The sequence below is a fragment of the Cyprinodon variegatus genome, unplaced genomic scaffold (assembly GCF_000732505.1).
Source record: "Cyprinodon variegatus isolate N-32 unplaced genomic scaffold, C_variegatus-1.0 Scaffold66, whole genome shotgun sequence".
NCBI lineage: Eukaryota > Metazoa > Chordata > Actinopteri > Cyprinodontiformes > Cyprinodontidae > Cyprinodon > Cyprinodon variegatus.
In genome coordinates, this window is record NW_015150519.1 from 1,464,937 (window position 1) to 1,581,346 (window position 116,410).

The 116,410-nt window shown below is 37.4% G+C and overlaps 4 protein-coding genes and 1 long non-coding RNA gene across 9 annotated transcripts; 3 read left to right on the top strand and 2 right to left on the bottom strand.

Moving 5' to 3' along the window:
• Positions 1 to 3,013: 3,013 nt before the first annotated feature.
• LOC107082955 lies at positions 3,014 to 9,213 on the top strand. Of its 3 annotated transcripts, none has more exons than XM_015371854.1 (6): positions 3,015 to 3,263; positions 3,751 to 3,816; positions 4,297 to 4,662; positions 6,549 to 6,788; positions 8,579 to 8,678; positions 8,944 to 9,213. In XM_015371854.1, the coding sequence occupies exons 2-6, from the start codon at positions 3,765 to 3,767 to the stop codon at positions 9,002 to 9,004; spliced, it is 819 nt and encodes a 272-aa protein (XP_015227340.1). In that variant the 5' UTR covers positions 3,015 to 3,263; positions 3,751 to 3,764; the 3' UTR covers positions 9,005 to 9,213. The 3 variants fall into 3 exon arrangements, with proteins under 3 accessions (XP_015227341.1, XP_015227340.1, XP_015227339.1); XM_015371853.1 differs by having other exon boundaries at positions 3,016 to 3,258; XM_015371855.1 differs by lacking the exon at positions 3,751 to 3,816 and having other exon boundaries at positions 3,014 to 3,258.
• An 18,335-nt stretch (positions 9,214 to 27,548) lies between these two features.
• LOC107082989 (protein argonaute-3) lies at positions 27,549 to 62,583 on the bottom strand. Of its 2 annotated transcripts, none has more exons than XM_015371916.1 (19): positions 61,804 to 62,583; positions 49,726 to 49,897; positions 46,232 to 46,352; positions 45,909 to 46,117; positions 44,928 to 45,064; positions 40,413 to 40,547; positions 40,160 to 40,247; positions 39,618 to 39,765; positions 39,370 to 39,489; positions 37,276 to 37,398; positions 34,195 to 34,328; positions 33,808 to 33,992; positions 32,954 to 33,113; positions 32,771 to 32,861; positions 32,485 to 32,679; positions 31,730 to 31,864; positions 30,992 to 31,093; positions 30,330 to 30,529; positions 27,549 to 30,120 (listed from the first exon to the last, which is right to left on the bottom strand). In XM_015371916.1, the coding sequence occupies exons 1-19, from the start codon at positions 61,820 to 61,822 to the stop codon at positions 30,012 to 30,014; spliced, it is 2,583 nt and encodes an 860-aa protein (XP_015227402.1). In that variant the 5' UTR covers positions 61,823 to 62,583; the 3' UTR covers positions 27,549 to 30,011. The 2 variants fall into 2 exon arrangements, with proteins under 2 accessions (XP_015227402.1, XP_015227401.1); XM_015371915.1 differs by having other exon boundaries at positions 37,255 to 37,398.
• A 1,726-nt stretch (positions 62,584 to 64,309) lies between these two features.
• LOC107082980 (protein argonaute-1) lies at positions 64,310 to 89,118 on the bottom strand. 2 transcript variants are annotated; one of them, XM_015371882.1, is made up of 19 exons: positions 88,954 to 89,116; positions 84,137 to 84,323; positions 78,033 to 78,153; positions 77,533 to 77,714; positions 75,564 to 75,700; positions 75,146 to 75,280; positions 74,465 to 74,552; positions 73,897 to 74,044; positions 73,647 to 73,766; positions 73,414 to 73,536; positions 73,169 to 73,302; positions 71,743 to 71,927; positions 71,182 to 71,341; positions 70,832 to 70,922; positions 68,571 to 68,765; positions 68,283 to 68,417; positions 68,091 to 68,192; positions 67,748 to 67,947; positions 64,310 to 66,437 (listed from the first exon to the last, which is right to left on the bottom strand). In XM_015371882.1, exons 1-19 carry the CDS (start codon positions 88,976 to 88,978, stop codon positions 66,329 to 66,331), a joined length of 2,577 nt encoding a protein of 858 aa, XP_015227368.1. In that variant the 5' UTR covers positions 88,979 to 89,116; the 3' UTR covers positions 64,310 to 66,328. The 2 variants fall into 2 exon arrangements, with proteins under 2 accessions (XP_015227368.1, XP_015227367.1); XM_015371881.1 differs by having other exon boundaries at positions 73,169 to 73,536; positions 88,954 to 89,118.
• Positions 89,119 to 95,377: 6,259 nt separating this feature from the next.
• Positions 95,378 to 108,127, top strand: dhdds (dehydrodolichyl diphosphate synthase subunit). The gene is made up of 9 exons (XM_015371850.1): positions 95,378 to 95,533; positions 95,782 to 95,862; positions 97,773 to 97,889; positions 97,988 to 98,130; positions 101,272 to 101,388; positions 101,482 to 101,583; positions 101,705 to 101,819; positions 103,647 to 103,754; positions 107,420 to 108,127. The coding sequence occupies exons 2-9, from the start codon at positions 95,800 to 95,802 to the stop codon at positions 107,660 to 107,662; spliced, it is 1,008 nt and encodes a 335-aa protein (XP_015227336.1). The 5' UTR covers positions 95,378 to 95,533; positions 95,782 to 95,799; the 3' UTR covers positions 107,663 to 108,127.
• Positions 108,128 to 109,760: 1,633 nt separating this feature from the next.
• Positions 109,761 to 112,575, top strand: LOC107082995. The gene is made up of 6 exons (XR_001481169.1): positions 109,761 to 109,984; positions 111,283 to 111,300; positions 111,452 to 111,481; positions 111,700 to 111,747; positions 111,885 to 111,941; positions 112,020 to 112,575. It is a non-coding gene; the product is annotated as an uncharacterized LOC107082995 (long non-coding RNA).
• The last annotated feature ends 3,835 nt before the right edge of the window (positions 112,576 to 116,410 follow it).

Here is a 116,410-nt window from a genome sequence, read left to right on the forward strand (position 1 = left end):
AGCAGTGCTCATTACCAATTTTTACAGCTGTTATATTTCAAGTGCCAATCATGGATGCCTTATTTGGCAAGTCGAAATAATGCTAAATACATCTAATGCACACACACACAAACCTATATTAATTAATGGAGACATTAAAAAAGGTTGGTAAATAGTTTTTGCTATTAAAGAACTAAAAACTGAGAAAATAAGTAAGCAACATTTTCAAGAATAAAATAATTAAATTGATGTAATCAAGTAAGGCCTTACTCTTATCTAGGGTTTGCAAGCTAATAAAAAATGATTTGAGAAATTGATTAAGAACAGGCAGTGTTGGAGAATTGCACTTATTTATCTCTTATCAAACCCCTTCAGTTGTATCGATCAGGAGTTTTAGGTCAGATAGTGATAAGGATCCCCTCCACAGAGAAGGTCTCCGCTCAGGGCTGAGTGTCTCTGATTCTCTGGGCGGTAGTAACCATGAGTCAGCCCTGAAATTGCTCTAAATTGTTGAGAGTTAAGAATCCTCCATCCCTCACACCAAGGGTGACTCATTCTTAGTAGCAGCATGTCATTTCAAAGACCCTTAGCACAGTGAGTTCTATAAACAATATTTCACAACCAATTTGAACATACACTGGATCAGCCTGGAACCAGATTGGTAGAGGGATCTTTTCCATTATTTTTAGAGAAATTCAAAAATTAAAATCTACTTTATTAATTTCCAAAGATCCATGTCAATTAGACAGGTCTGTAGAGATTATATACAAATGGAGAATTGGCCTGAGTACATTTTGATGGTGCGTGCCATTTGGTGCAGAATGACCCGCACTATAATGGTGATTATATTGCCAGCTTTAAAAATAACCCAACATGTAAACAACAGCCTATGCCTTATACATAAGCCAAATAAATAGATCCCAACAACAGAGACATTTGTTTACTCACCCACTTGTCAGTCACATTCAACAGCAGCCATTTAAACCTTTAGTATATCTTGACTAGAAATTGTGCTCCAATACAAATAAGCTTAAAGTTGCTCAACTGACCTCTCTCTTTGTCTGTGTAGAAAAATGTTAGTAGATGAAAAAAAATATTAAAACATTTTGCTACAAGCTGCAGTTCTAAGTAAAATGTGGAGTTGCATCTAATAAAACATGTTGGTTTTACTATGGTTTTTGAATGTTTATGATAAAATAATGCAGACTTTGAATCAGATGTTCCAAACACTTCCATGGCCACCGGTGTTTAAAATCAAGCACCTAGGCATGCAGACTGTTGTTACAAACACTGGAGGAACAATGGGTCGCTCAGTGAATTCCAGTGTGGAGCTGTGATAGGATGCCAACTGTGCAACAAATCCTGTTCTGGATTTTCCTTGCTTCTAAATATTCCACAGTCAACTGTCAGCTGCATCAGAAGAAAATGGAAGTGTTTGGGAATGAAAGCAATTCAAAAACGAAAGGGTATGCCATGTAAACTGACAGTGCATGGTAAGTGGATGCTGGAACGCATAGTGAAAACTTTCTGCAGGAAAAGGGTTCCCAAGCAGCTGCATCTAAGCCATAAATCTAAAGCCTCATATTCATTTCCTTTTACTTTGTAACCATGCTTTCTATTGTGTTGGTTCAGCTTCCAGTAGAAATGTCACCTCCAGCGAAACAGCCAAAGATGCAATTAAATGGCTCAGGGCAAAGCATATTAATGTGTTAGAATGGCTCAATGTGGGAATCTCTGTGGAATAACCTGAAAACTGAAGCTCATGAACTCTCTCTATCCATCCAGCCTGTCTTAGCTAGTGCTGCACTACTAAGAAGAACAAGCAAAAGTAAAAGCGAGAAAAGAAGGTTTTAAAGTAATGACTTTGGGCTGAAAACAAAAGCAGGCCACAGTTTGTTAGATTTTCATTTTAAAAAAAGCCACTGAAAACCTTTAATTTGTTTCTTCCTAATTGCAATGATATTAAACACACAATAAATTCTAATAATGTATGTCAACACTTAAAATGAAAACATTTTAAAAGGTTCTGGTCAGACATTCTTTTCTATGGCATTGTATGCAGAAAACCAATTCATGATCATCGTTTTTCATTTTGTTCCAATTAGTGCATGAACCAAAACTTTAACACACTTAAATAAGAATTTGGAAACTATTTTAATATTTGGGACCCAGCTGTATGAAGGCCAAATGAGAGGATGTCCTTCAGCTGTTAGATTAGTGCCACCCACTGGATAATTCCTGCTAAATACACTTCTTTGTGGACAAAGAGCGCTTTGGGGATCCACAGCTGTGATCCCTGTGATTGCTTATCAATCTCTTGCTAAATACTGAGGGATTTATGATCACTTTCAAATCCCTTTTATCTAAACCCCAGGTTGTGTCTCCTAAGGAGAAAAATAAGCGCATTACTCTCTGAATACTTTATATCATTATAGATTAGGGAATGTTTAAACTGTTTGCGAAGCTGGATAAACAACATTACAGCATTTCAATGCTGGTTTAGTTGCAGCTGTATGGAATAAAATGTCTTTTTTCGTGTGATTTTCTCAAATCTGTCCCTGGGAATAAAATAATCGGCCTTTCCCTTTACGTGCTTGAAGATGTTTTTCAGTAACTATAATTAAAAGAAATAAAAATAGAGTAAATCATCTGTATCCGCTTCCTTTTAACAATATAAAGCCAACACAATGCACTGCCTTCAGCCCTAAGTGTTTGGTGCAGGATAAGAGCTCTGGAAAACAAAGTCCATTTTATGGGACTTTGTTCCCCATCCAAAGAACACTGTTACATTTGATCGATGTTTACAAAAAGCGAAACAAAAGTTTCATGAACATTGAAAGTTAAACATTGTTAAAAGAGCGCATGGGGAGAAGAGATTTGGTCATGGGTCAGAGAGAGTAGGAGGAGGAAGAGGAGGGAAGAGAGGGTGAGAAAGGGGAGGTAGATTTTTTTTTTCTTCATTTTTTTACAGTAGCAAGTTCACCAATCAGAAAAACTGAACACAACAATAGACTGGATGTCCAGGAAGTCTGGGGTGGGGTTTGGATAAGAGGGAGAAAGGTTTAAAACCAGTGATTGCTGTCAAGCTGGACCTAAACAGAGGGCCAAGAGAAGAAGAAGTCTGTTTTTGACAGAAACCATTTCATATTATGTAACTAAAAGCTCTTTGGAGGTGTTGCTTCATTTGGGGCCATAAATCTATTTTTAGTCTGTTCCTCTTTAGCACTCTAAGAACACACCGTGAAAAGCTTCTCTGTACTGTTTCTCATCTCTCCATCGGTAAGGTGAATTTCACTAATACTGTTTTTTTTTTTTGTTTTTTTTGGGAGGGGGGATTAGATTCACTGTAAACAACAGGGTAAAATTCTTGGATGTATTATGTATGTTGGGTTCCTGAGCTGTTATCAGTGTTTCCTCTCACTGTGTTATGGCGCTTACTGTGCTTTGGGCGTTCACTTTCTTTTTTTCTTTGGGCTTATTTTAAATTAAAGTAGTTGGCAGCAGACTGGGCTCTGTTTTGTTCCAACTCCGGAGATTTTTGCTGCTTTTCCTTCACAAATAAATTCAGAGAGAAAGGAGAGGGAAGTAGTGAGCATTTTGGATTCCACTTGTTATGGTTGTGAACACTGCTTTAATTGTTGTTTTTCTGGAGGTGATGTTATTATTCTTGCCATTGTGGCACCCCTGCTGCCTGAGTACAAAAGAAAAAGCAGGCTGTTGCTGTTGCTGTTGAGCTCTTGGACAAATTCCTCTTTCTCTGCATTCTTTCAGCACCAGCGGGTGTTATGGATCTGCAGTGTCTCCTGTGCTGGAAAGTTGTGCCACTTCTTCTTCTGTGTAAGACTGTTTTTGTTTTAATAATCATCATTTTCAGTTTCAAATCAAATTTGACAGAAAGTTGCCAGAATATTGTTTGAAAGGGATGACACAGCAAAATGCTTTAACCTGAGACGGAAGTCGAGAACTTTTCATTCTGCACTGTTACATAAACACAAGACTTCTTGCATTAGTAACCCAAGTTCTGTTATTTACACTTCCTCCATAGCCTGTCGATCAGGTTAAGACAAATGATTAATAGCTCCTGTGTTGCATGCATGGAGCCTTAACAGGATTTGACACAGAAATCAGGATGCTGATGTGGTTTGATGGCTATCAGACTGCACAGGGACGACATGGACCATAAATCATCACCTGACATTATGTGGCAGACAGTATATGCCTTGCATCTATGCATAAATGCATCATAGCGTGTTTTCTGTAATAAATGGCAAGAAAAAAATAGCAGCAAGTAACAAATTTTCCACTCTTTATCCACAGTGCCAGGCAGATATTGGTCAATGTCAGTGCATATCCTCAATGAGCATCCTGTACACGTAATCCCAGGCTCCAAACTAGTTCTCACTGCTCGGATCCAAAAGGATCCCAGGGAAGAGATCTCCACTATAACATGGGCACGGGAGCCTGAAACTGGACGTGATCGGGTGAAGGTGACGCTGGCTGCGTGTCCTGCTAAAAACACTAAGTGTTCTGGTGGCACTCCAAATATACAAATGAGTTTCATGGAGCAGGAGACAACGCTAGAGATCAACAGATACAGCATAGAAGACAGTGGGGAGTATTCAGTGACGGTGATGGATGGCTCAGGAACCAATGCTACTGGACGCTGTATCGTCAGGGAATATGGTACAGTATGATGAACAACATTTGGAACAAAATAATGAGCTTTTAAAGTCAGTTTATTTGGACGCAAGTTATCTTCCTTTTATTTTAAATAAACGCCTCCATTGCATGTATATAAGTAGGGCAAACGTTTACAAAAAGGAATATAAAAACAAATAAAATGATTATAGATTTGTATTCCTTCCATAATAAAACACATTAGGTCATATTTTCTATATATGAGAAAACAAAATTTAGATCAAAACCTTCTACTGTACATTTGGAAAATGTTCTTAAACTGATAAAAGGTTCCACATGTTCCTACATGATAAAACTTCCTAATGGTTCGTGTTATTACAAAAAATAATACTAAATGTGCAAAAATTGTCTATGTAGGGAACACTTATGTTACTGTATGATCTCATTTCCACATATGATTCAATTGTGGAAATACTGTCCATAATGAGAAACTTATTTTACACATAGAAGGGAATAGAAATATCCTTCATTGTCTATTGGTGGAGAAATGTATGCTTAACAGCAGAAAAGTGAAAAGCAAATGGAATCATGTAGCTAAACACACAATTAAAAAAGGTCCTTAAATAGAAGCTTCACATTAATCTGAATTAAAATCTTTAAGTTTAATGATTGTATAAGAAACAGTTTTTTGTTAGGTTTGGTGGAACTTACTTGAGGACCCAAAGGCATAGATGAGGAGGCAGAGCTGTGTTTTCCTGATTTAAAAAGGCAACAGAAACAAAATACAAGAACCAAAATACAAGGATACGTCAGGGGAAAACACACATGGGGAGCCAAGTAACAACAAGAAAGCAGCAAACAGTGACTGAAGTGGAGGAGTATATATGGGGGACAGAATGAAGAATGGGCCAATCAGCTGATAGGGAGCAGGTGTGGATAGAAGTAACTAGGAGGGAGCTAGGGGAAAGGAGACTGGCACAAGGGGGCAACAGAGAGTGAATCAGAAAAGGCAACACTGTTTAAATATAACATAAAATGGAAAAGAAACCAATGACCAACAAAACAGAATGACATAACAGAAAACTAAAAAAGAAAGTCAAAAATATGTCCAAAAGGATACATGTTTTTCACATCAATGCAATCAGATTGTTAAATAGTTTAAAAGTCTATCCAACAAAACTGAAAGATATCATGGACTTTTTTTTAGTTGCAAATTTAACCCCATGTTTTGTTCCATTTTAAACAGTCATTAGCCCTGTATGAGAGTTTATCAATTTTACGCTGTCGTCCCAAAGGTCGGCAGATGCTGAAGCAATTGTGATGGAGACATATTTTTGGGAATTCTGTTGCACTGCAACATTTGGAAGCTGTTTATATAAAACACATTTTAAAAAGCGCGTCCTTGCTCACTAATTGCATTAAAGCAGACGTAGTTCCCTTACTGTAGCTGATATGCTCTAGCCTTTCTAGTTTGATATTCAGTAGAAACAAAAGTGTTATGAATTCTTTTAATTTCTCGCTTAAACCGTTTTTTTTTTCTTCTGAAGGTGAGCATTTCATTTAATAATGCAACACTTGAAATTAAATTTGCCTCAAGGCTATGTTCTCCTGTTTCTTCTTTTTTGTTTGTACCTTTCCAAATGGCTCATCTCTTATTGCAGCTCTTTCATTTTCCCCCTTCATCCTATGTTTTAGACTTTATACTTCCCTCTCTGAGCTCATCATTGGCTCTGATTCAGCTTCTCCTGACAGCATTAAATGTCTCTCCAGGTTCTTTGTCTTGAAGCCTCTTTGACAGGCATGTACCATTATCCAATAACAGATAGAAACCCACAGCACACTTCATCCCTCTTGTTTCTATCCAACTCCCAGTTTTTACCTACTTGCTTATCATGATTTTTGACCTCATCACAGTTTCTTTGTCACCCCAGAGGCAGTTCATCATGTCTCCGTCAGCATCAACATTTCTCACTCCTTGCTGATTTGCCACGAGGCGTGGGGAACAGACCCCAGCTTCACCTGGCTGCATGAGCGAGCCGCCATCACTCAGCAGGTGGGAAGTGTCTCCAAGGGTGGAAGCACGCTGCTTGTGACAATGACTCCCATTTGTGGCCACTTCACCTGCATGGTTGGCAACAAGCTGGGACACAGTTCTGCCACATACACAGCAGGCATGAGTATAATTTCACTCTTAACCATACATATGATTCTCTGGTGTTTAAAAAACATTCAAACTCATTTAGTTGGAGTATCTGTAACTTTTTATAGCTGCAAAGAAAAGTAGTTGTATTTCTGAACATCTGAATTGTAGAGTTAAAGGCCAATTTGCAGTGAATACCCAACTTATGAAAGTTATTGCTTCTTCAGTTTCTTGCTGCTTTGACTGCTGTGAGTTTAGTGGAAAACTCTGCAGCCTTAACTTTTTATCATGTCCAATACGGAAACCTCAGAACCTGGGTAATCACTAATCAAAGTTGCACAAAATCTGTGAGATAAGTGGCTTTTTTAATTAACTATATTAATTAATTCTTATACATTTCCATATACGTAATAATAAAAAGCACAGTAAGATCTTACTTTTAGAGGTAATTTTCAACAAAATACTGCTGCAATAGTATTTGTCAATGTAAAAAAAAGTCATATAAAATAGATGTAAGTAAAGCATTAATCCACCCATTCATCCAGACATCCATCCATCAATCTATCCACACATCTCCTTCCACTTATCCGGGTTCGGGTCGCGAGGGTAGCAGCTTCAGTAGGGAGACCTACTGTAGACGTCCCTCTCCCCAGCCACTTGGGCCACCCCCTCCGTTGGAATCCCAAGGCGCTCCCGGGCCACCCCAGAAACATAGTCCCTCCAGCGTTTCCATGGGTCTCCCTCTGGGTGACCTCCCGGTGGACTGTGCCTGAAACACCTCACCAGGGAGGCCTCCAGGAGGCATACTAACCAGACTCCCGAGCCACATAACTGGCTCCTCTTGATGTGGAGGAGCAGTGCATCTACTCTGAGTCCTCCCCGGATGACTGAGCTCCTCCCCCTATCTCTAAGGGAGAGCCCAGACACACTACGGAGAAAACTAATTTCGGCTGCTAGTATCCGGAATCTCATTCTTTTGGTCAATGACCCAAAGCTCATGACCATAGATGAGAGTTGGAACATATATCTACTTGTAAATCTCCTTAATTAGTTTATTTTTAATACCCTACTCTTATGTAGGATGAGGATCAGCAGATAGGAATATAGCACCGAGGCAGGTAAAACATGTCTGGAGGTCCTAGTTGGAAAGCTGTAATAAAGACAAAAATATATTTCTTTATATGTAAATAGGAAAATATTCCCCAAAAGAACTTGCAGATGTTATCACTGCAATACAATGTTCTACATGAATAAAAAAGGGATTATCTATTTATTTGAATACATTCTGAAACACCTAAATATGTTTTTGTTGAGTTTCCTGTCATTAGCTATATTTGTTATTCTGGCTCATGAAACACCAGTTTATGGTTGTAAAGTGACAAAAAATTAACGTGCAGAGCTGCTTGTACTATTCATGTGCTTGTTATATTTTTTTTAAGTCAGCTTCTGCTTTTACTTCATGGATTTTCACACATCAGACCTTGGGTCTGTCTGGGCTCCATCCTGATTGTGCTTTGTTCTTGTATATTGTATCTGCTATGCTGTTTTTCTGATAAAGGATTTTCCACAGTGTGATCAATAAATCACTGTCGCTGCTTCGGCCATTGCAGCTTGCAAAGCTGCTAAACAGGCGAGACAAATGCAATTGTCTGCCAAAGAACATGATCGTCCAAGTGCTGTCTAGGTATCTTAGGATGTGTTCTACTATCTTCTTTCTTTTTGCCAGGTTATAGACTTGATCTTTTAGGTGTTACAGAGCAGTCATGTCAGATGTCTGGTTTTTCTTCTCTTTTCATTCTTTTTTTTTTCTATGGCTCACAGCACCTTGTGAAAGTGGGGGCAGAGGGACGATGGCGGCTGTGGTGTGTCTTGTCCTCCTGGTGCTGGTGTGTGGAGGAGTCCTGGCGTTTCTACTGTGGAGGTACAGAACCAAACAAAAACACTGTGTCAGACACAAATCTTATTTCAGGCTATGCTCTGAAGATAAGGCTAATGCTGTGACAGAGAGAGAAACAATAATAACATGGGGAGAGTGAAACAGAAAAATACGACATGGCTTCCTCCCACCAGCTATGCAACATGACAGGCTAGGCTGCATCTGCTGACAAAACAATTGTCATTTTTTTACTCCAGTGTGTTCACAGTTTGTTACTGCTGTTTGATCTAAATTGAACACCTCTTTTCAGGAGGCACAAGGAGAATAACAGAGGAGAGAGATTGTACGAACCGACGGATGAGACAATCTAAAAAGACTTGAGCTGTTGCTGAAAACCCTCAGAGGACCACAGTGGACAAACCGCCCAGTGAGGGTGGAAACTTCCTGTCCTGTGAGCAGTATGACCTCACGCTGAATGGGAACAATGTGGAGAGTGAACTGCTTTTGGAGTCTTTGGCTCAGGACCTCCTGCTCTGCCTGAAAATGTTCTTTACTACTGTGGTGGATTTTATTTTCTTCTTCTTTTTTTTTTGCTATCAATAAATTGTATAAAAATGACACATTGGATGCCCCTTACCATAATGTAGTAGAAACCTTATATTGTATCATTTGATTGAAAAAAGCTTTAAGAAAAGACAAGCTTTTAAGGAGATGTTGGGGTTTTTCGACAGTGCTTAGGTCAGACAGTCTCTCATTTTCTTTCCTTTCTATTGCGTAGTTATAAGCTGCATGCACACAGATTGAGAGCTAAAGCTGCTGGAAGAAGCCTGGCTTGGAGCAGATCCAGTCTAAAGCTGTATGACGCCCTAAATACAGAGCTTCTACACAGCATCCAAAAAGTTTGGAGAGGTGTGAAATTTGATTTAAGTATCTATTTTCGTTTTTTCTGGATAAAACCAGAAAGTGGACTGTTTGGTAAGACAAATACAAATGTAATTCAGCACTTTATTTTGTATTGTTTTACCTATTGAATATTATTTTTTTTAATAAATGGCTTTTGTTATTAATCTATGCTATTTTTTTCTCTTATATCATCATATGAAGTTATTTTATCAATGATTTTGGTTTGGAGCTACTGGCACAACCCATGGATAAACATAAGCCCATCCATCATCAAGGTTCCCCTTTCTCTGAGGCAGCAAAAAAGAAATAGTATCTCCCAGAAACCTAACGTTATCTTTATACAAATGTTGTTTGTATTTCTGCTCATAAAAAATATTCTTATATTTTTTGGGATATGAAGGATGTTATCAAAATGTTTAGGTTTTGCAGCTCCAGAAAATACTTTTTGTATCAACCCGTCCTGGAGGCCCTTGCAGTTGATAATCTTTTTGATATTCTAAAAAAAAAAAAAAAAGTTCACTTAATAGATTTAAATGAAATAATAACAGTTCTCTCCTCAAAGCAAAACATGGCGGAGTTTTTATCTCAACATATTCCTGCCAAAGCATACAGTACATTCAGAAACTCAAAAGGCTCAAAGATCCCAAAAAACTTTTGTATTGTTTTGTTTCAAGGTGTGCAGAGTCATATCATTACTACATATTTGAATATCTTAACCAGTTAAGTCTCACCTCAGAGCTTATGTTATCCTTCCACCAACGTTTTAAAACATTTCTTTTAAATCATTTAGATTAGGTCAGCCTGACCTAGAACAGCTACAAGTTGTCAAAAATTGTATACAGCTATCATTCCTAGAACCACTATTTACTCGTGCCTGCACACCAAAGCCCTGGAAAACAAATGTAAACAAAAATAATTTAAAGATCTATTGCAACGTGGAGAACATCTTCCACACAAGGAAATAGCAGTTCAACAATTAACCTTCAACTAAAGAAGGTAGTAGATGGAGATTATTCTGTCCAATAAGTGTTCTTGGTTTCTACACAAAGCAAGAGATAGAAAAACACATTTGGTTTAGCATTACAAGAATGGGGTTTGACTGTTTTGTATTTGTCAGTAATTCTTTTTTTCTTTTCACTAACCATAGATTCCTTTATAAACACACAATATATAAACGCATAAAGTAGTGTTATCAATTGTAATGTAAAATTTAAGTGTTAGCTTCAAAACGTGGTAAGATATAACATACAAATTTGCAAAATTTGGTAAGTATAAACTTTCTTGTGACTGTATCAACATGATGCAATAAAACGTATTTAAAAAACTTCTTCAAGCTTTTATATTGACACCCCACTTCAAGCTTCCTGTTTCTGACTTTCGGGGATCCTTCCACAGATATCTAGGATTTTGGCTCCTCCTTTAGACAAAATGTATGTAACTGAAACACAAATTTGCTCGCAAATCTTCTTTCTATGCAAATTGTGTTTTGGTTTATTAATTGGCTTCAAAATGTCTTCTTTTTTTGCCCTTAAGATAGAAAATACCACATGGCTTGTACTCACATAGCCAACGTAAGAACTCTAAAAGCTGTTTACACACTCATGACTCATTATCCTGATCATTACTATGTGTTGGTCCACATTTGTACAATAGATCAAAGGTCATTGATTAAAAATACAATCAGGTTTGAGGGCCATAAAGATTTTTGCAGGGTAGTGTATGCTATGGTGTTACAACTCTTGTGCAGCGAAGCTTTATTCCATCTCTGACAGATATCAACTGTGGTGAAAGCTATTTTCAAACCCTGGCATAATTTTTTGGCTTCTTTTTTTTTCATCCCACATTGGCTGCAGCTCCATGTGTTGCAGTGTTACTGTGAATTAATCTTGGAACATTTACTTTGTGGGAGTTTTCGTTGACAGTTTTTGTTTTTGCTTAACAAACTGAACGAAACGTCCTTGGTGTCAATCCAAGAAACTGCAGAGTTGTGTCCAAAAATACGACCAAACACCCCCCTTGCATTGCATACTTTGAGATTGCACCCAGTCCACTCAAGCCTTTTAACCTTCAGCATTGTTACTGATGTGCTCAAACAAGCTATCTGAAGTAAGTGAGACCATATGGGTCAAGTGAGGGACACACTTTTCATGGTGTGAGAGGAAAGTGCATGAGAAAACTACTGTCATCAAAGGTTTTGAAGGAGCTTCTGAGGGTTTTTGAGTCATCCTTTTTTTAAGACATTTTGTAAGATAACAGAAATGTTGCTGTATATTCTGTAAAAAACTCCATTACGTTGCTGAACCTTCAACTGATGTGATTATAGATAAGATCTTTAGGTCCCTGAGGGCGTAGCCTGGTGCTGAGCCGACAGTGATGAAATATTCTGAAAACGAGAAGAAAACACGTTTAATACAAATCTCAGCTTTAGAGTGTAAGTCTCCATTCTGTCTGCATTTCTTTGACAGGCAGTGAGCCTGTCAAAAAAATATAACATGCAGAAGCATAATTGCAAATTTGGGTAATACTGAATAAGCAAACAATTTTTGTCAGATTGTCACTTGAGATTTCTTTTGCAAAATTCCCCCTCTGAAGCAAGTATGTTTTAGCATTTCTTGTTGTATTCTTATCCTTTCTTGTGTTTTTATATCTTCTGTTGCTTCCCAGCAGACTTTAGAGGGTTGGAGCTGCAGGGGAAACTCATATATCAGGTGGAGGAGAATGTAAAAGTTGCATAAACTTAAATTTGTAAATATATCCCAAGATATTTAAACTATAAAACAATACTTTGGGATGTCATTCTTTAAGAGACTTTAGAGACTGAAAAATTGTTCCCATCTGATCTCCATGTATTGAGCTGTGTAGCAGAAAAATTAATAGTGTTTCATTATAACAGCAGCAGCTATTTGGCCACACTATTATCATGGAAATAACAGATGACTATTTTATGCTTCTCTTTGCTCCAGAACTTAAGATAAAAATACAATACTAATAGATTATTTAGATTATTCATTTATATTCCTGAAGATAAACTTGGGAGTTTTTGGAGCAGAGGGAGAGATGATGGTAAGACTAAGGAAATCATTTCAAAGATCAACATGTTTGAGGTTATCATTGACAAAAAATAACAGAATTTTTATTTTTCATGAAGTCTTTAACTATAACCAACATGAAACCTGCAGGAACTTAATGCTACTAACATGCAGAGCTTGTTTAAGTTATATTAACCTTTCATCATATCTCCTTGTGAAGAAGGGCTACATTGTCTAATCAGCACTTCAGCTGACTGGAAAGTAATTATGTTTGCCAGATTTGAGTCATAACGCTGCCGCTGTGAATGGAAAAAAAAAATGGCTTGAAATAATTCTCTTTGTGAAATGAATTTATCTACAAATGTGCAGTAAAATTTATCTTAGATAAATATCATTCAAACAAACTTTATTTGGAAAGCATGACTCATAATAACGAGTATAAAACAAAGTGCTATAAATCGACATGCCTATAAAATGTTAGACAAATTAAAATGAACAAAAATAAGTCAATTCAAGAAAGAAATTGAAAAATTACACCTGGTTTGTAAAGATGCAGAACACAGGGTCAAATGGAGACAGATCAGTCGCCTTGGCAACCGCTGAAAGTAAAATGCTGAAAGATGTAGAAGAGGTTGAATAGAGAAGAGAAAATAAAAACATTGATAAATATATTCAAATGCTCAAACTTTTACCACAAAGTAAACATAGAAATAAAGAAACATGTGAAAGATCAAAGTATTATTGATAAGATCAAAAAACAATTCTCCATAAAAAAAAAAAAAAAAAAACAGATAAGGGTATAATTCTTGTTCAAATGTTTAGGTAAAAATTAAGCAGAAGATTAATATTTGTAGTTTATTGCAGCTTTTAAAACAATACAAAAAACATATTAACATATAAATCAAACTACAATGATTGAAAATTGAGAAATGCGAACAAAGGTGAAGTTAGGGAAAAAGAGAAAATAAAAAAATGGTAAATACAAATAATGCAGTCATTTGATATGAACTTACTCAGGTTGTTTATGATAATGAAATCCTAACTAAAAGCTGAATAACAATAAACTAAAGCAAATTAAATGAAAATAAGAAGTTCAAGTAACAGCCAGACAAGAAATATGTTTTTAATTTGCACTTAACTCATCACGTCTCTGCCCAGCGGTTTTCAGAAAGGCTTTACCACAGATGAAGGCCGCAGGAAAAGCATCTTTACTGTGTATATTAACAAACACGACCTAAATAAGTCCTCCTTTTATGAATCTAATGAAAAGATTTTCCATCAAATCATTTAGTCAGTTAACGGATTAATCAAGGTGGCATTTCTAGGATTACAGCGCTGGCTGACTCTGAGCGATTTCTGAGCACCAACCAGGTTCAGATGTTCAGTAAAATTAGAACTCAGCATCAATAAAAAAATGCATAGAGTACCTGCAGCTTTCTGTTATCTTTCAGATACACATGGACTCTAACACTCAGATTTCTGTGCATATTATGGGGACTAGTTCTCTTGTCCTTAAATATCTTAAATTGTGGCCTCAGTTTCTAACAGCTTGATTTCTTCCCCAGAGCTTTGCCCACACAAAGGGAATGGTAAAAGGCTAACAAAAGGTAAATGACTGGTTTGCTGTGATTAGATGAGAACGTGACAGTGTATTTAAAATCAGCTGCTCAAACCCACTCTTTTTCTAATGTTGTGTTAAGAATGTCATAACCTTTAGAGACCCAGCGAGGCATTTTGAGGGTTAAAAGGTTTATTAATTGTCTGCTAAGTGTTTAATGAAAAGGTTTCATGTCTGCACAGTTAATATAAATCCATTTCTTTTATTTACCAATAGAAAAGTAAAATAAGAAAAATTTGTTTTAAAAGAAAGATAAAAATGTCTCTCCCTTTCATACAGAAAAAAAGGCATGCCTTCTAAATCATATGAATTCAAATATTATGTTTAATATAAGAGGTGAAGAATCAGCATCATAGAGAAACAATAAAGACGCGACTGTTAGAAATAGCTGCCTGTGTGTCTGCAGTGCATAACCTGCATGTTTGCATTGAATCTGTAGGCATATACAAGCAAATGCACCAGCAAATATTCTCTGCCTGCATTATGTTGATAGATTATTTAAGTCTGAGGTTAACATCTCAGAAGCTCCAGGATATTTGACTTTTTAGCTTCTCCTCGAAACTAAAACACTTTTGATTCAGTCTTCTACCTTCATATGTACCATTTGTAGAGTTAACATGACCCCTCTTGTTCATTTTGTTTAACTCCATCATCTTTATTATTCGATCAAATCTGCTTTGATTTACAGCTGAGTTGGAAATTATACAAGAAGTCTGTCTGTTCTGCAGAGAGCCTAAAATCTGGTTTGCTTTTCAAGATAATCCAAATGAGGTTTTCATTCCTTCTGCCGCTCAAATGGCACATTTTCTTCTGATTTTGAAGAGTAGCTAAGCTTGATCCCTGGACAGCATTATGCAAATAGATGGGGGTTGTTATTATACAGGGAATTATAGATTAACAATAGCAATGCTAACATTACCTGGACGCTCTAAAATAAGGAGGTAGGATGCACTATTAAAAAATAACTGAAGCAAAAAAAAAAAGGTGAAGACAGGAAATGGTTTTTTGAAGATTTAAAGAGAAATTAGATTTTAAAGGACATTAAAGAAATATTCAATTACCAATATTTTATAAATTGATAGAGGTGTAATTACAATAACATTGGTCAATATGTTCAAAAATTGAATGTTTAAAATGAGGTATTTCTCCTACTGAAGTCATAATAAGGATTTTTTTCTCTCATTAAAATGTCCAACTATAACTATTACAATAGAGAATTAATTTCAAGTCTTTATCACATCTTTATTAAAAGCTGTATATGTAGGGATCAGTATTTTTCTAATTTAAAAGAAATGAAGTAAAGTTTTACAATGAGCTACTAAAAGATTACAATCTGATCCAAACATTGGCATGTTGAGCAATCTGATCAGTATTAAGAAGACAGTAAAACGTTTTGTATTGCTTGTTAAGCAGCTCAGTTGAAAATTGGTGCATTAAGCTTGCAGGTATTAAAATGTTCAAATATGAGTTAGTTTTGCGTTAAAAGATAATGGACCAATTGGACAACCATAGAAACGTTGTAGCTTAGTCATTCTATACTTAGCAGCATAAAACAAACACACCATCAGTTTCCATTTGTTGATATTTTTGGTCCATAATCACAGACAACAGAACCTTAAAACCAAGGAAGTTAATCTAAAAATCAAAATCAGCTGAAAACTTGGTCAAACTTCTAGCAGGCCCACTAAAGAGTGAGGCTAATCTTAATTGCCACTTCTAATTTTTTCTCCATCATTTGGATCATGCAAACATTCATCTGGTTTTCTGTTGCTTCTTCTTTGCAGTTGTTGCTTTGCAGGATGTCACGTATCCGAAACAATGAACCCTTCTTCAAGTCATTCAACTTCTGTTCTCCCAAACGCCATTGACCTCATTGGTATTCTGACTGTTGATCATTTAAATCTATCTGTGGCTCAATCCTCAGCTTATTTTTACCATCATCTCATTGAAACAATAGTAGATACAAGCATCTTAGAACCATCAGAGCTAAATCTATAAACTGCTAAGAAAAAAAAAAAACCTTTATATAAATAATAATTGATTTAAATAATGTTGCAATTTGAAAACATAGTTTACCTCATTTTTTTATTTTCTGTGTTAACCTAAGCTGCTCTATGTATGCTGCAAAGGGACCTTTTGATACCTTTACATTTGTTTAAACCTTATGTTTCAAACAGAACTTTTAGTGTTAATAACAGGGGTGTCCCCCGGGGTATGGTTTTAGGACTAAACCTTCTTTTCCCAGTTACTGCTTTCCATACTCTGTCTGGGAGAGATAAGAAATGGATGTAATACATATAGTATATTGGTATTTTATTGTAGCTATATCGTTGTTAGATTTAAAACTTCTTAAAGGTTTATCAACTGGTACTTTTACTTCTTTTCCAAGCAAATAGTACAATATTCGAAGGGATGGCTGGACACCAGAATTGTATAGAAATGGGAAAAGGTAAGTATAAAGAAAGCCTATATGAAGAATTAAGAGCAGTAAAAAAAATTCTGATAATAACTTGGCCTGAAACATTTACATATTTTGGGGGAAATTATGTGTTTTTTTTAGAGGGGTAGATGAGTAAGCATCAACAAATGTTGCCAAAATGTTGAAATAACATAAAATCAATGTTTCTAGCTGAGAGCAGCCAGCAAATACCAAGTTGTACCCGAATATTTCTTGTGCAGCTGTAAGATTTTCTACTGCAGCCTGACATCTGATAATTACCTCTGCAATGACATGGTTTGTCATGTTTCAGGACAGGAGACAGAAGGTGTGAAGCAGGTGATTCCAGAAATGTTATCTCTGTATCATCCTCAGTCCTGACAGAGACGATGAAGAAGGTCAGGAGTCAAAGGAATCCTTCAGGCTGCTTATTTAAACCATCCAGTGAGTGCCTAACAATTACACCTTACTTTAGTGTTTCCATTTAACCTCCAGCATAACGCTCTATTTAACTGCAGGCAACAAGCTTTTGCTTTTTAATGTGAATTAGTTCACATGAAGTTAACAATTTGTCTCTTTATTTATTATGCAGCTGAACAAGCTTCTATGTTGGCAAACTGCTCACTCTTCTGGTGAGATGTGGAACTGCTGACCTGGAATAAGATGGAGCTGAAAGTGGTTCTTAAGCTTTTTATAAAAAGTGCTGCCTACGTAAATACCAAGTTTCCTCAGCATCATCATACTGACATTAAAAACATGAATTATGGCTTTGATTTGTTTGATATGGATTGAGATGCACTATTATCCATGGGCAATGCAAGGTTAGTATAAGGATGTGCTTTAATTGCATGTTCGATTTTCACAAAGGTGATGTTTTAAATAGGCAAAATCACTAAAAATCAAACTTGGTGGTTTACAAACTTTTTATCTCATATAACCTTCAAACAAACAAGTTCTATGATCCAAAAGCGATCTTAATAATCAGTGTAATTCACATTACATGTCAGTGGTCATATTGTTATGCCTAATCTGTTCCACTGCTGATGCTGATACTTTGCCTAATTGTCAGAGTATGTCAGTAATCTACTATAACAGGTTTCCCAGCTAAGTCTAAAACAGCCTAACTTTGGTTATTATCAGTAGTCTAGTTGTAAAAAATAAAAAATTAAAATAAGGGGGATGGTGGAATTCTTTTTTTATTTTTTATTTTGGAAGCATACACAGCCTATTTAATATAGTCTATTATAGACTATATATGCATGGTATGGTAGTTACATGTCAGGTACCCCGGTATCATTGACCTTGACCAAGGGATGGCTATTACTGCCCTTACATAGTTAGGGACATAGTCATGGTAGGACACTTCTTTGATTTTATTTATTTTGCTCAGGCTACTCCTACGCCCACAGACCGCTAAAAACATTCAGTAATAAAATGTCACAGGGGATGGTCATTCAAGAAGGGGGATGCATTTCCCCCTCAAATTGAGGACTGGTTATTATCATTCTGAGATTCATTTCAGATGCAAACAGACTCTTCGTCATTTGTTTTGGTTGGCTGCCATCCACTTCAGTTTATTTTGAGTTTTCTAAATGCTCTCCACCATGCTTCTCATTTTAGAAATATCTGATGAAGAAGAGATCAGTCTACTCCAATGCATATTTTTCCTGGATTTCTTAGCCATACATTAAAAAAAAAATTTGTTCATATATTAAAAAATAAAATAAAAATAATAATAATAATTCTTCTTCAACATCATGTGGAGGTCAGGGACAGCGCCCCTGGACTGGCAGGCTGGGCTGCAGGCTCCCCTGCATAATACAAGGGTGTGCTCCAACTATAGGGGGTTCAAACTTCTCAGCCTCCCTGGGAAGCTCAATGCCAGGGTACTAGAGAGGAGAGTCTGGATGATTTTTGTGGTTTTTGTCCTGATTGTGGAACATGGGACCAGCTCTACACCCTCTGCAGGGGGCAGAAGAGTTCATTGCAGTTTGCCCAAACAGTCCGCATGGGTTTTGTGGACCTGAAGAGTGGGATAATTCTTAAGCAGGGTGTGAGGCTCCCACTGCACCATTCATGGAAAAATACCAATACTACTAATAGACTCAATGTAAGATGTTGTGCTTTTTAATATTAATACAGATACTTTCTTCTTTTCTGACAAGATAAGCCATATCAGGGGGCTACTTGCTTGAACATTCATGCATCAGTGAAAAGGAAATATAAACTGAACCAACTTACAGAGCTTTTTATTTTCTATCGTTGCTTTCTGGAGATGAAGCTGTAGAAATGCACAATCGTGTTTTTTTTTTCTGCAGGGAGAAGCTTTGACGTGTATCCAGGCTTACCGTGGGAAATCTGTTTCGTCTGCCCATAGTTTTCCCTCATTTAAACAAAGCACAGAAATATTACTATCTTTTTTTTTTTTTATCGATGAAAGTTCTTGGCATTCAGGGACCGACAGACAGGATGAGTGCATAATCAGAGTTGGCTCCCTCCCACCCTGTGGAGCTTCTGGTATTGGAAAACCTACTATGCCACATTTTTACTGACACTGAAGCTCAGCGCTGCTCTCTTGCTGTTGGTTATTGTTCTCTCATTATGCTGCTGGAAGCTTGATGAGTCCCCAGATTTTTGAAGTGTTCTTTTTTTTTTATGAATTTGTTGAAACTGTTTCAATACGTTTCACAAGACCTAATGAGAAACATGATACAGATCCATGAGGAAATTTGAAAACAAAACATTACCTCTTTGTTCTGTGTTGCTAAAATGTTTATACATAAATGGATTATGGACAACCTACGCCCTAATTCTATTCTGCTGTCACCCTGGTGGCTTCAAATAACTTCAGTGAGATGCTTTCTGTAGCTATCCCTGATATTAGTTTGAGGCCACATCCTTCATTCTACACAGTTAGATGTGTGATGGGACTGTTGTATGTACTGCTAAATTGGCCCCACAATATATCAGATTGTAACCTGCTCTTTGACTAGGTCCAAAAGCTTCTGTTACCTAAATCTATGAAGATTTATCAGTGAATTTACATGTATGTTTTAGGTCAGAGTCATGTTTCAGGGTTTTTCTCATTTTCCCTCTGATAGGAGAAATCATATGATGGTGAGGAGATTGATATCTGTTTGGTCTCCTCAAAATGATGAAACTTCCAGCTCTATGCCTCACAGAATACATTTTCCTCAAATGCCATATCTGATGTTTGCAAAAAATGTCTTTGTTCTGTTGTCTAAAAAAGTCAAATTTGGATGCACCTCTACAAAGAAAACCTTTCATCTGGAAGCATCAGGGAATGCACACAAAAAAAAAAAACCCCGAAGCATCCCTCTTCCACAGGAATATAGAACTGATGGTGGGAATATATAATGCCCTTGCCCAAGCTAAGACTAACTTCCCTCATCAGGCCATTCCCTGCAGAGATGCGTATCTAAGAGTTGCAGCATAGCAGCTCTAAAGGCATGAACTTGTACACAACTGTTTTACCTCTATAGTGCATTTGTCTATATTTACTGATGGTTGTAGCGACACCTAGTGGCCTAGAAGTCTGATACATGATAGAACTTTAGTAGTTTATTTACATTTTTAACAATTATATGAACTATATATGTTTTTATATATGCAAATAAAAAATGCTTTTTCTTGTTTTAAGGTTTTGCAGCACTAGTGGCTTGTTTTTCTGACAACAGGCTGACAGGAAAGGGGGTATTACAGAGGGTGAGAGACATGCGGCAAAGGACCACAGGTCAGATTTGAACCTGGGTCGGCCGCATCAAGGACTATAGCCTCTGTACATGGGTTGTGCGCACTAACCACTGCGCCACCTGTATGCTCGAGAAATATGTTTATCTAATTATCACACACCAAAAAGAATCTGGTATTGAGGTATATTTTTAAAGGTCAGTATATTTTAAGGTATATTGATTAAACAACAACTTCTTCATGTCATATATTGGGCCTGGCCAGTTTTGCTCAGCTTTAATGCATTGGCTTTATGCCCAGGTACTCCTGTTTGCTGCCACTATTAGTCTATTAGTTGATTGATTGATTGATTGATTGATTGATTGATTGATTGATAGATAAACATAGTGGAAAAATTATTTGAGTTCAATTTGTTATTTCTCTTAGGTATGAATGTGAATTAGGGCTGCAACAAATCGATTGATCTATTGATAATCGGATATCAAAAGGTTCCTTAAAGAAGACTTTTTTGCAAAATTAAACCCAGAGAAAATAAAGCTTTTCCACTTTCTGGATAAAGCATATTGACAAATGAAAAATATTTTTTTTATCTTAAATGCAAAATGATTACACATTTTTTAAAATCTTGTTATAATTAACGCTCAAAGTGGGTCGATCTGTCAGCTAAAGGCAAATTTTAGAGTCTCTATACTCCAGTTAACGATTAATCAATTACTAAATGTGTTGACGATTATTTTAATAATCGATTAATCACAATTAAGCTGATAAATTGTTTCAGCCCTAGTGTGAATGCGGGCCAGATTGAATGTTTCTGTGACGTGCTGAGACGAATGGATGGATTTACTAAAGGAGGCTGCTCTTGAATTGATCTAAACATAAATCAAACTTTTGCAGTCAAAAAATACACATCTAAACTGATTTTTAAATCAGCACACAGGTGTTTTAAGCTACTTGACTTTTTCATATTTTGTTCACAGGTTTGCCACATGGGGAATTATGCCTGATCTAAACTAATGTGCTGACAACAATAATGTAATCAGTGTGAGGGAAAGGAAGGATGTGGATCAATGACGGGAGCTTTTACACGGGGGCACACCAATCAGAGGGGGAAAAGTAAAGGCACTTGCAGCCCTGCTGATGGTGAATGTGAGCAGCATTTCTACTTATTCTTGCCTTTTTTCATGTAACCAAAGCATACTGAAAGTCACTAGTAAATTCTGAAGCTTGAAAGTGGAGCTAGGGGTATGTGTGGTTCTGAATAGTTAGTTGTGGGTTTCTTTTCTTTTAAACACCTTTTTATTTTGAGGTGTTTTATGGCTTGTAGCTCACGATAGTTGTGTCCATGCTTGCAGTTAATAGTTATGCAAAATAAATATACACATGCATAAGATAAGCTTGAATCTAAACTTGAATGGAGCAGTTTTATGTATGGATTTGTGTATTGCAGAGAATGAAGTCATGTAAGGTTTCGTCTGAGAGAGAAAGAATAGCTCGGAGCCTAAACAGCCTGCTTCGACACCCAAAAGGATACGAGATCACTCTGTGGCTGAAAAACGCCACAATGAAAAGAAGCGCTTGTGTCAAAAATGATATCAAGCAATGGCTAGATGTTGTTTCTGATTCCCCTTTCCCTAAAGAACGACACATTTTAATAGTGAGTTGTAAAAAAAAAATAAATAAAAAATCCTCATAATCAGTCTGTGTTTAGCATAATCAATGCAGACAGCAAATACACTTTTATTCTCAAGTTTGAGGATTTTTTTTCCTGAAAAGATAGGATCAAGTTCTCAGCTTTTGTGGGTTCAGATGAATATTAAAAAGAACATCTCAAACCTATACAAAAACAATGCTGTGCCAGTTTGTCTGGGTGAGATATGTGGAATTTGCTAATGGAAAATGTTCTAAAAAATTCCATCTGCTTTAAACCTCACAACTTGGACCTAAAGTTAAGAGAAATAAATCAATAAGGAGATGCTAAATTTAGATTTATAATTTCACTCTATATTTTTGTTTTATTGTATATCAGACTGTATAAAGGAAGCACCTTTATGCAATGCTCTGAACTTCCACAGCAATTTCTTTTTTTTCACCATTTTTTTTTTTCTCCCATGCAGTTTGCATTTGATCACAGCTGCACTTTAAGAAATAAAAAGTCATGAAAGGTGCACAAAAATAAATTTTGTTTTGTATTCACTCTGTGTATACAAAATGACAATAAAAGTTATCCAAGTCCAACCTGTAGTATATTTTTTTTTCGTTTGCTTCATTTTCAATAATCAGCCAAAATTATAACTTGAATATGTTATATAAAAAGGTTCAGACCAGTGTTTCCAGTCAACTTCAAAGTGAGATTTTTTTTTCACAATTGAGTGGAATCAAAATTTCATTCAAATCGAAAAATTATTCAATCTAATCGTTTTCGATTGCCATCACTGCAAGACCAGTAAATCTGTGATCAATTTCAAAATAAGGCATTTAATTTTAAATGGAATAATACTAAATGCTTAATTTATTATTTTATAACAAAAATACTAAGGCACTTGATAGTGAGTACGATCAAACTGGATTGGATCAAACAGGAGTTTAAGCTGAAGTCTTCCACCATACATTTTTAAAAACGTGTATTTTATGTAACGTCATGACTTGATTTGTTGTTTTTGATGCATATATGCTTCTGGGTTATACTGCTAATACAGCAACACAAATTATATCAGCTTAAGGATATTAATAACTACTTTAATTCTTAACTATCGAAATCCAACTTTCCTCCAAAAAAAAATGTATCATAAAGACGGTGAATTTAAAGCAAAGCATTTTATTGCAAGTATTAGTCAAAGATACACTTCAAACTGAAGCAAAGCAACACTAAAAAGGCCAACAAACTATATGAGGGTTACAAAAAAAAAGAAAAAAAAAAAAAGACATTTAAAACATAAAGGAATAGAGCTGTTGGTACAACAGAGCCTTTGCAAAATACTGAGACATGGATCATCTGGGTTGTTGTTTTTTTTGTCACTGCTCAACATGTGTATCTGTTTGCTGGTGCCTTACTCAGAAGTATCAGAGCCCAGGATCTTTATGTTTGCTACAGTGATGACAAAAGGAAAATTACACTGAAATCACAATATGTAATCCTTGGCCACTGTTATTCATCTTTCATACATCCATTAAGTTGGTACAAGGTAAACGGCATCAGGACCTTAATCTCTTTTGCAATATTTGGTTTAAAATCAGCTGGAATGCCAAAAAAAAAGAAAAAAAAGAAAAAAACATTGGTGAAACATGGGCTAAGGGAGTAAACATTCTGGTAAACATTTATTAGACCAAAAATGTTTTTGGTTTAAAGGACAAATGGGTATATTTGCTTTGGAACAAAACTTGAATAGGTCCATATCTCTTATTCTCCTTCAGGTTCAGAAACCAAAAAAAAGGCAGTTCATTAAAACATAATTCATCCTTGGTTTATAGTAGAGGCACAGATCTCTGTAGTCCAGTACGCTGGGGGAACCTCATGGTTCTTATAAGGCCAAGGTCGTATCTGAAAATACTTTTCTTTGGAATTGCCATCAGTAAGGAGGCAATTATTGGACATGTGAGAGAAAGAAGAATATAAATCAAAGGATTATAATATTCTGAAGCAGACAGAACTGCTAATCAGGTGAAACTGAATACTAAAAATGGTTTCCAAATGCCGTTTGACCCTGACTACATTAATGTTCTGACATTATCATTATCTAAAATGTTTACAGTTTTGAATTTTTAAAACAAAATACAAATAAAGGGTGTTACGGAGTTGTGTGTGAAGTTAGGTGAGGATGCAGATCAAGTATGCAGGCTAGTTTACTTGGTAGGCCGCCCATTAAAAGGCTTTCTGACAATTCTGCAACAACGCATTAAGGCTGAGGCATTTCTGCTCCTATGTATGGAATGAGACCTGTTCCTGCAGTAAAAGGTTCTGGCACCAGAAATGAGACAATTTTAACAAAGCTAAGCCTACTTGGAAAAAAAAAACAAAATTGACATGACCCCAAATGCATTGCCTTTAAGATATCCTTCCTTCCTTCCCCCCTACTCCTCTCTTACTGGCTTGGGGAATTTTCCATGGCTAACGTACCAATTAGCAGCTTGGGATGAAAAAAAAACAAAAATGCATAAAAAAACAACCTAAAAAGAGTCAGCTTTTTGACACGCTGGTCAGTGTGGTTCAGAAATGGTTCCCTTCGTCAGAGATGAGCTATATGTGGGGGAGGGGAAGATCACCCTATCAGTTGGTAAAAAAACAAAAAAAAAAAAACAGAGTTGAAGAGGAGCTTAAGAAAAACTGGGTGAGCCCCCGATGCTCAGCTGGAACAAGACAAAATGTTCCTGAAACTCGTACCCTCTGACATATTGTGCTTACGTGTCTAAGAAAATAAGGCATCAACATTAAGAGGGAGGGGCTTAAAGAAGAAAAAAAAGGGCATCTTCCTCTTAGCTCCATCCCCCTGAACCACCATACTGCAAAAATGACGCGGAGACTCCAGCCGCTTCAACACGCTCTAAATAAATACACCATAAAATGTTGCTCATATATATCTCATAATTTCATTTATATATATATCTATCTATATAGATATATAGGTAGATATATAGATTTATAAATGTAGAAAGTATAACACATTTAAATAGGACAACAAAAGTCGGCTCAAGAACAATCTTTTCAAATCAGGTAAGTGTTAAGACAAAACAGAATATATTGTTTTTCTTTTGTTTTACAATTATAACTATTCAGACTCTAAAATAGTTGCTGTATAAGAATAATCGCAATCCGACATTACTCAAGCATTACATGTTGTAATAAAAGCCATTTGCAGTTTTCTTTCATGTAGTATAACATATGCAGCATACCAAGGTAAATGAGGTGCAGTGTTTTGAGATTTCTTATTAGAAAGAGCTGACCCCCCCTCCCCTCCCTCCTGTTCCATTCCCCCAGAAATAAAACTAGAGAAGATCCTCGGTTTTCTGTTGACGCCGCGGCGATTTGAGACCGTGATAGCGGGCACACATTCCTCTCTAGAGACCAAACACACAGGCAGGGTGTTGCACTGAGATGAAGAAGAAAAAATGCCTCGAGCTGCTGCTGCTGCTACTAGGGCTGGGCATCAAGTGAAAAACCTCAATACTGACACAGAACCTGCTATCTTACTCCATATACACTCACAAGGACACTTTAAAAAAAGGTTTTCCTGCTTCTATAAGAACATTAAGATTTCATTCATGTTGCTTTTTTAAATTTGAGAGAAGCCGTTTGAGAAGAAGCAATATATCAGTGCAAAATTAGAAGAAAAACACCCTTGCTTTCACATTTTATGCCCCACAAACCAAGCTTTGATGCAGCTGTGGCATTAGCGACGCATCGAGTGGCGGTTTCTGAGAGGAAATGGACAGAAGAGAGAAGGCAGACTCGGCTGAGCCGAACACAGCCACATGAGTGAGAGGCACGTTTTAAATAACCATCTGCACCGTTTAGATCTTCTCCTCGCTTTATTAGCTGGAGGAGAACTGGAGGAACGGGGAGCGAGACCTCTAGGCCATATGTCTGAGTGAGAGTGGCAGTCTCTAAAGTGCTGTGCTAAGTTCATCCCTCATGATGAGGGAGCGCGACTCCTCCCCCAAAAAAACCCTGACCCTTGTCACGACCCATGATGGATCCCGCAAACCCATCCAGGTCCTCGTTTTGACCAGAGAACCGCCATCAAGACACTGAACCCTCCAAGAAGCCCGTCTCCATTACAGAGATATACATTGCTTTCTATTCTCCTTTTCTACACAGACTCACCGTCTTACATCAAATGCTTGTTCTGATTTCCAGAGTGTTCATAATGTGGCCACAAGAGATTTTATTAGTTTAATTTGACATTTTCACATGAGAGCACCATCGAGAGGAAAGGCACTTTCTGTGGACTTCTTCTCACTACCTTCCAGACACATCAGAGCAAACAAAACCTGTTAAACTTACGGTATTGAAAACTAAAAGTGGTTACATTTAGCTAGCTCTAAGATAATCTGATGTGTTATATTTTTTTCTGAACAGAAAAAAATAAATAAATCAAGCCGTAAATTGTTTACATCAAACCTCATTTTTAAAAACAAAGTCTGAAATGCTCTTTATAACTAGCTTAGATCTGCAAAGAGCAGCTAATGGCATTAAATATGTAAGACAGGCAAACACATCCGCTGTGTAAACATGTGTTCTACTGCCCTCCACATCCATTTCAGGCTGCAGAGGAACAATCCTCCGCCTCCTCCTTCAGACATACACTCACTGGTTCAACCTGCCACGTAAAGTTCTCACTGATCATTTCCAACATCCTTCCAAAAACACTCCTGCTTACAATCTTCAGAAAGCCCACTAAGATGTCAGTTTCAACCTTTCGTGGCCACGTGGGGGGACTGAATGAAATCGTACGGCCATTGATGAATGTCGTCAGGCAGGGGGAGGGAGAACATTTTTTTAGGAGTAAAAATGAGATTACAGGCTTTGTCACACTGATTTACCAGGCAGGCCATCGCTCTGGATTTGTGTGCTCATGAAAAAGGGCTTGAGGCCAGTTTGTGGAACAAGGGGTTGCAGCGCGATGCAAATCCCTCCAGGATTTAACTCTAAGGAACCGAGAACTGCTAGCAAATGTTAAAAGTTATTCTTTGATCGTGTGGATTTGAAATAAAACCATCAAAACCACCTTCCCGTTTTGGCCGGCTCTATCCTGACAAGGAGTAGCTGTCACCGCATTCGACTACTGACTCTTCTGTCCTAAAACAAAAGTGTTCAGAGCATGCCGCCATTTTTATTTTTTTTACTTTTCAGGCTCTGAGAATTAAAATTAAAAGAGCATTAAGCATCTAGCAAGCTTTTTTTTTATCCAAACATCAAAGAAAGCGGTGGCAGAAGTCCACATCCCTACCGATAGGGATGTGGACCGATCAAAACACGTCACTAGGTCCAACAACCCCACCACTGTTCATACATGTACTATACGTCTATACACCGACACAGGAACGAGTCAACAGTCAGTTGCAGTAATTAAACTTTGTTATATCTTTTTAACCTTTCCTAATAATACATTAATTACTAAGATTAATAATTAGACTACATCTTATCTGTTAGCAAAAATAAGTGGTGTGCATTACATAACTTAAAATTTACAAATATATTTCATATTCTGGCTTTTAAAAAAAAAAAAAAAGAAAACAAAAAGGTATTAGTGAAATAATGAAGGCTCAAACACACTAGTCTCCAGACTGCAAGGCTGAGACTGTGGAGGCAGGACCCTACATTATACCTCTGATCAAAGGGGCGTCTGTCGTTGTACCGTTCAAAAACTCTCCGAACCCAAAAATCGATCCTGAACTAACTCAAAAATAATTAGTAAATCTATTCTTCGCATCAACCGTATCAAAAAGCACCTTTTCCTCTTCTTCTGTTCTGAGGTTTCTATTTCTTTAAACCCTAACCTGCTTAACTAGAGTCTCGTGCACAGAGGCTCAGATTCAAAACTCTTAGAGTAGCACCATGCCTGTGTTCTGTTAAGAAACACACGCTTCTTTTAGTGCAGATTACATTTGAAAAAACGTCCTGAACAAGCTTCAGGTCTTCAGCAGAGAGGAGGAGAAACGTGGGGATCGTAGTTTTAGTTCAAATGTGCCTTTACCGCACACTGGGATTATTAACAGGAAAGGTGTGAGGATGGGATCTACGTTTCCAACAACGTTGTGGCTTTGAATGTGTGAGAACACGCTGCTCCTGTTGTGAGCAAACTTTTGTTGGGTCTGCGATAGATTTGATTTGCACCAATAAGGCACATTTGATGCATGAAACGTCTCTGGTCACCGAACAGTTGTGCTTCGCCCCACATGACTCCTCTGCTCTGTTTCGAGGACACTTCCTATTCAGGGCCAGTTAAATGGGCAGGAATTACACCTAGCTGAAACTGTCTGGATTCAACCGCAGGAATATTTTCCTGAAAGTCTATAACTTTATAAATCCAGTCTGTTTTAAAAACACACTGCAGCAGCTGGATTCATGTCTTTTCAGTATCAAGTAAAAAGACAAACTCTAAAGCAAAGCCAACAGCTTCAATGGCCACACAGGCAGAAAGGGAATACATATTCTTTTTAAATGAGATGCATTGAAAAGAATGAGAGGCATCAGGTGAAAGTTTCAGCTTGTTGGAATATGCTTCATGATTACTAGAACTTATTGAAATGGGATTCTTACAGCTTCTACAAAACATTTCTGCCAGGCACTTAAATACTTCTTTATGGCCTATATGCTTCACCATCTGTCAAGAATATCTGAAACAAACTCTTGCAAAGTCATGATCAGGAGTTTTTACAATTTACTAATTAAACTGAAGGTAAAAAGGGATGCATAAATTCCTTCGGTTCAAGTAGAAAGACAAAAATAAAAACTGCGGATGAATCGGTTTTTACCCGACAGCAACAAGCAAAACCAGAAAAAAATAACAACAACAAACAAAGAAAGCGAGCGATAAAAGAAGTGCCTCAGAAGTGGGAGAACTTTTCATCGAAATATTAAAAACTACTTATGAGTCGTTTAAATCCCCTAAAATCCTCTTCCCTTCGTTCAACTGATTATTGCACTAAAGGAAATCATTGTCACAATCTTAAAATTATCCACCATCTCGAATAGGGAGGAAAATGCAAGTTAAAGCACGGAGGAAACTAAATGATTGCTAAGAATAAGAACAAAATATGATTAAGAAAGCATAAATCAATAGTTGTCTGCATAACACAGATGAAATGACTGGATTAAATACAGTGTTATACTTATAAAATACTCCATATATGGCTGCATTTCAGCATTTTTTCTTTAACATCAGCCAATAAGAACTTCCCCTGTTCATACCCGACATCTGACCATTATATTAAACCTTATTGTGACTTTTAGAGGGCATTTATACCTCGTCGCCAGCAGATGGCAGTGTGCTCAAACAAACATTTGTCTTCATAAGAGTAAAACTAGGGAGACATAAAATTAGGAAGAGTGGCAATGTAAAGGACCTGTGGTCCGAAAAAAAAACAAAACAAAAAATAAAAAATAAAAACTTCAAATGACCCAGAAGCCTGTAACTTGTTTTAAACCGTGGGGAGTATCATCAAACTACAGTAAAACTGAAAGTATGTAAAAGTGCTGCTGCTCAAACTGAGTTGAGGTACTAAAATGGCGCAGAATGAGACCAACAGAGGGGGTCTGTGCCAAACGAGGGGAAAAGTAAAGAGATAAAAAAAAAAAAATAATAATCATAAAACAACCACAAGGTCACAAACAAGGGAGAGAAACAGCAAAAGGAAAAAATGGGAGGGGCAGTGAAGGGAGGTGGGGGGGGGGAATAAACTAGTTGGCTGGTTTAATATTGCATAATGGTGCTGAGTTTCTGTCTTATTTGTCTTTAAAGCAGCGTTTGCATCCTCGGTCCAGTGTAGGGGCGCCTCCTCCCCTCCCTCCTCTCCTCTGCACAGTGTCAGGTCCGTATTGACTCGGCATGTGGGTGTGTGGGGGGGGTGGGTGGACATGCACCTATGAGGACTCCTCGACTGGCAAACCAGGCGTGCCGGGTTGTTTTTGTGTCTGTGTGATAAAGGTTATCATGTTTGAGGAGGGATGGATGTTTGTTTGCTCAGGCGAAGTACATGGTCCTCAGGGTGTCGTGATGAATCTGAACAGCTTTGGCCAGCGCCTGGGGGTCGCGACCATTACTCTGACCGGACACGTGGCTGCCTTCGGCGCTGAGGAGAGAAGAAGAAACCAGTTGGGGCTTAAAAGCAAACATGGCTCAAATGTACTACAGCCAAATCACATCAAATAGGAAGTTAATATCAGTCATTCATCTACTGTATAATAATACTGCATCTATATGAACTGAAATGTATCACTTCATGTACGACTAACTAATAACCCCCCCAAAAAAAATGGTGCAGTAGTTTTCTCTGATCACCTGTCATGCTCTTTGTCCACCAAATGGTAGCGGGCGCGGAAGGCCACCAGGTGGGCATAGTAGGCGGGCGCAGGGATGGAGACTGAGCGGGTACAGCGCACGTAGGTGTGGCACAACTGGTAGGTGAGCAGCTGGAACTCATCAGCAGTAAAACAGTTGTCATCCCACAGTACATGGTAGTGGGAGGGCCGGCTGGTGCCCTGAGAGGAGACACAAACAGTAGAGCTGTTTAATTACTGGCTATTAAATTGTTTGTAATGAAGCAGTTATGATAAAAAACTTAAATAAAAAGAAAAAATGTTTTAATTCCTTCTGTAAAACAACAAAAAACTCGGATTAAGAGAATAATGAGGGGTGCAATGTTAGTAGAACAAAACACAAATTTGTAGCACTGACAAGGCACAGTTAGTTCTGTTTTTTAAAAGAAGTATTCCAAGTTTTATAAGTTGAAAATAGCTTAATATTGTATTTGTTTTTAAATTATGAACATTTTAAGCAAAACTAAAGCATCTAGAATCTCAATAACTTGTTTATCTACATTGTATAATCTCTAAGACAGCAAAAAACATTTAAAACAACTGCGTATGGATACATTTTAAATAGGAGAAGAGGTCTGAACTTGTTTACCTAAAACACATGTGGAAAAAACGCCGGTCACTAACCTGTATTCCAGCGTGACTGCAGAGGTAAAAATCGAACTCGTAGGGATGCGTGATGTCTGTATCCACAGTAGTACCAGCAGGAATGTTTCCACTGCGTCCAACCTAACAAAGTAATTTTATTTTAAGGGTTCTTTCATTTTTCTTTTTAAGTAAAACACAATAGAATAAAAGAAAACAACAATGTTTTGAAATATTTCAAATAATAAAAAGTTAAAAATAGAGACAATTCATGGAGCAGGAAATGCAGACATCAAAACAACCAATTATAATCCCAGAGCCTTTGAGAGCCTAATGTTCCATATGAGAGAAAATAAAGGTCATTACTGGTTTGGTCTCAGTTAGGAGGCTTTGAGTACCACTCTAGAGCTATTGGTGAGGGCCCTAATGCTTTAATCGATCCCAATTAGGTCAGGAAGGTTAACAATCCAACCATCGAAAAAAAAAGAAGCCAATTTTCAGTACCTTAATAAACCAGGAGTGACCTTCAAATGGTTGAAAAGCATAAATAAGCAGGAAGGTCGAGGCTTGTTGCCACATTAACCCAAACCAAACATATGGAGCTACTTTTCTATTTCTACCCTGCGGTAAAATAAACCTTTATGAAGAACAGGGAGGTCAGATAGCCTATGCTAGTAATTGCTGCTACATTGGCAAATAAATAAAAGGACTTCAAAATGATAGAGTACTACTTTTCATGGGCAGAGCTGTCCTTTTTTTTTCTTTTTAGTTGGAACTTACCCTCTCATTACGGTCGGCACAGAAGAGGCGAGTATGGTGGCGTTTTTGCACGACAATGTAGGTGATGCCTGGTTGGTACTCCTTCTCCAGGCTGATGCAGGCCTCTCGGATGGCCAGCAGCTCATAGTACAGCACCTGAAGGAGTAGAGAAACACATTTGTTCTTGTTCTTGTCCGTTTGACCGTTCTGAAGAAAAACTTTAAAATCAGCACGATAACTTTATGTTAGCAACTGAACTACAAGGCTTTTTATAAATGGTTGGAATACACCTTAAAACTTAAATCAGTTTAGGTTTTAACACAACCAACAGTAACAAAAACACTTTTCTAAATGCACAAGGTTTGGTAAACCGGGTAAATCTAATGACCATCAGAGTATTAAGAAGTTTTTACTTTTCTTTTCACCACATCCATTTTTAAAAGGAGCTTAGCAGCCATGGATAAAACAGTAGAAAGACGTTGAATTTGATGCTTTTGATGTATTTAAATTCTAGCACAAACAAAACAGCAAATATTAAAAGCCTTTTCCTCCGCAAAAATATTTCCAAATCAACAATCTGTGATTAGAAAATAAGATGAAAATGACTAACAAATATTTCAAATTCCAGATTAAAATGGTTCTACTTAATCAGGAGCCTTAAGAGACCAAAACAAAACAGAGAAATCCTTTTCCGGCTTTACCAGATTATTCCAGGAAAATCCGATCATTGTTACTCTGAGTGAGAAAACGGGAGCAATTTTTCAGAGGGAGCCCACCTGTCTGAACTGGCCTTCTGAAACTCCGTCCCTGTAGAAAATGATCCTGGTTGGCTTGTAACGCGTCGACTTGTAGAACTGGATGAGGAGCTCCCGCACCATGGAGGCCAGATCCTGGATGACCTCCTGCCTGGGTCTCTGGACACGCACAGTGGCACAGTACCTGCTGGGGTGGGCGTCCATACTACCAACCACCTGAAGGAGTAATGATGATGAATCACATCGGGGGGAAAGAGAGCGCAGGAGGAACAAACAAGCAAATGTGGAATTAGGACATGAAACTAACCGCTGCAATTGAAGGCTTCTTCCCATCTCCGGCAGGCGGATGTGTAACGTCTGCCCCCAGGAAGATAACTGGCTGCTGAAACACTGATGGTCTGGAAATAAATAAGAGTTACAGAGTAATTAACCAAAGCTAAGAGACGACCAGAAAAAAGGGACTTTAAAAGAAAAAAAAGTGATGACCAACCGTTGGTGAGGCACCAGGATGTTGTTTATACCTCCCAGCTTCACATTGATCTTCAGGCAGAGGTTTGAGAGGGTCTGAGGAGACGTCTTCACGACATTCTTCACCTGGACGCACTGGGTCGCCATGCCGAGAAGAGTGTCTCCCACTCGCTTCACCTCAGCTTTGGAAGATTTAACAAAAATAGACCTGTTATAATTTCTCCCAAGAAGAAAGCATCACATATGATGTGCTCAACATCATCACGCTTTAATTCTTATAACAAACAAACTTAGATAATAAATGGGATCTTATCTAATAGAAGAAGGCAAAGCAGTGCATCTTCAACGTGTAAGAAAAAGCACATAGGGCAATACTTCTTTCCTTTTTGCAAAAGATATTGTTGTAGTCGATTCTGCTTTTGCAGCTTTGCGTATCCATCGACTAAAACAACCCAAAGATCAGTTAGATTAGATGGAGTGGGTCTTAACACAATGATTCAAGTCTTGCTGTAGACAACGACTAATTCTGTTCATTAGACCAATCCAACCATTAAATTTATGCTTTGATCCAACCCACTAGTGTAGACCTGGTTCTCTACTTAGGGTTGTTATTCTACTGGAAATAATGTCTATGTCCAACAACCAAAGAGTTTATGGTCACATTATCTATTACCAGCTGAAATTAAAATGCATGTTGAACTTTAATAATAAGATCATAAAGAGCTGAATAAACAAACTTTTCTGTGAGTAATATATGATTAAAAAGTAGAATGGTTTGGAGAGGTTACAGTTATCAGTTCTGGAGTATCACCTATTTATCTGCAACTGAGATTCATTTAAACAGAAAACAAATATGCATTTTAGGACATTTCTCACCATAGACGGGGGTCTTTCCAGGCAGAATGACAATGATGAGCTGTAGCCCAGCGTATGTGTTCTTTAGGTGCCTGAACATAGGCTCTACGCTGTCGGCACCCTGGGCATACTTGCAGAAGCACGGCTGGCCTTGGATCGGCATCCCAGCGTCCTTTGAGATTTTCCGTAGCTGATCTGTGAAACCCCTGCAAGAAATTTTGAAGGATTGTAAAAATCACTGAGCAATGCGGCTCTCTTTAAGCAGAAATGAACTGCATGAAAATCTCCATCATCAACAAGGATTAAAAAAAAAACAATGTGTTTATTTGGAAACAGGTGAAGTGATACAATACACTCTTCGTCATAGATTATAAACTAGAAAAAAAAACAAAAAAAAAACAGCCTTACTTGAGAATTTCTTCACGGCACTGTCTCTGTGTGGCGAAGCAAGCTATGGCCCACATCGTTATCTCCACCCCTGTGTGGAACTGCTTGCCCCTCATGTCCCACACGCCGTGGCTGGGCGTGGCTACAGTGCGATTCTGAAACGACATCACACACTCATAGCTTGGACTTAACATTATATGAGCAAACAATTGTGTCCATGAAACTCAGAAAAACGAAGTAAGACAACATCACAAATAGCACAGAGCATGCATCCTGCAGCAGCACTTCTGATTCACAGACGTACGGCAGCTGGAATGGTTTCTCACTTAGAGTGATTTCACTCTTAATTCCATTAAGCTAAAACTCAGTTGATTAGAATTTTGTTACAGAAAGCATGGTTTTAAAACTACTTTTGACCAGTAAAGGCAAACTTTTTCAAAACCATTAAAAGTTTTATGTCTAAATAAAATCCAGGTGAATTAGTTGAAGTTTAGAGAAAACCCATTCTAATACCTGTGTACCTCTGTAAGAGAACATTAGTGAGCAACAGCATCATGGGAGGACAGAGAACAGAAGTGAGTAAAGCTGCAGTGAAATTTAGAGCCTAGTTGAAGTTACAGAAATCAAACAAGTTTTAAGAATAATAACAAGAAAATTGCTCAGACAGAAGTAGACGTTACGATCGACTTATGAGCAAATTATGCTTTTGAACCTATGTGCTGAATGGGGCCCGACCAACACCGGTTCAACCAGAGGTGTCAAACATAATTAATATGTGGTTATATAGAATTTAAAATGGATTCACAAATTAAAGGAATCAATGTCTACATGTTTAATGTGGTGAAAAATTGAGGAGGCATCATGCTACAGTCTGTTAAAGATTAAAAAATTATCCACTAAAAATTAGCAAAGATCAACATATATAAAACTCTGGTGTAGCTAAAATGCTGCCATTTTTGGTAAGAGCCATTTCTCAGGAAATCTAGAGTGGTGAATGGTTAAGAATAATAATTAAGGGCTAAAACAATTAATTGGATTAATTGTCAACTATTTTAGTTATTGATTAATGGTTAACTGAAGTATAGAGACTCTAAAATATGTCTTTAGCTTATAGAACGACCCACTTATAGCAGTAATATAAAAATTGTAAATGGGTAAACATTTTGCATTTGAGAAAAAAATTATTTTCCATCTGTCAATATGCTCTAACCAGAACTCCTCAAGTGGAAAAGCTTTATTTTTACTGGGTTTAATTTTGCAAAAAGTCTTCTTTAAGGAACCTTTTGCTATTCGATTATCAATCCAAAAAATAATGGAAAGATTTATCAATTTGCAAAAAAAAAAAATCGCCGTATAGTAATTATAAATTAACATTTTTTTTTTAAATCAGTAGTGCTTTATAGCATTTTTTTAATTTAACCTTCAAATGCTGTTTTAATCATGAAATAACACTAATCAGCTGCCCAATTTAAATATGATTGATTTAATTGGCACTCATGCTTTACTTTGCATGGATCATTTATGCTTGACTGTTGGTGTGTAGAAACCAAACATGATGTAGAGCCTTTGCACATTTTAAAATAGAGCTGGGATTCATTAAGGTTCTGAGTGCAAACGTGGTCATCTAGAGGTGAAGCATTTTGGTGAAGACAAGGAAACTGATAAGGGGAATATGGAGCTAAATACATGGATACTGCAAAGTTTTTTTTTTTTTTTTATGAAGGTGAGGATATCCTATGCAGGGAATTGAATTTCAAATCAGTCAATGTCGGGACCCTACTAAGAAAATTTTTTCTCTCTGTAACATTGGAATCATATCAACAGCAATCTGCATCAACGTACAAATATTAATCCTGTTAATATAAAATAATTTCTTTTTCAAGGCACATGTAGGATTAAATACAGGGAAAGATAACTTTTTTTCTTTTTTTTTTTACCAAGTATGTTATTTATTCCAAACAGTCACTGAGATAAGGACACAAATTTAAATTAAAGTAAAATTACTAGTTCAAAGGAATATACTTGAAATCCAGAACTGCTGGCCTTATATTCATTTTCTCTGTGCTGTTAAATTCAGTTCATGGTCAGCATTGACTTTTGGATAAGAGTTTAGGATTAAAAAAGTCATTCCTTTTTATCTTTTTTTTCCACAGATGATTTGAAAATTTTATTTCTTCGTATTTGGGGTCTCAGCTTTTACAAAATACAAATAAAATAAATAAAGTGCTAGAGTCCATCATTCAAAGTCTAGACCTAAATTCCATATAGAATCTGAGACAAAAATAAAAACTGTATATGTGCAAAGCTGGTAGAGGGATTATTTGGACTTTTTAAATGAAAATGAAAATGTACAATAACTGAATCTGGATCGTTGAGTACAAATATATGCAAGATCTTTCAGATTTTTGTAAATACAAATTTTAAAACCATGCTAACTTTCCTTTCACTTCAGTCCCTTTGTGTTTGTATGGAACATAAAATTAAATTATAATACATGGAAGCTCAGTGTGGCGACATAACAAAATGTGCAATGCACTATAAAATAATGATAACAGCGACAAACAAAAGCGTTAGTAAGTTTGTCAGTGGAGACATTTCACTATCAAATATCACAACTTGCAGCAATGAGCACCAAATGTTGCTATATAGCTAATGTGATGCAATATGAAAAGCAATTTATGGTCTGCACAACTATTATTAACTATTAAACAAAAGTGTGTTTATTTCAGTGAGATAAACCAATATTATAAAAAAAAAAATGTAGTTCAGTCTCAACAGGTTGCCTTTCTTGTTTATTAAAACTTGATGAACAGACTTTTGGCCGGCACCATGAAAACCAAATCAAAGATGAATTGGACGTTCAAAACATTTTTTTCTGATGCCTAGTTTCCAGATTAAAATTTAAAAGAACTTTTTTTCTTTTTATGTTGGATTAAAGGCTAGACTATTTGAGACTCAACCATAAGGACACTGAGAAAAAACAGAAGCCAGTGATTAGACCCCCACAGAGACAAAGGGAGGGGGGACGGTGGGGCGTGTCAGACAAACAGAGAGAATGGGCGTGATTTAAAAGAAGGGTACCATAAAGTGCTCAGTGCTCACCCTGCCGCCGTACTGCAGCATGGGGGCGGGTAGCACTCGCCCCGTCACATGAGCCATCTCGTCACGAACTCTGAACTGGAACTCCTGGACGAAAGGGTCTGCCTCATAGTTGGCACTTCGCACCTGAAGGGAAAAGGGAGCCGAGACATTAACGGCCGATCAGAGGTTGAACAACGTTTAAAATGCTTGGAAACTCAGGGAAGAAAGAAAGTAAGATTTCCTGGAGAGGATTAAATAAGACAGCTCTCCCTGATCTGTTAATGAGCACAGAGATAGATGATATAGATATGCTCACTCCTTTTGTTTTTGTTGTTTTAGAAATACATTTTGTTTACCATGAAACCTGTTTGTTACGGCTCGCATTGTTTCAGCGGTTTGACTGTAATGTGAAATGAAACATATTCTTCGGTTTGAAATTTCCAGAAAATGTCAGGTGTCAGTATTCTAGTAAACCTCTGTATCATATCCCCAGCTCTGATAGAATTCATGATGCATTTCTGACAGACACACATTATCTCCAATCCCACCGATTCATACCCTAAATTCCAGTCAGCAGAGCATAAAAGCGAATAATCCCGTAGTCTAAACCCATCATTTTGCTTCTCAGAGAGCAGCTCAGGAGATGCGATGTAATAAGGTAACGGCTCGGTTAAAATGTGTATCACTAATCTAATAGAAGCCTTGGGCAGTTCATGCACAGTTTTTCAGCCTCGCTTACGAACAACATGCTGTTGAGAACACTGCAGATTCACATTAAAGCCATTTACACTGAGGCATTTTTCTGACCTTGGGCAGATCTGCGCTATAATTGCTAAATGGGATGGAGAAACACAGAGACGTGCCTCCAGTTGGAACACAAAATGAGAAGCAGGGAGAGGTGGGGTGATTATGAAACCAGTAATATAACATGACGATGCACAGAACAGTGTCAGGGAGCCGACGATGCAGATGTTCCTTTGATAAGCTTCGGTTCTCTTATATTAGAACAGAATCCTGCAGAGGACCACATGGAAAGATCTTCCTTAAATAATTTGTGCATCGTAGGACACGCTTTTGTCTTCCATATGATTTAATTCAGCACCGATCAATCGCTTAACTAATCACCCAATTATTACCAGCAAATTGGATTTTGTTTTCCCTCACTAATAAAAATGCAACACCAAAATATATATATTTTGTAAAAAAAAAAAAAAGAGAATAAACTCTAATTTTTGTGTTTTTTTTATGACGAGGATTGGAGATTATGGACATATGAAATTCCTTAATTTTCCCATGTAATCCAAAATAATACCTTTGCTTGCCGTTCAGTTTTCATTTGTAAAATAAAAACAATCCTGAAAATCTGATCAACTGATCTAGTTTTGTAAAAATAATCACAATGTATATAAAGCCTTCCTTGCCAAGATCAATTAAATTATTATTATTATTAACTTATTATTAATCTCTCATTGGAGAAATTTACCTCTGCATTTAACCCATCCCCTTGGGGAGCAGTGGGTTGCCACTGTGTGGCGCCCTGGGAGCAGTTTGGGATTAAGGGCCTTGCTCAGAGAGCCAGAGTGCAGGCTGTGGGGATCGTACCGGGTACCTGCAACCTTCTCAATTCATACAGGCACTGCTCTAACCACTAGGTCAACACTCCCCTTAAAAAGTTCTACTTTTTCTCTATTTCTAAGCTGGAGGCTCTGAAGATGATGAGCACTTCTTTTTTTCATAAGAACATAAACAAGAAAAAGAGTAAACAAATATGCTGCCGGTTGCTTGTTTGAAGTTGTGATTGAATCCAACACCTCTATGCACCATCCCAGTCCCTACATTCGTAACTCAAAAAGTGTATCAGAGACCATTCAGGGTTTATTATTACTTTTATGGGTTAAAAATTTGAGTTTTTGTTTTGATTCATTCAATATAAAAAGGAGAATAAAAAGGAAATCAGCTTTTTATGAACTCTGGCCAAATGATGGGATCATCATTACCTTTCTACTCATGTTAAGATAGCATATTTTGCTGCAGAATGCTTAATTACATTTAAATCTAGTAAAACGATCATGCTGTGTTTCTAGAACTGTTAGGAATCTGTTCCCCAGGACTCACCAGCCTGCTGATCTCCTCCTGTCTGTCAGGTGCAGAGCGAGCCGTGGCTTTTATCATAGTCGAGGTCTGATTATCCGTCAGCTTCTTGATGCACCGCTGACCCGCCACTATGTTACACACCTGACAGAAAACAAATTTATCATTTTTATACATTTAAAAAGCAAAAGTATTTTTTGTTTTTCTTTAATCAATCTTAAGCTTTTTGTATTACACAGTTAAGCAGAAGAGAAGCTTGTTTTGTCTCTCACCTCTAGGGGCAGGTAGGTGTGCTTCTGCTCCTGGCCCACCTGTAGACAGGGTAAATGAGGGTACTTGAGCTGCAGGTTGTACTTCTCCCTGAAGTACTGGGCTACTGTGCGTTCTACAGTCTGACCGTTCTCCAACTGCAGAGGAAACCTAAGAAATGAAACGTTTGGAAGCATTAAAATCTGCATCATTTACCCACAGTGTTATCCCTACAGGAAACTTTTTATCTTTTTATTGGTTTTAACTAAGCTGTAGAAAAACAGACAATTTCTTATGACTTTTCTAAGCTAGATATTTAATTAAATTGACAGCAAATTTAATAGATCATAACAACGAATCTAGTTTTATGTTTTTAACCAATAGATAGACTATACCCTCCTAAACATTATTGATCATCACCACAAAGCACTTTAGATGGCCAGAGTGGACCAGATAATGGTCTAAGGAGTTGTTCTGTATCTGTAGTATTTGGGGGAACAGATGATGGCGGTCCAGATTGAGCCCAGATTTTCATGCACTCCGGCATTTCTCCAAGCTGACTCACGTTTGATGGCTGGCAGGCCGACGGGTCACGTTGCAAACGCGGTACTTCCTCCTCATCGTTCCACAGTGCGTCACCTCCACCTTCAAACCTGAGGAAAATCACAAAAGGGTTGATTCGACACAAATATCCTTGTGTGAATGGCTGCATCATGTGCCAATGCTAATCTTGCTCAACCTCCCGTTTTTTTTCTCTCCCATCCGTTAAAAAACACTTCAGAGTTAAAACCCAATTCCTCACAATTCCTGTGCATCACCTTTGATTTCTTTGGTGAATTTGACCCTGTGAGAGTCTGTGAGAGGGCGAGGCTGCTCATCTATGTTGTGGATGTCCAACACTTCACACATGAACTGGATAACTGGCTGGGCTTTGTAGAAGGCTGTGGCAGAGACTGCAAGACAAAGCATGACCAAGAATTATTATTATTACTACATTAAACATTTCTCAATATTTCTTTCAAGGTAACTGTTTTAAGTTTTAACTTGTCCTCAGAGCTTCACAGAGAAATTATCAAAAGATAGAAACCTGTCAACTTTTAATATAATCAGCTTTGATGTGCCATATTAAATATTATGGCAACACTAAGCCCTCTTCACTGACGACGCCATTAGTAAGATTCAAGGTTTGCCTTTTAACACCATCAGGGAGACATTTTTAAATCAAGGACAACAAAGCACCATAATATAAGAAGCAGTGATTTTTACAACATCCTAGATTTGGTTGAAATGTTGGCAGCGGTTTTTGGTTCAGTCCATCATTCTGCACATATACATGCTTCAGGGGACCTTTCTAAAAATCCTAATAGGTTTTACAGGTAATTTTACCAGGTGTTTTTCAGATCCTAACCCCTAACACAGTCCATGTCAGAATTATAGCTCTATGTTCACATTATCTGTCATCTTTTATTGCAGTAGATGTTTAGGGTTCAGATATTTTTAAATGTTTTCATTAACAACTGGTCAGAGTTGTAGCATCACTAGTCATTCAGCTGTGTTAGGATGCATTTCCCAGCTACAACACCAACTTTTTTTTTTTTTTTTACAGTTTTGGATTAAAATTTAAGCCCTAAGGACAAATTTTTCATCCATCCATTTTCTCTTGCTTATTCCATCAGGGTTGCGACTGACGGAATAAGCAGGAGTCTGTGGTGAGAGGTGTATAATATCACCAAATTCCTGCCGATTCACACCTCTATAATGTCTTCTCATTTCAAATGGCCCCATGCCTTCCTTCACCTTGGCAGCCAAGTTTCTTAAATCCAACACTGGTCATAATAAGCAAGTGATGCTTAGAACACTTATTGCTTAAAAAGCATTGTTTAAAGCTTAATAGTTTTTCAAGTGAGACAATATTCTTCCCATTAACAAATCATAAACTGAAAACATGTCGGTCAAAACTCCCATAAATCGCTGAGGTCCAGACGACAAATATTGAAAATTAGGGAGAAAAACAAGGAAGAACTAACAGCAGAATCAAGCCATCTCCATATGATAATTTGATGTGAAAAAAAAAAGAAAAAAAAAAAGCAATAGTTGTACATAAAAATATTACCAAAAAGCAATAAAATATTGTGATTGATTCCCAAGAATGCAAACAACACACCATAATTATGCTCTGCAAAGATGGCGTAATTCATTAATCAATAACCTGCATCAGTAGTTGACTTATTGATCAACTAATGATTCACTGATTAGTGGTAATTTTTTTTTTTAAACCTGAGTTTTCCCTGGTATCTAAAAGATTGTTCCATAACACAAAGGGTTAAATTAAAAAGAAATGGTACATCATTATATCTGAACTAAATTTTTTTGCCATCTGTAGTAAATAATGACTGAATAAGCAAAAAAAAATTGTTCTTACATATTAAAATTATTAAAACATTACTTTACAGTACATTTCCAATGTACAGAGATATAAAACTACCAGACAGGGTATGTTGCTCGAACACGCTGTCAGACTAATACTTTGTTTTAATGAGGCAAATGTTTTAATGAGGTAAATGGTAACTGTAATTTAGCTCTTTCTGGTGTAATCCAGCATTCAGTGCTGGGAGACACTTTTTGCTTTTAGCAGCCCTTTTAAAAATGGGGGTTCTGGTTGGAGGAATGTTCACCATGAAGTGCATTCAATCAATCACAAAAGCCTTACCCATCTAAGGCACTAGTGGCTAGCATGTCATCTTCTACTATGTTACAACTTTATGGCATAATGCCTTCTACTTTTCAATCACATCCTCACCTTTTGAGCACAGCAGGGAAGTTAAAGCTACTCTGTCAGGCAGCACGGCTAAATGGGCGTTATTAAGGCGATACTTAGGGGGTTTATCTACTTTTTTATATTTTCAATAAAATGTATTAAGAGCGTTCTGTATGCGTGCTGATGTTTTGTTTACACCCCCAAAGTTGTATGTATTTAAGTTATCACTGAACACGATTTGACAAGACCCAGAGCAAGTAGCCGCTTTGAAATTTTGGAAAAGCTCAAAGAAAATTAAAGAGACGGGATCCGGTAGTAAAGAGGCAACAACCTAAATGTGAAAAGGAGTTTTAAGAATTTACAGCAAAACCAAGGTTTTTGTTAATGCCCCACTTAGCTAGACTCCAAAAACCCATGACCACCCACAAGTCTTAGCAAGTGATGCAAACGGCGACACATTCACCCACACGCTTCCCTTGGTTTCCATCAACTGTTACAGTAATCAAGCAGAAAAACCACCATTCATTTCCTCCAGCTTCCTAACCACCCCAGCTGGGTCAGCGGAGGTGTAAAACCAGAGTTTGGTTAAATTAAATGTCAAACGTTCAGGGTTGAAGTTGGACTCTATTGTCCCATTTCCACTACCCCTCTGAAACTGATCCATGTCGAGTTAGGACCGAACTTGGATCCGTTAACCATGCCAAGCTTGGATCTTACAACCATTTACACATCATGCTAGCATCCTATCGGTGGTCCACGATACTACAGCTCTCAAGACTGGAATTACGCAAACAAAAATGGCAGAGGCATAACATTCAGGAACTTATGTTTTTTTTATATTGGTGATATTCTGTTGTTTGCAGAATGTCAGGCAAAGAAGGCATCCTTCTTGAGCCCCATTTACACTACCCTTGAAAAACCGATCCAGGCCGAGACCGGTCCGAGCTTGGATCGGTAACCAGGCCAAGCTCAGTTTTGACGACCGTTCACACGTCACACTTATCTCGGTTATCTCGACTCCTTGCCTCCTAGTGACGATGTGCGGTATTACTGCTAGGATTGAAGGAGGGACTCAAGCAGCTGGTGGCGGTAATGCACCAAACGCTGTTTGTCAACCGCCGTAAAACCCAAGAAGAAGAAGACGAAGGAGGAGGGAATCAAGCAAATCAAAATGGCGGCGCCCGTCACATTCAGAAAGTTATGCTTGATTATTATTGCTGTACTTCCGTGTTTGCGGTGGGTCAGGCGAAGACGGCAACCTTGCGCGGATGTACTTGAGAAAGTCGGCTTTTGGGAAGCCGACTTTCTGGAATGGAGTGTGAATCGGCATGTTCAGCCAGTCGGCGATGACGCGTTCTGCTCATGCGCTCTTGTTATCAGAGAACCGAGCCAGGAAAAAACCGAGCCGAACCCACCTCGGGAACTGGTCTGCAGTTAGCGCGGTCCGGTTATGTCTATCTCGGTTCAGTTCAGGTTGTTTCCGTTTACACACGACAAGTTATCTCAGTTACTGAGCTCGGACCGGTCTCGGCTCAGTTTTTTAAGGGTAGTGTAAACGGGGTATTGGTCTCAGCGTCATCCCAGGTCCTACCACGCTCTTTTGCCATGCCATGCCATTTATTGTTATTAGGCAGAAGAAGTTAGTTTACTGAGCAGGTGAAGAGATCTGTGAACTGAAAAGACTGCAACTAGGAGGTGACGTGATTTGCTCATGCACTCTTTATCGGAGAACCGAGCCACACTGTTGAACTAGTAATAGTTTTAACGCGGTTCGGTTGTGTCTGACATGGTCCAGTTCAGTTGCGTTCCATTTACACTCAACAGTTATCTCTGTTACTGTGCTCAGACTGTTCTCGGCACGTTACCAAAGACTAGTGTAAATGGGGTATTTAAAACAAAACTTCAAGTTACTGGTTATTTGGTCTGCCTCAGCACTGATCTTAACTCAACAGAAAGATTATTGGTATTGGGGTCCTTTGAGCTAATGTGCTGCATCCTCAGGATATTGTATCCAACAGATGTCTAATCCTCGATAATAGAAAATTTTGTTTAGATGTCAGCAAGAAATTCAATAAACAGACCTGAAGTATTCCCACAAAGCCAGCAGGCAGCAATCCTTTAAGTATCTGATCTAAAGAAAAGTATTTTCAATAACCTCTAACTTTTCCTGCTGGAATCAACAACTCTGAAGTATTCTTCAGCCTTCATTTGAATATGACATTTGGATTCATTACACCAACATGCGTAACATTTGTTCAAGCAAGAAAAAAGAAAATCCAAAAATTAGTTCAAGGTAGGAAAAGAACATTCAATAATAGTCAGTGGCTCAGAGGATGCGAGTAATTCTAATATACCAGTGTTAATAATTTAAATCTCATTTCCCATGCTAGCAAAATGGAAACAGAAAATTCAATTTCTGAGATTCTGTGGCAAAAAAGAAAAACTTTTCATGTTCCTGTATTAGAATACGTCAAAGTATGAAAAGGCAATCCCAATAGATGATACATAGATTCATGGATTTTTTAAATCACTCTGCATTTTAGGAAAAAAAAAAATGGCAGAAACAGCCTCTCACCATCAATGTTTAGCATCATCTTCCACATGGCAGGGCGCACAGACTGGTGAAAGCCGAACCAAACTTCCCTCCCTCCTCCAAGAGGGTGGTCATAACCCTCTGGTGCTGAAAAGAAAGATCGGCCAACTGGAGTGTACCTGAATGATGGCAAGGAAGAATGATTAAAGAAGATGGCTAGGAAGATGCTTGGGGAAAATCTACACAGGAGGGGATGAGAAAAAAAATCATAAAAATGCAAATATAACCAGGAAGAAGGAGCAAAATGACATCCTGTCTGGATAATGTCCACCTGAATGTTTTGTGATAGTGTCACAGCCACCTTATCTTGAAAACAGTCTGAGACTACATCATTGAAATGAGAAGCTGAAGACACTACCTTGGTGCATCCATCTCTCATTACATCACAAAAGACACATTTAATACTAGATGTAGGCCACATTTTATTCTGCTGGTCCTGAAAGTCTGTCACGATGCCAGAGTAATACCTTCAGCACCTTTGAGCAGAGCTAAATGAAATGCGCTGATAAAAACAACCTTTTAATAACCCCTGAAAGAGAGTTTCATTACTGCTTTGGCAATATTGTGCGCGACTCTGAGCCTCAGGAAAGAGATATTGACTAGAAGATAGTATGTTGTTTTGTGAGCCTTCATAAAAGATGTGTTTGATTTCCGTTTGGATCAGATGTCTGACACAAAAGCCACAACAGTAACTCAAATACATGATATTTACTAAAAATATCCACAGGGACAGCCTTACAATTTATTACATTTTACAAGCACAGAGTAGTTGAAAAAAAATATAAAAATCTAAATAGATGCTCTATTTCCTACAGCGAAGGCTACAGTATGTCCTCAATAAATCCATTTAAAATAACTTCTAAGTTAATAATAATCCTCGGTTAGAGAGGCCAGAAGTGGACTTTATAGACTTTAAAGAAAAAAAAAACTAAAGATTTAAAATTTGCAAATAAAGAAACTCACTTCATGGAGGGCAGGTGTCGCAGGACTACATCCACTGCATGCACAGGGTTGGTGCTGATGGGCTTGTCCAGCTCAAGCGGTTCTGGCATGCTGCGGCCAGTCAGCACCTCGTGGAGCATGTGCCAACTGACAAGAGACACGAACTTGATAGAAACTTTAAAGGGACGATCTTTGCCACCCTCGCCTGGAAGAGTGACATCAAGGTCCACCTGTGGGACGAACCAAGAGGAGTCAAGAAAGACTAAAAGGATTTGCTGTACAATTGGTCCTTCTAATGTAGGATGCAAGAGAGAAAAAGATGTGAATGAGGATTTTCAGCTCACCCCTGTGGGAGCCACAGGCAGTGGGTTGGCTGTGTACAAACTCTTCTTTCCATCGTAGACAGGCCTCCGGTCTCCAAAAATGGTCACCTTGAAGTGCTGCACCATGGAGTCGACCACCTCCCTACATAATAAAAATAAAATTAACACCAAAGAGAGGAACAGCCTTAAAATATGCAGAAATAGCACAACAAAAGCTGGCTTTTTAATTTTTAAGCACAATTGGTAAAGCATGCTGCAAATCAGGAAAACTTTTTAAAAAGCAACATAGGAAAATAAATATACTGAAAAAAATACATTTTAAATGTATTTTAATATATTTTACTGCACTGCATCTAATTTAGTCCATGGCACACATTTGATATGTTTGCCATGTAAATAGGAAGTTAAAACCTTATTTTTGCATTGTGTAGAAAACTGGAAGATCAGATCACTGCAGGTGGGACGGTATTAAAATAAAGACCTTCATAAAAATTAAAAATAAACTGTCTACTTTCTTTTGTTCCTCTTTATTCCTATGCTCTACAATGGAAAGCTGGAGTAACAGTGGATTCAGTCAAATGAATAGCCGTGTTTGAACTGGTAATTATTTTGAAACATGTCTGGCATTGGCAGTGATCCATTTATGTGAAAAAATCACTGTAAACTTATTCAATCAAAAATGTAAAGCTTTAAATAGAAAAGAGGAAATGGGCTTTAAGAAACATCTTCTGAAAACAGTTGGAAGGAAGTTTACAGGACGTTGGGGCAGGACAATAATTCAGTATCGATATACATCACCTTTTAATTTTACTTAATAACCGACATGACATCTGACCACATTAGCTAGATTTGTTGCAGTCTTGTGGTTAAAGTGTTTGACGTTCCAGGAGAAAGTTTGTCACCAAAAGGGAGCCGTGCTGTTGTATTATGGGATGCACGAATAGATTTATTTTGTTTTGACGGAACTGATCAAGGTTTGGTTCAAACTTTACTTTTGTTTTTAACGTTCATTGTGCACAGGTAGAAAAATATTTTTCAAAAATAGGTCTGGGATCTTTTTTGTCGAGACTAGAGCAGGTGGGTACAACAGAGAGAGGGGAGGAGATCTTAACAGGAGAGTTTTAAATAAAAACAACCCATTGTAAAACGATGCCTACAATGCAGAGGTGTACAAAGAATTAATGTTTATTACTCAAGTGCAAGCATAAATACGGTACTACTGTTTAAAACATTTTTGTAGAAGAAGAATCAAGTTAGGCTTTTTACTTAAGTAAAAACTACAAAAGTACACATTTTAAAACTACTGAAAGTATAAATAATGCAGAACAGATGCTTTTAACTTTATACTAGTTACTGCATTACCGTATTACAGAAAAAATGTTCTACAATTCTTGATCATAACTTCCATACACTTATTTTTCTTAGCAACTAATGGCTACAGCATCAAATTTAACTGTGCATCATCATGAAAAGACTGTGTTGGTATGTGAGGGACAACAAATTGGTGCAGTACTGAGTCCAACCACAAAGAAATGAATTGTGTGGATCAAATAAATTATTTTGATGATTTTTATTTTTTACATAAATACCAACAGGCCATAACTAGAATGAGCTTAAATAAAACAAAATTAGTCTATTCTTAAAATGTAAGGAGCAGAAAGTAAAAAATGCTGAGTAGAAGTAAAAAGTAGTTTTTAAAGATAATTACTCCAGTAAAGTATAGATAGCCAATATTTCTACTTAGATAAGTAGATCGTAGCTCCAAACAGATAGTTAGATGCGTCTTTTCTTTTTACCATTTCTAAAATGCTTTATCAAAGGGGTTTCATGGACTTGGCATAATAACGTTTAGAAGTTTGAAGAGTATTCAGTTTGCTTCCTTGGCTGTTTTCTATGTCTTTTATATTGTTTATATCGGCAGCAGAATTGTATCATATTGACCAAAGTCATCTATCCCCAATGGAGGTAACTGCCTAATATATTTGCTTATTCCTTTTCTTGTTTTTTCCCCCCCCTCCTTAAAAACGACTGGTCAATTTTCGGCCTTTAGTTTTACAAACGTGGTTCAAACTTTCACTCATTTCAGCAATCTCCTCAGAAGTTTTTTGCTCCACCAATAACCGGATGCCCCAGAATCAAGAGGAACGTTGCTCTCAGATACAAAACAGCTGCCTGAACAGAAGAGTACTTAAAATAAGAAAATACTCACAGCAGCAGTTAAGGTCAAAACACTTAAGGACCAACTAAAACATATGAATCATGGCACCACTCTGCCAACAACAAACTAGCTCTTTTCTGCTCGGTTGAGTCCAGGTGGGGACGCTTCCTTTCTTTTTTGGCTGTTTAGTCATTACAACAAAAACATTTCATAGATTTAAAAAAAAAATGTATAAGCCACTCCTAAAATATGTCATATTATGAATTTCATGTAATATGCAGGATGTGGAGTGTGTCACCATGTTAAGTGACTCACTACTGATGGCTTTTGGGAAAAGGCTACTCATGCGTTCTGTGGTTACATGTTCTAAATGACAGGTGGACCCTTCTGCTGAAGGACAAACATTAAAGAAAAAATAATAATTTTGCTCTGGAAAAGTGTTGGATGTTTCTGATGTTCATCACTGGGGGAATAACCAAGCAAGGATGTGAGTCACGTTCATAAGCAGCTCCTTGGCTGCAAGTGATCTCTGTCAATGGGACCGCAGCATAAACTCTAAAAGTCTCACATAAGCATATACCGTATTTTCCAGACTATAAGCCCCTATCGGGCCCACTTTCAGCTTGATCATGCATCTTCTAGTGTACAGGGGGTAACGAGGGGCGATCAGCCTCTCACGACCACCTCCCAATCAGGAATCATGAGGTCGGGAGAAAATCTAACATGTTTGACATTCAGTCGGCCGTCATAGGCAAATCATAGGTGCGAGTGAAATTTAGTTCTTTCTGTAATCTTGACAGACTGTTGCTCAGCCATGTCTTTGTACAAATACTTTGTCACCTTTTTGTTTTTAGGGCTTTCAGTACACAAAATTGCACAAATTGCCAAGGCAACACGTTTCTCTCTAGTGAGCTTCATATTTCTCTTTTACTCGTTTGGCTTCCAGATAGACGAGTCTGAGTAGCTCCATCTCACTGCGGAGCTGAATCTGACATGTACACATTTTGACATCTATTTGCCCCATTAAAGCTGCCAAACGAATGAAGAGACTGGGCTCAACTGCAGTGCTGAAATAAAAAAATGACAAAGCCCCACCTTTCAGTAGAGGCCAAGCAACAAGCTAACAGGAGCTAACATTCTTCATGGTCTCTACTCAAGGGGGATATGTAGAGCTTTCCCTACAGGTTTGGTGGGAGACAGTTCACTAGATAACAGCGGCTTATAGCCCGGTGCAGCTTTCATATGAACGTTTCCAGTTGTTTAAAAAAAAATGGTGATGGCCGTGGCTTATAGTGAGGTGCACTTTATAGTCCGGAAAATATGGTAAGTAGTTTCTATCAGTCGTGGTAAATCTTACCTGTTCACTCGACGTGGACACTTGTCAGGCTTGATGTCTACCTCATAGAGGTAGACATCCATCTTTGGGATCTCCACCTGGAAGCAGTTTGCCAGCAGCTTGATTGGCTTCCCCATGGTGCCATAGCCAGGCCGCCGAGGCATGGAGAACAGGGCCTGGGGCCCAACGGCTCCTAGGGAGAAAAAAAAAACATTAAAGAGAAATATTAACAGAAAAACAGATTTTCTATGGATCAGATTTTAGTTGTCTGGGTCAGAATTAACAAATAAACTGACTTAGTCATAACTTTGGGAAAAGTACATCTACTCATGGATGTTATGACGATTCTAGATAAAATATTATGTAATCACTCAGTGTAAAGTTTATGATAATTGGTTTTCAATATTGTTTTCATATAAATATATGAAATGTTTGGGCATGCATTTATATTAAGCACCTTTAGAAGCACAATTAAACCTCAGAGTCTTTTAGGTAATGTCTGCATCTGCAGCGGCAGAGTAGTTTTTTTTTTTTGTTTTTTTTTTTTTTGGTGCTTTAACAAGTTTCCAACTGTTGTTCTGTATTTAGTTAAGATGCTCCTTTTTTTTTTTTTTTACCCAACCTGATAACAATAAACTGGCTGAGTGAATCAGTCGATGTCCCAAACTGATCCAATACTTCTGCTGAATGACTCAAGCATATAATTCGCCATGTGAGTAAAGGCACCATGCTTAACATTAACATTGTTAAATAAAAGGTAAGAAATTGCCACAGATATAATTCATCACTAGCTGCTGTGTTCTAAGCTCCATGTACCAGACGTGCCTTCTATGTTTGGAGTTCATAATCAAGGCCGTTTGCTTGATTACGTTTTCTAGCACACCTCTGAGGCTTCAACAGAACATTTTTATCAAATATTCAATAACACACAGTGGACTATTTTCCAATTTAGGGAGTTCTGAACGCTGTAGGTTAATGGATTACTCAGGTGTATCAAAGGAAAGCTGGTTGGAAAAAATATAATAATTTTTTCAAGGATTTGTTTGCAAACAGATGAACATGTCCTTTTCTTTCCACTTTTCAATTGGGTCCTGTGTGTTGGTCTAAATCATAAACTCCACACAGAAATCATTGAGGCCTCTGGTTTAATTAACAGTCTAAAGGTTTTAAGGGGCTTTTTTTAGGACAGAGCAGAAGCTCAGTTATTTCTCTGATATTAAAGTCTACCGCTTTTAAGCAGATTTCAAATATTAATTCTAAAGCTTACTTAGAAGTTTAAGATCATTTGGAAAATATTTTGAACCAAGATGAACATCATTTAGAACATCTAATTACTTTTACCTTTAAAAAGGCACCAACATCTGATCATTAAACAGAACTCCCCTGTCAGAACTGGTTAGAAGAAATTACACACCGATAAAGTAATGACTGTCTCCCTGTAATGGCAAAATAAAGTAAAGAAACCGAAAATGTCACGATAAGGTTATGTGTTTGGGGAAATGCCACAAATCCGACACATCACACACTGACATTTCTAACGAAAACGGCACCCATGAACACACTGCACCCTCCACAAAACCACATCTTTGCAGTTTTCTCACCCAATACGACTGATTTAGATGATCAATAACAAAACGGAGTAAACCGTCTCGTATTTCTAAGCAAACCAACTCCGCAGGAAAACCCTGTCAAATTTCAGCTTTGGTTCGTTTTATGCGTGTTGTAGATCAAACAGGAATCGCATGACTCAGCATTCAGAGCCACATATCTGATGCAATAAAAACACTTGAAGAGGGGAAGACTTTTTCATAAACGTATAAGAATGAAATAAGGACCTAATGCAATTTTAAACTACCACTTCTATTCCAGTTCACTATGATGGAAAAAACTTCTATTCCTTATAAATTTAAGTATCTCATTACATTTCCTCAATGGTCCTTTTTTACTTTAAGAACAAATAACAAGGGCATAATGACTAAATATTAAACATGGCTGCTTCTGAAGATATTTTGGGAGCAATAGAAAAAAAACGAATGTCTTGGGTATGAGTCACTTTGATCCTTAAGCTGTTATTTTCCACTATAATGTGCCTCAATCGTGTTCAGACTATATAGACTCTGCTGAGGCATGCAATCCACATCAAAGCTGACAAAAACCAACCTTTATTGCTGACATCACAGCGCACCGTTTGCGCACGTTTAACATCATTTTCATATGAAAACTTAAGGAAGGCTCCCTCATTTGCCTGCCTGGTGCTGCTTTGTTTATACCCTGTCCCCTTAAACCTCTGCTGCTTTCGTTTTAACTTTCTCTTAAGTTTCAGGGAGCCTTACTAAAAAAAGATGTCTGTAATGTGTCATTGAAAAATAAGAGTCATCCTGGGGCCTAATGTGTGATTCATCTCTGACCTGACTCACAGGCCCACATGTGTAGGCTGGAGTTCAAAGCTGTGCTCAACGGAGGGAAGTTCATAAAAAAAAAATAAAAAATCTCCCCACAACAAAAAAAGAAACCTGATGTGAGCTTGTTTGTTTACAGTCGGGTTGTACTCGTTTTTTCCTCCAGTGGGCTGTGCAATAAAGATCAACTGGGTTGATGAAATAGGGAAAGGTTTCTTATTGAATAAATTACAGGGGGGGAACCAAAAAAGAAGGCTGGAAATTCTATCAGACCAATTCAGTTTTGGTTATTTGTGAAACTCGTGTCGAGAGCAACACAAAACAAGAGAAAAAAGGAAGAATGATCTCAACAGGTAACAGAAATAAGATGCTGCTGTTGATTCTCTGGCTCAGTTAAGGGGCGTTTTCATGGCTTTTATCGGCGTCTTGCCGCTGGCCTCTGCTCAGAGTGAGTCACACAGCGCCCACAGAAAGAAAAAGTACCCAGCTTCCACTCATCAATAGATTTACCCAAAAAGCAATGTTTGCATCTTAAAGCTTTAGAAAAAAAAAACAATAATAATATTCCACCATGTAGAGCGCATGCTAGTTTGGTTTCAGTCTGAATCCCACACATAAAGCAACTCATAGTGGTTTGTTAGAAGGCTAGACAGGAGGAAATTCAGTTTTTATTTTTACTGATGAAACTACCGTCAGAGAGGTAGTTTCTTTTTTATTTTGGCATTTAACACAAACACCACCGCATTGTTTATCTCAACATATTCAGCTTTGAACAAACAACAGATTTACTCATTTAATCTCCAAAAAATCTCCTTGGAAATGGAAACTTACCACCAGCTGATGTGTGGATGCTGATCTTAATAAACTTTTTACCAGTTTTGCAACAAATTTGTAGCAAAGCACACGCTTGGTAGGCAGTTTTTTTTAATGAATTATTCATTAATAAAGGTTTGTGAAGCACGAACAATGAAATTAAACTTTTTCATATTTACAGACATTAAATATAACTGTATAAACTGCTTGAACTACCGTAGTTACTCAGATCCTACTTCTTTAATCATTCTCTACTGCTGCACATTTTGTACGACAGGAAGCCCATTTCCATTGATCCATTTTGGATCTGATCATTACTAAATGGCTTTCAGGGTTTCTGCTCAGGTAGCAGACCTCTTCACTTCCCAAGATCAGGACTAAACAAGGAAAGACAGCATTTAGCTTAGAAACTGCATTTCTGGGACCATCCGAGTGAAAACCCGAGGTTTGCAGGAACTGTTAGCTGAATGAATTAGGAATGAAAACACTACTGCAACTGAGAAGACCAGATACTTTATTCAATCAATTGCTTTGATCATAATTAATTAACATTTTTACCACGTTTCTTATTTTTTATTGCCGAAATTTTGCCATTTTATCAAATCTTTAATTTTCTTTAAGTGGTCAGATTTCATGTTTGTACGCTTTTAGGTTTGCAACTAATGATTATTTTACTAACCAATTAATTTGTAAAATCTGTCAACTTATTTTTAGATTAATCGATTAATAATCAGATAGCACAGGGTTCCTTAAAAAAGATTCCTAATGAGTGTAAACTGATGGAGGGGGAAAAAAAAGCTTTTAATCTTAAAATGCAAAATATATGTGTTTTAGTCTCTATACTCCAGCTGCGGTTAAGGGATTATTAAATTAGTTGACGATTATTTCAATAAGTGATTAATCACGATTGATCCACTTAATTATTTCAGCCCATTAGGTGTTAGTTGTCCACACAATCCTAATAGGTGTTTGATATTTACTTCTTTATCTCCTGTTAAGCATTTTTGATTTAGCTCTGTGCCACACAAATAAAACTCAATTGCCTTAAACAACCTCCTTCATATAAATAATTTAATATGTTGTTTAAATGATCAAATATTAAAAATATAAATTTTTAAAGGAGTTTTAAAAAAAATGATATTGCCTATGGAAGTATGAATTCACAAAAGATTGGTTTGAAACGTACTGAGGAAGTGGGGCTGAAACAATTAATCGGATTAATCGATTACTGAAATAATCGACAAATAATTCAGTAATCTATTAATCCACAAAGGTGCTAAACAGAAAAAGTTTTTACATTTTAGGTGTGAAAATGTGTTTTCAAGTTGAGGGGTTATTTCCTTTTTTTACCCTTCTCTCCCGTTTCTATTTTTTTGGGTTTGACGGTCGGTCTCTTCTAAAGAATGTAGTGTGGCTTTTTTTGTTTCGTTTTTTTGTCCTACCATTTCCCCTTTTTTTTTAATATATATAGTCTTAAATAGGAAACTATCAACTAGTTCCTCAGATACATTTTTCTTTTATAAGATTCTATAAACACCACATTACTAGATCTAACTATAACTGAATGTACAATATTGGTATTTTGGGTGAACCGAATTAAGTTATTTTTTTAAATTGAACATTTTGAAAAAGATCCGAATTTGTTCCTGTAAATTGCTGCTGTATTTATAGTCAAAAATCCCACAGAGGTTTTAATTCAAACCCTAAATCTCAACAGAGAAAAAGTAGCCTGTAGTTCAAACTGTTCAGAAATACCACGAGTTTGATAAAACTCCTTTTAGTCAAAACATCCATTACCCTGTAAACACCGAGGACAGTTTAACAATACACATGTGGTATGCAGCAGGTTGAGAGGTTGGAAATATAGAAAGCATGGACGTTTATAAAAAGCCTTTCTGGATTCAGCAAAACAAGGCTGATATCAGAGTATTACCCCCAGTCCTTCTGCAGAGAGACAAAACAAATGGGATCCTTCAAAATAAAAATAAAAAAACAGTAAAACTTGTTCCTCTGAGAAAAGGAAATCTTGTTTAAACCAGCAAAAATCCCTTCTGATCTAAGCTTTTGATAAACGATGCAAATATAAATGTCTAAGATCTAAACTTTAATAAAAAAAAACGATTAGAGGAAGAAATATCTGGTCTGAAAGTACTTTGATGTAAACAATTAAGCCAAATTATAGAACAATGCTAAAGCGAGTGACAGTTTTGAGTGCCTACACAGAACATTAAACCATACTGAGGTGTGACGATAAACCTACCAAAGGTTTACAGAAACATCAAGGCTGGCTGTGATGTTGGAGAATAAATCAAGTACATTTTGTTTAGAAAAAAACAAAACAACACCCATGCCACTAGATCGTAACATTTTGCAGTTTGCTAAAACAAATACGAAGGGTAAACCACAAATGCACACCTTTACTCTTCCTGTCTGGCTGAACTCTTTGTTAAAGGCTTTACAAAAATCGGGAGCTTAACTAAAAATGCTGCACCGTTTGTGCTTGCCACTTGGAGAGAGAGAAAAGTTGTGTGTGTGCTTTGGGGTAATTACAGGAAGGGCATGCCTTAATAAACAAAAGTTTGGTTAGAGCTGATCCTCCTACAATCCTTCGGAGTGGTTTGATTTCTGTGCATTTAAACATGAAATCAGAAGGAAAACCTTTGCTCGACCACAATCTGCATGCACAGTTTCAGTTTTCAGCTTTTATCTGCAGAGACAGCTGGCAATCAGATCTTTGCATGGCTTCATAACTTCTAACATTGACATCCAGGATATTCTTTCAATTGCAGCACTTTCTTTCACACAGTATAATGTTATACACACTTTTCTTACGCTTCTGTTCTCTAAGGCTACCAGAGTGTGTTGAACTCGACCCTGGTCTGCCTATTACACAAATGTCCATTTAAGACCAACTATGCTATAAAAAAGAAGTTCCTTTCAGATCGTGTTAACAGTATAATGACAGGTTTAAGTGTATAAATGATAAACATGTTGCGAATACATAAAGGAAACTAAAAATCTCAAACGTTCCACAAATAACTCAGTTATAAACTTCATAGTACAGCAATAATCTTTTCTCCTTGAAAAGAAAAAAAAAACAAAAACGTAGAAACATCTCGGCAATGTGAACTCATTCCACTCGGCTGCCTTGTGACACAACACAGTCCCACTGTAAACAGTGGGCCCGGATCCAGGGAAACAGCATGCTGACATTCACTCACTGCAAACCCCCTCAGCCACGTCCCAGTCATACACAAACGGCCACTCTCACACATACATGAATCCAACACAGCAGCACGCACACAATACGGTGCTGTATTTCTTAGGGAGGCCTGAGCTTTAGGAAGAGGACCAATGCTAGGTAGGCAGCAACAATAACGTCGGTCACAGGAGGCCAGACCTACATATGCGTTGGCTCTGAGAAAGACTGAAAGCTGGCAGGGAGGACTGATGCATGTCCCACAGATTGAGACTCCTCCCTTCAGCCCCCTTCATAAACCTCAGGAGAGAGAAAGAGTTGCATCTGGCACCCAAGGGAGAAACTGTCACTCTGGACTACAGATAAACACCAGCCGGCTGCCTCATACCATCAGGCGGACATCCTCTTTATGTGGACGGCCTTAAGCAGAGCTGGCCAGTCTGGACAGTGGAATAATTTTGTGTGGTCCACAACTGCAGGTCCCATATTTGACCCTAAAGCAACCAGAATCCTCTCAGACTGGCACTTTGTCATATATATATATATATATATATATATATGTAAAATAATAATGATTTATAATTGAACTTTATTGATCTCACACTGGAGAAATTCCCCTCTGCATTTAAGCCATCCCCTTGCAGAGCAGTGGGCTGCCATTATGCGGCACCCGGGGAGCAGTGTAGGCTAAAGGGCGGATTATACTTCTGCAACCGCACACATCAAATGTCACTTGGGTCTGATGGTGAACCAGTTTGCTGGTATGCTTCTGCAACGTCGGTCTGGAATTTCTAGGGATGCACAGCAGTTTCCCGCTAAAGCGCTAGGGGGAGCCTATTCGAGAACTCGCAAGAACTTCGGCGGATGGTCACGAGAACCTCTTCGGTGGCGCTGGCAGGAGTCTTTATTTTCAGAAAACATGTCTGAGGCATCGTACAAGTGGTTGTACTTCCGAACCTCCTCGATCAACCTTTCGTCGTGGTTATCCATTGTTGTTATTACCAAGGACCAATCACAGCTGCTTTTTGTCTGCGCAATTCCGCTTGAGGTCTGTGCGGGTTTGCGAATGTCCAACGCTTAGTCGGGATTTTTTTGAGGTGCATGATGACGGTGGCAGAGCCTCTGCGTTGTTATGTTTTTTTTGTTTTTTTTTTAAATAAAATTAAATTATAAATTAAATGTATTGCTGAGCAGGTAAAACAGAACAGAATTTGGTTTTGAACAGTAACAGCTTAAAGGAAGCCTTGCTATCCCTGCCAAACAGATGGATATAACAGATAGAACGTGCTGACTAATGTTGAATTGTGCATTTAATTAATGTAATCTGTAATTTAATGCTATCTACAAACAATCAGGGAAACATTATGGTTGACAAAATATATATTATCCAAATTAAGGCAATATTCTGAACTGTAGTTATCATGCCAGTATTAATATTTGCAATATCTCAACTGCAAGGGCATCCTTGGACGCTATAACTTATGTGATATCATATTTCAAAGCCTTGCATTTACACTAAGCCTGCCAGTACAAACTGACCAGAAGGTCTGTAATGGCACAGGATCCTCAACATATCAGTGTTAAAAGCTTTTAATACCTCAGAGAAAATTGAGTTGTTTCTGATTTTACTACAAAAAACTTTTAATAAAACAACAAAGGAAACTGTTGTTTAGTGATAGTTTATGATGTTACAGCATTATGTAGAAACAGTACTGTGAATTAATATTTTTCCTAAAAAATTAAAACAAAATTAAAACAAGACAACCATTAATATCATATTAATGCATGATTCTGTTTTTTTTTTTTTTTTTTTTTGAACATCAATAGAGAGCTATTACCTTGGGAAATTAACTTTGCATAGGCTTTAATAACAAAAATGATGAAAAAAGTTTTTCTTCCTTCAAAAAAATCTTACCCTTATTTTTCCCCATTTGATTTTTTTTAAATCCTCTCAAATCGCAGCAGCATTAAGTTCCTGAGCTTTATCATTTAGGAGATGTGGTTTCTGTTTAATAGTTTTATCATGCATGAGCTTTACAAAAAAAAAAAAACTAAATAAAGAGGCCTCCTGTTCCAGGTACCAATCTTTCTATCAATTCTATTATTTTAGAAACAGCAGAAATAATTTTCTGATTTAAAAAAAAAGATTGTGAAACAAAGCTTTAAAGACAGACAAAGCCATGTTCACTAAAGGTTAACATACCCTGACAATCTCATACCAGCCCATGTTGGGGTGGGAAAAACAAAACTAAACAATGCTGACAATTTAACATAAACATGTTTATTTTTGGTGTCCCTTAGGTTATGTTTTAGGACCGGGACAAAAAAAAACAAGAAAATGATGAAAGATGTCTAGAACCCTTGGAAGTTGAACAGCAGTGAACAGGAAGGCTGTTAAAGTGCATTCTCCATAGAAACCAGCAACAATATGCCAATAGTTAGCCGTATGGGTGGCGGGGCCTGCAGAAGGAGGGAGCAGGGGGGGTTCTAACCCATTGAGAAGCGGCTGGTTGAATGAACTCAGCATTATGAGGAGGGACTGCAAATCAAGTGCTAAGCCCTGCCTCAAAGCCGGCCCTACTGTCTGTGCAAAATCCACAGAGAATCGACCTACAAGGAGAAGTGACAGAGAAGGCAGGGTTTCCCACTGGGGCACAGGGAGGGAAACAGAAGCAGTAACCAAGGAGGAGCAAAGAAAGGGTTCGGGGGGGTCGTAACTGTCTGTGAATAAATAAATCAAAAAAGAGCGGGAATAAGAGGAATGAACAAAGGCAGCTTTAAAAAAAGAAAACATTTCAGAAAAATAAAGAGTGTGGTTTAATAACATCTACCCATATGTTATTTCAGACTTTTACTGAATACCTTAATGATAGAAAAACACTCTAGTTACTATTCTAAGTTTAATACAAATCCCAGCTCAACCAGGGGTCTAGTTACGACCAAACCGATTAATCTGAAGCCAACTCAGATCCCACCTGAGTGCAATGTGACAGGTGGGACCCCCCCCCATAAACCACCACCAGCTGTTCTCTGAAAGTCTCATCATTCTTCCAGTAAACTGCTGCCCAATACACCGACGACACCATAAAATGAGATGGTTTCCATATTAACTTTGAAAGTTTTGATTTAATGCTGCTACGCACAAAACAAACTGACTAAAACAAAAAAGCACACTAGACAAAAAACAAGAAATGTATTATAGCATATCATTTTTTTGTAGATTACATTGTTTTGTAATCAGTTGGAGATTAAAAAAAAGCAAAACGATTTGATGAATAAAACCAGCTTCCGATATATATCCAAAACATCCATCTAGCGCATTAAATGTGAGTGAGGACTTTAACAATGGACCTACATTTTCCTCTTCTTCATGCCATGATCACAAAATGATGCTCACCAGCTGACATGCCATGTATAGGCATACTGTTAAATGCAATTCACTTTCTAAAGCACCTTTCATTTCTATTGACCTTGGTACTAAGCTCTTGAGTGCGACGATTCCCATGGTCTGGTCAGACCCATGCCAAGGCAAAAGAGGAAACAGGCTAAGTGATCAATTAGCATTTTCTCACACCGCTCTCTCTTTCGGCCACAGACTGACCAATGGAGGGGCCCCTTTTAATCATTCACCCAAGCACAGGTCTCCGAAGTCAGCAAGTACAACGCAGCGATGCAGGGTTGCCAATCAACAACAGGAACACAATTTATCAAGACAGACTAGAAAAGATAGAGCAGCAGCTCTAATCTCTACTAATGCACTAATGTATTTCAAAGTGAAAGCATCAAGACTTTTAACACACTATATAAAGCCAGATAGCAGCGTGTTCTATGGAACTCCATGTGCTGTGTTCTCAGAGAGCCCTGAGCAAACACATCCACTCCTGGCAGCCGTGCTGATTTAGGAGCTGGGCTACTAAACTACGATAGCAGGAGTTACTAAGGATATTGGATTTTATTTTCCCAAACAATCATTTTCAAGTAGACTTGCAAGATTTATATGCTTGTCAGTAGTTGGATTAAAAGAAAAAAATATTTATACACAAACAAATAAACTGCAATATAAGATGCCATATTAACCCTAAAGCTATTTTTTCTGTCTCTACATGATGGTGGGAAAACACCCTGCAGTCCCATTTGCCATTAAGGCTGGGAAAATGAAGGAGGAGGAGAATAGGCGGCGTGGAGGATCTCCACTTGAATGAGGTGGGAGCGGGCAACGGACCAACTTCAGTATCATGTATCAGTGACTAATCAAGAGAACCAGGCATTGAGTTTATGGTCACCTAAGAGGAAAGCTTCCGTTACAATGGAGACAAAGACAGGTGGTTCAAGGCTGTTTAACTGCCACTGGGATCAATGTGGAGGAGGAGGGGGGACGCAAAAAAAGAAATGATCTAAACACATTTAGAAATAAGATTTAGAAATTAATAGAAGCAATGAAAGGCTGAGAATATTTCAATTTATCTTTAACAAAGGTTAAAGGAATAGTCAGCAAATGTCAAAGAAATGTAATGGTAATTTGTAACCAGTTAATAAATGAGCTAAAGCAGTTACATTTTATTTGATCCAAGCTTTGTATAAGCTCTGATATGATGGATTCACCCCCATAAGATAACAATACCAAAAATAATTAAACTTAGACAGATTTATTTCCTCATTTTGTATACAGGGGTGTAAACAAAAAGAAATTTCATTTAAAACACCTCTAGACAATTTAATTTTATGTTATTTTTAAAAATAAGATACATTTTTTAACTGGCATTAGTCCATTTTGATCTTACATTTCTGGTTGTTAGAAATTATCTAAACTCAAAATCAGTAAATGATATAAATTTAAAATAAATAAAGGATATAATTTGCTCCAAATTTGCATCTATTCCTGCTAAAGTCACAGCCTGGGGCTATTATTTATGTTTTAGTTGGACTAAAGTGTCTTGTTTTACCTAAAAGGAGTGTTTTAAAAACAATTACATTTATGACAATATCCCATGGTGCTTATTATAGAATATATGGATTGCTATACATAAAATAACTTTAATTAATTTCCATTAAAAAAAGGTAACATTTTAAATCAAAGGTAATCAGTTGAAGATTTTTTTGCCAAAAAAAAAAGGGGGGGTTATTTAAGGTCACATTTTTTCCTTTGATTTCCATGTAAAAGTATAGGACAGAAATAAACCAATAATTTGAGCAACAAAACAACTTCAGCTGCCTGAAATTAATGTTGTGGGCATCATTCAAGTTGTTTTACTGTCTGTTTTTCACTTTGTTTTTTTGTCTTATTTACCTCAGATATTGACCTTTTACCAGAGTCTGAACCTCACTTTAGATCTGTTCACTAAATTCTGGGCACCAAGTATGTGTACCATATTACAGATGTTGGGCTTAAAGGGACAGGCTAAATATGTAGAGGTCAGAGTTCAGCCGGGGTCACATGTTCAGAGATGACCAGCATTGAAGCCCACACCTGACTGATGATGGAAATGGAACAGAACCATCTCCTCAGTACAACCAACGAAATTCGCTGTAAAATTTACCCCTGAAACCTAAACATGACTAATATTTCCTCTTACTCCCAGTCATGTCTTGGCGATGATATATTCAGAAACCTGCCATGGTTTCGCGGATCTATCACCTGTAACCCATCTGTGAACCGATTGAGAACATATAAAATGCAGGCTTTATTACCTGTAGTTCCGATTTCCATTCATGAGGTCTCTGCCCGGTTCGCTTCCCGGATCACAGATGTCAAACGTTGGGGACTCCTCCGTTCAGTCCGGTGTCTCCTTCGGGAGTGCAGCTCCTCTGCCTCCGCTGTGAAACAGCGTGTCCTAAGCACACCCACCCACCAGACACCCCCTCCTCTCCTACTTTGAAAAGGCAACCCTCCCTTCCTTCCTCTATGGACGTTTCACCAGCCGATACTTTTCGTTTTTTCTCCACAAACCACCTTTTTTCGCACGTCGACAGATAAACTGATACTCCGCTGCCAAGGCTAAAGCTACTGGCTGCTGTGAGCTAGTTAGCCCAGTCAGCTCGCTAGCCTGGCTTTCGTATAAAGTGGTTGGAAGGGAAGAGAGGAGCTGTCAGGAGATCATCACAGCGGGGTCATGAAGTCCACATAAATCCCTGCCGATGTATGGCGGTCCGTAGAGATGACATAAATATTTTGACAACGGGGAAAGGGAGCCGTTTGACCAGCTAAAATAAGCAGCTAGCAGGCTAGCACGGCTGATAGTTGGAATTCTGACAGGCGACGTACACTTTTTTTTATCCCATTAAAACAGCTGTTTCAGGCAGGTCGCTTTTCGCCGTGCTCCGTCTTCCGCTGACGTCAGTAAGTTGTGTCCAAGCTGTAAAAGTCGGCTGTCAGTCCCGCGGTGTGTTCGCCGATGAGCGTCAGGATTCCCAGGCTGGTTGACAGGAGAACTCCGAGAGGCTTCGGCGAGCAGCTAAATATGGTGAAGTTGGCTCTCTGACACCGACAGGAAGAGGAGGGCTCACGTCACAATCCGGCCCCGCCTTCAGCGCGAGGAAACCCCACGTTTCTGAATACATCAGATTACTTTTTAAATATAACTGTTATTTTATTTTATTTTTTGTAAGAAAGAAGAGTGGAGATTCCTACTTTAAAATGTAAATCAATGTCTTTTGTTCAAGAAAAAAAGATTAGTTTTTAAATGTGCATTTTTTTTCAAATGTAATTATAAGGATTTATTTAAAGTTATAGTTAAAGCTTTGAAAGATTGTAAAGCAAATCCCCTTCAATATAATAAACAAGCAGTGAATAATGGATTGAGCAGATACTTTAAAGCCCTAATGTAAAGATCTGATTTTTTTAATACATTATAGCTTATAGTTATAGTGGCTCATGTTGTCCTGAGCTATCTCTATAGTTATGCTGCTATAGGCTTAGACTTCTGGAGAACATAGGGACCCCTTTTTCATCATTCTATCTCTATTCTCCCACTCTTCAGAATCTATTAGTTCAATCTCTAACGTTATGTTCTCTGCTTTTTTTCATTGTAAATTTGCCTCATCTGTTCATGTTTTTCTGGTGTAGTCCTGTTTCTTTGACTGTGACTGGCTGGATGTGCTTTCTTCGTCCTCTGGCATGTGGGTTGGCTCGTCTGCCTGGCTGTGTGTTTCCTGGACAGGGCCGCCTTTTACAGTTGCTTTTTGTATCACTGCTTCTGTCTCCTTGAACCGCAGTTGGCCTCGGCAGATGGCCGCTCACACTGAGCCTGGTTCTGCTTGAGGTTTCTTCCTGTTAAAAGGGAGTTTTTCCTCTCCACGGTCACTACAGGCATGCTTAGTGTAAGGGATTGCATTCGAGTCAATGAGTCGATGCAATCAACTGGTTTTCCTTAGAAAACTTTGAATCAACCTGACTGTATGATCTGGTGAACTGTAAAGTGCCTTGAGATGATGTCTTGTGAATTGGCGCTATATAAATAAACTAAATTAAATTGAAAACTTCTCTTAATTCTGTAGTTCATGAAGAAAACAATATTTAAAGAGTCTATAGAAGAGCGTTGCCCGGTGTTGGACTACAGCATCAAGTCCAAAGTGAGTACAGCTATCTACTTCGTTTTAAGGCACCTGTTGCCTTTCTAATAAATTGCTGAGCGAATCCATTCTGAGAAAACAATTTGACAATAAATCAGTCTAAAATTAAGACAGAAAACCACAAAAAAATTAAAAAAACAAATTTTATTTCCATTAAAAAATAACCCTCCCCAACAGAGTTGCGATACTATCACACACAGAGCCAAATAATATGCTTCCATGTCATTTCATTCATATCTATTGGGAAGTGCTATGAGAAGGACTGTTCTTGATCAGTGGCTTCTATATTGCTTTGTCAGACCGTGAGGCTGTTTGGAGAGGAATGGACTCTCCTGTGTCCACGATACATTTCTAGGGTGACTGAATTTTTTGTGTCTCCCCTTTGCAAGGTGCTTTTGTGGCTTCAGTAAGTAAAGAACTGCATCTGATTTTAATAGTGACCAGGAAATATCCCCAGACTGGTATTTTTTCCAATACAGAACAAGCAGTAAAACACTGGCCTCAAGTGTTAAAAGGCCTCGTGTGTGTTGGGCCAAAATATAACATGTAAATATTATCTATTTATATATACAAATCACCTTGGACACAATGAAGGATCAGAAAAACGGTGTACAAAGGCATTCTGATTAGGCAAGTCCATAAATATGATTTTGAAATCAAACTTGTCTGATCTCTTTTCCCGGATTCCCTTTCGACATTAGGGGCCTCTGACCATCAGACAAGATTTGAGGCGTTTTAAGGACAACAGAAGAGGAATTGCGAGACCTTCTCCACAGTGCCCTCTTGAGGAACCTTTGACAATAGTCACAATATTCATGACAAAAAAATAGTCTATAACCATTACACAATTGAGGCAAAATAATTGACAGGCAGTGGTGAGCCCAAGGCTCCTACCTCTAAGAAAACCATAGTAAGGTGGCTCAGAATATCCAGTCAAAAATAAAAAGATACATGCATTTTTCCCATATATCCAGAGAGTTACATGATGTAAAGGCAGGGCATATAAAGTAGTAGTAATAGGGGCCCACCCTGTCCAATGAGCAATTCCCTATCTGTGCCGCCCATGCACACAGAGCACCAATAGAAATTTGGCAAACACAGACTAGGGGATTAGGGCAGAGGACGCTGAAGGTCTATAATGTGGAAAAACAGTAGTGACAAAAAATGCTGATGAGTGATAGTTTGGCCTGAATGGGACACGAGACAAGTGCATTCGGCTTCGTTTTTCTCTACAGGCCAAGACAGAGACCAGGAGCCTGATGGGTGTGCTTTTTGTTTTCCAGGCTGATATGTTAATGCCTGCAGATGGAAGAGCAGGACGTATGGAAGATAGGAGTGTAAGGTATGATAAGAATGCTGAGAGTCAGAGAGTTAGAATGCACTGTGGCGTCACTGCAAACAATACTAGTAGGAATGATTATGTGCAGAACGATCAGAGCTGAAAGCATGTTCAGCTCTGAAACACGGCTGATCCATTTGCTCTCTTGCTTTCAAATGTCCAAGATAGTGTGTTAACTTTGCATGTTGCCTTTGTTCTGAAAACAATGGAAGTGTGGGAGTTTAAAGTGGGCCATTCGAGTATTCAAGCTCATCCTTTTGTAAAGTTAGTTAGAACATAAACAAAAAAAGTGCCTCATAAATCCTAAAAGAGCAATGGATACAGAAATAATAGATTATCTTCCTGTTTAAGTGCCCCTTTTTCATTGGTTGGCATCACTTTTGGCTGGTTAATAATGCTGGTTTAGGTGCATGGGGTGCAAGTATATCTGATACACTCTATGCAAATGGTCCCTCTAGTGTTATACTAGGCTGGCGTCTATAGGCTAAATCTCTAAGGGACTGGCCAATCAGGACTAAGAGTGCAACAGCACATCTCTCCTGCATCTATACTGCTCCTTCTGTCGCTGCTAATCCCAATAGCGGAGGACTAGCAAATGACTAAAACTCTTTATGTGCAGGCATGGTGGCACCTACAGGCTAACACTAAGTGCTAATGTACCATATCTCAGACTCGTCAAGGCTGCTTAACATAAAAAACAACAAAATATACCATCATAAAAAGAAAACAAGAATGTAAGTCATGTAGTAATTAGAAATGATACATGTAAGTGTGCGTGTTCAGTACCGCCCAAATGGAGGATCCCCAATATAAGGGGATTGGAACACTGGCATCTGGTTTTAGGATGGGTAGAGGCAGCGTTCTGGCGGCAGTTAAAAACAAAAGACAAAAAAATGTTTACGATATTTCCCTTCTCCTATCTAGCGCCTATTTTTTCTCCTGTCCCTATTGCATACTTACATGAACAGGAGTGGGAAGGTAGCATAAAATACAATTACATAATATTCACTTTTTAAAAATCCAACATAAAAGAGTCCTAAAACCATCCTGATAAAGTAAAAACAACAAAATAACAATAATATTCAAAACCGTTTGAGTGCATGAGGCTGCAGTGTCAGCCTGTGTTTACAGGAGGGGGTTGTGTTTTTTTTTTTTTGGATAGAAGCAGACTGGCTGGCAGCTCTGTGGAGTGTGTGTAGTGGGTAATTGTTGGGAGTAAGGGATGGGGATGAGGTGGGAGTGGGTTTTCTGCCCGCTCTGGTAGAAATGAGGAAAAGGAACGACGGTGAAGATGGCTGGTGCAGCTCAGGCGAAGTACATGGTCCTCAGTGTGTCGTGGTGAATCTGAACAGCTTTAGCCAGTGCCTGGGGGTCCCGGCCATTACTCTGACCAGATACATGGCTGCCCTCTCCACTGTAAAGTGACAGAAAGGAAAGAAGATGCACTGAATAAATAAATCACATGAGCACTACAATGAAAAAGGGGAAATTCTTAACAATTAATAAAAAATAAAATAAAAACTTTAAGATTCTCAGAGTTTTAAAAGAACCCATTAGACCAACCTAAAAGATTTTCTCATTCATAAATGTTATAATTATATAAACTGACTTCGGTGTTTAGAGTTCTCCAGCAGTAAGCCACTGACGTCTTTAAAAAAAAGTCACTTCTAAAGAGCTCACTCTTTACAGGGCTGTAAAGAATTGGTAGAAAAAGCTGCAAACTCAATCACACTAACCGTAGTATTTAGAGGATTGTGATATTGGATTGAATATACTTTGATACCAATCTTGGAAATTACAGTGCAGTAGCAAGGCAAGGAACAAACACACAAAAAAAATAGCAATAAAAGTATATAAAGTCCATTTACAACTATATAGGAGATTCACAAAGCCTTGACTAAAGCTGGAGTCAGTTTAAACTGATAGGAGGAAAGGGGGTAGGTTGCTCTTCAAATTTGCATTTAATTTGAAAATCAAGCTCCCACAGTCTGGAGGCAAAGTAAAGAGGCACAACATCCAAGTTGCTTTAAGTCCAATGTGAAGTTTTCAATGTCAGAAATGATGGAGGGAACCATTTCACATACTGTACTGGCTCACTGATTTATCAAATCCAGAGTTAGAGAAGCCTTTTGGCAAATTGTAAAGCACTTGTTGCTTCTATATAGTGATGGGATCTCTAGTAAGAAGTGGCACCTGACCACATCACATCACATTAACTGGCAAAGAGATTCTATGAAGAGAAATTAGCAATGGCAGTCAAAAATACAGACGAGGTGAAGGTTACTATGAACACTAACCTAGATCTCAGCAGGGTCACAGACTGACTGCTTAAATGGTGCAGAAAGCAAAATGATGGCCTAGCACTGTGTGCAAATGCTGTTCAGTTCATTGACATATTCTTTTAGTTGGCATAGCTGGATTTCTTTTTATCTGGTTAATTTTGGGTAAAATTGCAATGTTTTTATTAGCTGCAAGTCAAGATGATCAGAACATCAAAAATAAAACACTTCATGTAAATCTCTGTGTAACTAAACTACAGTATTAAAGTTTGGATCATTACTTTATTGATATTATTATATTGCATTTTTATCTAATACCATTCCATTAAGATAAAATGACCAGATTAGTGAATGATGGAGTATATAGTACATATAGGATGAAGTAAATCTCTTTAAATTTGGTTGTCGTCTAAAAGAAATCTGGTCAAATGCACCACACACAAACCTGTCATGTTCTTTGTCCACCAGATGGTAGCGGGCACGGAAGGCCACAAGCCGAGCATAGTAGGCCGGCGCAGGGATGGAGACTGAGCGGGTACATCGGACGTACGTGTGGCACAACTGGTAGGTCAGAATCTGCAACTCATCTGCCGTGAAACGATTGTCGTCCCATAAGACATAGTAATGAGACGGCCGGCTGGTGCCCTTGAGACAGAGAAGTGGAAAAATCAATTGAAATAATGCGTGCTTTAAAAACAGGACAGTAAACCCGCTGGAACATTCCAAGTGTGGTTTACGGAAATAAAAAAAAAACCAAACCAGCCCTAAACTACTTCTGTTAGTCTGACCTGTATGCCTGCATGGCTGCACAGGTAAAAGTCAAACTCAAAGGGGTGAGTGATGCTGGTGTCCACTGTAGTCCCTGCAGGTATATTTCCACTCTTCCCAATCTGTGAATGAAGTCAGATTAGTTAATAATTATATATAACCGCTAAACAGCTAATTAAATAGTAGCATATTTTCAATAAAGATTTGCTCACCCTTTCAGATTTGTCAGCACAGAAGAGGCGTGTGTGGTGGCGTTTCTGCACCACAATGTAAGTGATGCCAGGCTGGTAATCCTTCTCCAGCTTTATGCACGCGTCTCTGATGGCCAGAAGCTCATAGTGAAGAATCTGAGGAGAACATTAACTTAATTAGCACTTTACATGAAATTTGGAAAAAACAAAAAGAAAAAAAAACAAAAAAACAATCTAGATAACAATCCCTTCAAAAAAAAAAAATAATAAAAAGAAGTCTTTTTTTCCAACCTTTCTTTAACAATATACCTGTGGCAACTGTCCCTCAGGAACCCCGTCCCTGTAGAAAATAATCCTGGTGGGCTTGAAGCGGGTCGACTTGTAGAACTGGATGAGCAGCTCTCGCACCATGTAAGACAGATCTTCAATGATTTCCTGCCTGGGTCTCTGGACACGCACAGTGGCACAGTATCTGCTGGGATGGGCGTCCATACTGCCTACCACCTGGAGAAGGGAGCAGGAGAGGAACAGAAACAGCTGGTTGAGGTATTATGAAGCACATTGCATTAACTCATCACCTAAAGACATCATGAAGAGTTAAGTCATGTTTTTCGTCAATGAAATCTCCTCCTACCATCTCAGAAGGATAGAATATTTAACCGTTTGGAAATGAAAGCAATGTTTATCTGCATTTCTAGATGAGTTTGCACTAATTAAAAGGATTTGCACAGATATAGTCCTGATGTCCTTCTGCCCCTTTTATCTTTCATCCAGCATTACCTAAAAGGCCACACCAGGAACATGCAAGAGGCTCAGCATTGAACAGATATTTCTTTTGTCCAATGTTTACATGACAATCCGTTTCTACTAGGTGTCTTCTACACTGGATCACTCCAAAGTACGCACTCACCTCTCCCATATTCCGTCTGTGTGACTCATTCATTTGTCATGATTGCTAAGCAACAAACCAGCCAACCACAGCTGAGCTGAGGTCAAGTGCGGACGAGGGTTGACGCCATTTCCTCTGAACGTGAGTCAGTGATGAGACATTTGTTTCCCAGCTCCGCCCTTACTATAAACCCCCCTTTTGTTTAAAAAAAAAAAAAAAAGACTCACCTTAGATGTTCAATATGACATCGGCCATAAAGGTAAAGAGTGAGTTTGTGTGTTAACCAGGGACTCGGAACAAATATATTTTTTATTTAGCCTGAGGTACATTTATTGGGTTCTGTTTTTTATAGTTAAAAACAAACAAACAAAAAAAAAACAATCAGGAATTTAGGTGTAGAATATAGGACGTATAGAAAACTGGTATAAAAGATTTAAGGCGTTGCAACCATTTTCCCTAACTCATACCTTTTATAGCTGTGGTTTTCTCTTACAACCTTCGATACAGAGCGCTGTAGCCATCCAGAGTCCCAGTTACCAAGCAACCACTTCCATCAGAGTTTTCATGCAGATCTTTAAGTTTGCATTATTTCCGTGTCCTTCCTATTTCTATGTGAGCAGAAAATAATGGCTCCAATAAACTTGGCATGACTGAAGCCATCACAGAACAATGAAAGAACTTTGTTAGGTGCTGAAAAGCAATTCTAAGCAATAAAATGTAATATCGAATGACCAAATCTGGAGCTGAAGATTAATACCATTTAAAACCTTACTATACATGTGTGTGAACTTTTGTTTCCATGTTAACCTTTTTAATTAATTTATTTATTTAAATCATTTTAATCCCAAGTAAAAATGATCAAAGTAAGGTACAATTTCTGGTATCACCGTATTCCAAGGTGAGAAGAAAAAGGTTAATAAGAATCCAGAGTTTCTACAGCTGTGTTGAAATGAACAGCAACAGAAAGTAATAGTGCTGCCCTCCTCTACCTGTTGCTGCATACTGCCGGTCAGCTAGCTGAAAGGAACACCAACTCTGTCATTTGGATAGATCTGCAGTCATAGTGTGGAAAATGACATCCCATTGTATTTGACAAAATATGTGTGGTTTGTTTGTTAAACAGCAGACTGTAGACACTAGCTGCTCTTTACTGCTGCTTGAATCAATTTGGTGTTTTGTTTAACATCTGCCTTTAGTTTCCTCTGGAACATCAATACCACTACTGTTGAAAAAATGCATCACATATTTTGAAAGACTCTAATCTTACAAAGTTAATCTAATCTGAAGGCTAATGTTCAGCCTTTTAATATTCTCCCAAAAAGGAACCTAAAAACTAATAACATTTGCCAATTCTGTGAGTCTAACACTGCAAATAAAGAGATTTGCAGATAACAAAAAAACAAAATAACCAATAAATCATTTTAACCAGAGTTGAAATTAGGACTACCTCTGTTAAAGTAAAGGAAATTAGAACATGTTATGCATTCCTTTTTTAGCTTTTCTGTAAACACCAAGGTACTATAAAAAGAAAAATCCCATACTGGTTTGTTACTATGAGAGACAACAGTGAAATACACCCGTTTGTATGAGTTTAGTCCAAACATTTGGTTCCCCTTTTTCTTCTAGAAGCAATGTAAAAGAAATAATAAAACTATTGATGAAGGTATGAGTGATTGCTTACAGCAGTAATGGAGGGCTTCTTGCCATCTCCAGCTGGAGGGTGCGTGACATCTGCTCCCAGGAAGATAACCGGCTGCTGAAACACAGCTGACCTGATGGGGCACATTAAAGAGGAGACTCACATTACAGTTGATCATCAAGGAGAGCAAGTTAGTTTTAAGATCATATACTGAGGAACTAAAATAAACTTTAAATCCCTTTAGGATCAGATTTAACCCAGAAGATGATGCATATCTTACAGATAGAAGCAGACCATGATGTAAACTATGGCAGTTGTAGTCTATTAATTATTCACACCAGATCTACAAATGTCAATATTCTAATACATCGAATGTAGCAACAGAAGCTCACCGTTGGTGAGGGACCAGGATGTTGTTTATTCCTCCAAGTTTCACGTTGATCTTTAGGCAGAGGTTAGATAGCGTCTGCGGTGATGTTTTTACAACATTTTTAACCTGGACACACTGGGTGGCCATACCAAGGAGGGTGTCTCCAACACGTTTCACCTCCGCTGAGGACAGAGTTTAAATGCGTTAGGAAGAATATCTCTGGATGACAAGTTATGATAAGTTTACAGCCATGGACATCTTAAGCAGACCTGCTGCCACGTTCACTACTGCTAATCCGCATTATTTTCACAAGAATCAAAACAATGTTAATAAATATGCTTCCGTTATCAAGTAGAAATTAAAAACTAAAACAGTAAAACTCCTTCCTTACATAATAGTCAAACTGACTGATGGTCCTGAGCCTGCTTTGTTCTATTTTGTGTTTCATGATGCCCTGAGTGGGTGATGAGGCTCAACAGGTAGGCAGCTGCCTTTTGTTTCAGCTTTTAAATCCTTTTTTCTCCCAAAAATGTGGACATGCTTTCCAAACTGAAGAGTGTACAACCAGTCAGAAATAGCATACCATAGACAGGAGTTTTTCCAGGCAGGATGACAATGATGAGCTGAAGACCAGAGTAGGTGTTTTTCAGGTGTCTGAACATTGGCTCCACGCTGTCGGCTCCCTGGGCGTATTTACAGAAGCACGGCTGGCCTTGAATCGGCATTCCAGCATCCTTGGAGATTTTACGCAGCTGGTCTGTGAAGTTCCTGAGTTAAATCCACATTTAGGTCACGACAAAGTCCGGATGGAAACATGAAGGCAGAATTTAACAGTGCACTGGAGGTATTCACAGCATTCAGGATTTTTTAGGGTACCAAACGGTTCATTTTATGTTTACTGATATTCTCCATCCAATAAGACTGAGATCCAAGTCGTTCCACTGTGGATTCCACCATGTTTTGGTTAATCTTCCTTCAGGACTTTATACTGTGTAAAGTCTTTTGTAGTTTTTATTGTTTTCTTTATCAGGTTGTTCCTCTAAAGCTGCTCCTCACAGCCCTTATGTTAGAGTCACCATGAGCTTTTTTTTGCTACTTCTTTGATTAACGCCCACCTTATGTGTACTGTCAGTTTAGGATGCATCCTTTTGTGCATCGTCTTTCTGTTTTTGCTTGATTGACTGAACTATGCTCAGTGAGACGTCCCTTATTTTTCCTTAGCTTTGACCCTGAGCTGCCTTCATGATATATTTTCTTTACAACTTTTTTTTGTTATATTAAATCTCTAAGAGCTTCACAGAACATTTATTTATAATGATATTAATTAACAGCTAGACTTTAACTACTAATTTGTTGATTTCTAAATAATCTGAAAAATGAATCCGTGTTGCTGTTGTGTTTCCTTTAACATGGCGATAGGACTTTCAATGAAATTAACTGTTTGAATATTCTAAGCCAAAATAAACTTTTTTTATATTCTTACCATCCCAAGACAAGGAACAGGCTTCTCAGTTCTTGCAGTGCATGAAACAAGTTTAAAGACTGCTGAGGACATATGCAGCTCATTTTTAGACTTTTCTTAAAAAAAAAAATAAATAATACACCCCTGAATGTATTGCACTTCTTAATGAAATAGAGTTAAAGAGGAAGACGGAGCAAAAAATGAATGTAAAGAACAACAAAGTAAATTTTTACTTAACTAAAAGCACTAGATCTCATATACAGTCTATGGCACTACTGCAACAGACTGACTGATGGTAAAACCAAATACAAAGCAGAGAAGACGTTTGATGATATAAGAAGGGGCTCCAACCTATATGAGAATGCGTTCTCAAAAAGAACCAGTAGGGCGAGCCCAAGAGCAAAAGTTACTTGGTTCTGATTTAATATCTGTAAAAGATTGACTGGATCTAATGACATTTTTCATTTTCCGGAACATGAGTGAAAACTCTCTAAATCTTCCTTCTTAGAAAAAAAAAAAAAAAAATCAGGATTCTATATGCACTTACTTGAGCACCTCCTCCCTGCACTGTTTCTGTGGGGCAAAGCAGGCGATTGCCCAGACTTTGATCTCAATGCCATTATAAAACTGCTTCCCCCTCATGTCCCACACACCCTGGTTGGGTGTAGCGATGGCACGGTTCTGCATAGAAGAAAAAAATCGTGCAACCCAACCAAGGTTTAGTTTATTGTGATTGGGGAAAAACATGTCATTTAACTGTTGCAGTGGTACTGATAGATGAGCTGCATTTACCCGTCCTCCATACTGCAGAATAGGAGCTGGCAGCACCCTGCCAGTCACTTCAGCCATATCGTCCTTCACCTTGATCCCAAACTCTTGAATGTACGGGTCCAGGTTGAAGTTTGCATTCTTCATCTGTAAAGAGTCAAGGACAGGCGTCATATTTCACGGCCTGCACCACCAATCACTGTTATATGGTCTAATGTCACATGTATGGCCTCCATTAAACGTTCTCTGGATCTTACCAGCCTGCTGATCTCCTCCTGTCTGTCGGGTGCAGAGCGAGCCGTGGCTTTAATCATAGTGGAAGTCTGATTATCTGTCAGCTTCTTGATGCACCGTTGACCAGCTACAATGTTACACACCTAGAATGGAAAAAATAGCACAATTGTTTGGGGATGATGATAATAATCACACAATAATTTACAATACAATAATAATTTGTCCTACAGCTTATTAGATTGCCAAAATAATAGTCTTTCTCTTCCTCCTTACCTCCAAGGGAAGGTAGGTGTGCTTTTGCTCCTGCCCAACTTGTAAACAAGGTAGGTGGGGGTATTTAAGCTGCAGGTTGTACTTCTGCTTGAAGTACTGGGCCACTGTACATTCTACCGTTTGGCCGCTCTCAAGCTGAAGCGGAAACCTAAACGTGAAAAGGTGTCCATCAGTGCTGTGCCATAATGAGTACAATACATCATCCCTCTTCAGAGTTTTCTTACAAGCTACAAAAGACTTGTTCACATTATATACTAAACCTTTGACAATCAAAAAATATTTTAATCTATTCAGATATCAATTACTGCAACCAATTTTCTCAAATATTTGGATTAGTTTTACTTGTTTTAAGCAATATCTTAATACATCATGAGTATTTCCAAAAAAAACTTTAACTCTGTATAAATCAGTTATAACAGTTTTCACTTGAGAGTTAATATCTTTGATGAATTTACAGTTTCATTTAAGTTTTATCACTCATTTGTTTTTATATTGAATTCAAATAAAAACTAAAAGCTATTACACTTGAATGTGTCTCTGTGCTAATTTGATTCTAAAGTGATTTTACGTTTGGTGGCTGGCAGGACGTCTGGTGACATTGCATACACGATACTTTCTCTTCATCTGTCCACAGTGTGTCACCTCGACCTTCAGGCCTACAAACAAAAGAATCGATACCATTAGAAAACTGAAGAAAATAAAAATATATTAAATGAGGAAGAGTTAGTAAGCAACAGCCAGGTTAAGCATTTAAAATTTTTCAAGCATTTTATACATAAAAGCAATAAGAAACATCAAAACCAAACGTATTTTTTTCATAATTTTTCTATATTAAAATTTTATAAATCTAAAAAACAAAGAAATATTTAAGTCAAACCATATAATAAATAGTCAATTCAGTTCAAATGATTTATGCCACTGGTAGTGGCATAAATCATAAATACAATTTGACATTTTCAGATAGACAAATCAAACAGTTTGAATCAGACTCAAAACAATCTGACTGAGAAAGAAAAAAGAAAAACGGAAACAAAAGGATGTTTCTATAGTCCGTTTTGCTTTTACCATTATTATCAAATTGGAAAACATTAAAATCATGTTCTATACTTCTCCAAACTTTAGGCTGGTATAGGAAACAAACAAAATAAAAGCATTTTACCAACAACAATTGATGGCCTGTAACTTTTTCTACAATCAGATCTGCTCATGAAAGATAACTATATTTTGTTCAGGAGATTCTTTCCCTCACCTTTAATTTCCTTTGTGAAGCGAACCCTCTGAGAGTCTGTGAGAGTCTTTGGCTGCTCATCAATGTTGCGAATGTCCAAAACCTCACACATGAACTCGATCACAGGCTGGGCTTTGTAGAAGGCCGTGGCAGACACTAGAGGGAGACAGAGAGCAACAAAAAGTCCTGAAAATGTTCCACCTTCTGTAGCAGAATTAAAGGCTTTTATCCACATTGGGAGCATTCATCTAGAACTTATACAAAAAAAAAAAAAAAACTCAATATTGGTAGAAAGAAAGCAACATTTCAGAGAAAAGCTGCATGTTTGTCACAGAATGCATGTTTTCATTTCTGGTAGCTACTAGTCATAGTGTCAGGAAAGCCACTTAGATCACCGAATTACTACACACAGCAGTCAGTGCTGTCATTTATGACTTACCGTCAATGTTAAGCATCATCTTCCACATGGCGGGACGCACTGACTGATGGAAGCCAAACCAGACCTCCCTCCCCCCGCCAAGTGGGTGGTAGTATCCTTCAGGTGGGGAGAAGAAAGAACGACCCACTGGAGTGTACCTAATAGGAGGAGAACAGAAAAATTTGCTTGTGCTTATTAAGGCTATGCGCTCATGGAGAGGGCATGATTTTCTCTAGAATGAATAAACAAGAAAAGATGTACAGCTTGATCTGAATCGAAAAAATAAAATAAAAAATCTATCACCAATAAAGAAAGTTTAACTTAGACCCCCAAACTAGTCTGGTTTAAAAAAAATTGTGTCTTATAAAAAAATATATATTTTTTTTATCGAGATGTTAAGTGAGAGTGATAGACCAACACAGTAGCACAAATATGTGAACTGAAAGCAAAACAATATTTTATCTCCTTTTAGTTTTATGTTTTGTTTTTACATGTTAAAATAAATGAGACATTTGTTTTTATTCATCTCTTCGGTTAATCCATTATAGAAAAGCAAAACATCTTTTGTGTGTTACCTTCACACAGGTACCAAAAAGTTGCATCAAGATGTGTTAACTGTGGTCTAAAACCTTCTGAGCTTAACAGATGAATTCTTTGTTACCTGATGTTAAACTATTGTCAGCACACCTAAAGCAGCTGCTGGACAAAGAGAGCTACAGGCTCCTTGCTTATTTTCTTCTTCCATCTGGAGTTTTGAACTAAAAAAAAACATTGAAAACTCCTGCTCAATAGAATTAATTTTAGCTGCAATGAAAGTTGCAAATCCTTCATCAGATTTATTTTAGCTTTGCACGCCTAGACAAATGTTTCCTCAGTTTGCAAGACTTGTGGCTTTGACTGCATCACTCAGTCATTGTTTTGTAACTCAGTTCACATGAATCTTACAGCTCTGTTTAAACTCTGTTTTTTTTTTCTAACATCCAGATTAGTAGAGAGCACAACTTAAGGTGATCCTGTCAACAGATTTCATACTTGGTCCATGGATCTCCGCTGCTCCTCCAGGGTTATGGTGGCCCATTGGGCTGCTTCTCTGATAAAAGCTCTCCTTACCAAACCTGTCAGTGTAGGAATGCTGTTGAACTAAATGTTTGGATTTTGTTGATGAAGCAGTGTTCTGGGAGATGTTGAAAATGTACAATCAGGCCTTGCTCACACTGGCTCCGGTGCGGTTACCGAGCCGACGGAGACCGCAACTCCCGCACACCCCCTCTCACACCGCCCTTTTGACTACGGTGCGGTGCGGCTCTGCGGCTCCGGCAACAGGTCCGGAGATTTAACAGAAGTTCACTTGAGTTCACGTAACTTCACGCGATAACACGGCCCAAATAAAGGATTTTTGCGAGAGCTTGTTGCGGAGGGCTCCGGCACGCCGCAAGGATAGCTTTCTTGCGGAATTTTCTGCAGCGCCGGAGTGTCTCGGTAACCGCAGCCGGACAGCTCAGCAGCCGGTGAGAGAGGTTTACGTCTTTTTAATGACTTGGAATCACTGCGGCGCCGCACCCACCGCACCGCAACGGTAAGACCGGAGTCGGTGTGAGCCTGGGGTCATGCTTTAACAGGTTTCTACAATTGTATGGGAAAGAATAGAAATATATTCTAATGTTCCTGTTGAACCAAAGGTACATTTAAATCCCTGGACGGTTTGTTTTTCTTTGGTCTTTCTGCAGCTGTATGTTCACCCAACTTCTCAAACCAACCTCTTTAGCCTTCACAGAACATCTGGATTTATGCTGATGAAATTGCATTTAGATGACCACCAAATTTTCACATATTTTTAGTGTAACACTGTGTTGATCCATTGCAAAAAACCCCAATAAAATTATAAATGTATGATGGAAATAGTTACTTTTGCAAGGCACTCTATAACAGGTTTAAATCTTTAAGGAGCTTATTTGATTTCTCAACAAAGGGACAGCTTTCTATGACGCACCTCATAGAGGCCAAATGACGCATGGCCACATCCAAGGCTTGAACTGAGTCAAGGGGGACTTGTAGCCGGCCGCTTACAAGAGTTTCCTGCAGCAGCCGCCATGATACTTTGGCCAGCCAGCGGATGGAAACCTTAAAGATTCGATCTTTACCCTCACCGGGGATGGTTACCTCAAAATCCACCTGGGAGGACAAGGAAAGCATTAAGGTCTGCAATTAATTAAAAATGGGAGAAAGAAAAACATTTCCTGTGGCATGTGCCTTTCCCCACTTCAGCAGAGTTCCTGGAGTTATCTAAAGCTGCAGGGATTTTTTTTCCATAGTACTGTTGGCCTATATGGCTTACAGTAAATGGTGACAAAGGAAAAAGAAGCAGTTAAATAATTCTTCCCCCAAAGAGAAACACCTAAATCCCATCGAAACAAAACTAAAGGCAAACTTTATGGATTCCTTGGAAGATAAGCATCTTTCGATGGCTTGGTATAACAAAAAACATCTTACCTTCTCACTCCCAATAGGAAGTGCTAGGACGGTGTAAATATTCTTCTTGCCATCATATACTGGTTTCCTGTCACCAAAGAGCTGCGGCTTGAAATGTTGCACCATGTACTCCACCACCTCTCTGTAGGAATTGAGACATACAATCATAGAATTAGTTTAACGAGTATCAGAATACAAACGACAGCCCATTGTGCCGAATGAACCAGCAGCCTCATCAGGGAGACGGAGACGTGTCTTCATGTGATCAAGTATTGATCGATTGGGATACAGCTGCTGGGTCCAACATGGACGTCACTGGAGGGGGGAGCAGCAAGACAAAGGGCGAGTGAGTGCAGGTGGCAGAGGGGAGGCCATGATTTAACGCTTGGTTCTCATTTTAACGTTGGGGGGGGTGAGGAGATATTCAAAAAAGACAAAGGTCAAAGGTCTCAACCTCTGCCTGCCTTATTGGTCCCTTTGTGTTTCCAATTCCAGGGAGAGGAAACTAGATTTTTTAGAATTTTGAAAGAGATTACGAGATATCCAATTTACAGGGTATGATACCAAAGCTAACGATTTTCCAGTTTCTAATTTATATCACTAAATCAACTAGTATTTTAGAAACTACAAAATGAAGATGGCAGAGGTGTTTATTTAAACATATGGATGCTGGTTATTTTTCTCTAAAACATGAAATAATTTAAGCTCTGAAGTTTTGCAAACATTTGTCCGATTTCAGACAGGTAATACAAATACCGTTACCATTCTTCTTAGGTTATCAAAGCTGCTTTCAGTAATTATCCAGAACCCTGAGACAATGAGCAGTGACTGAGTCATCATAGGCATCACAACTCTGGGGTTAAAGCCAAGTGACAGACAATAAACAAAGTTACTGTGCTTCTGTTAATAAGCAGCACTGAAACACGTGACAACTGGGAGGCTTAACAGCCAATCATGTGGCACCATGCTTAGATACAAGCAGGACAACAAACATGAACAATAATGTATGCCTGACAATTTTCCTGAAAAGTAGAAAGATAAAAACTGCCTGATTTTTGTTTTTCATGTTTTATTTTCAGGGAGCCATCCAAAACTCCCTCTAGCCCCACATGTTTGGGATGGTGAGAATAAAATATCACACTTGGAAATTAAAGAACATATCAAGTCTTTTGTTCCCTTCTTTTTTTTATTATTTCTTAATGTCTTTTGACAGAAAAACAAAATGTCAGGAGATTATAAAGGGAAAGGTTTGAAAGAACCAGCCACTCAGAAAAATTATTAGGTAGTGTTGTTGTTTTTCTCCTTTATTCAAACTGGAACAGAGCCGATCTGACTGCTTTAGGGATTAACCAAACACCCCTGATCTCATAATTATTAAGAGAGTTTGAAATAATCCAGGAAGCAAAATACATTGTATTGTTATGATTACTAGTAAAGGTGTACCAATCCAATATTAAAATCAGCATCAGTCCTGATACTGAAGAAAATTGTAAACAAGCCATCATTAAAAATGAGCCCCATCAACATGGCAGACCTATCCAGTCTATTTCCATAGTAGATTTAACTTAATTCAAAATGTTCTTAAACACTAAATTGGTTAACCCCATTATTGTTTCCAAAAAAAAGTTAAAAACAAAACACTGGAATTTGTTTTTCAAGTTTGAAGATGTTTCACTTCTCATACAGAAAGCTTTCTCAATTCAAAACCCCATTATATGCATCTATATGTGATGTAATAAATACAATCAATTGGAACCCATTGCATTTTATGGATGGACTTTGTCTTATCTGTAATAATTACCATTTTTATGACTTCCTTTTCTAGCCTCATACTAATTACGAAGTTTCATATCTATATTATCTTACACAAACCTTTTATAACTTCCTACTCATTTGTTTCTAAACCATGTATGGTCCAGTTGACTTTTATATTCCAGTCTTTTAAAGGTAATACCTAAAAACTAGGGGCGTCCCGATACAACTTCCTAATTTCCAATTTGATCCTGATATGATCTCAGCACATATCATACTCACTCATATCATTCTTTCTGTATTGGGGGATGTTAGAAAAGTTTTGATGGGATATATTAAAACAGAGGACAATCTTATTAATCAGTGGGTTGCATAAACTTTAACAGAAGTGGATGGAAGCAAAGTGTTTCCATCAGCTTGTTTATATCAGATTTTAGATGCAGGTCAATATTATTATAATATTCGTATATATGCTAATATCAGACTGATTTAGGATATCGGATCATGACATTTCAATCCTAGCGATCTCTTACTGGTCGCTGGAGTCATGATCATATTTCAATTGAGCAGGTTAATGGTGGAAATAAAAAATTATAATTCGTAGAAAAGTATGTAGGAAACCGCCTAGAAGAAATTAGGAGTTCAAACATAGATAATAGAATATGTCCTGTGACAGATGGCTCCGTTTTATACCAGCAAAAGCCAGGTACGAAAACACTAAAACTAAACCAGAGAGGTTCTATGTAGGGCTGCAACTAACGGTTGTTTTGTAAATCGATTAATCTGTTGTTTATTTTTTCGACAGATGGATTAAGTATCAAATATCAAAGAGGATTTTTTTACGAAATTAAACTAGGTGAAACTAAAACTTTTCTAATTGAGGAATTCTGGATAGAGCATATTGATATACGTAAGCATTTTTTTAAACCTTAAGCTAAATATTTATATATAATTTGCAATTTTCATGTGTTTACAGCTCTAAGTGGGTTACTCTGTCAGCTAAAGCCATGTTTTACAGTCTATACCAATTAATTGATTGCTAAATGAGTTGGCGATTATTTCAATAATTGATTAATCACGATTAATCCGAGTAATTGCCCCTAGTTCTATGTGATACGTAAACAATTTTTTCCATCTTTTCTATGGCACTTCATAGTACCGGTAGTTATTATGCCGAGATGACTGTGTTGTTGTTACCGCTTTGTGATTTGCTTTGGAAATGTACTTTACAGATTCAGCTTTATGGCTGTTTTCAGATGTTCACAACCTCTGCTCTAAGGTGGGGACAGCAGATAAAAAAAATACCTGAAGCTATGAAAGTATTGTAAATTATCCCTATCAGGTAAATATAAAACCTGTTAAATATTTCCCACACAGTGGACTAAACTTGGCAAACAAGGCTTACAAAAACCAAACAGAGAACACCACAAAACACCATGTGTCTCCATTTTCCTTTAACTTCCCAATTATCTTCCATTCTTTTGATTATATTTTAATAATACATATAAAATGCACATAATGCTGTTTTTGAAGTGTTGCAGCCCATATCTGAGCTCTTCTTCATCCAGTCAGAAATCACCATTTCCCTTGAAGGAAATTTGACCATCCTGTGTGAATATCTTATACATTACTTTGTTGTTTTCCATTTGTTTCATTTAAACCTAATCTCGGCATAACTAATGATTCTGATCAAAGACATGCATGGAAAGAGGCTGGTCAACTGATAAAATTTGTTTCCACAGTGGAGGAAACGATTTCTAAGAAAGTAACGCAAACCTTGTTTATTAACATTAACAGGGAAGTATACAACACACTGCAGATTGCAACTTCTTTTCAGCAGTTTCTGACTTTCCTATATAATCGAATTTCCGTTAGCTTTAAGAAAATCATCCTTGATGCCTTGCCCGTCATGGTTTGCTTTGAAAAAAAAAAAAAATCAATCAACAATTATATAAAAAAAAATCATATTTCTTGACCACGATTCCACTGCCATCACTATGCTGTCATGTTTGTTGTGTTTTACAGCTCTGTAGATGAAAGCAAACTGTTGCTGCTGTTTTGAGCCTATTATCCCACATTTACAATATACTAAAATGTGAAGCCCAGAGGAGCTTACTAGAGCATGTATGGACGACCCAATACAACCCAGTGATAAATATGGAACCAAAATGATGGATTTTACAAACTATTCAATCAAAATAATTCACTTTTTGAGCATCCAATATTTTTACTACCATAGTTCTGTTGTACAATTGGTGAGCACACTGACTGCAGAGGAGCCATATTTGTTGCCCGTTTTGATGACATTAATGTTTAGTGATTGTGTTTTGACAGCAGACTTCTGCAGTCGCACAAATCTAATGTCGATTGGGTCTGGTCGCGAACCAGTTTTGCTGGTATGCTTGTGCACCATCGGTCTGGAATTTCTAGGGTCGCACAGCAGTTTCCCACCAAAGCGCAAAGGGAAGCCTATTCAAAAACCCGTGAAAACTTTGGTGGATGGTCACGAGAACTTCATTTTGGCAGAGACCTTGGCATCTTTATAGAATTTGTCTGAGGCATCGTACAAGTGGTTGTACTTCCAAACCGCCTTGATTAAGCTTTCGTCGTAGTTTACCTTTGTAGTTGTTCCTCGGTTTTAAAAAATGACGTGCCCCAGCGAAGTGGGACGACCATACAGACAGCCGGAAAGGCATACCAAGGACCAATCACAGCTGCTTTTTGTCTGCGAACTTCCACTTGAGGTCTGTGCGGGTTTGCAACCGACCGACACTCAGTCAGGATTTTTTGAGGTGTGCGACGACGGTTGCAGAACGTCTTCGTGGCGGGCATGGTCGTGCACAGAGATAGATCAATAAATAGAGCCATGTCATGGATCTCATCTGTACAATTGCTAATATACACGTGGATTTACAAGTAAAAATGTATATCGCGAGGGGTTCCTCATAATTATCAGCCTTTTAACATATGTTATAACCCCACAAAAGCAAGCATATATAAAAACACAAATTCTGGCAAACCACAATTTTAATCAATGATAAATAGAACCCAAGTATGCTTGGGACTGTTGGATTTTGGTACAAAGAAACATGAGAGCAGGTTAGAGAAAATAACAAAATAAGCCTTTTGACAAGTCAAAATGGTTTGATCTTCAGCCATCACGACTTAAAAAGATAAAACAACTGAACACTGGTGTTGCCCTTGTACCAAGCATCAAGCGCTGTCAACTAGGTAAAAAATAAATAAATAAATAAATAAAAAAACTTGGCCAACCTCACATTTGCAATATTTCCAGATTATTGGACTGCATTCAACACACCAATCACCTAGCAACAGCTGTGGTTCAGAAATCACTTGTTTTCTAAAGGAACTCCAGCTGTAAGCTGAAGCTGTTTTTCTGATCTGTTATGCATTATTAACAATGATCAAATTAACGCATCACAGCTATTCCCTTATTGTCCTAAACATTGACCTTTCTTATCATCCAGGAGGACAATTTAATCAGGGATATAAGTTCTGAAAGCTGCCCACTGGGCTCCACAGCTCAGAATTAGCAGAAGGTTGAAAAACAGATCCTCCCATAAGCAGGTGCAGCTGATCTACAACACTGTTATGAAGCAATGATGGATTCTCATCAGAAATACAGAACCTACCATCATCTCAGATCCTCTACCTCAACATTAATGCTGCGTGATACAACTCCTCTGCGTTCTCCGTGGAACATAAAACCACACATTATAGGTTACACCGAGCTGCTTTTGTACCCAATATTCAGGCCAAATCTCAGGAGAACCAGGCTTAGATTTTAAAGGTGAGGGCAGCATGTTACAAACAAAGTAAATCTAGCCATCTTCATTTAATCGTTTTATAAAATCTGGATGCAGTGATCCAGAATACAGAATATTTGCTGCAGACTTTTTAGCCGAACCATAACAAAGCAAATTGTGGGTTAGTTAAAATCACTTTTTTCAGAATAAAAGAATGTTTCCTTGCAGATGTAATAATAAGGATAAAATCATGTTAAAAAACTAAATTATGTACTTTCCGTCTTATTTTTATAGATTAATTTTCCATGTTTAATGTCCGGAATTTCCTTCCTTATGCGACACTGAAAGCACAGTCCTGAGATAACTTAATATCATCTAATCTTAACAACTAGATGACAATAGCAATCCAACTTATGCATTACATAATAGAATAGAATAGAAAACCCTTTTATCGCCCCACAATGGGGAAATTCTGGGCATTATATACAGGAATTATATACATTCCTGCACAGTTTAAATGAAAATGATGGAAATAGACTTTCTATAATGGTTATAAAGCCAGTAAAGCTTGAGACCAACGGCGTAACCATAGTAAATACTGCTTACCTGTTGACTCGCCGTGGGCACTTGTCAGGCTTAATGTCCACCTCATAGTGATAGACGTCCATCTTTGGGATTTCCACTTCAAAGTAGTTGGCCAGCAGCTTGATGGGCTTGCCCACGGTGCCCATGCCTGGCCGCCGAGGGGCATGAAACACCTGCTGCAGGGGTGGGGGGAAGACCCCCAAGGGCACTGGACAGACACATTACAGGGAGGCATCCACAAGAGCAGGAAACAGATGGAAACAATGTTAAAAAACGAGAAAAAAAGACAGTAGAATAAGGTGAGATTCACAGAAAGAAAAGATTCAAGTTGATTTAATGAATTAGAAGATCCACAAGAGGAAGCAGAGAGGAAGGAAACAGTTAAAGCAGAGAAAAGGGCAAAGAGGGGCGCAAATGTTGGTGTAAGGGAGGAAGGAAGCGTAGGCAGGAGTTAAAATGAAATGATTAGTGGGCATCCAGCAGCCGGGACAGGAAGGTACGAGAGGGACGATAGGAGAGACCAGAAACAATGTGGAGGAAAGAGATACACCACAGAGGAGTGAGTGGAAGGGTGGGAAAGAAAATGAGTAAAACAAGGTGAGCAAGAAAGATTTCAAAGAAGATAAAGAACAAGATAAAACATTTGGGATGAAGGGGGGGAATGGAGATAAAAAAAAGAACACACATAGAGGGAAGGAAAAGACATAGGTTAGAATAATTATTATTGTTGCAGAACTACATCAACTACTGATGATTCTAATATTTAAGAAGCCGTTTACCAGTCGCTTTATTATTACAACACAAGGACATATAAGGTTTTAAAAAGGAGCCCAAGATCATATATAGATGCAACACTTTAGATCATTAATATAGTAATAGTTTAATTTACCGGTAGTTTAATTCAAAATCTAACTGTGATTCATTAAAAAGATAAGAGCCGTCCCCGTTTGATATTTTTGGCTTACAGCTAATGAGACCATCTTGTTCAGCTTCTGAAGTTGTTTTTAAAAAAAATACACTAAAGACAATGGACCAAGGTGTTAGAATGCAATAATGTTCTGTTGTGATTTTCACCAATAAAGAAAATACTGTCAAAGCCCCTCCCCATAAGGGGGTGGGACACAAAAGGAGGTCTCCTCACTGAATACTGCATTCAAACAAATTAATGGAAGGTTAAGTGGAAGGAAAACTGAGGAAAGGAAAACAAGCAGCAGGATTAACTGCAGTCTGTGAAGCAAATCCCATTTTAAAGTTTGGGGAAACTTCAGCCTGTAATGATTTGGGAAGTCCTGTTCACTGACATATCTACAGAGTCCAACGTCAGTGAAGAGACATTTTAAAGTTTCTCATGCTGTTTTGTTTAATGGCTTGGCCCCTGCGCACACTGGGTTAACGGCAAAATTATAGCAGTGCATCATTAACCAGCCATTACACCTGAGCAAACCTACCACCTTTTCACATCCATGTTACGTTCCGTTTATGCAGCAATTCATGCAAAACGAGCCCGACAAAGTACATTTTGCAGTGCGGCACATGCACACACTTTTCAGAAGATATGCAATATTATTTTTTTGAGAAGATGAATGTTGGGCTTTCATTAGTTTAAAAAGTATTTAATTAACAAAAAAGAGCATTTTAAAAAATGCCATGAATTATGAGATCTGATGAATCTGAGTTTCATACTTTGCACTGCAGTGCTGAACCAAAACTGTTTTTAAATCATATTTTAGTATACAATTCATCGAAAAGCATAACTTGAATGTAACGTATCTGTTTCATTTGTATGAAGAAAACAAAAATCTAATACTTAAGTCTGAAAAGTTTTTTTGCCCAATTCAGTTTTCATCTATAACTAAAACTTCAAAAACAATGAAGCCAAACTGCAGAATTTTCAAGGCAGGATTTTGTTTCACTTCTTTATTAGGAAAAGTTGGTTGGAGTTCAGGTTTGGAAAGGGAGAAGTGTCCCAGACTGGGGTACTGGGTGTGAAGTTAGCTCTGACTCCTGCCTGAGAGGGGCCCACTGCCCTAACCTTTGGGTCCCCAGAGAGCAGCCCTCCTCCACCAAAACAAAGACCCCAGCTGCCCATCTCCTCCATCTCACACACAGAAATACAACGACGGAGGGAGTGCGCTTGCTACGGTGAACACACTCAGAAACACAGGAGGACCCCTCCCTCTTCTACATTCCCAGCCTCACCATGGAGACACCACAGCAACACGGTATTGTCATGGATATCAGGGGACCTGTGTGTGTTCATGTGTAAGGCTGCTGGAAGATGTGGGAGGAGGCAGGGAGCCACCATGATCATGCAGAGCTGGGGAGACCTTGGCCTTTTGGGGAGAGCGTCCCAAACTAGAGAACCCCTGCTTTAGCTATCTGCCGTAAAAATCAAAAACCTTCAAGTTATGAGGAATAGTCGTCCTGATGTGAAAAAGCGCGCTCTGCCAAAAGAAACTGAGTGTCGCCTCTTTATGTGAGTAAAACCACAGATCCAACCAACACAGTAAACACAGATCTAAGACATGTGGTGAAACGTGCAAGCCTTGAGCTGGAGAGGATACATGTGTGTAAATGTGCGGCCCTTGCTGTCCGCTAACTCACAAAGACGCACACTTCTCCCTCGTGCCAGTGAAGGCAGATGGTGAGAAGTGGAGCCAGTGCTCTCTCATATCCCAACACAATAGCAATCCCTCTCCCAGGCGGTAAAAGACTTAAACTGGAGCCTTGCACGCCTCTTATTGTCTTTACAGTGACGTAACGAGGAGCAAGATACATACGAACTATTTGAAAGTTATATCCTGGCCTACATCGACCCGAGGTTCTCTCTACTTTCTTCTGGTCATTACTGCTCATTTGGAAAACCTGCCATTTTTTTGGTTTGTCTTGATGAATTTATACATGTCAAGACCATTTCAAGACATACATAATTAAATAATTTAGGACTGAAACAATGAATCTGATTTATCGTGATGAATCGATTATTGAAATAATCAACTAATTTAGTAATCGATTAATCATTAATTGGAGTATAGAGACTCTAAAACATTCCTTTGGCTGACAGTGACCCACTTCGAGCAGCAATTATATCAAAATTGTGAAAAAAAATATAAACATTTTGTTTTTGTCTGTCAATATGCTCTATCCAGAACTCCTCAAGTGGAAAAGGTTTAGTTTCACCTGGTTTAATTTAGTAAAAAAAAAATCTTCTTATAGGAACCTTTGGCAATCCGATTATTGATCTATTCATCTAAATAAAATTTGCGACAGATGAATCCTTTTGCAAAATAAGCGTTAGTTGCAGCCCTAAAATAATTACTGTTGTATAAAGATAATAATCAGTGCAATTTAAAAAATAAGATGAACCAATCAGTTGGCTTTGAGTTCAAACCAATTTTATCTTTAACAGGTCAGATCACTCATGAAATGTCTCAAAACTGATGATTTCAAGTCTAAAACTGAATGAATTATATAAATTGATCTATTTCTTTGTTTGTAATATAAATTTTATATAAGCGTGGAGCCTTAAATGTAAATAATACAGCATTTTCCTTCTAGGTTGTTGAACTAACAAGTACTGCCTTAAAACTGCCATTTTGCATTCATTTCCAGTGTCTTTTAAAGAGAAATAAAAGCTTTAAAAATCAGATTGGCTATGCCAGATTGCTGTACGCAACTTATAATTCTAAAAAAGAAAATGTAACTGCTTATCAAAACAAATAAAGTACAAGAGATTCTTTATTAGCTTATCTGGTCCCTCTAGGAAGCTCCTGCTTGTTAGGCTAATTACTAAAACTAAAACTAAACTGATCCACCTGAGAAGAGTGACAAGTTAAACTGTCAAACTTCAGATACAAAAGCATACAAAGAAATAGGGGTCAGGGGTCTTTTCACCATTCTACAAGTATTGAAAGTATAAAAAAAACTACCCTTTTCATGTCAATCATATCATAAACAATTTATAATCTTCATCTCACTTGTCTATGTGAAAATGTAATATCAATTTATAGAACAATACTCCAGAATAGGAAATACTGTCTAGAAGGTCAGAAAAAAGGTTGAGAACTCAGACCAACACTCAGCATTGCAAACATTTCAGGGATTTGATGTCAGATTGGTAGGTACAGAGTTAAGTGCTTTTTAACAATAAAATAAAACTGCAGAACAACTTCTTCCTATTAGTTGCTTTAATTGATTGCCTGCACCCTTCAGTGCCTCCAGATAGAAGTTAATTTCTAGTACACATCAACTCTGACTGCAGATTAGAAATGTATTGATGCAGAGTAACAAACCAAACTATGAAAATGTGTGAAAATTACTATTGTGGATTTATTCTGGAGCCATATTCATAAATAATTCACCTCTAGCTACAGATGGCGGGCCTCAGGATGTTAAAAATGCTGCATGCAAGGTGATGGTGTTAAACGTAGTTTAGCAGAGCAGCTTAAAGTAAGGAAAGCAGCAGTGAGGAGGGGGGAGGCTGGTGTTCAGAAAGCAAGGAGCAGCCAGCTGCTGCTGAAGGCGGGATTCATCTCCTCGTTCCTCACCACAGATTTCCCACGACCTCCCTGTCCCTCCCCACGCATGGCTGAGTGAATTGTCAGTGCTAAAAAGCACTACATTATAAATCTGAGTAAATAGGTAATATTGGCCATTCGGGCTGCAATATTTTACTCTCAGCGTCTACTATGCGATGATGGTGGCTTGCCTCTTCCTTACATCCCCCATCGCTGAGTCGGCTACGGCACCCAGCTTTTCCAACAGCTGCGTGTATTTGGAGCTATATTTATAACACTCTAAATTATGTTTATGTGTAAACATAAAAAAAATCCACCTACCAGCGCCAGCCGCTCCCGGCTCCATCCCATTCACTTAGCCGCGAAGGTACAGGCTAGCTAGTACGGGGTGCTGTGGCCAAACCGCCGGCCCCTTCAGGCTGGAGGCGTCTCGGTCTTCCAGCCCCCTCCTCTCGGCGTTAACTCTTCTGCCTACTCGGTGTACCCCCGCCCCCTAACCCCAAACAAGTAACCCCCCCACCACCCACCCAAACCCGCACAGGAGTTTAGGCTAACGTTGCTAGCTGCTGGCAAACACTGGTTTGCCCGTTGACCCTGGAGCCGCTGCTGCTAACGGTCGGGCTGGAGGAAGGTAAACTTCTTCTTTCTAACGGCTTTTCTTCCAGAGCGCGGAGTCAACTCCTCCGTGCTGTGATTCGGCCCATTGGCCCACGGCACAGTGATTTATCGCCCCTCTCACTGTTGGAGCAGGATTCTCCAGCAGAACAAAAAAGGCCAGCCCCTCACCCCCCCAAACATCTAAAACTTCTTCAGTGCCATTAAAAAAAGTGCAAGCGAATTGATGATAAACCTGCTGTCACACCCCAGAGGCTGAAAGGGGAACTGCAGCGCAGGTATGCTAATTACAGCCGGGGTGCGCTGAGAGGAATAAAACTCACAAACTAACAAACTCTACTTGCCTACGAAAGAGGATTAGGGTCACTGAAAAAAAAGTTAACTGATTTTTAAATATTATTTCAGTTTAATATGGGAGAAAAGTCAGAATCCTGACTGTAATCTCAGAATTCTGACTTTTTTTTCTCACAATTCTGACTTGAATCTCAAACTTCTGACTTAAATCTCAAAATTCTGACTTTAATCTCAGAATTCTGACTTTTAATGGAGATAAAATTCTGACTTTTATCTCCATTAAAGCAATAAACAACATCAAGCAGTAAATTGTAGAATCAGCAATGGTATTCAAAATTTAAACTAAACCTACATGTTTTTTGCGTATTCATTATCTCTTATGACAGTTTTTTTAAAGAAGGGTTTTTATACATACATTTATTTTTTTATTATTATTTTTGTATTTTGAATGTATGTAACATACCTCCTTATGTATTTATTTATTGTCTTATAATGGAATTTCCAAAGCAGTGTTTTTATGTGTGAATGCAGTGTGACACAGTTTGGACTATATAGCAGCCAGAGTCTGTATTAAATTTCCTTTGGGACGATAAAGTCTGTCTGTCTAGCTATCTATCAAACTTCTTCCACCTTAAATAAACAACCATTATAAAACATTAACAGAATTTAAATGAATTAAGATCTAACTATGCATATCATGTACAAGATAGAAATAGTCAGGTCTGTGTATGAAATTAAAGACTATATAATTTTTTTCTTTCTTTTTTTAAATTTACTTTTGTCATGTCTTCACTTTTTAGTTACAACTTTTCATTTAAATCTGAATCAAAATGGAAAAATGAATATGTAAAATTTAAATTAAAAGTATGTGCAGCTTGAATAAAAACAGAAACAAAACTGTTGCAGTCAAATACAATTTGGAGAAATTTGTCTCAAAACCAGAGGGGCCCTCTGTTTTTTTTTTTAAGTTTTGAAAAACTTGATATGATATTCAGAAGGTGATATACTTTAAAAACTAAACAGCTGATTATACACGTTTCACAAAATACCTATCTATCACATCCTCCAGTTCTTTAATCATTCTTTAATCACTGTTGGTCAGAGATCATATTTTTTAAATTCAAATGTTGGCCTATAAAGCGATAAGTGGTTTGAGTAACTTTTCAAAGACCAGTTTTAGACCACATCTATTTAATACATTTATTTTTTATTCTACTCTCTGTAATGTTTTTATATTTCTGAGCTATTTTCTTTTTGTCTTTCAATGATTCCCTGCTCATCATTTTTTTCAATCAGACTTTGCATGAATGGTGCAACCTAAATTAACTGTCTGACTCCACTCATTATTATAAAGCTGACATTTAACAGGAAATATGCCGCAGCAAAAGAAAACAGCTCTGGTATGCCACTTATACTGAGAAGATGTGTTAGGATCCAGTAAAGGTTGGTAAACAAATGCTGTGTAACACATTCCACCTCTTAGATGTTTAAGTGGGCATCAGAGAATGGGCCACAAAGGAGCTGACCCCTTTAGCAACTGGATGGAAATTATTAGAAGAGTTCTGGTCTCCAAAATGAAAATAAAGGCCTCAGATGACACACCTAGATCAGGAAAGTCCGTGGTTGGACTGCCTTCGAAGATGTTTTTCAGAAATGAAGATCTGAAGGAAACCTTCAAAACATATTCTGCATGTCAAATTATTGAGTCAGACTTTTCTAAGTACTACAGAAAACATTGGGAAATTAAACAGAAATTAAACATACTTCTGTTATTAAAATAATCAAAATGCCTACTCAAATAGACAAAGCCCTTAACACATATATTTAATTTCCATATCAATCAGATTTTGAATTTCATTAAACCTAAAAGTACATTTTGGAACAGCATGTTCCATTTAAGTTATAATTCTGGGAGGGATTCTTATGTAAATCTGAAATCACACAAGTTATTTTGTGATGATTTTTGCAATGCTTTTATGAAGTCAGCATATATTTGTTTATGTGAACACGAGATGGTATGTCATAAGAAATGTGTGCAAAATGCAAAAGTCAGAGTTATCAGATAATAAATTCTGCTCATCAAATTTAGGTTTTTTTGATTACTCTGCATAATCATCGTCATGAAATCATATTATACAACCTTACTATCATATGGCAAAAAGAACTTAGTTTTATATTCCATGACATTGATGCCATAAAATACACTTTCTTAAATACATTTTGTTTGTAAGCTGTTAAGGAATTTAAAATATTTATGCACCAAAGTTAGTAAAACCTGTTTTTTTGTTTGTTTGTTTGTTTTTTGTTGCACGTGTTGTGTGTGGAGAGCGTCCCTCCATTTAAACCAATTATTGTGAGTCCACCGTGTTATACTGCCACCTGCTGGTCAACCAGTATACACTAACAGGTTCATTCTGCACTAAACTGATCACACGCAGATTACAGGAAATGCCCTAATGATACAATTCTTGCAATACATTGACATTCATATTGGTAAAAAAAAAAGTATTGAGGACATCCAAAAATAAAGATAATGTGTAAATGTTTAAATTCCAAAGTCTAGATTTCATGTTGGGAGAAAAATGCTGAATCACTTTGTACATTGAATTGTATTTTACCAATTGTAATTTTTTTTTTTTTTTTTTTTTTTTTATATTTTCATGAACAAAACAAGATTTTGCTCAAATTAGGTAAATTATCTGACATGCCACCTTTATTTTTGCATGGATGATTTACTGAAGATGATAGAGAACTGGAACTTATTTTGGTGATATTTCTAATCATTTCTATTCTGTTAAAAAGGGTTTGGGATAGAGAAGGGGTTGTAAATGTTTAATAACTAGAGCTGTTTACAACTTAAATAACTGAAGAAGCAGAAAAAGCGGTATTGCATCAGGTGCAAGGGAAGTTTATTTGTAAAGCTCAATTGAGTACAAGCACAATTCAAAGTACTTTACATGAATTAGACAATAAATGGAAGAAAAATAAAAGCAGAGAAAAGGCAAACAAAGATAAATATGGTAAAAGCAGGTAGTAAAACAAATAAAACAGTTAGAACATAACCTTAGACATAGTAATACCTTAGCTAACAGTTTAACTTCAACAGTCAAAGTTGGTTCTAAACAAATGGGTTTTTAACTTTGACTTAAAGGAACTCAGGCTTTCAGCACTTTTCCAGTCTTCTGGGAGTTTGTTCCAGATCAGTGGAGCATAGGAACTAAATGCTGCTTCTCCATGTTTGGTTACAGTTCTGAGTGTACAGAGTAGGATAGAGACTAAAAGGTCTAATAGGTCTGGGAGGTTGATCCACTGACAACAAATCTGTTATTTATTGAGGTGCTGATCCATTCAGTGATTGATAGACTAGCAAAAGGATTTTAAAGATTTCATTTTCCATGTCTAAAAAAGAGGATTGAAGTAAAGGAAATTGTTAAAGAATAGTTTGTGTTTACTTTTTAAAATATCTGAGCTTTACAAGCATACTATTTTTCACCAACCCTTTGTTTTATTTTATTTTTTATTATTTTTATTTGAATAAGTGGGAGTAACATTGGGATAATCATCAATCTATATAAATCATGATCTATATAAAATTCAAAAGACTGTGGGGGGTAATAGTTATACAAATGGAAGGCGGAAAGAAGAAGTAGTCATATCTCGACGTAGAATTAGTCATACTGTACTTAATAGTTCTATTTTCAAAATAGGGAAACAAGACTCAGCTACTTGTAATCACTGTAATCAGATGGAAACAGTGGAACATGTATTATTAGAATGTGATAAATATTCACAGGAAAGTCAACACTAAATAGAGAAAAAATTGGATTTTCAATGATAAACCTTTTAAGAAGTAAATCTAATTCTGCTAGAAATCAGTTAATTAGATTTTTTTAAAAACACTGGATTATATAATCGTATTTAAAGTAACAATATAAGTGTGTGTATGCATGTGCATATACTCACACACTAATTTATATGTGAGTTTCTATATTGATTGATAGATAATATGCAGATTTGTGCATACCATTGAGGCATGTACCCTTTATAGGGCAAGTTACCATTTTAGATCACTTCAGTGAGTTCTAGAAGCACAAGATCTATATCCAGCCATTCAACAAAGATACTGCTATATGGATGTACATCTTATTTTGGCATTTGACCAATTAGATGAGTCCTTAAATGATATATTACCTACTGCAAATTAAGTTGGAATGAAAAAAAGCCAAGAAAAAAAGGTAAAAAGTTAATTAAAAAGTTAAAAGGTAAAGTTAAAAAGTTAATTAGCCTAGTTAACAATTATATTTAGGTTTATAAACTAAAAATGGAAGTGCCAGTATCAGCATTAATGCCTCTAGGGTTATGTTGTACCAAAAAATGTGAAGAAATGTGTTTCTTTCACTCTCAGAGTGTTTTTCATGAATTTCTTAAAGAAGCACTTTTGTTATTTTTCTTAAGATATTCGGGCAGGTTTGCGTTTCCTGTTATTACATTGACATTAATTTTTGCTATCAAAATATCCATATTGTTTTAATGTTACAAAGGTAATAAGGTCTTGTCCTGGAATCCAATAACGCTACTGGGTGGAAATGTTGATGTTAAAGGATTTCACTGAGTGCCCTATAAAGGGTTCATAACATCCCTTTGACATCATTGATAACCACACTCCAGTCTGGTAGGTGGCGGTAAATTCACCTTAAGTTGGTTGCCATCCGCCATTAAAAAAACAGAAAGAAGAAGAAAAAGATGCTCGGAAGAAGTTAAGCCATTAAGATCAGTCATATGTTCAGACTCTAGACCATCTTTAATCAGTTTGCAGTATAGTCACTCAGAAAGCAGGCCAGATATTTTAATAGAAATTCAACAGACACTATATAGAATAAATATGATGGGTTTAGTTATAAATTTTGTATGGATACCGGCATGGGCGGTTCTAGACAGGGGCCAACAGGGGCCAGGGCCCCTGTAGATAATGTCCTGGCCCCTGTTATGGCCCCTGTACTGAAAACATAATACTGAAAGAATTTCTAAAGATGATCTGCCCTGCAACAAGCATGGTTACTCAAAATGTCCTTTACATCTATTTCATTTTTTTTCTTTACAAATTGTATTTTATTAACTATTTAAAAAAAAAAATAAGGTGATGGCTTCAGTGGTATTGAGATATGATCCCTGTTTTCATCTGCTAAATGTTTTTTTCCAAAACAAATCAATAACATACTCAAATTTTTTACAGTTTTTCTTAAACTCTAATTCAGATTTTATACAAAACTGTAATTTCAACTTAAATTAAGGCATAAATATGTAAAATTCCAAAATTCTGAATGTATATTCACCTAAAAAGACATTTAGAATTTTAATGAAACTTAATTGAATAGAAGTCTCACTTCATGCAGCTATCCTGTTTTTGATTTCATGCTCCTCTGTGCCCCCGTGAAAACACGCTGGCCCCCTCCTGGCCCACCTAGTACATTTGGTCTAGAACCGCCACTTATTGTGGGGTAGATGAAACAGTTGAGCATGTGATGTTATACTGTAACAAATATGAGGAGGAGAGAAAGCAATTCATTCAAAATTTGAGTAAAGTAAAAGTTAAATTAGATTTAGTTCAATTATTCAGTAGTTATTCAGATAGTAATATTTACAGTATAGTATTTCGATATCTAAAAATAACACATTTATATAATAGAATGTAATTCCTGAGAGTCATTCTGGTCCACACTCCATTCCAGTAGATGGCGGAAATGCATCTATCTGTTGTTTGCCAACCGCCAAAAATATCAAAGAAGAAGAAGAAAAAGATGCTCGTATTTTGAAAATCTCCTACCGCGTGACAGGAAGTCGTCATTGAACTTCAGTCCGGAAGTGGTCGTCATCGTAAGAAGCTGTGAGTTGGAGGCTCCGGGTAGAGAAATGTGATAAAACAGCCGCAGGTTTGACTGAAGAACATCTTGTTATTGGGAGTTTTGAATGAAAGACGGTGTTTCCTCCGGCGGTGAGTCCTTCCTCAAGCTTCTCTGTCTCGGTTTGGGGTTTTTTTTTAGCCTCCGTGCAGAGAAATCATTGCACGTCCTCACTGGCAGTTACGGTGTGAAATGAAATCAGTGTCTCCAAATGAAATATAATATCCCAGTAAATATGGGCACATATCAGCCTCTGAACCAGCGTATTTTTAGCTTAACTTTGGGGGTTATTTGTTTATTCATCAATTGTTGAAAAACGTTTTTTTATTTTAAATTTCAGATCGTTTGAAAGCTGAAAATGTCGTGGATACGAGAAGGTGAATTAAACCTGCTTGAAAGGATTTCTGCAAATATCCTAACGGTACGTGTGCTTATATTTTATCATTTTTGTATTTACCAGTAAATGCAATAAGTTTCTCTGATTTGACATGATCCTTCAGTATAATTCTGAAATGCTTCTGGATGAGCTATGTTATATTTTGTTGTATGGATACATATAAGGATAAAATGTTAATTTGAAAGAACTTCCATGTCTTTTTAGGCTTAATGAACTTCGTATAAAGTTGCAGACATTTCAGTTAACGATCCTCCCCTATTTATGAACATGCTATAGCTGATTCAAAGCTCCTAAACATGTCAGCAACATCATGGCTGCAAGTTAGAGACCCTAAGAAGGATCAATCTATAATCTTCTGGTATCCTTACAATGGTATATTTGTTTTTACACATAGTGTGCTTCTGTTAGTCCAAGGAAAAGATAGGAATTCAAACCACTGGTTTGTGGTTTTCAGTCACTAATCCATAACATGGCAGCAGATACTTGTGACCCTTGACTGAAAGAAGTTTGGTTAAAAAATGGTAATAATCAGGTTGTTAAAGCTAAGAACGTGACATAAATAATTCAGATAAGCAATCTGTCAATTTAATGTAATAGTTCATGTCTAAAGGTATGTTTAAAACAGTCTTTTCATGAGTTTGATTAACAGGAAAACTCAAAATTTAAAATGAAATGTAACTTTTTTTTTCCAGATGTTTTTTTTTTCTTGAAATGTCAAAATAACTCAATAACTTTGTTTATTTGGCTCACAGGCCTTTGCACATATTGCAGTCCTGTGCAATCGTGTCTAGTTTAACTATTACTGCAGTGATTCTTAGTGCAATCCTTCTCCCCAAGGACCTTTTGAACCTTGTGTGTAATGATGGGTTAATATGTTTGAAATTTTGCCCTGGGCTAAAAGTGAAAAATAAATCCTTCTTTTTGTTAGCATTGACCTCTTTACCTTTTTTCCATTTATAAAGTAAGCAAAGAGATACTTTCTATCTGTGCATGGATAGGGGCTTAAGATTTAACCGTTTTTATAAAGATCTTCTTGGGATGTCTATTGGAGTTAAGCCTAAAATGTTTCATCCAGATGTCTCCGTCTGGTAGTAAAAGCCTTTCAAAATCTAGAAAGTCCCTTTTGCTGAAATTTATTACATTTTAAAGATGACCTTTTTTTTTTCTTTTGTAATTCTTTCAGTTTGTATTTTTGCCAGTTTATTCTCCAATTTTGTGTCTATCTTCTGCCATTTGCTTCTCATAACCTCCTTTGTTTTACATAAAGTTAATTTAAATCTTTGTGCTTATGAATCTTGTATGTAAAACCCTTTATTGTCACACAATGGGGCAATTCAATCTCTGCATTTTGACCCATCCCCTTGGGGAGCAGTGGGCTGCCATTGTGCAGCGCCTGGGGAGCAATCAGGGGTTAAAGGAATAGTCTTGCTCAGGAACCCAGAGCGCAGGCTGTGGGCAACCTTCTCAGAGCTCAAGCTCACTGCTCTAACCCACTAGGCCAACACTTACATACCGGTATATTGAATCTTCATCAATGACTATATATTATTTTAGAAGAGTTTGTATTTAATTTCAATCATTTCTGTTTCTACTCCCAGTTTGGACCAGTTAACTGAAATAATCTGTGAATACACTGCTCTTTTCCCTATCCATAATTGTTTTTGTGTTCCTGTATCTGTATTTTGTATTCTCATCTTTGTTTTATTTATCTTTTGTATTTTTTGTAAAGTGACCTTGAGTGTCAAGAAAGGCGCTGTTAAATAAAATGTATTATTATTATTATAAGCAATTCAAAGGCAGCAACAAATAGACTCATAGTCCATTTGAAATGTTCCCCTCATGAAATGGCTCATTTTGTATATGTATAAAAGTATAAAACAACCAAAAATACTAGATAAAATTTTGACTCTCCTGCTTTTTTTCCCCCTAACCAGGCAGGACCCATGCCTAAACACGTGGCCTTCATCATGGACGGTAATAGACGTTTTGCACGCAAGAAAAACATGGAACGTCAAGATGGCCATATGCAGGGATTCAACAAGCTGGCAGAGGTCAGTTATTGTCACTTGATCCAAAAAAGTGTTGTACAAAATCTCTAAGGTTGGTCTTAAATGCTTTAAATTTTGGCCTGTGCTGTTTTCTGAATCAGACCTTACGTTGGTGCAAGCACCTTAACATCCCAGAAGTGACCGTTTATGCCTTCAGCATTGAGAACTTCAAGCGCTCTAAAGAAGAGGTGGATGGGCTGATGGAGCTGGCCAGGCAGAAGTTTGAGAAGCTGCTGGAAGAACGGTGAGAGGAAAAAAAAAAAAAAAAACTAAACATTTCCACTCTGCTGTTTAGAACACAGACGTCTTGTACATCATGTGACTAATAACTTCCTTAAAATTCATAAGGTCAGCTGAGATTTCTCTTTTTGTTTCATTTTGCGGTCATCCAGTGTACTGATTTTCTCCTTAAATACCTTCAAATGCTAACTGAATGCTTTTCAAGTTGAAATAGCAGAAATGGGCGGTTTGGATGAAAATGTTTCTCTGGTGAAGCCAGATACTCTCTCCTGCTGTGAGCGTTAGATAAACTGTGGCGCGATGTCAGGATGACCAGGACAAATACGGCTTGACTGAACGTGGGAGCTGCTGCTGTCGTTCACAAACATACCGACTCTTGTGCTATTGCAAAATGCCAGAATGTGGGCTTAACAATTTGTGTGGCTGTGATTCAATGCAGATGGCACACAAGATCCTTTTCTTATTTCTTGTTTTACTCTTTTCAGAAAGCAAACCTCGATATCCGTCTTTACAATTCTTGTTGACATACTTCTTCTGTATCATTTTATTTTGTTAGGGACTCTTTAATTTATAATTGCATCGAATGATCCAAGATATTTAAGTATTTTTGTAGGTTTCTTTTTCTTATTATTATTTTTAAGATTTAGTGGCCTTCAGAAAGGAAAGTGAGTTACTAGAGAGGGGAGAGGCACTGGGTCCTATTTCCACAACATAGCAGTACCCCAGATTCTATGAAATAGTTTTTTTTTTTTTTTTTACTCTCATTAAACAATGTTTTCCCTAATCAGCATAGTTTCAGTAGAAAATTAATGTGATTAAGTTAAAAGTATACTGGAGGATTTTCGCAAATTTTTGAAAAATCCCGCCCTCTATACTTATGAAAAAAAATTTTAATTAATTCACATGCACAACCCTGTACTCTCTCTCATGAGGGAACACCTATTAAACCCATGTGAGAGCATGCACGGGCCCATTTTTCCTCGTGCACGCTCCATTTAAAAGTTGCTGTTTGCATCGCTCATACAAGCTTACTTTCCAAAAGAAGATTTGCATTTTTCCACTGGCAGACTCACCACAGGTAAGTGAAAATGGGGACAAGCACGTAGGACGGCCTTATACAAACACATCACCAGAATGATTGACTATTAGGAGGACTACTTATTTTGATGACCCCACTGGGAAATAGAACTTTACCTTTAAGTCACCACTCTCTGTTACGTTTAATAATGTTTTATTGGACATAAAGAAAAAGATGAGAAAAGCACAGGAATTATTTGTTAAAATATTTGTTCTCCATATAAATCGCAAATTAAAAACATAATCCTCACAGGCACATTATGGTTCTTGACATAAAATCAACAAACAAATTTTCAACCTAATTTTGAAAATTTGATGCATATACTGTTTGAGAAACAGCATCTGGAAAATTTTTCTAACTTGTCAGCAAATAACTGAAAAGCCGACTAAGTGACATAGTTGTCACTTTAAAAGCAGGGTTTAAGTGTTTTATATTAGAGATCAGTGTAGTTGGGTTTTAGGTGGAACCTGGAATATATTTGCTAGATATCGTCAATCTTTCCCCTAACTTCGGTTTTTCCAGACTGCCAACATTCCAGCCTGTTTCTGTTCTAAAACTTTAAATCAGCTGCGGTCTTTTCAGCCTTCCTGCTGTATCAGGTTTTGCTGTATTAGCCTGACTTGCCTCAACATGTCGTACGAAATAGTGTTTTTTGTTTTGTTTTTTTTGAGGTAACGTCTTGCATATTTTTGCAAGTCTGACTTGAATTTAAGGACCGCTCAGATTACGGTTGCAACTAACGATTATTTAGCAAATTGATTAATCTGTCGATAATTTTTTTCGATTTATAATTGGATATTATTTTTATATAATTTCTGCTCTAATTTGGCCGCTCTATCAGCTAAAGGCATGTTTTAGAGTCTCTATACTCTGTAGTTAACGATTAATTGATAACTAAATTAGTTGATGATTATTTCAATAATCGATTAATCATGATTAATTGTTTCAGCCCTAGTTCAGATTCTGATGTTAGCAAACCTTAAGTTCTGTTTGCTTAGAAACTACATCTATACTGAAGTGTGTTTGTTCCTCATATCAGCCTTCCATGCTGAAAATCACTCACCAGCTTGTTTCTCAGTCACTGGCTGTTATACTAACTGCAATGTAAATTTTAAGTTATGCATTTAAATACAGCATAAATACTTTGGTTTAAAATAATTAACATTATAGATTGTATTTGTTATTCACTTTACATTTGAAATACGGTAAATCTCAAAGTGCCACAGTCAATAAAAAATATCAAAAAAAAAAAACATACGGTAATAAAATAAAGACTCTTAAGCATGGATTAAAATACACAAAACTGAAAGCAAAACAAGGCGTGTAGAATTATTTTCGGACTATTGTTTTAGTAAATGCATCTTCAGATTACAAAGCGACCCCTCTATAAGGGAACCAGTAAATGGATGTGGAAAGAAACGACATTCAGAGAGTGTGTTTTCTTATTCCTTTTTAGGCCTAAAAATAATTTTTGCACCAGGTGCAGTCAGCAGACGGACATTGTTTTAACCCAATGTCGTTAATAGATCTACTCGGGGCTGTTTTTTTCTCCCTTAGTTGCATATTGAAAATAATAGATGCCATTTATTACTTTGAACAAGTTTTGTTTTCAACCATTCCCTCTGGGAGGTGACCTTATTTTAAAGGGCAACAACATTTAAGCTTTTTGCCTTGAAACAGGATTGTAAAAATAATCACATCAAAAATGTATCACAACAAACAATGAAAATAAATGAAACTAAATTTTTGCGCCCGGTGGTCTCTCATAGAGAGCTCATATGAATAGACATCGAAAAACAAAGGGATAAACTAATGTCACACTGAGCTATGAAAGGACAAGTCACATAAATAAATATTTATGCAATGATCTATTATATGGATTGACCACCTAGTCTATCTAGTCTCCTGCTTTAGTTTACTATCATATTATTAAAAAAGTTTTAGTGACTGTGGAAAATGTCTCATCCAACCTGAATAAATTAAGTTGTTTTGTCCTCTAATGTTATTTTCTGCTTCATTTTTTAAAATCCCTCCCTCATATGAATGCATCTCTGTTCTATCTTATAGGGAAAATCTGGAAAAACACGGCGTTTGTATCCGAGTGCTGGGGGACTTGAATATGTTGCCGTTGGACCTTCAACAGGTTATTGCCAAAGCTGTGATCATGACAAAGAACCACAATAAGTATGTTCATTTATTTATGCTTCCTTATGCATTATTAAATAACTTCATCTAAACCTAAATAGAGACTAAACAAAACAAATGTTTGTTTTGCAGATGCTTTCTCAACGTGTGTTTTGCCTACACATCAAGATATGAAATCACCAACGCTGTGAGGGAGATGGCCTGGGGAGTGGAGCAGGGACTGATCAAAGCAAGGTCAGCAATTCACAGGACACTTGCGGGTTAATCTTGTCAATACTGCATGTTAAATAGCATCGGGAAGATAATCCGGGGAGCTGGGGCTTTAACAAGCTGCTTGTCTTTCTGTCATACTCAGTGACGTTTCTGAGACGTTGCTAAGCGAGTGCCTGTACAGCAATAACTCTCCCAATCCTGATTTGCTCATCCGTACCTCAGGAGAGGTGCGCCTCAGCGACTTCCTGCTTTGGCAGGTATGGAGCAATACTGATTATTATCCATTGGGGGTTTGGAAAAGAGTGAAAAGAACATGATAAATGTGCGGGAAATATCCTTTTTATATTACTGCTCCTGCATTGAAAAATAACTATTGAATTTAGGCATGTATTTCAGGTTCTTTTAATTAAAACCAAACATAAAACGGAAAAACACTTTTTAACAAACTGGAACAGTCCCAAGGCCTGCAGTGCTGCTAAGAAGTCATTAATGATGTAAATATTAGCTTTGATTTAGGACTTTTAAAGACACCTTTAAAACATTATAAGTTAATATATAACTTCAAGGTATTAAAAAATGAATAGGGTTGATGTACAAGTTTGATTTATTGTGAACTTCTTGTTTTCTTTACAATAAAAGTTCAATCTCCTCTCATATCTATATACATTTACTCCTGTAAATGGTATTGTTCTTTATACCTGTTGGTAAAAACCTCAGGTGGTTTCCAGGTTTAATCTATAAATGTATAGTGGTTTTGAAAAGGTTTTTCCAGAGGCTTAATTTGATCTGTTCAACAACAATTTTCTTTTTCTTTTAACTTTATTTTTAGTTTTTAACCAGGAACAAACGGGTAAAGGTTCACACAAATTACATCAATATTGTGACTTGCATCACAACAAAAGAACCCAGGAGCGAGATACTAACCCCTCTGTAAAGCTGATAGATTTGATCCACAAAACGTGAATATTTTGAGTCTTTAAGTGATGATCCCAGTCTTCTCAGAGTCTCCATCCTTTCTCCTATTGGAGACGTAGTGGAAAAAGTCAGATGTCTCCATTTGGTGATTTAGGATCTTTGTGAAGAGCTTTGGCAGGGAGCTTGACTGGAGCTAACATTTGGTGATTGCCTCCTTGCTTGCAATCATAAAAATCTGCAGTATTTATGTGTCACTTGTACCGAGTCCTTCAGGGAATTATCTGAAGTACAAAGAGATAAAGGAAAAGTTTATTGCTAAAATTACTCAACATCTTTCTAAAACATCTTCAACCTCAGACAGGACCAGAAGACATAAAAGCAGAGACCGTTCACACTCCATTCAGTTAGAGAACTCTGTACCACCTAACCTCAGTTTTTGCTTTGGAGTAATAAAACATCTGATTAGATTCCTCTGGCCAAATAAGAATTTGTAGTAAAGGACATGTTGCTTTAGCGTCGTCTTTGATATTAAAGGCTTTGTTCCTTTTCCTATCACTGTCTTTTAAGTCTTCACCTCTTTCTCATCGATATGAAATTTCTGTAAAGCTTACCAATTAGGCCTTTTCTTAAACAATATTTGTAAAAATTCTTATCATCCAAAAGAGCCTCGTGCTACCAGCATCCTCCTCCCAGTTGGTACAAAGCTCTTAGGATTTAAAACCTTATTTTGACTCTTCATTTTCTTTCACGTTCCTTTGTCCAAACAGTTAATCTAGTATATTCTAAAATAGAATTCAGCCTTTAGGTTCCTGGATTGATATGAAAAATGTATTTTTTTCTGAGAGTAATGGGAAGTCAGATGACTAAAACTGGGTGTTAGAGTTAAAACAGACAGTTATAAATGGGGTTAAAGCTTGATTGCTTCAAAAAGTGTTATCAAGGAGACCATATGAACCTGCATTGATTAGAGAAAATCAGCCATCATGTCAAAATGTTGCAACCAATTTTAGTTTTTATGACATTTGATGTACATTTGAACTGTATTTTAAACTTATACTGTCTGCATGTAAACTGAGTTGTCTGACTTCTGTTTGAAACTTGATAATCTTATATTTGAAGATTAGAAAGCATAAACTGATGAACCTTTTTTTTTCTTTCCTTTTCTCCAGACATCCCATTCCTGCCTAGTGTTTCAGTCGGTTCTGTGGCCTGAATACTCCTTTTGGAACCTGTGTGAAGCTATTATCCAGTATCAGTTAAATCATAAATCCATCCAGGTAATTTCCTATGTTGGCCCAATTTGTTTTTGACCTGATGAGAAATGAGAAACGGCAAAAGAAACAAAAGAAAGATGTTTTGGAAGATTGAAGAGTTTTTAAAACAATTAAAAAGTGTTTTCATTTCTTATCTCTCCTTGGAGTGATGTTGATGTAGTATCTCAGAACTTTGGATCAAACAGCAGATGAACGTGGGGCAACATCTGTCACATTGCACTCTGATGTTTCCCTTTACCATTTCCATAACTGCGTTAGACATGCACCACAGCATCAGGATTATTGTTTTTTAAACCAACTCGCCACTTTTTCGGTTAGAAGGCTGAATGTTCTTCAGCTTGCTGCTGGAACAGCAGACACTTCTAATGATCAGGTCTGAATTAAAATCCCAGCTGTCTCCAAGACTCGCATTCTGGCTGCTTCTGTGTGTCTTGCCAGTCAGCTGATCAATTAATCGGGGATTATCCACATTTAAACTGCATTGATGAAGACAAAGCTATAATAGTGTGCGCAGCCAATCGCAACAACAACAAGGCCATATCTCTGTGGTGTCTCCCTGAGCTATAGAACTAGGTTCAGAGTAATAATATTTGATAGAAGCTGGAGATTCTTAGTAGGTGTTTATTTATTATTCCGCTATGAAATAATAATCATCTCATCTATTAATAAAGTTCTGTGTGGAAAACATCTTTCTGGTAAAAATAATCTAAATCTGTTTTCCAAACTTCTTCATAAGATCCAAGACTCCGTTTTATAAAGTTTGTGTGCATATAAAACTAGGCCTGAAACGTCTGCATGCTACTTTAAATGCAATGTTTTTGATCCATGGGAACCTTGGGGTCCCTCATGCCAACCCTTATCCAGACTTATTTACATTCTGGAGGAAGGGGGAAACTAAGATGAACAGGTGGAGAACCGAAGCCAGTTCAGGTTATCTTAGCTTTTCAGTTTCCCTTCATTTAAAACCATCATAGATGGATGTCATCATCAGAAGTATATAGTATATCAGTGTAATCAGTGTTCAAACTGATGAACCATAAACTTTTAAACGATTTCCCAGCATCACATCCGCTTCCTCAGTGATCCACAGGGTGATTTTACACATTGACTTCCTCTTTGGAAGGTGTAAACATTTTTAATACGATGTGACACCTGAGTGCAATGCTGCACGATGGATGCTGCTCTGCTGGAGAACTTTAAAAAATGTAAGAAATAGAAAAAGGTGTTTTCAGGGATACCAATGTTCCCTGACCTAAAACGTGACTGGTTTATCAGCCAGTCAGACTCCCTAGAGCGGGGGTGACCGACCATTTTAAGGCTGAAGGACACTTCAAGCGTACTGAGTCATAGGAAAGGCTACCAATACTGACCTGTGAATTGCAAGGGTCAGAATTTGACATTGTCATTTTGAAATTCTCTATAAATGATAACAAAAGAATAAAATATCAAACTTAGCCCGCTGGCGTGTTGTTCTATTTTAAGAAGACTCTGAGGCTATTCCATGTGGTCCTTGAGGGCCCCCGCGGGCACCGCGTTGGTGACCCCTGCCCTAGAGCATTGATCTTGGATTAATGTGCAGTGCTCCTGCTGGACCTTCATCATTCCTCTTCATCAGAATGTAGCTGAGTGCACTGTAGTACAGAAACAGAAATATGTATAACCTGAATTTCATAGTGTATATATATAAGATAAAATATATATTAAAAATCATTAGTGGGGCCATATTAATTAATTATAAATTTGATAAGGGCAAGAAATGGATGTGGTTTGATGCCATAGTGTGAAACCATAGAGTCCATATTTCTATTAAGCAATCAGAAAATGTCTAAAAATGATATAAGATTATGTTGCTGAGCAATTTGGTGGGAAGATTATCCAGATTTTTGGCTTTTCTTTTTTTTTTTTTTTAAGTAATTACAGCTGTTGACTATTGTTGTCCCTGGTAATTAGCTCTAACTGTTTGAATTCCCCTGCAGGTGTTTAAACATACCGTAATTAATTCTGTAAATGTATCTGTAAAGTTGAGATATTAAGTTCGGCGCAAAATGCTAAAATTCTTACCATCTTTGGTAGCATACCCGTAATTGTTAAATGATCCATATCACAGACTCTGTTACCATTTTTAATACTTAGATTTTTTTCACACAGCTGCTGTAGCTACCAAACGTGTTTATCTGACTCCTCACTCACCAACACATCACGTTAAACATGCCGTTTTGCTCAGTTGCCAATAGTAACTATTGAATAACACTGATCAAATGGCTCATTTAATTACACAGTGACATTCACGCAGGGCTCTGCACGGACCCCCGGTCTATACAAGAAACCAGATTTTTGTTGTGCTTCCATTCCTTTTTTATTTATTTATTTTTTTAAGTTCCTTCTTGACCATTTTTATACAGATCGGTTATAACAAATTAGTTGTTTATGGCATCAAACAAAATGTTCTTAAACGGCAGGATATTTCATTTGCAACGGACATTTCTGCAGTTTATTTTTACATTTTTAAGTTTGTCCATGAAGACTGTCATCATCCCCAACCCCGACTGTGAATATGTAGCAAATCCATCTTTGATGGAAAGCTGTTATTCAGCTCAAACTATGACATTTAGGCACACGAAATGGATTACATGTTTTGATGAGGACCCTTTGTCTGACTAAAACTACCTTTTAAAATGTGCAGCTTCTAGGCTGGTATAAACATAAATATCATTAGGCACCTATTTCTGTGTTAAATATTTTTCAGTGAGCTGATGTAATATTTTAAATCTAAGAAAGAGAATGTTTCCATAATCTATATGTGGAAAGTTCTCTTAAAATCCTAAACACTTTTCTGAGTGTAATTGATCTATTTGTGCTTAATTACTGAATTAAAGAGGCATTATGGAGTTTTCTAATGATAATAATTGAACTTTGATCTCACACTGGCGAAATTCACCTCTGCATTTAACCCATCCCCTTCCGGAGCAGTGGGCTGCCATTGTTTGGCGCCCAGGGAGCAGTGTGGTGTTAAGGGTCTTGCTCAGGGACCCAGAGTACAGGCTGCAAGGATCAAACCGGATACTTGCAACCTTCTTAGAGCACAAGTGCACTTCTCTAACCACTAGGCCAACCATGATACTGCTATCGCTGGCCGAAACAGAAGTGCATTACTCTTCTGCTCGTTATGTGGAGTTTCCATTGGTGTAAGATTTTAGCTGGATGCCAGGCCCTTCTTAGTATCCACAAAATCCATGTTTAATATAAAGCTTTGATTGTTTGCTAGGTCGGAAACATTTAACATGGACACGCTACGCTTCACGTCACATCCACAGAAACCGCGCTAGAACGTCCGACCTGAAGTAAATTCAGGAAAATAGGCTACAGGCTTATTTTCCTGTAATAAAGTGCTGAATTACTGAGGTGGCAGTCTGCTAGAATATGTTTTAGTTGTAAAATAAAAGGCTGTTTTAAAGATATTTTCAGTCAAAACTTAGGTACTGAAATGTTTTTATTCCATTCTAACTGGTTGAGAAATGAGAATAAAAGATAAATAATTTTTAAATAAATGCTGCTAGCTATGAGAATGAGGGTGAATAACCTACTACTTACCCAGGGATTTTTACCTGATCATTATGGAAAATGCTGTCTATTATATCCCAAGCTTTTCCGTTTGTGTTGCATTGCAGAAAGCCAGAGATCTCCATCGAGAGGAACAGGTCCTCCAGCAGCTGGAGGCAGATTGTGCCTGCGTAGCGGAGCAACTTCCGCATCATGGGAACGGAAAGCCAGCCGATGCCCAAAGAAGACAAGAGGCACTGCAGCACTACACTGTAGCTCGGGAAGCACGAGTTCAGGACTTCCTGGAAGCACTGAAGCACAAGAGAGACTCTTTCTTTACTAACTTATGCAGTGAAACTGTCTCAACTTAGAAAAAATGACAGAAGAACTAACCTAAAGGTGAAGTAGGATTAAAACCCTTCCAGTTGTTTTCCTACAAGTGCTTCTAAGGAACAGGAAGGAGCACACAGTGACTGGAGATGGTTTTATTTTGTTGCTGATTTATATAAAACAACAAGAGGACAATGTTTACCCCTATGGGGCTGTAGACTAATTGATATATATTTATGATTGTAGATTTGCAAAATAAAATGAAAAAACTGGTCAAGATTTTGTAAGTTGATTGTGCAAATTATCTGTGACGTGCATGTCGATTGAAAAGTCATTGGTGAATGAAAGCCACGCAGCCTGTGTTCAGGAAGGGTTTCCAACACAGTTTTCCTCCAGTAACTAATGCAGTTCTGTTTGTTGTTGCTGAAAATTTTGTTTGTCGAGTGTTTTTTTTAAAGACGTCTATATTTTGACCAGCTTTCTCAAACAATAAATTGAGAACTATATATCAGAAAATTGTTCTTTTATTTTTTTGAGGGGTTTTAAAAAGATTTTACTGTTTTCCTGTCTGGTATAGTAATCCCATTATATTATTACCAAAAAGAAATCCAGTTTTGGTTAATATTTTGTGTAATAACTTTTTGCAGAGCTTAGTAGGTAGAGCTTTTAGCACGATGTAGGGCTTAAATGATACATTTAGTCTTTAAAATTAGTTGGAAATCTTGACAACACTATCAGCCCTTTAAAAAAAAAAGGGAAAAAGGAAAACGCTTACGTTTTTTAACCAAATTTCAATAACCAGACTAAATTACTCGATCCAAGAGCCAAATGACAAACTAACATTTTACTTTTCTTGCTTAACTTCATTTAGTAAAGTTCAAAACTGTAAATCCAATTTCACAATTTAAGGTGCTGAATAAAGAAATGTGCACAGAATGTATCCAAATAAACTGAAATACTTTATGGATTATTTATAAACGAAATTTTTTGTACACCCAATTCATTGAATGCTAGGCATCTAATATTGATAGGTATATCTTTACAGTTTCCACTTTTACTCCATATTCTTCGGTATGGCTACTCTCTTTTGTTTACTCATCCCACCATGAGTTATTTGAACTGTTTGGACATCAGGTGAAAATACAGTAAGCAAATATTTTAGCTTGAATTTCTAATCCTTTCCTAACATATATGTATTACCTACTGTTAGGATTCATGTGAAAACACTAGAATTTGCACATTATTGTCTGATTACATACATATTAAATCTGATTTTACAAGTCAATGATTACTACTTGAGTAGCCATTTTACCAACTACTTTTTTACTGTTGAGATTTTTGGATGACGACTTTTTATTTTGAGTAAAAATATATAAGAAGTAGCTGTTCTTGTTTAAGTAAACCTTTTAGGTACTCTGTCCACCCCTGCTAAGATTATTGATGGATCAATACAAAGTACTGCATAAATCTAGAGTGCAAAAAGAAGGATAGGATCATCTGTTTGGTTTAAACACATAATCAGCATATTATTCACTCCATATACACAACACAGGTGGCATCAAGCTGTTTGGATATTTGTCTTCAGCAGGTACGGGAAAGATGGTCAGGATAGAGCGATAATTCTTGTGGAATATAGGGAATATGAAAGAAGACCTGTTGGAGGCTGCAAGAGACTAAAGACTGGGACAGATTGTCCTCTTACAATAGAGTACATCTACTATATTAGGTTAAATGTGTGTCTTAATTCGAAATGCTATGAGACACATCTAAACAAGTAGTTTCTGCATTTGCAGATACTATTTTTTTTTTAAATAGTTTTTCCCCCTATTACTTTAAATTATGCACTACCTTGTGTTGCTCTCTTATGGGATATGCAATACAATATCTATGCAATGCATTGAAGTCTTAATTAGTGGTTAGAGTACACCAACGAATATGAAACCATTTGTCAAACCCAAAATGGTATTACAGAGCGGAGGGACCGCCATTATCACTTTGCGTTTGTTTTTTCCAATAAGACGTCATTTCGTTCAGAAACCGTGAACACAGCGCCCCCCTGAGGCAGAGCTCAGAATCCCAGCAGTTCGCTTCCTGCCTCTTTAACAAATGGGAGGTGCCAGGACCCACGTGTGGCGTTTCCGTCCAATGAGGAACCCCGAAATAGAAAACCGGTTCAAACCGGTTTCGTTCTTATATTTCACTGTATAAACTACAAAAACATTCGTTTCTATTATACATTCGCCATTTTACACAGAGACTGTTGGGTCGCCGTGAGACATCTCTTCGAAAAAAAGACTTCTTTTTTGGGGCAGTTTTTTTCAGCCTTCTTTTGATTTCCAGCCATAAAGATGGGAAAAGCAAAGGTACTATTTTTATTTTAATTTAAATTGATTTTTTTAGTCATCTTGTGGGATTCGTGTCGGTGTTGAGGTTAATGTTGGGCTGCATTTATTTTCTCTGCATCAGAGGAACGTCATCATCTCTAACAAACGTTAGAGCAATGGCGGACAGGCAGCAGAGACCTGTTCAAGCATCGTCTTATTCGTCGAAAATTGAAGCCTTGCTCCTCGAACAAAAGCTTAAAATATTTATCAGTGGATTTGAACCCCTCAGATATTGTAGATATGATATTTTTCGGTGCAGTTAGGCTTGGGGCTAGAGTCTCCTATGACATTGGGTTGTTGCTGATTAAATCCTGTCACCGTCTGTCTTTTCCCTCTCTGTGGCGGTAGGCTGGGCAAAAAAAAAAAAATGACAGGTTGCACCCAAAGAACAACTTTTCATGCAAACAGCTCAACTATTTTTTTCTAATTACGACAAGATTTAAAAATATATATATTTTGCAAATATGAGTTTTTGTCTTGTTTTAGATTTAATTTGCTTTTACGGGTTTGCAACCTGCAAATTTGAGGAAGGAGTGGGGGATGGTAGGTGAAAATGATAAATCTACCACAGATTAAAAAGAGGGGGAAAAAATGGCTCCTTATCCTGTATGCAGTTTTGCACTGTTTTCAAATTTCACTCTTTAGTTTGGGGTCGATCATCAATGCGTAGCAGCCTTCCTTCAATTGCGCCCTTTGTATTAGACAATGCGCATTAGTCATTTCCCCAAGTAGCGACATAAACACAAACAAAAACATCACATATGCATCTATATTCTATTTAAATATGTAGTTTGGAGATTTTTAACTAAAGTGTAGAATTTTTTGGTTTTACCAAAAAAAAAAATATAATCGTCATAGTATGTTAATAACTGCTAAAAATAACTATGAAATGCGTTTTTTTTTAACACAGAAATATCAAAACTATTTTAGTGCTTAGCGTTTAGCTTGTATAGATTGCTTTTTTGTTATTTTCTAGTTCCAGGTTACTAACGTAGTAATCTTATCAGTTTCCCCCTGCAGCTGTCTGTAGGCGCGCACTGATACAAAACAAAGGAAGCTGTCAGGGCGCCAAAGCGCTGTCATGGTGACAGGACAGCCCCGATTTGAATTCAAAAATGCGCGGGAAGCTCTGTATGGCTTTCAAGTTCACAGGCTCCGATCAAGTTCATTGTTTGCTGTTAGGTTTTTCTTTGATACGGAAGCTGATGCACTATTAAAAATCATCCATTTTTAGTATTTTGTTGTTTTAATGCAAAATTTTCTCTTCTCTGTTGCAGCAAACTGTCCCTCCTGAGGTTTGTCATAAAATTCTAATCTTTTATTTTATTCTAATAAAGTGTTTCATTATTCTTTTTACCTGCTAAATGAGTCTTGTTTGTGTTTTGAATGTACATTAATGAAGTGTGATATATAGACATTCTTATATATTTCATCATTTACCTATAGCAAAGAAGAACCTCCCCAAGACTGGCACTGGTAAGGTTCTATTTTAAATTACCTTTCAGCCTCGATTATTTGTTTTCTTTCCAATTAAGCCTTCTATATAAATTAATCTTTTTAGAATAGTTAAACAGTTTATATTTTCTTTTGTTTGAACAAAAAAAAGAACAATCGGAGTGTTCTGATGTGTATTTACTGAGTTATACATTAGTTTGCCCCAGTGTCAAGTCTAATTAATTATATTTTTTATCCAGAAACCTAAGGCAGCCCCAGTGGAGACTAAGAAAAAAGCAGCTCCAAAGGTAAGCATTTTTATAGAAGGTAGATCTAGTGAAGATGCTGATAAACATTCTTAGATTTAGCATGTTTTAAGTTTGAATATTCTGCATTGATTGTACATTTGTACATTTTATTTATTCTTTGCTTCTTTATTGTGTAGAAGGCACCCAAAGCAAAGAAGGCCAAGCCAGCTGAGAATGGCAACACCAAGGCTGAGGTATGTTTTTGTTTCCAGTAATTTCCATCTCAGTTTGTTACAGGTAATATCAATCCTGTTGTTTTTTCTTTTCCTCAGGAGCCAAAGGCTGAAGCCACTGAGGCCAAATAAATGATGGTTGAAGATGTCTCACTCTGTGTACTTGGTGATTGTACAGTTTTAAATAAGTATTTTTTACCAAGTTTTATATTACAAATATGTCATTTATAGGTTTGTTCTGGGCTTGCACTCAATGTAACAAGACTTTGTTTTCACATTCATATCCTTTTTCTTTTTCAACTTTAAAACGATTACCGTCCATATCATGTAGGCGTGGCATTTTAGTTTGTCTAATCTGTTTTGTTTTTTCAAACTGCTGATAAATAGATATTTTCAAGTTGGGTTTTGAATATTAATATTGAACATAAGGCAGCTAAAAGGTAGTAAAATCTTACAGGAAAATGGGAATTTTGCCTTTTATCTTCCTGTATTTTCATGTTTGACTAATAAAACAGTTGCTGACAAAATAATTTGAAGCTGTGTTTGTCAACGTAAGATCTAGTCAGTTATAATGCCACATAAATTTAGTGTTATTAGGTCAAAAGTTTGGTAGACCCCCACAACATGTACCATGTAAATCTAGTTGTTTGATTGGGAAAAAAAAAACAAGTTAAGTTATGTTTCTGTAAGGGGGAGTTGAATTTTTTTTTCTGACTTCAGTGGTTGATCTAAATGTTCTTGAATAAAAAAATCTTTAAAATGTTTGGTTGGTTTCCTTTTTATGTTATGCAAATGAAAATATATTTTAGTTTTCGCAGGAGCAATACCTATCTGTACCCGTTTATAGGAGAGGTAACATGGGTTGGGTTTGAGCAAGTAGGTATTAGTGTCATAAACGCATTATTTGATACACTATGGTGTACAACAGTAACTGCAATGTGTGTGTGTTTTTTTATTTTTTTTTTATTTCCATGATTAAAATCTAAGCCTGAACTAATTCCACTAAGTGGAACTAAAATGATTCCAGAATGCCTGTTAGAGAAAGGTTAAACAGATAGGCCTAAACTTGATTATTGAAGACTGCTGAAAAACATTTGAGAACATTTTTATATTCTAGCTTCGAAGCGCAGCATAAAACATCAGGAAATCACCCACTACTTGTCCAAACACGTCAAACCTTGGGTTTGATTGTACTGTTGTCTTGCAGCAGGAAGTTTGTAGACAGGCATCTCCTAGATCTGTCCTGTACCTCTCATCCTGTGATGGGCTGCACAGGGTTCACTATACTCTCACCTGCTCACTACTGGAGGTAGGCCTGGCCCCGGGATGTTAAGAGGGCAACAAAAAAAAAAATGTGATGAGATTCAAACAAATATTAAGGATTTTTTAAATATTGATTTTTTTATTAATCCCCAAGGAGAAAGTCAAGTTCTCAGTAGATTACAGACATTGCACACAACAAGCGCTTGCAGCAGAAAAAATTAAATAACAGTATTGTTTTAAAGGAGGAAAAGCACTTAATAGCACCTAATAACAAGTGCTAGTTAATGATATTGTAATTATAACTGTTAAAGATTGGAGCTTTTATGGTGAAAACACAAAAAGCCAGAGTTTGAGTTTCTTGAAAATCTGAGTCTTAATCTCGTTCATTACCAGCAGGGGGCAGTGTCCCGCCAGCTAAAGCTGATGTTCTTTGTTTCCCTGTTGGCTTCTGCCAAGCTTGAAAGTCGGTCAATTATGACGCGTCTGTTGTTTGAAAACACTTCTTTGAAAAATCCTCAAGCAAATATAGTTTGACTTATTTTCCAAAAATGTATGTTTTTCAATCAGGTAAAAGAAAAATTCTTTGGATTCTTCTATTTTGAAAAAGACCTTAAAAATTGAACCAAAGCAAGTTTTTTATTGCCATTTTATTAGTGTTGTTGCCAGATTATTAGAGCCCTACGCAGAGCCAGGGATTAAAAATCATGATAGGCGGAAGTATTCTAGGACACATTTTACATTTTGTTAACACTTGTTTCAGATGTTAATGCTTAGTGCATCCTTCAAATCTGTTTATTATGTGCATTTCACATTTCATCATCCATTAGCGTCCTATAGGCCATTTAAGGAAAGTGTATAGTTGAGTATACTATATTGAAAATCAGATTGCCTCTAAAGTGTCCCCAAGTACATGTCAACAAAGGAAAATGTAGTCTATACTAGATCAAGACAATGTGTTTATATATTAAATGAGGAGTAGTTGGAGACATACATATTTCTTATCTACAGATTTAATTAAAGTTAAATAAGACAGATAGGTTAAAAAATGTTCCACCCAGAGGTTTGTATAAACATGCAGATTTCCCTCCTTCTGGATGGGAATATGGCAGCGGATGGCATTCGCTTGTATCATGTCTTTAACTTTGCAACTATCCGCACTGAGCATGCAAATATTAACAGTAGAGAGAAAACTACCCTTAAACAGGGAGAAACCTCCTGCAGAACCAGGAAATGCCCCAACCTGCAGAGATCCAGGTGGAAGTAACTGCTCCTCGTCTACATTTCCAAAATCCTGCCATAAACAAAAAAAGGAAAGAGAAAGAGAATGTGGTGAGAAAGCTAAAGCAAGTTCAATATTCTGTTTTCGAAAGGTCATATAGAGACATATTAAATCTGTGGGGGAGGCTGGGTTCATCAAGTGACCCACAACAGATTGTTTTTAGCACACATTTAAAATGAACACTGGCTTATATTAACAGAAAACTCCATGTTGCATTAATCTGTGAGGATTATTTTATTCAGGAAGTGACAGGTTTTTTTTATCTAAAGAGTAAAATAAGCATATTTTTCATTACTTTAAGCAAAGTAGCAGCCATTCAGAATGGCCCTTCCCAGTCGCAGCTGCTCCCTTCCCTATGACTCCCAGCATAATCCCCTCCAACTTCCAGCCACTGGCATTCTCCTGCACATGCATTGTTTTTTACTCTGACTCCACCCTTTCACTGAATTAAACGGTCTGATTAGGAGATAACGCTTCTCTTTAGATCTTAATGTCCACAAATCATGACAGCAAGAACATTTTAGTACAAAGATTGAATTTAATTCAGTTTATTTATATAGCGCAAATTCACAACACATGTCAACTCAAGACACTTTACAGTTCACCAGATCATCCAGTCAAATTGATTCAAAGTTTTCTATCTAAGGAACACCAGTTGATTGCATCGACTCATTGATGCGAATGCAATCCCTCACACTAAGCATGCTTGTAGCGACAGTGGAGAGGAAAAACTCCCTTTTAACAGGAAGAAACCTCCAGCAGAACCAGGCTCAGTGTGAGCGGCCATCTGCCGAAGCCGACTGGGGTTCAAGAAGACATAAGCAGAGATACCAAAAGCAGCTGTAAAAGGAAACACACAGCCAGGGGATGTCAGACGATAAAGAGAGCACATCCAGCCAGTCACAGTAAGAGAAACAGGACTACACTGATTACAACAAAGATTGATGTTTAAAAAGGTATTGTAGGAGACCAGCCAAGGAAAGTGGCAAAATTTTGAATGACTACTACTGTAAGTAAATAAGGTTAACCAAATCTAGATCAACCAAAGAATGAGTATTTATGCTCTTAAGAATATGATAATTAGATGTTAGTGCTCAACTAACATTAACATAGTTTGGATAAGTTACTGGAGCTTTTGTTTATTTTAAAAGGAAATCATCTTATTCTATTGGCAAATTATCTAACTTACCGCTTCAAATTAAGACTAATACAATTATTTCCATGGACTCATTTCCAGGGGCGGAGCTAGATGGGGGGGCCAGGGATGGCCATGGCCACCCTTAGCCAATCAGTGGCAGCAGTAATACTTTCAATTGAAATATTAAAAATATTTTAATTTTTCATATATTAACAATTACTTGACAACAAAAACACTGTGGTTAACTATGCACATCAATATACTAACATTAAAGATGATAAGTACAGAATTACTGCTCTTTCCATAACTAAATGTTGTGTTTCATGGGGTAACGAGAAAATTATGTCTCTGCAAGTCATCTAGGATTCTTCAGTGAAATCATAGATACATAAATATTTTAATAAAATCCTATTAATCAATTTATGTAGATATTAGCATTTGTAAATATCAATTTTATCCAGAATATTTGATGATAAAAGTAGGTAAGTAAAGACAATGTTAAAGATGTTCACCTCAGAACTCAAACCTGAAAGGATTTTATCCACTATACTTTCTATCTGGAAGCACAAATATATGCATCTATTTGTTAGCAAAGGCTGTAAGAAAGTATAGTTTGTCTTATTTAGAAAAAATAGGATGAAAAAATGGATGTCTTGCTCATTAATTCTCCTGCTGGAAGAGTGTAGATTGACCCTGAGGTTCTGGCACCACCCCTTAGTGTACACTGAGGCCCCGTCCACACGAAGTCAAAACGAACACGAAACGCTAATATTTTCCAGAACGTTTGTCGTAAAGACTGAGACGTAAAAT

Coding starts and splice junctions, on each gene's coding strand:
- LOC107082989 (XM_015371915.1), bottom strand. Junction 40,548..44,927: donor GATGATGCTAAACATTGATG/GTGAGAGGCTGT, acceptor TTTGTCTTGCAG/TCTCTGCCACAGCCTTCTAC. Junction 34,329..37,254: donor TGAGCACTGAGCACTTTATG/GTACCCTTCTTT, acceptor ATGTCGTTTCAG/AATCGCACTGTAGCCACGCC.
- dhdds (XM_015371850.1), top strand. CDS start 95,800: ATGTCGTGGATACGAGAAGGTGAATTAAACCTGCTTGAAAGGATTTCT. Junction 95,863..97,772: donor TTTCTGCAAATATCCTAACG/GTACGTGTGCTT, acceptor CCCCCTAACCAG/GCAGGACCCATGCCTAAACA. Junction 103,755..107,419: donor TAAATCATAAATCCATCCAG/GTAATTTCCTAT, acceptor GTTGCATTGCAG/AAAGCCAGAGATCTCCATCG.
- LOC107082980 (XM_015371881.1), bottom strand. CDS start 88,978: ATGGAGCCGGGAGCGGCTGGCGCTG. Junction 78,154..84,136: donor TGCCCACGGCGAGTCAACAG/GTAAGCAGTATT, acceptor CAATTCCTACAG/AGAGGTGGTGGAGTACATGG. Junction 71,928..73,168: donor TGCAGGGAGGAGGTGCTCAA/GTAAGTGCATAT, acceptor GATTTAACTCAG/GAACTTCACAGACCAGCTGC.
- LOC107082955 (XM_015371854.1), top strand. CDS start 3,765: ATGGATCTGCAGTGTCTCCTGTGCTGGAAAGTTGTGCCACTTCTTCTT. Junction 3,817..4,296: donor TGTGCCACTTCTTCTTCTGT/GTAAGACTGTTT, acceptor CTTTATCCACAG/TGCCAGGCAGATATTGGTCA. Junction 6,789..8,578: donor TTCTGCCACATACACAGCAG/GCATGAGTATAA, acceptor TATGGCTCACAG/CACCTTGTGAAAGTGGGGGC.